The sequence below is a fragment of the Lepisosteus oculatus genome, chromosome 2 (genome assembly GCF_040954835.1).
Source record: "Lepisosteus oculatus isolate fLepOcu1 chromosome 2, fLepOcu1.hap2, whole genome shotgun sequence".
NCBI classification, from domain to species: domain Eukaryota; kingdom Metazoa; phylum Chordata; class Actinopteri; order Semionotiformes; family Lepisosteidae; genus Lepisosteus; species Lepisosteus oculatus.
The window spans coordinates 34,767,287-34,876,504 of NC_090697.1; the positions used below are offsets into that span (position 1 = coordinate 34,767,287).

A 109,218-nucleotide genomic window follows, 5' to 3' on the forward strand; every position below is an offset into this window, starting at 1 on the left:
ATATGGCTGCTGGCCAAAATGGAAGAAACATGCTGCAAAAAACTTCTAATAATCTTAGATTTGTCAAACTTGGGGAACAGTGGAGGCGATTTAAAATTTAAAAAGTAGTTAAATTACAAGTAACCACGAAAAAATAACAAACCAGGTGTTTTAGCTGCTTGTCACTTCGCTTCATGTTGCTATACTGCTCACGCTACTGTGGTAGCTGAAGGACTTTTATTTTGATTGAAATTCGATCATTTACATACACTTCCGGATCATTCGCATACTCAACCTTCAGAGCAAACTTCTCCAGGAGGCTGACATCTTGCTTTTCTTTTGCACCTCAAAACACCGCACAGCCTGATTGGAGGTTTATGAGGCCTTGTACTTTGGTGAGACATGTCTATTGGGCCGAGGAAGTCAGGAGGCTATAGTGAAGTTGGTTCAGCACCGGGCTTCTTGAGTAACAGAGCAGTTACGGGTGATATTTCGGACACTTTTGCAGATTTGTCACATAAATCAGATCTAGCTTTTGATTAGATAGATCTTGATTTAATGGTAACTTGACATACAAGTGAATACCTTTGCAACGTGAAATTCTGCACCTTGATTTTGTCCTGTGGGTTCCATCAAAACTCCACGTCTTTGCAGTGATAATACACAACATAAGATTTATTTCCGACGCATTTAGCAAATCTGTAGAATATGTTGGTTTCAAAGTGTTTTTTCATTTAGTGTTTTGTTACAACAAATGGATATTAACAAGTAAAACTGAGAAAAGGCAAAACGTTATTCATGAGTGTGCAACTACTTTTCCTTAGGCTCATATACTTGGAGCAGACTTGCATTTAAACAGCTTAATACTGAAACCCTTTACTTCTTCAGTGTTACTGTCGAATAAAGATGTTTTGCTCATTTAAAAAAGTGGCTCATGCGAGATGGGTTGCTCTTTATCGTCACGTCGAAACTGCTAGCCTTTGTAGGGGAGGCTGTGGAAATACGGGACCAGGTAGCTCGTTCAGAAAGTTCAGTACCTCTGGCAAGCGGAGGAATGTTGCCATGTCTGCGTGGGTCATCGATACGTATGGCAAGAACGACATTTTGAGGTTCACCAAAGATGCCGCCTTTCCTATGATCAACTATCCAAATGAAGTCATCGTTAAAGTTCACGCCGCAAGCGTGAACCCCATTGACATTAACATGAGATGTAAGTTAACTATTATTAATGAAAAAAGTTAATATACAAGACCGAATTATACATTGTTATTTTTCCCCTCGCATGCTGTCTCCAGAGGTTGCAATTTCTTCTTACAAAGGTCCTGTAACGTAGCTTTTATTGGAGACTGCCAGTAAGATGAATTTATGTGGAGCACTAACTAGCAATGTGAATAATAATTTAGTCAACTTTCTATTTGTTAAATACATTTTCGTGTTTTAAAAAAGGTGAAATTGCCAAAACAAGTAGGTTTTGAGACAAGTGGAAAGTAGTGAAACGTCTGAAAATGGACTGTAAGTTAAGAGCAATGGTGTTCTTGTGAGCTGTGGTTTTGTAAGGACATGGAGATCATAAAGACCTGTTGATGTGTTCTGTTCCTGCTGTGCTGCTAAGCTTAAATTCCCCTTGTTCTTGTCAAGAGATTCTTGTCAATCTGTCACAATACAACGCAAATGTTTAACAGGTGAACATCTTTGAGATCTTTAAAGATGTGATTGGAAGTCAAGTGCTCTTTTGATGAGTTCATGTGCGAAAATCCTTAATGTTTATATGTGCTGTTACGATAGGGAAAAGGGTAGGTAAGTTGAAATACTGCTTCTATGTATGTGATAAACTTAAAATTATGAGGGACAGGGACACTCGCATACTGCATTTCTTAGGTTTTTGTACTCCCATGCCAGATCTTTTTTTGCATGAAGTGATCAAGAATGTGTGTGCGGGTGTTCTTCTCTGTCTTCCTCCAGTCAGTGATGAGATCTTATGTTTAATCTTTCAGGGGGCTATGGCTCAGCTACGTTGAATGTGAAACGAGATCCGCTGAGGATCAAGGAAGCGGACAGCGAATTCCCATTAATTTTAGGGCGAGATGTCTCTGGTGTAGTCATGGAATGTGGATTAAACGTGTCATATTTCAAACCGGGAGATGAGGTAACATTGAGGCAAAAGACCATAAGAGAAAAGTTAATAAAATTATGCCACGCTCACCTTGAAGTTTCTTTCAGGTTTCCATTAATAACAACAGCATATAAAGAATGAAATGTGGCTCATTGTTTTTCATATTGTTTTTTAAATGTATATGTTACTTGCAAACTATAAAAACCAGGCAGTGAATGAATTTTTGGCAAAGAATGAAAGAAATGTATTTTCATATTATGTTCAGTATTTTGACTAGGCATTAGATGATTAGATTCTGTTTGTTGTCAACATACTAATGAACTAATATTTTAATCAAGTGTTAAATCAACTGTTTAAAAGAATTAAAACAATTACAAAAGGATTAAGGATTAGGATGATTACAAAATTAACAACTCGCAAGACGTTTACTTAATGCAACAAGCAGAACTAGGATGGCATTTGGAACATTTCATGGATTTGCACTTCCTCTTGCACAGTCACTGTCACTGAGTAGATGGGAATCTGAGAGAGATTTCTTTGTCCACTGGTACTTCTTCTAATCCTACAAATCCTTTCTGACATTCTTGCATACAGTTGTTTTAAAATTCCTCATCTTGTTCCCAGCTGAATCCATCACTTCTCGCATCCATGTCAACGACTAGAATATTGCCATCATCTCCTCAGACTCGATCAACCTCATGAATTTGGGAATTTGTCAGATTGTCATTTAACTTTTTTTGCTCGCTGCTGCAGATTAACCTTGGCATCTTAGTCGACCTCTAAAATTGTTTCGCTTATTAACACACAGTGGATCCAAAACATGCGAGTCGGACCCATTCCTCTTAATCCTTGGTGAAATTATAGCAACAGATAACAGGAGTATGATGCCCACAGTCTTGACACTGTTCACCTCCACTAGTGGGTTTGGAGCACACCCAACGCATGAAATCACATGAACTTCCCTCAGTTGATGTACACTGTTCTGAGAATGTGTTCCTGGTTGTTCTGCTGGGCTCAGAGTTTGATGTTGGGGAGCAGTTTCATCCACTCTCATCAATAATATTCTTCTCAATTTAGTCAGCAACTCTTCTTTCTTCTCAAAATTTAAAAAATAATTCCTGTGGGAGAGTCAATGTTTTTAAACTGACTTTCATTTTCCAGCCAAAAAGAGTTTCATAAGCTGTCCTCATCATGCAAATATATTAGGCACTATTTTTCATTAACTGGACCAATCTTAGACCCTCAGTCCAATGTCTGTTTGACATCCTGTGTCCATCTCGTGATCATATTTTCCTTATCTTGGATTACCCTTACAGTGCTCTCCTGTCATGACTGTGATGAAGCTTCCTGTGCACCATTTTCAGTTCAGGCCAGTAATTTCTGAGGTTTGAAACAATGTTATCAACAAACTATCTTCTATTGTCAGACTGCAAGACAGGGGGAGCCTCTATGAGAGTGAATAAATACATCATATTGTAAGGTGCCTTCTCGGCTCTTTCAGTCTTAAGAACAACAATTTTTGTTAAGTGATCCTGATCAACTAGAATGAACTTGAATTCACCGTGGATGAGTTTGAAAATCAATTAGATCAACTTGACAATGAGAATTAAATTCAGAACAAATGACCAGTAGTGTCGAGGTTCCTTCTTCGATCCTTCTTTTAGTTTTTGGCACTTCAAGAATCAATTACTGATAATGTTCATCCATAAGGCAAGCACTGTTCTTTGAGGCAACTATACATTTTGGCGATAATACAGTATAAAACCGTTCATTCATTGCGATGATGCAATCACTTTTTCTTCTGTCATTCTATCTCCATTTTGAACGTCACTGACTGAAGTGTACTAAAAACTTTATCACTGCACATTTGTTGGTAAGCGTCATATGCTCCTCTTGTTCTAGAAATAGGACAAGATAGAAAATGGGGATGAAAAAACATGTTTCATAAACAGCCACAAAAATCTTTGGCATTATATGAAATGTCTAGGCAATATGTGGAAGAAACTTTTTTTTGATACTTTGTCTAGGAATTTTAGGAATTGTTTAGAAACCTTGGAATTGTACACAATACATAATTTCTTACTTTGCTGGTGACATATACATTGAATGCAGGTGTCTCGTGGCTCAGATTGTAATACAACCTGCACAAGATTAAACATAATTTCTGCCTCTGATTGTCGTGTTCACGTATTCTAGCAATATCCATGTAGTTTGTTATTGTATAATGACACAAGGACGTTACATTTTTAAAGATATCTTAGTGCTACATGGAGAATCAAACTCTGATTTGATTCTCACCTTTGAAATTCACCTTTCACCTTTGAAACAGTTTCCATATGTGGTCATGGAAATATCAGAAAAATTAGTCAGCAGTTCTCATAGCCAAAGAAATTAATTTGTCTCATCTTTTGGTTAGATAGGTCCTGATTTAATGGTAAATAGACATACAAGTCCTGGAATTACTTTTGTAATGCAAAAGCCTTTTTGACTGTTTTTTTTTTGTCTCATGTGTCCAATAACCCAAATGTGATCTTGACATTTAAACATGAAATTACATTCTTTGACATGGAAGTATTTTTTATGTTCTCACACAAAATTGATGCTTTCAAAGATGGTTTCCTTCCTTCCTTATGGCAATATTTACTTGGAAAGAGGGGACAGGATATGTTTCTTTTCCTCTGCTTTTCCTTTGATTTCACAGTGTTTGTGGTGTCTGTTGACCAACCCCTCCAAAGGTGACCTTGAATCTCAGTTATATGCCTGTTATTTTCCCATGTCAATGAAATTTGATTAATCTTGTTAGTCAGTTAATGGTATGTGATTGATTTACAGGTATGGGCAGCCATTCCACCCTGGAAACAAGGCAGTTTAGCAGAATTCGTACTACTGAGTGGCAATGAGGTATTGTCATAACAGACTCTTTGTTCTGCTTGCATATAAATGATGGGTATCAGTAAACATTGTACTTCAAGCAATAATTATTCCTTACACACACATTATAGTTTATAGAGTGGGATTATGTAATCCATTCATTCTAAAGAGGCTGAAGAGTTATCACTTCAGAGCTAAGAAGGGATTGTTTCTGGATTTGCAGTCCTGATAGTTATTTGTTTTGTTAGACATTTGAGTAAATCCACACAAATCCGGCACTGTTTGCATGTGAAAAATATGCCTCAGTGTAATGAAAAATCAAATGAAGTCATTATATACTGTAGGCATGGCACCTTGCCAGATGTGTGACTTACTGATGACTGAGCTTTTCTAGGAGAAAATTACAAACGGCAATCTAAAGCTTATTGTATTTGTACAAACAAACAAGAATTGTTCTGTTTTATCGATTTATCATTTACTTTCTACTTGGACTGTAAAAATGCGTTATAGTTTTTCACATAATGGGAGCTGGTTACAGAGGCATGGTACACAGTGCTTAGCATTGCTGGCTCACAGCACTGGGGCCCTGGGTTCAATTCCTGGGGTTCTGTCTGCACGCGGTTTTTGTGTTCTCCCTGTGTTCCTGTGGGTTTCCTCCAGGTGCTTGTGTTTCCTTCCACTGTACAAAGACATACAGTACTGGTACTGTAGGTTAACTGGGCTCTTGGAAATCTGTCCCTGGTCTGAGTGTGTGTTATTGTCTGTCTCTGCCCTGCGATGGACTGGAGTCCTCCTGTCCAGGGTGTATCCCCTCCTTCTGCCTGTTGCTTGGCTCTGGCTCCCCTGCGTCCCTGTATCGGATAAAGAAGTTAGGAAAATGGATGGAAGGATAGGAGCATGTCATGAGTCAGGCGAGCTTGGGAAAAAAAACAACAGGGGCGCTTCATTTGGAAATCTCATTGTTGGCAATGGTCTTTTGTGTTCCAGGTTTCACAAAAGCCTAAAACCCTCAGCCACACCCAGGCTGCAGCCATTCCCTATGTGGCAGCAACCACGTGGTCGGCTTTGGTGAACTCGGGGGGGCTGAACAAGGATAACTGCACTGGAAAGCGGCAAGTTGTGTGGAATCTATGGCTTTAATACTTGTGAATGGAATTTATTTAGTCAAAATAAAACCTTTTTCATACTAGAGATCTTTATGGTCAGTAGTGTGAAGTTGTACCAAAGGTGCTGCAGTTATTTAATCCATGAATTTTCATTGCCGTTTTGACATTATGTACCAGCTATATAATGTGAACTTTTCATTCATAAAGGAGCCGAACTAGTTCAAAGTCCGTATTAATCATGCTCTAGGAAAGAAGCTGATTGTTTACCGTTAATGTTATGAAATAGACATCTTGATCTGATATCTTATAATGGTAAGTTAGTAATTCCCTGGATGTCACAGAACTTCTATTACCCTAGGTAATAGAATGGGTAATAAGGTGTCAGCAGAACAATAGCATCTATTATTTTTTTTATGTTTTTTTAAGTTTAGTCTGTGAAACCATGTTTGGTTGGGTACGCCCATGAAGAAAGCTTCACAGCTAGAACATCAAGCTGCTCTATAATTCACACAGCTCCCCACTCTCACCAGAACACAGTTTTATTTTCAAATGGAAATCCACATCTATTGGTTTCTAACCTCTTGACATTTCTTCTGCTGCCCTTTACTTTTGGGGGGGTGGGGTCCAGAATAACCAGTTTTGTTTTTTGCAAAGATTAATTTCACTTTCTTCTCTTCAATAGTGTTTTAATAATAGGTGCTTCAGGGGGAGTTGGAACATTTGCAATTCAGGTAAGGGGCTAAGTTTTTATTAATTGATGGATCGGTTGTATTAGATTCTGGCAAGACATCTGACATTTTTATTGCCTTTAAACAGACAATGTGCATTTGGTTTCCTTTGTACTTTTATCTACAGTTTTTATAGCGCATAAGAATGCCTTATGGAATTTGTAGAACATTAATTGGTTTCTTTCTATATGGTTCACTCACCACATTTTTTTAATTTCAGATAAAATCTGAAAACAAAATATAAATCTAGACATCTACTGTGTCTGTATCTGAAAAGTAATTTAGTTCCTGTTTTAAATGCTTGATAATGTCACAAAGTGAAGCATTCTGTTACAGTAAGCTACTATCCCCTACATCTAAGAAATTGCAATTGATGTACTGGAGTATTTTGCTCTTTTTAAGAGCAACTTACCACTGTCAGCTTATCTTTGTCTGAGAGATATTTTTCATTATACAGTGTATTCTATTTTTTTCCCCACAGTTTCCTAGCAAAACACTAAATAACATTGTAGCAACATTAGGGATCTTTAGCTTTATCTGTTTTACAGTGTCAGTGTTCTCAGAAGAATATCTTAATTACAGCTGCTAAAAGCTTGGGGGGCCAATGTAACAGGAACATGTTCCCAGAATGCCGAGACGCTGGTGCGAGGTTTGGGAGCAGACCATGTGGTGGACTATACAGCAGGACCCGTAGACTCACAGTTGAGAGCTCTTGAGCGGTAAGTGACCTTAAACATGCAGGCCTCCGGCTCATACTACCTTTGAATGTTCTTTTCTTGACAGCCTCCACCAGGGACCCCTGTTGAACTGTGAAACACATCACAAAGCACCGGTATAGTGTAGCGCAACACGTAGCAATACGTCATGTGACCAGGAAGGAGGTAGTGAAAGGCATAGAACCTGAACGAATCCATCAGCGTTACATGTCGGTCATCCCTTCACAAGTCTGTCTGAAATAAGGAGATGGTCATGTTTGTAACGAATGAGATAGAGTTTAAGAGAGGTAGGATGAAACAGGATAGATATGGAATCAGTGGTTTTCATAAGCATTTTAACTGCTTAAAGCACAAAACACTTTATACTTAGAGGGAGTAAATCGGAAGCTAAAAAACTGTATCTCAAATGGTTCAATAGATTAACTAGAAAGTGCTTTCTAACATGATGAGAAAAAAAGCAACTGGATCCGGTTAAAGAAAAGGAGTACAATGGGTTAGAAACATGGGTGAGACAGGATGTTAGAAAGGTCGAGAGAGAGATGGAAAGAAACATTGTAATGGAGACTAAAGGCATAGACCTATTTCTTTCAGTGCTAAGACAGCAAAGTCAAATGTATTCGGGAATAACAGGAAGCTTCTAGATGACGAAAGGGAAACGGATGATGTCCTAAATGAGTATCTCACTCAGGTGTTTACAAAGGATGAAGCCAGCAAGCTGCCTGATGCAGCGGAAGGACAAAGTTCTCTATTAAATAGCATCAGTATAGAACAGGCAGTGTTTTGGATAGTAGAAGCACTCAAGATGAAGAAATCCCCTGGGACCATAAGGATATTATCAGTTGAACTGATGGAAACAAGAGTTCTTATTCAGAAGCCACTGGTGCAGTGACTCATATTGTGCTCATAGACAAGAAGGGCTACAAAACTGAACCAAGTAATTCTAGACCAGGAAGTCTGATTTCAGTTACATGTGATGTTATGGAAACATACTAAGTTACTAAATTAGAGGATTACCTGCATAGACATAAAAACTAGGCAGCATGGGCTCAGAAAAGGTACTTTAGTCTAACCTAAGCAACTTGCTAAAGTTCTATGAACAAGCAACAGGCAGTAGGGCAGAAACATTGCTTGCATGTGATGTGTGTATTTAGAATTTCAAGTGGCTTTTGATAACTTTTCTCATAAAATAATTCTTAGGTTACAAGAGGTATATATTCAGGGAGATGTTTGGATTAAAAATGGGCTTATAGAAAAGTTTGGATAAGGGGTGAATGCTAAGCAAAGACTTCTACAGACACTGATAAACCTGCTCCTAGTCATGCTACTTTACTCCTTACTTCTGTTGTCTGCTGAGCCCCAACCCTACATAGCCTTATATATACATTTTTTTAAAGATAAAATACCAATCATGATTTTATTATCAATATTAAGAAAATGAAAAAATTAAATTTTCTGTTTTGCTTGGTTATGCATATTTTCACCAATTATTGCAAATCTAGGTTTGCCATATGTTCCTGAAGTTTCATTGGAATTCTCTTATTTTAAAAACCCTTAATCAGGATTTCTTTGTTTTTTAATTGGCATGTTTTCTTTCTGCCTGATATCAGCTGAGAAAACATTCTGGGCTACAACAAATATGTTCTGTCCCTACACTATTTACCCAGTGGTTTATAGACTCTCACCTCTCTGCTAGCTCAGTCGCTGGGTTCATGGTCTCTGGGGAGAATCACTTCAGAGAGCCCGTCACAGTCAGATTCGAGTCAGGTTTAGGACATTGGGGCTTCCTTTTTTGCTAAATAACACAAATGGAGAACAAAAACACACTATATGTTTATTCCATGCTGAAGAAGAAGGCTCCATGGCCGAAATGTGTTTTCTTTCTTTTCTTAATAGCATGGAATAAACCTATAACTTGGTCCTTTGCAGCCTAGACGTGCTGACGCAGCTACCAACCTAAATATACACTATGACTTGCCAAAAAAAGATTTAATGACATCTCCTTTACTTACAGTGTTTCATGGGTTAAAAGTTTTATTATATTTCAAAGTGCTTTCATTTTAGAAAGTATAAAAATGAATATGCCATAGAGCTAGATTTTTAAGGTGTCAAGATTAATGTTAGAGTTAATGACCATGATAACAGTTTAAAATGGAAGATTCCTAAATTCTATTCAAAATGTTGTTTTGTGCTGAGATTATTTTGCTTTTGGCGTGTTACACGAGACACAGACTTGATTCATTCCGGCAATTTTTTTGTCGACTGGTGCTTAGGTTTGATGTGATTCTCGACAATGTGGGAGGAGACACGGAAAAGTGGGCCTTGTCTTTACTGAAGCCTTGGTCTGGAGCCAAATACGTCACATTGGTGACGCCCTTTCTGCTCAACACAGACAGGCTGGGGGTGCCTAATGGAATGCTGCAGAATGGGATCACCATTGGCAAGAAGGCGTTGAAGGTGCAGTATCTTGAAGTCTGATAAAAGGTATCTTGTACATTCATAAAGAGATGAGCATTTTTCTTCTAGCCAGCCTGAATGTCATCTGGAAAATTCTTTTGATCGTAATTAGTGTTACAGTTCTTTTAGTTTTACAGAAACTTTCTCACCTGTTGATTTCTTTGTCATCCCTTTTAAAAAAGTCAGTTATTCTACTTACTATGCCCTTACCCAGATTTCAGTCTGTCCCAAATGCAAAGCAACACATTGGCATCTTCAAAAATAAAAACCACCTGAACACGGAAGGGGTGGTTTTGGTAGCTCAGGCTGAGGAGATTTGGTAGCTCAGGCTGAGGTGTGGAATGTCTCTCAGGATAGGATTTCTTTGTTACTTCTGTGCATTGAATCGGTCTTGCTCTCCGTGTCCCTGCAGTGAGCCAGTGTCTCATCAGTAACCAAACGAGCTGAGATTTTAGGTGACCTTTCTGTCTGAGTCTTCTGATATGCCAAGACCTTGAGGGTTCTTCAGGTGTGAGGTCCTTTTTCATTGATCCTCTGCCATCTTTAAACTATTTTTGACACTGTGGGATAATAAGTAGCAGCCTTTCCCAGTTGAGCATCAGTATGTCCAATGATTTTCTTTGTTTAATTTGTTTTCTAGCGTTTAATGACTACACAATGTTCAAACTTTGAAAACTCCCATGATTAGAATTTGTCATTATGTATTATAAGTATGTGCAGCTTTAAGTAATGCAGATGAACCCCACAATAGTATTAATGTTAATTATGATAATAGGTATATAGTCTAATTACTTGAGTTATAAAACTTTGAACATCCCCCTTGTGTAAAGGCATGAATTAATATATCTTGCGTAGCCTATAATTAGAAACAGCATGGCAGAAAAATGTGATGTGTGTAAATTTGTAGTGTTGTCAGCATGAAAGCAATGGTCTGAAGCAAAGAAAGTCTAAGTGGGTTGTGTGGATACATCGTAACGAGGTCTGATGCCTCTTACATGCATATATACAAAATACATAGAAGGCGTAGGAGAAAATAGACAAGAAAAACAATAAAAAACAGGACTCCTTACTGGGTTTAAATGTGTTCACTGAAATGATTTAATCTTTTTGGTCTCAATAAAAGACTAGATAGGAGGATTCATTAAGCGATTAAATATTTTTAAGTATTACAGTAAATAACAGGATTGTAAACTTAGTAAAGTTAAATTTGTACTGCTACCGGAAAAGCCAGAGACTAGAAAAAATTTTTTTAGTATTATTAGTGCATAAAAGCTAGGCAGTGTGCATAAGTACAGTGTGCATAAGTACTCTCGCTCTTCCAGTGATGTCCCATAAGGTTGAATTACAAATGATGTAAACACATTATTTAAAGTTCATATTTAATCGAGACTTGAATTATCAAACTGATCATTTTTATGGGTGAAAGACAGGTGACTAAAATATATTACTTGCATTAAATCAAATCTAAATTAGTTCAGGTGTATAACACTGACAAGTCACACACGTACTTTAAAGGCCTGTGTGTGAAATAATAATGTTTCACGTGATAGTGGCTCATATTACTGACGTGTACCTTCGCCTCAAGCAAAGATTCAAATATGAAGACCATGGGGCTTTCAAAACAGCTCAGAGATAAGGTTGTAGAAAGACATAGATAAGAAATCGATTTAAAAAATAATTTGTAACTGGTGAGGGATACCACTGTGAACCTACCATTGACTTTAAAAGAGCTACAGAGTTCAGTGGCGGAGATGGGAGAAAATGTGCTTTGGTCCACAACATCCTGCCTCACTCCACAAAGCCTGCTTGTACAGAGCTGCGTGAAACCTTCATCTTTCATGTCTTAGACAGATTATCTTTAAAAATCTCTTATCTGAGCATCAATATTTAATGAAGATAACCTAAATAATGGACACATACAAAAATATACATATATATTGTTTCATTATTTATCAAATAAATCGCATTTATTTAACAGAAACGCAATTATCCCTGTGTGCAAAAGTGAGTGAATTTAAAAAAGTTGTGGCACATCCTTTAGCCACTATGACAGCAAACAAACGTTTTCTATAGTTACTAATCAGTAACTCTTACATTTGCTTTGGGATATTTTTGTCCATTCTACCTTTTAAAACTGATTCAACTGGTCCAGATTTTTTGACTGTTGTAGAAAGCCTCCCAAAGTTTGTCCTTGGGATTGGCACTGTAATTGGTTTGATTAGTACCCAATTATTTTGGCACCTGGTTATACAGTACTTACATATCGTATACATACTTGAATATTGTGGTTCACTTTTGCACGTACACTAATTCTTATTTACCTATCTCTTTTCCTGTTACCGTACATGCAGTACATCAGTTCCTCTAAGCAACGCTTGGAATTTGTGGATATCAACCCTTCCTTTTATAAAAGTAAGGACCAGTTTTGGTTAAACAAAGGTTTCATCATAAAAATGTAACTATTCTAGAACTAGAGTAAGAATTCACAGACTTTTAAGCAGCACTGTACGGCAGAGTGGCAAACCCATCTGAAATCACTAAGGGGGTTTGCGAAAAAGCATTGCAGTGATTCTGCAAACATGTGGTAAAAGGTTTTGTGGTCAGAAAGACCAAATTTGAACTTTTTGATCTTGTAAAGCGTTACATCTGACTCAAACCCTACATGGAGTATCACTCAATCAACACCAACACTACTGTCATGTATGGTGGCATCATGTCGTTCTGCGTCCCATCAGCAGGCAGTGGGAAGCTTGTCAAGGCTGAGCTAAAAAGGGAAGGAGCAAAGCACACGTAAATCGTAAGAGAAAAACCTTCACTCTGCTGAAGACTGAAAATTGGGATGACCTTTGCGTTAGACCATGTGAATCTGTGGCAAGACTTGAAAATTGCTTTCCATCAAGCATCCCCGCCCAACTTGACAGCTTGAGCAGGTCTGAGAGCAAGACTGGACAGAAAATAGCTTGTCCTAGTGTGCAAAGTTGTTAGACACAGCCAAAGGTGCTTCCACCGAGCAGACTCCGAGGGGTGAATACTGCAATGTATTTTCTTTACAGTTTTTGCTGACATTAAACACATTTTAACATTTGCAGTTGAACATTTACATTTTGATGAAACAATATTCACTTTAAATGTATAAGCCATCAGAATGGGGTGAATATTTTTGAAAGGCAAAAATCGAAGTTCCAATTATTTTGGTGCCTTGTTTTGTGAATTTGTTCATTGTAAATAATACTTTTAATAATATGGCTGCAATACCTATCAGCCATGAGGGGAAGAGAAAAGTGCTGATTTGCACTGTGAGGAAGGAAAGCAGGAGAATAAGGCCAATAAAACCGGTACAGGTGTATCTGAATGTATGTTCATTTGAGCTGAGAGGTGTTATCTATCACTTACGTGTAACCGTCTCATCTTCTAATTTCATCATTAGCTCTGAAGCACTGCTGCCCCCTAATGAATGAATCCATAGCCAGTCCATAAATCTGTGATTAAAAACAAGTGTCCTATGTAGAGTAAGTACTTTATAGCACATTTGAAGATTGAACACAGGAAAATAAAATTTAAATTAAAACGTGTGTGCAAATTAGTTATTTTAATATGATCAGTACATGATGAAGAACTTTTTTAACTTTAGTCCATAAGGCACTAATAGGACACAAACATATAGGGGGTTTATTTAAAAGATGTGTTCTGTGGTAGATGTTTAAAACTAGTTTGCACTTGTAATTTCAGTTCTCTGTGTATCTTACTTTAATCTATTGATTTACATAGCTACTTATGAACCTGCCTATCTTTATACAGTATGACATTTCCTATAATATATCTGTCTTATTCATTTTATTAAAGACAATTAAAATTCTGTTTTGTAATCCCAGGAGTAATAATAAGTGATCCTAGTTCGATTGATGCCATACACCAAGAAATAATATGTTCAGCCCTGAAAACAATGCCTTTATTTTTTCAGGCTGCTGTAGAGTCTGACACAGTCCAAAAAAGGTAACGGGAAAAGTATATTTTTCCTGTGTTTTCAGCCAAATAGTAATTCTAACTGGCTTCTTCTTTAACCCTAGATGTGTTTTGTGAATAAATGATAGCAATAAAAGGTTTATGAAGTTACTAAAGATTGGCTGTGGTAGTACAGCCTAACAGCTGGTCTCTAAAACGTAGCTCAAAACATGCACAATGAAAGTGACTGGATTGCCTAGGCGGCAGGATTTCTGCCTGATTAAGAGTCACATTGTCAATGTGACTGTGGATTTCCCTCCAACTAGACTGAGCCTTTGTTCCAAATCCAGGGAGGATAAGTCTGAATGTTTGTCCGATGAGACACTCACTGGGTTCACCTGCAGTCTCTGTCAGAGAGGGCCCACAGAGAAACCCTGTGGTAGCATGAATTTTTACACTTTTAGCTGCAGTCTTTTGTGAAACTGTGAATATCCAGCCCAAGCGTATATCTTTCTTTCTGTTATAGCATCTTCTTAAGAAATGCTATAAGACTTCTTCTTTGTTGCGCCTTAAGATGCTCTGTGTTATGCTTATTTTTTGTATTGTTTTTTGCCATCATTAACTCCGTTTATCCCCTAAAAAAGATGTTGCCATCCCCAATTATTAAATTAATTTAAAATGTATCCTGATATTAAGAGTTATGTACAAATTCCTGTTGCCCTCGGTTGCATACTCGGTAACTGCCAAGGGTGTCCCTGTAGTCTCTTTTTCTTTTTACAAATTCGTCTGGTCTTGAGACCCACTTAAAATGCATAAAGCTGTCGTTGTTCAGCTAAACATAATTTTGCATGATTTAAACAATATTGATAGTTTGAGGCTAGCTCATTTTATCTTCACATTGGTAAGGGATTTATTTCAGTAGTCCATGAAACTGTCCTGGAATCTCACTTGAGAACTCGAATTAAGGAGTTCGTCTGAAAATTCACTTTACATTAAAAGGCGAGTCTTGGGGTGTCTGATGGAGTGTTCAAATGTACCCTTTGTAATGCAACACACTTAAAATGACCAAGAGAGCTTTGAGCTCTCGTGACAATACTGCCTCCTTTGTTCTTAAGAACTGTGCACAATCCGCTAAACAGCCCCTTCTTGTTCATAGTCCTTTTTGTTTCCCGCAGCAGAGTTGGGGAATAAAGAGCTGTCTCCCCAGAGAGCAGGTAGATTACAGCATATACATTTCCAGCCTATGCCTTATCCCTCAACTAGATTTCCTCTGTAAAACTCTCAGGTGAAGGGGTTACACTAGGTCAGACCTAGATGTGTGTAGGTATTCACAGTAACGCAGTAAGTTTTTTTGGCTAAAACAATCAGGATGTGAAATCCATTATGCCACAACCAGCCCCTAGTTGTCCTTTCCTCAAATTCTGAATTGAATGAAAAAGGGAGCATTGATTCTTTCTCAGAGACATCTGTGGCTGCTGATGGTTAACACTCAGAGTGCTTCTGAAAAATATAAAATATTCATACAGTGCTCTCTCATGAAAGTCACACCCAGTTGCCCATTGTACGCCCATTACTCAACACTGACCACTTCTATGGCTTTCTTGCTGGCAACTCCCATATCCTGTGGGAGAACTCAGCAATTTCTACAGTGATGTCAAGGTTTTGGCTACAACAGCTTTACCTTCTACTGTATGTTTTCCTTATTGTTTTTGACAGAAAAGAAAAAAAGCCTTTCCCATCCCACCTTTTAAAACATGCATATGAATTATCTACCCTCAGTTTCAAGTCCGAACCAGATCTGAGTGGATAATTCTGGAATGTTATTTGTGCCATTCGCCAATTAATCCGGGATCCTTTGATTCTGTTGTTTTGCGCTCTTGCAAACGTGAATGCGTTTTTGTCGTGCTCATCAGCTGACCTCATCATAATCAAACCACATCAAAGCACAGATGAAATAATGAAGTGCCACTTCAGTTCATTCAGGAGAGGAATTCTGTTGCCATGGAAGTAATGTCACAAGGAAAAGGATTAGAACCGGTTATTAAATTCACAAAGATCTGACGCTTTGAATGTCGTGCCCCTGTGTTTCGAAGTAGGACCGGGAGACTTTCTGCATGAGGAGGGTTGCTTACACACAGGGTCTCTGTTTCTGTTTCGCAGAATCTGTGCAAAGGAGTGCACTACCGCTGGGGGTTCTTCGCTCCAAGCGGCCCCGTGCTTGATGAAGTCAGCGAGCTTGTCGATGCTGGAAAGGTATGTTGGTTATCTGGGCTCAGACCCACTGGGATTATACAACTCCATAGCGCTCTGTTACAGTCTTTCAGCATGGCACACCCCTCTTCCCTGAGACAGGCCACTCGAATGTGAGGAGAGGAGAATGAACAGACACCACTCCTTTGAAGCACCCATGACAGAGCACTCATTCCGCCATTGTGTTGTCCTTTTTCTCTATGCGTATACGCCCTGACACATACTAGCGCAGAATTTGTCCCATTGGTTACTTGATAAAAACATGCAGGGTAATGTTCTGAAACTCATCTTGTAAAGTGAAACAGAATTTTAGGCTGCATTGAGCAGATTGGATGAAACATAAACAAGCATAATATGATGTAAGTCAGAGGTATATAGAACTAAACACTTTTCTAAATGAAACAGAAGTATCATTCATGCTGAAAATGGACAGCAACAGCAACAGATGTCCTCTTAGGTTGCAACCTTTAGGCCACAGCTAGACGTATGCTTCCAGATTTCAGTTAGTTGAAGACTGGAGTTAAACTTGGACGTTGATTCTCCTTAACAGTGTTTTAGAAAAATAGAAATTGCCTCTTAAGGTAACAAAAACATTAAATGATTTTTCATTTTAATAACGTTATTCTGAAAATCTACAGAATATATGTACAGTAAATACATAAAAGTGTTTATAATAAAGAATATGTAATGCCATTTAATGAGCCTGTGATGTCATAATTATAAAAGTTAATGTTCAGTACTTAATTACTCAGAAAATGTTTTCAAAGTGTGTTTTCTGGTGCATATGGATATGAAGAATGTTATAAGTGATTTAGAGAGAGCTGACTGGTCTGCGACCCCTTTTTCGTCTGTAATACTGGTTTTCCAGTAACAAAGCAGTGGTTTTACAGGACTGCCTATACTACTGCTGTATGCCTTATCATATTCTACACTCAGTGTTTCCACTGCAGCTCACTGTGCCTTTACTTATAGGTAAATGCTGAATAACTATTTAAGTTATTTTACATTTACAGTATATACTCTAATTTTATTTTTTCAATTAAAAAAAAAGTGACAAACATTCACATTAAAGTCACTGGAACATTTAACAACAGTAAATGTTGACAACTCCAGTGAATGGAGAAATAACTTAATCCTACAGTATTTTATGTAAAGGAGACGAAAGGGCAGTAAGAAAATTCTGAAAATGTGAACATCGCAGTTGTGTATCACAATAATAGGGAAATCTGATCCGCATCACAACCAATATGTTGTTTAACCTCAAGAAAACAGATCAATGCTAAAGCAGTGTTTTAAAGAAAAAAAATATAAAATTGATCAATATTAATCTCATAATCTAATCTCGTGTAATAACACTATTATTTACAATATTTCATTGCCCTTTTGGATTATCTTTCAGTGGTTTCTTACTTAAGTTTGAAAAGGTGATTAAAATGATCACTGTTGCAGTGAGAGTTGAACAGGAAGCCAACAGTGAGTGGTTAGTAGCCCTTCTCCATCTGAAAGCTCCACATATCGTGTTGGTTTTTTATGTAGTATTCTCTTACAGGCAGGCTGGGCAGGGCACCTTTGGATGGTGATGAATAATTTCAGACAGATTTAATTGGTGTTCCCATAATCCATTATCAGTCTTTTTATTTTCAGACTAATCTCCAGCCATTATCACCCTCTCGATTGAAAAGGCAGGTTATTCACGCTCGCGTGTCTGTGAACAGGAAGAATTTCTGTCCCTGTCAGTTGATTACAGGGAAAGTTCAATGGCTTTCTCTGCAATGACGAGATCAGCCCATTCATTGCTAATTAAACAACTTGTTGATCGGTGGCCGAGATAATAGCTCCCACTGAGAGAATTGTCCAGCCTCATCATTTTTATTTTTTCTTTTGTTGACGGCAGTGCATATTTGGAGATGAGCTGGCATTGGTGTGGTAGTGTGATGGAGGTGCACATTTGGAAAGCAGGACAATGCATCACTCCTGTTTGCTCCCTTATTCAAAGAAAGCCATAGGGGAACAGATTTATTCTTTATTCTTTTTCTTCTTGTTTCAATTTTAATATTTTTTGTTATTAGTTCTATTAGTTCAAAGTGTTAAAAAATCTGTCAGTGAATGACAAAAAAACAAGGCATTCTTATGATGGGATGTATGTCTTTCATAGCTTTCATTTGCCATCATGAGGTCCTACAACATTCAATCACGCCAATGACAGTGTGTGTTTGGTGCTCTTCTGGTGATTCCCAAAAAGGGTTTCTGTGAGACTACAGTGAAAGCACTTTTCCCATGGTTCGCTCCTGTCCAGCTCCAAGAGTATTTAGACATTCCTGTCTTTGCTGTGACAGCAGACCTGGAATACGAGAATCCAAGAAGAAAAGACAGCCGGGATAAGCAGAACCTCAGGGATAGGAAAATGTAGCAGGTAATGACACGGACACCGGCCTCTCTTTGTAACTCCTGCATGCTGTTTTGCAGATCCGCCCGGTCATTGAGCAGCAGTTCACCTTCTCGCAGGTCCCGGACGCCTTGGAGAAAGTGGAGTGGGGCCACGCAAGAGGGAAGACCGTGGTCACCATCGCTGGGGTCCACCAGTAACCCCACAGCTCCGAACAAATCGGAGTCAACGCCACACCTAGCTGCTGGCCTACATGCTCGTCTTTCCAGCTTACATCGAAAGTTTAGGTTCATACAAACACGTTGTTTATTTTCTTTGCAGTCATCGAATCCAGGTGGAATGTATTGTTAACGATTACTGTAAAATGCTCTTTATACAGAGGTGTATCACAGTTTCCTTTATTAAAACCACAAAAGGAGTGCTGTAGTTTGTGCTCCATTTTTTATTAGTAGTTGTGTTACCTTCAATAGAACAAAAGGCCTCTACAAGCTCATGTTACAAGATGTCTTGGAACAGTAGATTGCACTCTTGCTGCTTCCCTATATTGCCTTGGTGAGGAATAGAAGAATCTGCATACATACCTTCCCTTTCATATGCAACTCTCTACAGCTCTGAAGCACCCCTGCAGTATATACAGTAAAATATATTGCTTTCTCCTACTACCAGTGTGGATCACTTTGCACTCTTTAATGGCGATTTTCATGTGTCGTATGTCAGTCCAATCCATGATTTTATCTTTCTGTAACTCCCTTGCTGCAGTTTCTGTGTTTACAACTTCCCTTATGTAAGTATCACCAGTACATTTGACTTGTTCTCTAGCAATACCAGATACAGTATATATACTGTAGCAATGGGCCTAAACAGATCCCTGAGGCACACAGAAGAATGCTGGTAGCTACAGTAAATCTGTCTATGTACATACAGTATATGTTACCTTGGATCGCTATGGATTTTGAGAATCCTTATATGATGGACCCTATTAAATGCTTTTTGGAAATCTAAATTTATGATGTCATGAGATTAAGTGGTATTGAATGTTTGTGTTGCTTGTTGGAAGAACTCTTATTAGACGAGACCTTCCCTTTCTAAACTCATATTGGCTCTTTAAATGTCCTTGTTTTCTAAGACTTCTTCTAGTTCAGCTCTAAATATAATTTCTATACCTTTACCAGTAAGAGAAGTAAGACTGGTGGGTAGTTTCGTGGTTCAGCTGTGTCCCCGATTTTGTGGACTGATGTTCCATTTGTGACTTTCTAAGCTTTAGTTACTGTACCCATTCTAAGTGAGAGAGAGAACTAGAAATATTTCAGCTAGGGGTGTATAATTAAGATCCCTCTTTTCCTTTATCAGCATTCTATTTAACTGAAATACCCCTAGCCACCGAAAGGGAGAAACAAGAAAAAGGTGTGTAATTTCACCTGACAATGAGCTGGACCACAGCTCCACTGCCCCCAGGATGCTGATGCAGTGGAATTTGTACTGTGCATTTACTATAGGTTTGAACAAAGTCTTGTTTTTTTTATATTTGTGCAGACTTTGACTCACATGCTTTAGCTTAAAAAACTTTTATTAGATAAATGCAATGGTTTTACATTGACGTCCTTAAAACATCTAAAAGTTCTAGAACCCTTTTCAGTAAACAAGAACTCAAAAAAAATGAAAGCAGAAACACACTTTTTACACTTGCATGTCAACAACGTACATTAGAATACAACAATCTCAATATTACACTTTGCAATATCAGTAGTGCGGTTACAATAAAAAAGCAAAACAAATGTGTAACAAAAGATGAGATTAACTGAAGGTAGAATATTACCTGTACTAAATGCTGGGAAATGCCAGTTTACAAAATATATACCCTGTGTTAAGATTTTTATTAGACCACATGTTGAGATGGTTCTAAATGTTTCTCTCTGCCTAAATTGTCTTCCGAAGTTAAGCAATCTGAATAACAACATTATTCATCTTTTTAATGAAAGACCTTATCAAGTCATGAGCTGAAAGCAGTGCTTAGACTTTGCGACATTCTTTCCTTTACACCAAAACAATAGATAAGGTTTTGTTTTGAACCACACGTTGCTTCACAACAGCATCTGTGGCACTTCCCAATGGCAATTATTTAATATAACCATCTAAAGCATTTTAACAATGTTCCAAAATCAACAAGAAAACTTCCACTCCCATATATACGTTTTTGATGAACAAAGTAAAATAGATTTTACAGTTCAAGTCCTTATGCTTACTATAGAACTTAGTATGTGCCAAATAAGGATTCGTCAAATAAATAATATTTCTAAAAAGGTTCATGCACACACTTCTAAACTTACAGGTTTTTTCTTAGATATGGTAAAGTGTGGTCTGTTGTTCCATTTATATTGAACTCATAGCCCTGAGAATTTCTAAATGCTTTAGAATACGGACATCTGTTTTTTTCCCTTTGTCTTTTAGATATTACATATGAAGGTTCTAATTACAAACATTTGCATCCTACACTGTTATTTACCTAACATGGGTAATTGTCATAAAAAAATATTTCAGATCATTTAGCTAAGGAGCAGTTCTTCATAATTAAACATTTACAGCTAAGAACACACTCCATTTGGAGACTCAGAAATTAATGTCTTCTGGTTGGAGACACTTCTCTTTTATAAGCTCCTATAGGAAGGCATGGTAGAGCTCCTCTGTGACAGTCACTGCTTCACAGGATCTCCACAGACCACTTTTGATTCAGCTTCTTATCATCAAAAGTATTGATGATCACTTGGTTTTTGTCAAACTGTTGACCTCCTGTGAAAGAAGAAGAAGGATCCACAGCTGTTGAAGGCACTATATTGACCGATATTAATTACAATCAAAACTTGTTCAAAAACATTAAGAATTACTTTAGAATATGTAAAATAAAATGACGGATATTCTTGTTTGTTCAGGTTTTAATGTAAAACCCAAATCGTTAGTTACTCCTTGCTTGTAACCACAAGGTGGTGCTATCTACTAAGGACCTACATTGGAATCATTCAGTAAAAAATCATTTTAAGAGCAGTTCAAGATATCTCTGTGCATTATGTTTAGAACATACCTGTATAAATATATGGATTTTATAGAGTCACCCCATTGAAAATTAACTTGAATTTACAATAAACTGCAAGATGTGCTGAATCGTTCTATTTTTGTATCTTTGATGACTGAATATTTTCCTTTCTTCAGTTTTAACTGAAGTAAAACCTTTCTGCTAAGCATTGGCCACCTTCAGCCTAAAACTTACTCAATTATTCTGTAACACCTAAAAGGGATCCACATGCAAAAACCTTAAGATATGTTTATCTAGAAGGGTATTATGTTCTTTGTCGTAGCTCTGAGCCTTACACACTCCTTGTCTGATTAAATTAATCACATAGATTTTACTCTGTAAGCTCTGGTAAAGAGTAATGGAGGTGGCTCTTCTTTATTCCTCACCAAAATATCTGTTCGTTTTGGAAAGCCCTAACTCTAAACATGCATTCTGGAACATAAATATTAAAAATACATGTACATGCAAAATATTTTTTTTATCAGTATCTGGTGCAAATGCAGGACAGATGTCTTCCTCAGGGACAGATCTGATGCACAAAAACCTTAACAGAGAAGGCTATCTAACGTATTGTTCTCAACAATGAATGCACTGTAACTCTATGTAACTCCACATTCCCAATCGCAACAGGAGTGGTTTAGGTTTCATGTTACAGGAAACAAAACAGCACATTTTACTGTGCATGTTTTAAAACCAACCTGAACTCACATGTGACTTTTGGGCCTGGATTCAACTGCTAGATAGGTCTGATTTTTGTTGGCACATAAATAAGAACATACAGCAGAGGTTCAGCTGCCCATACAAATATCCCTTAGAAACAGCTGTGAATTATTTACAGTGGAACAAGTAATAGGTTTATTCCATGCTGAAAAAAAGGAGAAAGAAAACACAACGTTTCGGTCATGAAGCCTTTTTCAGGTGTTCTTTTTCAGAAAATGTTCTCCCTTTTTTTCAGCATGGAATAAAAGTATTACTTGTTCCTTTGCAGCCTACACATGCTGACGCAGCTACCCACCTGAATTATTTACAGTGGTTTGCCTTGTCACTCTCTTGTCAGGGATGGGCACTTACAGTATGCGCAGTCTGTGCTCAAGTGATCAGACAGAGTGGGTGTGGTGCTCTTTTCACTCAGCACATAATCGCTCATATACTTTTTTAATGTCATTTAACCCTTTAAAGATCATGCTTGTGAATAGATAGTAATACTGAAAATCCTTAATATTATGTGTTTACTGTAGATAAGCACCATGAACAATTTACTTCACTTTACTATACTATTAATACCTAATTTATTTTTAAATAGGAAGGTGTAATATAATGAACCTGATTTTGAGAGAGTTCCCCACTAGAAATCTTCCACAAAGCATTAAGCTCACAACTGATGTCAATTGTCTCTAAAAGGTTCTAAGTTTTTTTGCAGTTATGTGCCATTGCTTTCAGAAAGCGTATTGGTTTGCTGCTCTCATACTGTATATTTTCAAGATCACTAGAAAAAACGTATAAACAAATTAAATATATACAGATAGTGCTTACAAAACTCTGGTTATAAACTGACAATATAGATTATTTATCCTTATATCCACGCACAGCAACAACTTAATTTGGAGAATTTAGGACTGCATTTAAGCACTGTTGTTATGATACTCTTTTGTCAGTACATTAATAGATAAAGCAACTCAATTCTCTAATGAATGGCCTGGTTAATCATTCACTGATTGTGTGTACTGACTGATGGAGTCAGTCATTACACAGGAAATGAACCTCACACAGAAATGTTTCAAGGTGCTAAATAAAAACAGTTTGTTATCTGGTTGTAAGAAACAGCAGTTTCAGCATTTTAGTTAAATGCTCTGAGTCACTGGGCTTCCAGCACTGCTGTAAACATTGGAATATTACTAAGGCAGTTTAGTGACATAAGGTATAAATGTATTAAAATGCTTTGGTAATAATGTATTACTGTACAGTAACTTTATATAGAGTTTTAGTTTTTATAAGTTCACGTGTGGCTATTTCCTATTTAAAACAAAGCAAAAGAAAACCATTTATTTAGGCATAAGTGTGGTAACAACAGACTGAATACAAAAGCAATCCCCACTGTGAGTTACTTCATGTAGATCCACAGCACCACACAAAGCACTAGTAGAGTATTAGTATATTTGAAGATTATAGCTACAGAACAATGGCAGCAAACTTACCTTTTACTTCTAAAACAAGTTCTGGTTTCGCGTTACATCTGATGAGGCCATCAGGAGTGATACTCCAGAAATGGGTCTCTTTCCCTGGCTCGGGTGAAAGGGTTAGCCTGCAGCCAGCCATAATAATACTGCCTACAGTTTCCAAGCAGCAGTCTTCCAACATCTACAAAAGAGAAGAGGCTGGCATAAGCAATAACCCCACCTTGTTATCATACGAACAAGAATCTGAAATCTGTACAGTAAGCATATGTCTTGAAACAAGGTTTACAAAGACATACTAACATTATTTTAATTTCTTCATACTTTGTAGTTCTTTATTGCAAAGGGTATATTCCTAAAGAGACAGATGTGATGCAGGTTTTTGGTTTATATACTGTCTCTTTATTACTTGTGTTGGCTAATGCTTTTATCCAAAGTGACTTACATCTGATATCCGTGCCCATTAACACCGCAGGCAGTTTTATTAGGGAATCTAATTGCTCCAGGGCAATAGCAGTGCACAACAGAATTTACTGGTAGTGTACAAAAAAAAATCAAAACGCCGGAATGAATTAGGGACACCACACAAATTGAAAGGAAAGGCTTCTGCGTTGGTTTGTTTCCTGTGTTAATTAAGCAGATAGCATTCCAGCTTGCTTTGGGTCATGCATAAAAAGCTGAACGGCCCTGGATTTCAATAATTGTGGTTAGCATGACTGCAAGATTAAACCTCTGTGACTCTGACAGAGGAACAAGTAAAGGTGTATTCCATGCTGGAAAGAGAAGAAAAGAAACGTTTCGGCTGACCCCACAGTTTGTTTTCTTCTCTTTTCAGCATGGAATACACCTTTACTTGTTTCTTTGCAGCCTACACGTACTGATACAGCTACCTACTTGAACAACTCTGAAAGAGGGGTGACTCCTGGGGCATTAGATTCAGTAACCAAGATAGCTCAACTTAAATATGGTTAGGGAGCAGTGCTATCTAAGGCGATCTCGGCATGGAGATCTCAGAGAAAGACATCATCAGCAAAGAGCAACGGTGGGCGAGTTGCAGAGCACAAACCACTCGTCCCACCTGGCAATGGACATTTGTGAGTCCAGTGTGTAACAGAGAACGCAGGCAATAGACTGTAGAGTGCTGAAGAAATGTGATTTGGTCAGATGAATCACCCTCCACCACGCTCTCGAAGAATGGACAAGAGAACTCTATGTTCCAATAGTGAAGGGCCTGGTGGCTCTGTAATATTGTGGGGTGCAATTTCCTGGCTTGGTTTGGGTGCTCTTATTCCCTTAGAAAGCAAGGTCAATGATAATTTTTAATTAATGGCACTGAGTGATCATCTTCAGTGTTTCATTCCTGCTGGGAGGGGTGTGCCCATCTCCAAACTGATCAGTCATCAACCAAACCAGGAACATTATGAACTAGGAAAAATAAATAGAAACAGGAATCTCATGCACTAAGTAAAACACCTTTATGTAGCCTAGTCTGTTTCTGACCCTAAAATATCAATCTGTATCCCGAAATCTAGATATTCTTCTCAAGGTCTTTGAAAAGCAACTGCAAGCTGAGTTCTGTGGAAGTGCATTATGCAAATGTTCAAATCCAATGATGTCTGCTTCAAGATGGGACTTGTTAATGAAGGAATATGTTATTGCATATAGTTTAACAGCAAAGACAAGTAAACAATTGGTTTACGCCTGCTTAGACAATACACATTATTATTACCTTGCATCTTAAGAGACCATCTTGATAGAACCAGATCTGTTCAAAAGCCCCAGTATCCTCCAGAGCCTGAATTCGCATCAGTTTTATGTCGTCAAGGGTGCCAGTGATTGACATCAGTGTCCCAGTTTCCTTGTTCCGAATTCTAAAGAAAACTTGTTTCTGTGGAAATAATATTTAATCACATGGTCTCTTCTTCAGGTGTTATTCCTGCCCTATATTCTGTATGCATTTTTCACTAAAGCACTATCAAGTGACCAAAAACAATGTCACTGAATTAACCATATTGATTTCATCCACATAAAATTTCATATCAGAATTTCCTTAATAGTATCAGTACACAATATTACAGATGTTTTTGTGCTGGAAAAAAGCCTCTGGAAAACAAAGCTGCGATCAAGAGATTTCCTCAGAGGATGGGGCACTAATATTAAACGAATTGAAAGACTACATAAAAAAATGTAAACAGATTTTCAATCAGCTGGCACAAATTTCATTCTAGATAATCTTGAGCAAAACCTAAACATTAACAACCAGTATTCTTGGCCCAAGGTCCTCTGTATGTTTTTCCTTTAATGTGTCATGTGTCGAGGTGATTGGAAATATAGTCTGAGCTGCACCCCCAAGAGTGAAAAATGAAAATGTCATATTATGCTAAACACCCCCAGTGAACTGGGATTGACCCAACATACCTCTGTAAGTAAGCAAATATACTGTACATACATCTATGCAATCAATCAGTGGAAAAAAGAAACACATAACATTTTCATTGTCAAACACTAGACCTCCATTTTTTTATGAAAAGAAAGAGTCTAGTTATGGACGAGACATGAATTGTGAGTACATTCTGATAATTCTGTGTACAACAGATTGAAATTTGTCTCTTCAACTAATTGTAATTTCCGTAGAAAAATATTACCTGGAATAAAGGACGCAAGGAGCCAATTTTGTGCCATTTGCTGTATCTGTGCCAGTCAGGTATAACACTTGGCAGCAGCAGAATCTGACGACCTCTGTAATTGCTCTGTTCATAAACTACCCACCTGTTGGAACATTGTTTAAAGACTATCACACACCACCTCTTCACGGTTCAACATTTTCTTTACTATTTATTTTTTTAATGCAAATGAGCTCAACTTCTAACTTAATCATTCTGAAAATAGCACACTACTGCAGAAGAATTTGGTTTATACGCACATGGTGAATTCCTCATGCAACTGTCATACTTTCTTCAATTCTGTAACCTCTTTAAAAACATGTATTACTTTACAATAAGAGACAATTCACATTTATTTCACAAGGAATAGATGCACCTACCTTGAAATCATTGCAATTCACTGTAAAGCACATGTCATATTATTGCCATGGCAGATAATGTATTACTTTATATGCACTTTTAAAGAACAGTCACTAATTATACAGTAAAGCGTTACCAAATATGAAATTTACAGATATGTCAAACTTCTTTAAACATCAGGGTATGCGACCTCAATATTATATTCCCCATCTATTCACAAACCTATGGATCTCTGCATTGATATTTTATTCATCCATCTGTTTTCCAAGAGCGTTATCCAATACAGGGTCACAGGGGGGGCAAAGCCTATCCTAGTCCCTCGCAGGGCAGACAGACACAAACACAGACACACTCACACCAGGGCCAATTTTCCCAGACGCCAATTAACCTACTACTACTGTATGTGTTTGGACTGTGGGAGGAAACCGGAACACCCGGAGGAATCCCACATGAACATGGGGAGAACACACAAACTAAACTCAGGGAGCACCATGGGTCTGGAATTGAACCCAGGACCCCAGGCAGCAATGCTAACCTCTGTGCCACCGTGCTACCCTTAATATTTCATTTGAAATGAAAATGATGCTGAACACACTCTGCACTGTACAGTACAACTATTCTCAATCCCCCTACAAAGGCACTGTTAGCTTGTATAAGCAGAGCAAAGTCCTTCAGCTTTAATAAAAAAATGTCACTCACATTCCTCCTTCCACATTGACAGAGAAGACATGGGGACTGCATCCCGCTAACTGCAGGTTCACTTCACCTTCTTTCAGAATAATTCTCTTTCCTCTGAAGTCTGCTTTAGCATACAGTGTAATGTAAGGCTGAGAGAATTCCTGCAACAAATACGACACAATACGAAGGTTGCAAACAAATGTCTATTTTCACAACATGCTTTTTTCTTCCTATGAGTTATAAAATGAACTCTGTGATGCACTTCCGCCCTGTTTCTATGCACTACCCTGAGCTCTTCAGGAAATGTACTATACCAATTTACTGTATTCTCATGTTACAGCTGTATAGAAAAGCAGTAAACAGTCCCCAGTTCAGTCAGTCCATCTTCCTTTACAGAGACATGTTAAAACTGAACCTCAGAATCAACATCTCCAATGATAAAAGGCCACAGTAAAGCAACTACAGGTGATCAAATGTAGATCTAAGCAGCTTTAAATTAAGCATTATGTAAAATTAATGAAGTGTCCCCATTAATAAAAACAACCTTTCAGCCATTTTTTTCTAACAAAGAAATGAATTACACAACAAGCAGAATGAAAGGAAAGTGCAATGTCAGTTACATGATTTTAGCTCTAGAGATAGGTCTCTCGGTCTAGGGGTGGTGTAGAGTAGGGGACAAGGCAAGGAGATTCCAATGCATGGATGGAGTCAAAATTTGTAAGCAAAACAGGCTGTGAATTTTTGTAACATGGTGGATAGCTGTATGTAGCAAGATTGTTACATACTGTACACTGGTGCAGAGGGATTGTCCTCTGGGAAGAGTCTGGGCCTGCTAGTGACCAGGATCGAGCCACACTCGTCACTGGTGACAACTAGGAGTCTCTTATGGTGGAGGAGCTGGCCTTGTGGTGTGGCAGAGTTATACGCTGTCTGGGGAGTGCTAATGAGCTTGGAGCCCTCACGTGAACAGGATCCGATCCTGGCAGGGCAGGCGGAGCTGCACTTATCACACTCTCCTAGTCTGAGGCAGAACATCTGCTGCATGTGTTTGGTCTTTTCCGGGCTTGATTATTGTATGGCAGTTCTTCCTGGTGTATACAAACATGTTCTTAAATTCTGAATATGTTGTAAGTCAGCTACTTGGATTTTAGCCCAAACTAATATCACTTGTTTAGCTTCCTTGCACTAGCTGCCTATGGATTTTAGGATAAGATTCAAACTACTGCTTCTAATCTTTAAAGGGCTGAAAGTTTTGGATCAGAAAACAAAACAGTAAACTGGTACTGTAACTCTCTATACCCCTTCATGTCATTTGAACACTTTGGATGCTAATCTTCTTTCATTTCCCAACACAAGGCTCAGATTCAGGATTTGTGTTCTGGGGCTCAAGGAAGGCGCAGTGATCTGCCAGCCTTTTCAGACCTTAAAGGTCAGGCAGCACTTTCATATCCAATCTTAAAATTCATACTTATACTCTAATTCTGTTTCATCTACTGTATTATTTTTCTATCTTGGGAAGTTTTATTGTGCAGTGCTTTGAGATGATACACCATGAAAAGCACTATATAAAATAAATGATGATATTATTATGAATAATAATTGCATTTATAGCATACTGTATATGTACTGTATATAATATTGTCGTATTTTTTAAAACCTGCTTGCAAGGAAAGGGCTAAATAACATGTTTTCTTAATTATTCATAATTAGATATTTTGTGAAACCAAAAAGACAAAATAAGAAATTTTAGAAAATATACTTTGTACTTACAAAACCTGATATCTGCATGGATTGGATAGATGAGTTGAGATTGGGGCAGCCTAATGCAATCAGGTCAGGATAGTCTCCCTCTTCCAGCACATACATGTGTCCCTCGAACCCTTGTCCTTCATAGGCTATCCAACTGGCAAAAGCAGATTTCAGTCAGGGTTTCTTCTCACTTGTGTGTATTCAGTATTCTCAGCACAAACAATATGTTTAAATGATAAATTATAACAGTGCAGGGTTGATTGACTTTTTTATGATAACAGCTGGTATTTTCATCAGTAAATACTCTTGTTACTTTCTTTGACATGGAAAAGGAACAATATTCTCAATGTCAAAAACAGAGCAAGTCAGAAAAGTGATGCACAGGTGCTTATATTGTTTTCACTTCCACTCTTTATAAGTAAATTTAGAGTAAACTTAATAATTCTGAAAATATTGGAGGTGAAACCTCCAGTCTTGAAACAGAAATGTAAAGACCAACTTTAAATAACTTGTATAATAACATAAACATAAATGGTGTGCAGTCTAATTAACCCTGCTTCACAGTTTGTTTCCTTCTTAATTTCACTCCAGAATGCCTCCGATTTTATTGGAATGATTGGTTATGTGCGTCTTTAGCAAGGAAAAGCACAAATCAAGTTAAAACACACTGACATGCTCTACAATGAATAAGAATAAGAACTCTAATTCAGAACTAATTATGGACTGGAAAAAATTAAGTCCTTTGTTTTCATCTTCTGCATTGACTATCAAGAGCTCTTTTGCAGTGATTGCAATTATTCAATTCATACAGTGAATGCAACACTACTTGAATAATTGACTGAATTAGAAAAAACACAACCTGTTAAAACTTACATTGCTGATAAGACTGTGGAAATATGATTTAATTCAAGGCTTAAGGATGTTGTAGTTTAAATGGACCTACTGAATGTTAAAGTAATAGCATTCATTAACTGAAAAATATTGTCCAAATTTATTCAATTACTATGTATTACACAGAGGGTGTGAATAATTTTTACTACTTCTATAAGAGAATCAGAAATCTCTTATATGCAAATAGTAGTACACATTTCTGAATTTCAGACTGAAAGGGATGTATAAACATTCGTAGAAGTCTTTAATTCTAGAGTGACATTTTATTTTTCAAATTATACATTTTTCTAAAAAGCTATGACATATTATAAACCATGCAACTGTCTAAAAAATAAGACTGAAGTGGGAACAGAACAAACCTATGTAACACAATACACTGTTAGTAAAATTCCTGAAGACAAATGTTCTGATTTTGAAAACCCACCTTCCAGACAAAATCTTGCAGGACCCCAGTGTGAATGACTGGGGAAGGGTTGGTGAACTGTCCTCCAGGGTGTGACAGCTGCCCTGAAAGTCAGGCTCTGAAAATAACTGAGCCTGTGAAAAACCGAATGAAAAAGTGAGCTGCTACAACATCAATATAATTTCTAACATAATGTTTCAATATCAGCTTCACAAAATGTGCAAACTTTTCATTTTTAAGCCGTTATGTCTTATTGACTTTATAATTAATAGAGCTCATTACAATAATCATAAGATGTAGGTTTAAAAATTGAAGCATTTAATTTTGGTATGTTGTCTTTTGACGTCATAATTTTTATTGCCTGCATGGGAATGAACAAGAATTCTAAACATGTAGAGGTTTTGTACGTACAGACAAAACTATTGTTATTTTTCCCAGACAACAGTATTGTCATTTTTCAAGGGGTGTGACGAATGTCTGTCATCCAAAAATACAAAATCATAGATGTGACAATGACAGCGCTAACAATTTTAAATCATACTGTAGGAACAAACGATATAAATCAGGTGTTCATTTTGAAATCTAGTTCATTCATTCTGAGTTTACAAAGTTACAGAAATTATATAAAAGAGAAACTTTGAACTGTCAGACACAATAACTTTTTAATGAAACTGATTATCTTGAATAATGACTTCTGTTCTTTGTTGTAACAAAAGACTGTGCTGGTTTCCCATTTTGACAAGTCAAATCTTTTTTAAATGCTATTTTGAAATGCACGGTGTTCAAATATGTAATGTGTACAAAGAGATGTACTGACACTGAAAGATATTTGAAAGGAATCTTCTTACAGACAAAAAACGTCTTTAATCGGTATGAAAACCACATTTCACAAAACAAAATAGGATTGTGTGAAAAGAGGGAGATGCTAAATTAGTGACAGTTACTTCTTCCATTAAAGGAAAATTAAAAATGTAAAAATTGTATTTTAGCTTACCTTAAATTTTGGTTCTGAACCACAAAGCGTTTCCTAAAATGCAAATCATAAAGAGAACTGTAAACAACAAGGAAATAGGAGAAAACACCTAAATGTACCAAAAACTGTGAAAAGGGAATGAAAGAAAGGATAACATGCTTCCCCCATATTCTGACCATCAGACAAATCACATCCCTGTCTGAGTTCTCTGGTCTTTTCACAATGGCCTCTTGTTCATCCCTTCAACAAGACTAGGAATGCAAGTCATAGAGCATTCTCCTGCTGTAATCCTGGACAGGTTAGGAATTCAGGAGAAAATCAGGGTTTCCAAATCCAGCTGTTTTCAAATCTCACCTTAAAACGTACATATTTAAACTGGCATTACTCCAGGTTTTATGACCTGCACAGACCATTGGAAAGGTGTTTAAAACAATAAAATAATAAACATGCAAACCACCAATCTTGTGGTTTATTTAAAACAAATCCATATATAACAATTTGGGCCAAAATACTGCCCCGTCTTTTATGAGAAAAGGCTTAAAACCAACAGATTTATCTTACCAGAAACACAGGCAGAACAGATGAGATTTTAAAATTATTTGCTCCCCAGTCTTCAAAGTTATTGTATAATCCTTTTTCTAAGACATATTTTTCTCCAGTAAAGTCAGGACTCTCAAAGGCCACCCACCTGCAAATAAGAGGTATACAGAAACTAGTTATATAGGATTACACTAAAAATAGCTATTTAAGTATAAAAAGCTACCAGACAATATACAGTAGTTTTTTGTGAACATTTTCCATTTTCAACCTCTGAGCTTTTGCATGGCTGCCTCGAAATAAAAACTGTGTATTGTCTAAAGAATTTCAAAGTGTTGTGATTGATCCTTTATACTTTCAGACAAAGCTTTTGTTTTTTTTTATTTCTCCTCTCAGTATTTCACTGATTCCTCAGTGATTTATGGTTAATGTTGGCCCTCAGACTGAGCCATCATTACACAAGAGACATGCCCCTATCTGTACATATCCAGCAGTTGAAATGATAAAGCTTAACAAGCTTTCAACGGAGGGAATAAACTAGAATATGAGAAAGGACTCTTAATACACCTTAAGTGAGAAGCTATCAATAAGATATTTCCTCTACAACATTTAAAACATTTAAAAGAGAACGTAATCGTTGGGTATAAAAGCAGAATTAGGTCAGGAATGATCATTGCAACTATTTTCCTTTGTAACCTTAGTCAGTTAACACCGGTTTTAGTCCTTACAAGAAAGCAACACAAAAAAGCTGTAAAAATCCTAACCACATTTAAACATTTTTTGCTTGTATTTTATAACATGAGTTTGTATTATTTAAAAAAAAAACATGGTAAAAAACTGATGCAATGTTAAAGCACTTCTGTGCTTGAACTACAGACCATTCAAACATAAAATGAGGAAAACCAAGTAATGAACAATTCATATGCATATAGAAAGGGAGTGTTTTCAGTCACAGATATTTTAAGGTAATGAAACCACTAACTTTCTGAGACAAAACTATGGAAATCAGCGTTCTGAAAAGAAAGAAAAATCTTTCTCAGCTATATTGGTAACCATTTGTGTTTGCATACAGTGATGAATGTTTACATACTTGGAGAGAGCTGTTTACCATTTTCATGTTTAAATTAGGAACAATGTTCAGTTTGGATAATTAACAACAAACACTTAACCTGGTTTAGATGACAGAAATAGCCATCATTAAATGGGACATTAACTGGCTACATATCTCCACTTGGGTTTCTCATGCTGGCCATACAAGATGCTTTACATTTCTGACACGCCTGTCTTTGTCCAGGTATTTCAGACATCAGGAAATGTAAAACCCCAGGAAGAAACATGCATCCCTCCCGATGCATTCACAATCTGACAGCCAAATCATTTTACAGTATATCCTTTCTGTAAGTATAAAACACATAAGATGGTATAAATGTATTTTCTCTATTTAGTAGAAATAGAAATGATAAAGGAAGAAGAAAAATATACTTTTCTGACTTTTTCACTGGTTTACGTCAAGGTTCAAATATATTGTTCAATCATATGTAATCTCTTTCATATAAACTTGGTCAATTCTGTATAAAAAGGTAAAATTTTGAACCAAATTCTCTGATCTTCATTTGATGTTTCATATACAAACACAGCTGCAAAAAGTACACTTGTTGAAGAACTGTAAATAAACTTATCATGGAGCCTAGTACTGAATTAAATTTCTCATGGGTTTTATTCCTCTGTTATATTTCTCACAGTTCTAGCTTTTTTTTCTTAATTCTGTTCTGTTTTTTTATGGTTTTGAAAGTGAATAGGTCACAGCACAGTTCCTGCAAGGTGCAGTGCTGTGAAATCATTCTCATCATGAAATAACAGGCTAGACTGAAAGGGCAGCAATGTTGAGATATAAAAGACAATGAAGAATTACACTGGCGTTTGGAAGTATAAGCAGGGGAAGGCCATGCCAGACACTCCTGCCCCTAATATTTTGTGCTGCGGGTGCTGGGTATTTAGCCAGTAAAAAGTGAGCTGGAAAGCCTGCAGGCAAGTCTGCAGATGACTAACTGACAGAGGAAATGATGAGGCTGGCACATCCTGGATGGAAAGTGGAACTGCCCAAACTTGTTCCAGGGGTGGAGCACCGCATTGCAGAACACAAAACACCTTCAGAGGTAAGATAACTAATGCTAACTGACACCTCAAGCAACCATGAAAGGAGAAGCATTTATTTAATCTTTACACCATAAGGAATGAAGGAGACAATTTTCAATCTCACGTCTTCTTAAATTACATCCCACTTTTGCAAGATGAAGTCTCACAAAATCAGTGAAAGGTTCACCATACTGAATCAATTTTTTTAGAAAAACATACTAGAAGAGCAGTTTATATATATATTCTATGAGGGAAAATGACTCAATTAAACTGTTATGGAAGCCGAAAATAAAGCAAATACATTTTTCTCATTTTCACATCTTAAGTGACAATGGAGTTAAATCTTCCATTTCAGTACTTCACTATAACTTTCACCTGTTTTGAATCAAACACAGTGCTATTACACCGAATGTGAAGTGTGTTTGTCATTTACTGAGCATCACAGCAGCAGAGTGCTCAGAATTGTTGACTCACAGCTCCAGGGTTCTGTGTTAAATTCCAGCTTGAGGCACCAGCTCTTACACTCTCCTCTGCATGCTAGCATATGGTTTAGCCTCCAATTACCTCTCACCACTGAAAGATACGCAGGCTGGGTTTGAATGCTTACTCTGAAGTGTCCCTCCTCTCACACGTGACTATTCTAATGTTCTTGTGCTCTGACAAACTGTTTTCTGAAAGTGTCAGCTTCTTTTAACATGTCCAACAGGGATTCCAATTAGCCCTGAAAACTGAAATACTGCCCATTTTCCAACACAAAGAAATGTTACATATCTACTATATAGTGCACATTACATTCATAATGTGTTTTGTACTGAAGTATACAAGCTATTGAACAACAATAACAATAGTCTTTAAATATTCGTTTAACAGTTAGAAACCTCAGAATAACCCCTCAGGGAAAACAAACCAAAATGACAATGCCAGATTTTGGACAGCTTCCATTGTAACCTACAAGATCAGATCAGGATCAGAGTCCAGAAAAACAAAAAAAAGTAAACCACAAGGTTCTGATTCAACAGGAAATTCTTGTTCTACTTTCTGCACTGGCTGAAATTTAAAGGAATGATGCTGCCACTGCAAAGACTGGACTGAGGAAACCAAGGAAAATGCAAGATCGGGCTACGTACCACAGTAACAGCTGAATATAAATACATATTGCAGCTTCAGATTAAATCATGCAACCTTGACATTCAATAAAAATTAATATTTTTTATGTGATCATAATGCCACCGATATAAATTATTTGGGGGTTTTGTGGTGTCACTGGGAATTGGGAGAAAGAAACACTTATCATGTACAGTACACAATATTCAATCATGCCCAAATGATGAACAGAGATTATAAACTGAGAAGCTTTAATAATGCAACAAATGCTACTGGTTCCAATAGAATTTGTTTACTAATACCTCTCTTTTTATAAATATAAACAATATAAATATAAAATAAAAAACTGTAGCTACAGTACAAATACTCTTGGTTACCTAATGTACATAACTAAAACTGAGCGGCCAGTTGACCTTAAGACATCTTAGTTCAAACTTTTGTCACTAAACTCTTATTAAAAAAATGCGTCACTTACACACCACTAATGACCTCAATTGACTGTGTCTTTATTCCATAACCTGTGTCCTCCATGTTTGCAATCATTCCCAAAACAGCAATGTTGCTTCCTTTATCTCCAAAGTCTTTGTCACTGTACATTTTCATGCTTGGTGACAAAAAGTCCTATGAAATGAAAAGAAAACTGCGGTTAGCTTTTCTATCATAAAAGCTCAGGAGACATTCTGAATAGATAAGGATAGAACAATCATTAAAAATTAAGATTTATATAATTTTTATAAAATGTCAGAGGTACACTAGCTTTCTAATCCTAAACTGTACTGGCAAACAAAAGGATCTATAACCTGTTCCCATAATAACAGCCTGCCTCTGTCATATTGGTTAATAAACTGCCATATAAGCTAAGGTCCCAGCAACTGCATCAGAATTTGGTTTTAATGATGCCAAAGATTCACAGTGGGAGTTATTTACTGTACATGTGTGTAGGCTAGTAATGACTGGTGTTCAGCCCACTTGAACCTAACAATCACCTACCTTAGCAGGTTTCTGCTAATAATAGGTCTTAGCAATGGATTATTATTACAGACTGTTAAAAGGTCAGGAAACTTTTAATTGCAATGAAGTTTTTTTTTTTTATTTTGACGGTTATAATAAATTATAATAAAGAAGCCTATTTTGTACTTTGGCCATAAAAGGCCATCCTTGACAATGCAGTCATTCGTCAGGACTTACGGCCACCACAGGTCTCAAAGACAGGAGCTTCCCATCACATCCTCCCCAGTCCCTCCAGTGTGGATACTCTCCTTCTTCGAGGACATACTGTCGTCCTTCAAACCCCACCTTTTCATAACCCACCCAGCTGTAAAAGAGTAGGAAGAAGCACAGAATATTAACTGTATATAAAAAGCAAAGGAGTAAATGAAAGCCAGTAATTCTACAACATACAGTACTGAGTGTTAATTTGCAATATTCGGCCAAAATGGAAAACACATGCTTGTGCTCACATGTTATTCATTGTAATGTAAACATAACACAATTTAGTTGTTCTAAGGGCATATGATATGTTCAGCTAGAAAATTGAGAGAATTTCAGTACTCACAGTCCACCAAGGATTTTGATGGAGCCAACAGAACTCAGTTCCTTTACCCAACAAGTTGAAATCTCTGAATTCTCATCTTCCCGAACAAAGCTGAAAACATCTTTATCAACCTCTACAAATTCTCCTTCGAATGACGGCTTTTCATAGACAATAGCCTGTAACAACAATGATGAAAGGTTAGCTTGCTGCTAGGATATGAATCTGAACGACTCAGGGAATTCCACTGGAACGGGCCACTGCTTGTCAGCTGCAGGAATATCCACATTTTTAGTGCAGGATAAAAGTCATATAATAAATACTTTTTGCAAGTCTTTTCATCCCCAGTTCCATATTCGAACAAAACTTGTTTGTCACTAAACTTTCAACCAGAAACATGGTTTCTTTTGAGCCATTGTCAAGGACATGTGAATAAGTCCTGTTTCTTTGTGAATTTGAATTTGTGAATTTCTTTGTGAACACACCTTAACGATAATTTTAAAAATCATATTATTAGATCAAGATAGATCATGCTAAATATATAACTGAGAGTTTTTTTTATTGAGATAGTTCCAATGTTATTTAAAATGTTTTCATAAGAATTAGGCCTTTCATACAAATCAGTGCCACTTAAAGAATTATTTTTTTTTCATATACCTTTGGTTCAGTAGGCTTCTCTACCTTCAGTCCACCCTACAAAACATGAGACACATAAAATGCTAATGAGATATATGACTGGAGACAACAGTATAATTACCAAAGTCCTTAATATTACAGCACGACAAAACCTGTAACCACAGTGTATAATTTAATTTACAAAACTACACTTATAAACATCTATATAGAAGGAATACACAAGTACTGAACATACATATAATGTTAAGAGGATGATGAACAAAGTCAAAAAAGTACATAGCATGCTTAGGGGATTGATTAAAATCTCTTATGTATAATTTAAAAATAATTTCCTTTAAAATGTGAAAAAAAATATTTGAATGGACACCCATGTTGCTTTATCACTGAAATTAATTTGAATCATTGAATTGAATTTCACACCAAAAACCAAATTTACTTTATTATGCAAATGTGCATCAGTGGAGAAAAGTACCCAACAAACCGAACAGTGGAATGAGTTACTGGAATCACTGAAAGTACTAATGAGAGGTAATAAATGGGTTTATACGCAGAAGCTATTCACAATTACTAAGGGAATAATACAAGGGAATAATTTAAGTTGTGTTAATCAACATTATAAATAGTTGTATCAGTTACTTGTAGTTTGCCTAAAACTCTTACTAATGTGCTGTTAACTTAATACATGATAAAAAAAATGTATAGATTAAGTTTGCAAAAATCTAAATAATAAAACTGAATATAAGATCAAAGTAAATTATATACTACCGGATCTCAATATTATAGAACCTTTAAAAAAGATACTGAAATCGGTACTCAGAACTTATGGCAAGTCACCATTTTGAGAGGCCTTAGAGATCTGACAAATGGCTCCTGAAATCCCCATGACTCAGGGCAGGGATACTCTCCTGGCTCCAGCACAGACAGAGCTCCCTGGAAGCCAGGTTGATCAAACACCAGCCAGCTGCAATGAGAGATGGAGAAACACAGAATCACAACTGCCCACTCTACTATGTGTTTCAAATGTGACATTCCAAATTCACCCCTAACTGAAGAATGGGGTGGATTTCCAAACACCATTAGATAACTATATGGCTTCCATTCTCTGGCTATGTTTAAGAACCTTCTGACTATGTTCTGAAACATTGCCACACATAGGATTGATAGCAAAATCCAGCCTTTTAATAATAGGTTTCACACGTCTTCCTTTACCTCTTTATTGTCTATAGTATGTATAAAGGCCTACAGTTTCACACAGTACCAACACCTGTCCCGTTAATTCCCATTTGACGGGTTTCAACCCAAGGTCATCCTCATCATGAATAAACCCATCATGTCCCATCTGACAATTGAAAGACTATTTCCTTCTGTGGTCTCTCTAGGTAACTAAGATCTACAGTGGGGGCCCAAGACTCTCTCAGCGCTGTTGCTGAAGCTTTATCTTCATCTCTAGGATTTGGCTTTATAGATATTGCTAAGTGAATTAATTGCACTTGCTAACAATGGACTGGAACGTTACTGGCTTGGGAAACGTCCAATAACTGTTTTTTATATTTAGTGCAAGGTGTACATTCTGTAGGTATTTCAATGAAAGGAGGCTCTTCATTGTGCATTTCAACAAGGCCCTTGGCAGGGCTTGTCTAGTTGTACCACACAGACATTTTTAATCCTTTGGCTCAAATTACAGAACGGTTATGTCCTTCGCAAGTTTGACTTGAATTCAGCATTGGACATACTGTCTATAACCTGCACAATATCTGGAGAACATATTTTCTGAACACACTTTATTATAGGAACATGTAATGGGTTTATTCCATGCTGAAAAGAGAAGAAAGAAAACACAACGTTTCGGCCGTGGATCCTTCTTCAGGTATGAGGACAAAAACCTAATACCTGAAGGAGGCTCCACTGCTGAAACGTGATTTCTTTCTTCTCTGTACAGCTTGGAATAAACCGATTACTTGTTCCTTTGCAGCCTATGCATGCTGACGCAGCTACCCACCTAAACTTTATTATAGGGTCGGCCTTGTCTTCTGGAATCTCCATTGCTTTGTCTAGGAGACTGACGAGAGTAGCAATGGCTTTCTGCACTCAGTTTTCCTATCACACTGTCCTAAATGATCATTCTGAAACCAAATGACTCAGCACAAATGGCACCCAAAATGAGAATTTGGAGTGATCATCTCCTGGCAGGCACCTTAACCCAGCCATCATGTCATGTAAACTCTACTTTTCCGACAACCATATATTTAGCCATTTCTGTTAGTTCCATTAAATAATATCTCACTTCCTGGTTTACAGGACCAACCCAACCTGAATACTAAGTAAGAATATCCAAAATACCTACTCGCACCCCTGTACCAATAAACCATTGGTAGCACAATCATTCACGAAGTTCCTGATTAGATAAGTTTCCCACTCACACTTTGGGCTGTGCCTTTAGAAAATGTTTTCTTATAACATTGCGGCATGGATGTCTGATACCCCCCATTTCGGTTTTCCAAAGCTACATTGACTCTTTCATGTATAACAGCATAAGCAAGTCTGCACTGAAGGGAGCAGCAGAGAAAGTTAACTTCTGGGACATACTCTTTTCCTTGGTTCCAACAGGCAGAATACCAGAAGCTGAAACCTTTCAGTTGTCCCAATCACTGTTATTCCCTGCCTAGTGAAAGCCTCCCATTTCCTTTTCTTTCAGGTGATCTATAGGACTGAACAGCTGTGTCATTTTTCCACAAATGAGACAGTGGTAACAGATTTTACTTCCTCGACTTATACAGCTTCTACAAACTTTTCAATTTTCCCGCCTAGGCGTCTGAAGAGTTCTTGACACTTGAGAACAAGGACATTCTACTTGTTGTGTATTTCTGAAGGCTCCCTCAATCTTTGGCAAGACTGCAACTTGAATGCTTTGGTCTTCAATTGTTTATAGCATGGCTTTATGGCTTCTGTACATTTCTAAGGAGCTTTTTCATTCACATGCATTTACTACACACACACCCTATTGTGATTTTATCACTTGTTTTAAATATAGTGCTCTGGTGTCCAAAGACTCCAAAAATGTGGTGCATTTATGATTCCTGGAAACACTGTTCATTACTACTGACATACATCATGATGTATGCCAAAGTAAACAGACAAAAGTATCTTAAACACCTGTAAGCATTCACTTAACAACAATATCTGTAAAATGCTTTCAACAACAGTCAGCTTGCTTGTACATACAGCTCAGAAAATGACGTTGCTTACTATCAGAATGACAATTTTTACCTGTTCAGGAAAAAAATAAAATAAATAAAGCAGCAATCATTACACTTACACGCCAGAATGAACTTTGACAGACTCTGTGCAAAGTGGTAATCCATATGTGCATGTTTCCAAAGTGTCATCACAGTACATCGTCACAGTTCCCAAACCCTGAGGCTCTGTGTACAGGTCGATCTGAGGGATACTGTAGTCCTGAAAAAAGAAGAAACAAAAGTAACCAAGGTAATTTACAAAGTCTTAGGAGATATTTAGCTCACATGCTTTTTGTGATGGCATAGCTTTCAAAAAATTGACCTGAGTGTAGTACAGTAGCTGCCATTTTTTTCAAGAGATTTATGGAAGCCTGAAGGAATATTGGATTCATTCTTTTATCTATTTTCTTCTCGAAAATGTGTAGCCAATAATACATTACATTCTATTTGTGATAACTGTGTAATGCTTAAAGAGATGCATTCGATGTTGGAGACAATATGTTTCATCACAACAATAACAGAATCAATGATGAAAATGAGAGGATGCTAGGAAGATTAGGTTACTTACATTTACCACAAGTCTAATGGAGCCGATTACCATGGGAGAAGTGGGGTCCTGCTGTGTCTCAGCATCTACTTTATCTTCACAGACAGGCTCACTCCAGACATTCTCAAGCTCGGTTGGCCCTTCTTCCAAGGCTATTGTACGGCCTTCAAAATTGGGCTTTTCATATAAAATCCAGCTGAAAACATTTAATGAAATGTTAAGACTGCCATAGTGACCAATGTTCACCTCACAGGCTACACCATAGAAAAAAAGGCATAAGAAATCTTCATAATATAAGCAATTCCTAATGAATACTGTCAACAAATACAAATTATATCGGTGAGCTGTATTCCATAACGTGGCTTCATGTATCTTGAATTTGTCACAACACACTTAATTTACTCAAGTCTTTAAAAATCTATTACCTGGTAAGGAAAATGTACAGCAAATACCAAAGACTGCAGCAGGATTAATGTTTTTCACAAAACCAGTATAACTACTGACATCACCTATGATGACAGACTCTCAATTGTTTCAATATTATTTTGAGGGAGCTTAAAGGTTGCCAGAGCTCATATGTTGTGCTGATTTCCCATAAACCCCCCCCAAAAAAAAAAATCTAAACATGCTTACAGACAAGCTTCAAGGTAAAATTAAGTCCAAAACCAAAAAGCACATGGAAAGCATACCAAACTAGAGATCAAAATTAGTACACTTAGATTCCAGAAGATGACGTGCTGCTACTGCATGAATTAACTGTTTTTTATGTTTAATTTTATATTATAGATGCTTGTAAAATATGATGTTGGAATTTTAGATAGACACTTTCTTTTTGTGGCTTGACTTACAAAACAGAAACTAAATACCATATCTTGAGTATGAAAGTGTCAGATTAATAAATAGTAAAGCATGCCAGTAACCCCATTTCATTTGTATAAATTGACATATTTGTATCTTCTGGACAAAACAAGGCAAAAAGAATGTTAGGATATATAGATAAAATCATATAATTTAAATGAAGAAATGTTGTCTAAATTATATAACACACTAGTAAGACTTTTCATTTAAAGTATTGTGTACACTTTTGGTAACCAAGTTAAAAAAAAAAGATTTTGCAGTAAGTCCAGAAAAGATACACAGGACAAAGGGAATATCTTATATCTTTATACTAATAGACCTGAAACGTTTCTGAACAGAGAAGTTTATAAAGAGATCTGATCCAAATAATCAAAATTCTCAAATACACTGACAGAGGTAACCCAGTCACCATCTCCTAAGTCAATAAAGAAACATGAAAGAGTGACACAAGAAGTCATTACATAGAATTGCATCGAACACTGAGAAGTGGAAAAACTGTACTCAAATGGTGTGAGTATGGAACAAGCAAATTAGTCATGTTTAGAATGATCTTTTTTATCTAAAGAGGTTGTACTTATGAATGCATTGCCTTTAATTTCAGCACATTCCAGTTCACTTTATAGCAAAGATAACAATTCAATAGTATAAAGGTAAAAATAACATTTTAAGACAGAAAAAAACTGCCTGTATTGAAAGTTAAGAAATGCCCTTTTAAAGGGGAACCAATTTCTCAGACTGGTTATTAAATCTTGGTAATAAATGAATTGGTAGTATAGCAATATTTCAAAAGTTATGAATTAAGTACAAAATCGTGAACTTTGTGAAAATAATGTATGGTCGCCATGTTGTCGCAAACCTCTGGTCTCACCATGGACGAGAGCAAGGGCTTGTGAGAACTGTCTTAAACTGGCACTTCCTGCTCACTAGTCTCTGTAATGAATAATGTAAAGCAATGTACGAACTAATAAGTACAGATTGTGCAGCAGACATTTCACTGCAGAAATGCTTCAATATGATCTGCAAACAGTTAACAAGTAAGTACTATTTATCAGCAAAATCATCTTGAAGTCAAGAGAACTACATCTATTGGATTAAAAGAGATGTATTGACAGCCTGCTTGTTTACAAGGTAACAGAGTCTGTTCAAGTCACCACAGATTTTGATGCCGTGTTCTGAATCACAGACAATGACAGCAATAAGGCGCTGCTCAAACCGGGAAATTTAGTCTATTTTGTGATTTAAGAGAGATAAGAGAGATCACTTTATTAGCCATATACAGCGCCCCTGGAGCAGCTGGGGTTAAGGGCCTTGCTCAGGGGCCCAACGGAGTATTATTCCTCTGCTGGCCACAGGATTTGAACCACAGGCGCAGATCCTTAGCAACAGAGCCACCACTCCACCCCAGTGGGACATTACTGTGTACATTTTACTTTATTTGTGGTTTGAAATGCACTCATCAATGATTCTTTCTAACCATGAAATATAAAAATGGTGTTCCAGTTCCCCAGTTCATGATAGGGATGCTCATACAGTGTCAGGTTGAGAGTTCCACAATTTAGGACTTAGAGGACCAGTTTTGGAGACTGCAAGTGTGTCATCACTGAGCTGTTGCGGAGCATAAAGGTTTTATAAAATGACCTAATAGATTTGCATAACTGTATAAAATAACTTACCATCCTCTTAACACCTTGACTGAAATCACAGGTGACAATTTCATATAACTGGCATCCTCTACATCTTTGCAAATTTCAAATGCTTCCCCGCCAAACTGTGGCAGCTCATGAATGACAATCTGTTAAAGGATAGAAGATTGGGTAGGTGCACTCTCATATAAAAAAGTCCCACAATAATCACATATCACTTCGATTTTGACCTAAACTGCATTTAGGCCTGAAACCTCAAGATGTGTAGAAATATACAAGATAAAATCGTTGTCCAGCTATAGATACAGTAACTGCATAATAATTACACAGTAACAGTAACAATTACTGTGATTCTACAAAGGCCACATTTTAAACATTATTAAATACAATTATTATGACAAAACAAAAGTACTTGGTCACATACACTGCCTTTTATAAGTATTGGGACACTGAAGTCAAAATTGCTGTTTTAGCTTTATAATCAAGCAATTCACATTTGAGATGTACTGTCAAAATGAACATGAGGCAAAAGTACAGAATGTCACTTTTATTTCTGGGTATTTCTGTGCTTATATGTTGTACCGTTTAAGAGTAATAGCCCTTTTTGTGTTTAATCCCCACATTTCATGTGAGTGTAAGTTTTGGGACAATTGGCTGCCAAGTGTTTCTTATCGGTGTTTCTTGTTGCATCGATTGTGCACACATTAAAGAGCTATGAATGTGTCGTGCTGGATTTAGCCATTTCTCTTCCCCTGTGTCTATCCTGGGAGTCAGTAGGTCTACACCAACATGAAGACTAGAGAACTGTCTATGAATATGAAGCAAGCAATTTGGATGCCGAAAGAAAATAATAATTCAATCAGAACCATAGCATAGAAACTTGGCATACAAAAATCAACAATTTGGAATATCTTGAAAGAGAAGGAAAATCACCAGTGTACTTACATGTACCAATCAGCAACGACCAAATTGGCAGAGGAAAACAACTGATGATGGAAAAAGTATCAGAGCTGTGGAGCAAAACTATAAAACAACCGTCCCTGAAATCACCAACACCTCCCACAGTACAGGGGTGAAGACATCACAATCTACTGTTTGCAGAAAACTTCGACAGCAGAATTACAAAGGCTACACCGCAAGATGCAAACCTCTCATCACAACCAAAAATAGAAAAGCCAGATTACTATTTGCTAAAAAGAGTTCTGGAACTAAACCTCAACCAAAGTCATACCTTACCAAAGTAAGAGAAATGAATGAGCTGCTGATGATCCCCAGCACACCACTTCATCTGTGAAACATGGTGGAGGTACTTGTCATGGTTTGGGTATGCATGGCCACGTCTGGAACTGACTCATTCATCGCTAATGCTGATGATGTAACTAATGACTGTAGTAACAGAAAGACTTCACAAATACCTTTACAAATTTCTGCCTTTACAAATACCTCCAGACTCATTTGTTGGCTCTTCATAATGCAGAAAGACAATGACCCAAAACAGACTTCTAATGCAACCAAAGAGTTCCAAGAAAAATAAGTGGCACATTTTAGACTGGACAAATCAATCTCCCGATTTAAATCCAATCGAGGATGTATTTCACTTGCTGAAAACGAGACTAAAGTCACCAACCCCCCCTGACAGTACTTCCAAAGTTTTGTACTATTTTAATTTTAAGTTAATTTGTCCCAATACATATGCTGACCTAAAAGTTGTATTATTCTAAAATGTTAAAGCAGTATATGCACAGAAATACCCAGAAATAAAAGATGACATACTGTACTTTTGCCTCATATTCATCTTTTCATCTCAAATTCTCAATTCAATCTCAAGTCTCTCTGAATTGATTCTACAGAAAAATAGCCACTTTGACTTCAATGTCCCAATACCTATAGAAGGCAATGTATGTGCTGTCACTGTTGATTAGGGCTCTCTATAACCAGAGAAAGAGATCACTAGTATAAGTTTTAGTCTGGCTATAAATGTCCCTCGCAAATAGAACAAGAATTACTAATCAATACATTGGCTACTGGCTAACAGATCAGTTTAATCAATATCATGATTAACATTGTGGTTCCAACTGAAAACCAGGTTGTCTTATCATTTGAATTCCTCACTGGATGTGCAATGGTCAAAAAATATCAAAGCTGTGCTTACCTTCCCCGGTCGCTTATGGATTCTTCTTTGATCTATGAGTGGTATCTGTGATTAAAAAGAGAGCATGAAAAACATGACTTACTCTCCGATACCTATTCCAGCATCCTAGAGTATATCCCAATAGGAATATTGCCTTTTTTGACAACCCATCTTTGAGGAATGGAAATATGCGAGGTGGTTCAAAACAAAAACTTTGTACTTTTCTTGTATAACCTCTCTGTAAAATACTATGTAAAGCTTTTTAACTTTCAACTAGCATATTACAGACACATTTAAAAAAGGGAAGAAGAAACTTAACCCTCCCTGCAGACAATCTTTGAAAAATCCATAATCAAACAGACAGAAAAAATTATATCAGATCCTTCCCACATGCTCAATTCTTAATATCAACTTCTTCCTTCTGGCAAACATTTTAGGGCTCCCAAATGCAAGTCAAGCAGATACAAACATTCCTTTGTTCCACTATCCATTAAAGCTGTCAACGCAAATGTCAAGGAAAAACACAATTTTGACTTTTAAAACCCACTTGAATGCAATATGTTTTGTAATGTGTTATAAATGTTACATGTTGTTATGTGCCATACATGTGCAATAGGGTGATGTGCAATGTTTTTCTTATTTTTTTGTAATAGAATAATGTGCAATGTTTTTCATAATCTTTTTTTGTTTGCATTCTATTTAAATGTACAGTGCTGTGTGTCCATAAACATTTCCCTCAGGGGACAATACAAATCTTATCTTATCCTAGTGAGACTGATCATGAGTTTTGCATTGTTTCTTGCAGACTCAGTGTTATGTGTTGCTTTGCAGTTTTATAATGTGATTTACTAAGAATACCCCAGAACACATGTATGTATGTTTAATAAAAGTCCAAGGAAAAAAATCAAATTTGAGCTTTTCAGTTCAAGCCTTCCACCACTTCCTCCTTAAGAAAATAACTACTGTATGTAGCAGACAGTAATATTACAAAAATGTTTAAAACCATGTATAAAACATCTCCTTCTCAAAGATATTTTGAGGAAATAAAAATGTAACAGTCTTGGACAGACTAAGTCTTAAAACAATTTTACAACAATTTTACTACTGTAGTTACATGCCAAGCATTTCAAATAATACCCCCTGGATACAAATCCTTTATCATGCAAAAGAATCACCTGCAGCCTCTTTTCTGTTAGAAAGCAGTTAAATGTTAAATAAAGAATTACAAAACTACTGAAACATGCCGTCTGTACTGCCCTAACTTGAATTTTTCCATCTCACAGCGAGACACAACAAAAAAGATTCCAAGCGAATCTGACTCATTTCAGCAGATTAGATATATTTTAAGTAAAGAACAACGTTCCATTCGTTCCAAAAGCTGGTAGTTAAGTTGCAGCAAAAATCTGGCAGTTTCGTACAGATATTTATATTTAAATAATAACTGGAAAATTAGAAAATCGTAAATGTATGTATTGGTATCCACCAATAAAAGTTGCTAAGCATAATAGACATACAGCAGATATCTGCACACATAGATGAATTTGGAGTTGATGTAAAATGATTAAAATCAAAATCTTACCTCAGTGTTTGCTGGAATGAAAGGCAGTGGAGTCTGAGCTGCTTCAAAGAGGCTTGGATTGATTGATCCTGGAAGGTCCAGAGGTCCATTTTCAAGCCTGCTGTGACTTGTGCTGTAACCAAACTCCATTCCAAATTTAGGCACATTCATTTCTGTTATTTGGAGGTTAGCTTCCGAGCTGAGTTCAGCTTTTGCACTGTCTGGCTGGAGGTACTTCTCCAAATAACTTGGCAACTTGACATCAGAAAACGACAGGGTTGGGAAATCAGATGGGAGGGAGAGTGAGTCACTTGCTGCAGATAGTGGTTTCTCAAACTCTGGAGCCCTCCCACCCACATCTGTTATAGGCAAAGGTGAGAATGTGCTGGACTGTGTTGCCAGCAGTGATTTTGCTTGGGCAGTGGAAGGAGAAACCACACTGCCAGGTCCTGTACTAGTGTTTGGCAGATTTGTTTTTGATGTACTCGAGGAATTCAGCAGACTTGCAAGTACAGAACTTCTCTCGAGACGAGATTTTGCTTTCCCTAGATCTTCCTGAGTCTCTTTCTCTTTGCTCTCAGCCATTTTAGTTTCCTGACCTGTGGTTTTGCTCAACGGCAGAAGGGATTTATAAAGCATGCTCTGCTCTGCAGTTACACGCTTGGGCGCAAATTTGCTTTTTGCTTCACTGCTTTGCAGCTTGACTGACATTGCTGGAGTCGGGTCTTTCAGTCCATCTTTTTTTCCCAGACCAAATTTGAAGAAATCTGGATCTAAGGTTTTCTCGAATCTGTCTTCTTTGATGGGTGGCATGGCAAATGGGGGTGACAGCGATTTGAGACCTTTGTGTTTTTTTGGTGGCAAAGAAAAGGGACTGCCAAGGTTCTTGATGTTCTCTATAAAGTCCTGAAAATCACCTGACGTGTCCAGACTCCTGTCTTCACTTTTAGATGTGTTCAGCTTCCCTTCCTTTTTTGTCTGTTTTTTCCCAAAACTATTGTCCACATCTAACCAACTCGATGGGGTTTCCTTAACTGATGCATTACCCTTTACGGTCTCAGGAGGAAAAGGGCGTTTTGCTCCAATAGTAAACTGTGGTGTGGCTGTATTCTGTTTGCCTTCTGTAACGTCCTTTGTGCTTTTAAGCACAGTCTTTGAATCTGTCTCTTTGAGTAATAAAGGTTTCTCATCCCGATAACTAGATTTAGCACTACCCTTTACTGGAATCCCTGATTCTGCACGCGAGTCCAAAGGACTGCAGTGTACAGCCTTTGTGTTAGCTACAGCGGGCTGGGTGGCTTTATTTTCAACTACAACTACACCACGTGAATCATCATCTGAAGTCTTCACTGTCTCTTTAGATACATTGTCCTTCACAATTTTTTCCGATGCATTAATGGGTACAACCCTATGATCTTCATTAAGCTCAGAGTTACCTCTCTTTTTAACTGTAGTTCCATCATTCAAAGATGTGTCTGTCTTTTCATCTTTACATTTCTTCACTAACAAAGAAATCTCAGTACTAGAGTGAATCATGAGACGGTCAGATGGCTTCTCTGAAACCACACTATCTCTTAAGGGAACATGAGAATTGATCATTGACGTTTCTGTATTAGGTTGCATAGCTACAACAGAGTCCGCAGGCTGTGCATTAGTCAGTCTGTTCTGAACTGAACTATTTGCATCTATAATAGAGGGCTTCTGCTCTGTAAGCTGGGATCCTTCACGTGCTTGTGTTGCTGATTCACATAAAGGTACCACATTTTGGTTTTGGACAAGTGCAACAGCTTCCAAGGCATTCACAACATTTTCTTCCTTATGTTTTTCTTCAACAGTAGCCAAATTTCCCTGAGACTGTGATACTACAATAGCAGGTTTAGCTTGCTCAGGTTTTGTAAATTCACTTTTAGCACCTTCGCTTCCATCAGTCTTCTTATCAGTCCTAATCGTGCTGGTATTCCTTTCAGGTTCAGGAAAAACTTTTTCCTCTTTGAGAGTAGCACGCTCAAATTGCATCTCAGTATTATTTGCTTGACCAGACTCAGAAACTTTACTTTCAGCACTTACAGTAATACTGTCAAGCTGTTCTACCCTTTGCTGTTCAGTCTTTGTCAGTTCTTTAACCTCCAATTCCAAACTACTGGGAATTTGTTTGTTGGTACTATTTTTATTCACAGGTTCAATCAGCTCCCTTTTAGCAACACTACTGTTAGGTACATTGTTGGTATTGTCTTCTATAGAAGTATTTTGTTCATTTGCCTCTTGAGGAATGATGTTAGGCTGCTGGGCAGAAGAATGCTGAACACTGGGTTCATGCAGCGTGCTTTCTAACTGTACGTTGGTTTTCTGTCTCATAGGAGGTGGTATAAGAGGCTCGGCAGCTTCAATAATTTCTTCAACACCAGTAGGCTCACCATTAGACTTCTGTTTAGGCAGAAGTTTGTGAATAGGCCTTGGGAGTCTGCTTCCAATATGTAATGCATCAGCCGTGTCTCTGATGGGACTATTCTGTCCAGTACTGACAAAACCTGTCTCAGGCATGTCTCTAACACTTTGGCTGAAAGTATTTTCATTCTGTGCTTTGTCATTTTGCAGCTCATCGTTTTGATTTTGTAAATCTTTGCTGTCAAATTTCTGTTCAATGCGAGTCTTCAGAGGCGATGTAGGGGAATCACCTCCTCCACCAGCAGTTTCACTTTGACTCTGCTGTTTTGAGACACTCTTCTGAACAGGCCTAGGCAGCTTGCTCCCAGCCTGTGATACATCAGTGGGTTCTTTAAGAGGGCTCCTCTGTCCCGGTTCTAGCACTCCAGCACAAGTCTTTTCATCAGTGCTAGGAAATTTGCTTTCTTTTATAATCAGGTCTGGCAGTGCGATGTTTAGACCAGCTGTCTGGCTGTCATCCCTTTTAACTTGGCTTGATTTATGGTGCTCTAACATTTCAGATGAAATGGAGGGACGTTGTTCTGATGTTTCTGGTAAATTATCTTTTAGGGACAAATGCTCTACATCAGGAGCTAAGTCTGTAGTATCTTCATGCTGCACAGACCTAGGTAACTCAGGCACAGTGCCTATCCTTGCTTCTTGCTCAATAGGTTTTAGCAAGGATTTTCCAGTTCTGGAGCTTTTATCCAACTTGTTATCACAAGGGGAGGATTCCATGCTTTGGTTTACAGAAGTAGTAGATTCTGTAGTTTTCTGGCTTTTGACCTCTGAGCCCAACTCCTGTTCTCTCTGCAGGGTAGTTGCTGGACTCTGGGAGGTTAATATTGTCTCCTGGGTACTAGTTGATCTGTTAGAACCTATCACCTTTACTTCCTTAGGCTCTATTTGTCTTTCACTTTCATCAACTGGCACAGCAGGGTGCTGCTTCACAGTCATGTTGCTAGGTTTGGAAAGGTTTTCTTCTTCAGTTTGAGCACTTGGCTCACTCTGCTCTACAGAAGGTAAAGATAGTGGTATTTTTGAAGTCCCCTCTGACAATGATTTTTTGGGAATCTTTGACTTCACGGCTTCCATTTTGCCTGCAGTAGGTTGTTCTTTCACAACAGAATCTGTGGAATCTTCCCTCTGCACCTTGTCTGGCTTTTGTGGTAAGACGCTAACTGGATGCTCCCCCTTTTCAGAGGAGTCAAAACTGTACTTTTCTGTAGGAGTCTGTACACGACTCTTCATCCGCGTACCACCCGCCTTAATATTTGAAACCGATTCAGTGGGGGAGGATGGCTGCTTTAACTTGGGTGAACTAGCGCTCCCTGTTTTATCTTTGCGACCCGACAGTTTGGTGGGTGATAAAGGAGACCTTTGGTTTTCAGTTCGTAAGTTTCCTTCATCAATTTTATTTTGACCATCAACTTGGACGACTTCAGTTTTTTTTCCCTCCATCGCACTGCTCTGAGAAGACTTCTGTAGTTTCAGTTTCACCTGACCAGTATATTTTGTAGGGATTTTTGGAGAGCAAGCTATGTTCTTTATGACATGAAAATCTTTCTTGGCATAGCTTGTTGTGTTTTTCTCAAACAAGCTTATTTTTTCTCCAACCTTGCCTATCCTCTCAGTCGAGTTAGTTTCCTTGCATTCAATTTCAACCTTTTTGGAATTGGGTGGTCTGCAGATTAAAGAAAACAACATTAGTGTTTCATATCCAACTTGAAAAAAGTTTACAGAGCAGAAATTAAATATCAAAAATACAGTATATGTACATGTAACAAATATCTACAACATGCAACTGGAAGTTTAGAACCTTCAGCAAAAAAAGCTTTGATAAAGTATTTCTGATAGATCAGTTCTCACTCATTATATAGTATGTCTGTTTTTAAAAATATCTTCTAAGAGTCAGGAATCTTCTACTTTGAGAGTACCTGGAGTTGGTTTACATTGTGCTTACTGTATCCCAGTCTCTGTTACGAAATGTTTCTCTCACGAACGGGCTCTACTTGCCAGTTAGTAACCAAGCAATCTCACATATGTCTGAGATCCAGAAAAACATACAAAAAAGAAAGAAGCTTAAAGAATTTTTATTGGCTGCAAACAAGTCCTCATCTGTTTAGTGAATACCACTGTAAGGGTGTTTTTAACAAAACACCAAGCTATATGAATAAAACACAGCATATCTGAGCATTGTCTCTAATGTTAATCATTACAGGTTCATTAGAATAATTGCTTTATGTTTAACCCCCTTCTGACCATGCCTTAAAATAATTGATAAATTATTCTCTTCAAAATTAAAACCTTATTTATAGTTGTTCTATTTTTGTTTTATGACTGAAAATTGCAAAATCAAACACACTTAAAATGATGACAAGGCATATTTCAATATGTTTAAATGATGCTGCCTGCTTAATAAAGAGCTTTCTTCTGTTGAGAGGGCAGTAAAGCTAAGGCTTTGATTGTCCTCTAGGCATGGGTGTGACAGCAAAAGGAGAACTAGGGGCGTGATGGGAAAGAGAACGCTAAGCTGTGGAATGGAGCAGAGAAGTGTGTGGAATATGTCAGCTAAAACAGAAGTGCAGCTCCAGCACACATGTTTAGCTTAGCTTGATACACAGGTTCCACATGCTTTTGTAGGCCTAAACTATCTTGTGTCTATAGCACAGTGACTGCAGATTCTACTGCAGGACATTTATAGCCAAAATGTATGCAAAATGCTACAAGGAATATTGAGAAAGGAAGAATTATCACAAAGGAAGCCCATTTATTCCCTTTTTTACAGATATAATTTAACTTCTATATTTTAGTCATTTCTTATGAGTCTTACCTTCTAAATACTATATTATTACCTTTATTATTATTATATTAGGTAATATTATACCTTATTATTTTGAACCAGCTTAATGTATAATTGGAAGGCACATGCGTATTGCTTTAAAAACACATTATATAAATTACTTACAGTATGTACTTTACAAACATATTGATGTTATGGGTAGAAACATTAAAAGAATAATATCAAACATTAACCATTAGGCCACCAGTACGTGGTGTTTTTCAACATCCAAACTCTTTATTTTACACAGGGCTTCTGGCTGAGTCAACCCCAGCCAACAACAGGTGCAATGCAGGACACACCCTGGATGGGACACCAATCCACCGCAGTGCTCGAACAGATACATACAAAGACAAACACTCATATCAGGGCCAGTTTTCCCTGGAGCCAATTATCCTACCAATATGTTCTTTCACTGTGGGAGGAAACCCACACAAATGTGGGAGGAACATGCAAACTCCACGCAGAGGCCACCCCAGGAATTGAACCTTGGGCCCCAGACCTGTGAGGCAGCGGGTGGTAACCACTCTGTCAGCGTGCCACCCAGTTTTTCAACATGAGCTACAGAAAATAAAAAAAATGTAACAGCAAAAATAATTCATCTGCAAAACATGTAGGCCATGCAATTTAAAAACAAATTGTAAGCAAATGAAATCCTACATATCTTTGCATTTGTTACACTGAGGGAAGCATCTGCTCCTTCTTCTAGCCCAGAAAAAATGCAGGCAACTTCCTTCTACTGCCCACTGTAGGTGCCAGTTCTGCTTTATTCAAGCAGTTTCTCAAAACACTGCCATGAAGAAGTTATTACTAATGAAGGAATATATGTATATATTGTGGGAGGACAGAATTTTAACATCACTTTATTAACCCTTTTGATTTTTTGCATTAGGAATTATCTTTTTGCATACCCCAGCTTGCTCTCCATGAGACACACCAACACACAGACAGGGAGAGCCTGGTTTCAGAGCGCAGGGTCTGCCATTGTACGGGGCCCCTGGAGCAGCTGGGGTTAAGGGCCTTGCTCAGGATTTGAACTGGCAACCTTCTAGCCACAGGCGCAGATCCTTAGCCACAGAGCCACCGCTCCGCCCCAAATATTTATTACACCTGATCTGGAATTACTCACACAGCCCATCTTAAGCGCCATTCAATTTGTCACTGAGACATCAAAACTTTATCTTTCTAACAAAGAAAACACGTGTTGAAAAAAGGCCCCAAACCCTTTTAACAAGAGTCAGCACTCCAGGGCATAGCTGCTTTTTGTAGACACTGAAGATGTGAATCAACTACAGTGTAACAAAATGATGTTTCTGTCAACACAAAATACTTCAAAATCAGTCAAGAAATTAATGATTAAGTATTCGACATTTAATCCCACATCCTCTCTGTTTATTTTGTGTGTAGAGATTATTAAAGAATAATTACTTTTTCACCTGCATTTAATGATACATCTTTGTGCCAAGCACAACAGAAAATGATCAATCATAAGTCTGACTGTTGCTTGGTGTCCTTTAAGTTATTAAAGGTCGTTCAATAGTGTGCAATTAAAAGTCATTTGAGCATTTATTTACCCTTAACACTAGATGGGAAAACACAATGCAGTATACGTACTTATTATTGTAGATAACTATAAATAGTCCAACAGATAAATAATTATCACATAGAATGACCGATTTTTCCGATTTTCTGAAATTCATCTTTAATTCTTTATTTAGCACTTAGGGACCCATGTTAAAGTTTTAGAGTACAGCCTTTAAATGAAACAACTTATTTCATATACTGTTTTTATATATTATGTAGCCTTACTATGGCAAAGGCAGTTGTACCGAATTCATTTTTAAAAAGACTTTAAGACTTTCTATTGACCTAAACTGACAACATGCATACCTATTTGTCTTTTTTATTCTGCAGTACATCCCTTTCACTTTAATGGCAGACAAAAGAAATGTCTGAATACTTCATTAAAACAAGCATGTGCTAACTTGTTAATATACACATTTCTACTCAACACCAAATCAACGAGAGGTTCAAAATATATCTTTGAACAGATTTGAAAATGTATTTTTGTTTTCCAATTACAGCTTAGGAAATTGAACTCCTTTGCCTATATTCTTATTGCTAATTAATTTCCTACCTTATAAAATAAGCATCTACCACATTCTACAGCTCTGCTTACCAAGTAGAATATATATCCTGCATTGTATTGGGATATTTAGTTATTGCTACATGTAAGTGTTACTTTGGCTTTATCAGAACCAATATTAACTTACAATCAAAGAATTTAGCCTACGTTGAAGTCAGGATAAAATCAACATAATGAAAATTTCCTTGAAAAGAAAAGGCAAACAACTGAAGGTCTCATGCCATCATCCAAAAAAAACCTTATCTTCAAATATAGATGCATTATCAACCTCTGGAATTTTAATTCAAAATGGTCTCTAATACTAACTTGTATTAGGTTAAATCAGTAAGTGGTGTGCAATTTAGGCATGCAATTTTCATATTTCATATATTTACTGTATATGTGAACTACAATACAACCACACTTCAAAATACCTACATCAAAATACTGCCACTGATGACTAGAATAATACTGTTACAATACACCCTGATGAGCTACATTATATTTCTTAGAATTTTATTTTTTACTCTATGTATAGTCACTTATTCAATGTTAAGCATTGAAAAACAAAAAATGATATTCAACCACATTTGGGCAACCCTCTATTCAGACTCACAGGTGCATTTTATTCAGCACTGCGACAGACAATAGTTGGAGATAAAACAATCAGTGACTTTGTTTTCTTATTTGCTTGACATTTCAATGTTGTGGCTACACAAACTATCATTAACATACTGTGACTAGTAGTAGAAAGGGAAAATCTGGTTACCAATACCAAACTTCAAAAACACAAGAATGAGAACTGGGGAATCTTAAGTTGTAGAATATAATTAACTACAACGTTCAGCTATTTAGATTAATTCTTATTTGGAAAAATGTTTTCAAAAGCAATTAAAAAAATCAAATGAGTGCATTCATTTTGCTTTAATGTCATAAAAAAAGAACAAGCCTATATATATAAGCTGATTTACTTATATTCTTACACTTGCATTGAAATTTTGCTTGAATAAAGATTAACAAAATCCCAAGAGAGCTACTCTTGTACAATGGAAAAGGGGAAAAGGCAAACATTGCTATATTGATGGGAGATATCTTTATTAAAAAACTGTTACTTTTTAAAATATGAACAACACTGAAGTGTTCTTTCAAGGATGACTCACTGAATAAATATATTTTATATTTCATCTTCAATAGATAATAAAACTGAAGCCCACTTTTAAAGTTTAGAAGCTTTTTGCACATTCATCACAACACACACAGGTGCATACTCACAGTTTCACTTCAGATTTTAGGGGGGTCTTGGCTGCTACCTCTGGTTTGCTTTTCTTCCAAGCCTTCCCACTGCTTTCAGCTCCATCCTGGCCCAATTCAGGTTTCAGCTCTACCTTTTTGGGAGCAACTGTTTCACCATGTGGTGCTCTCAAAGACTTGCTTCCGGACTCGGAAGGAGGGGTTGTGGTCCTCCCCTCCGAGGAGAGACCTTCTGCACACGCAACACCAGAAGAATTCCGACCGCCTTCCCAGCATTCTGCAGTGTTTGTCTTTCCCACCCATGAGGTTTCTGGTGCAGGTACAGCAGCAATTGGCTTGCTGCCACAAGATCCTGTCTCAGTCTGATTTGAGAGCCTGCCTGATACAACATCCATACCCTCTTTGTGGACAGTAATAGGTAACACATGCTCAGACGGCACTGAGCTTTGATTCTCCAAATTCTGAACTGAAGCCTCAAGGCTTGGGTGTCGTTGCTTAATTGTTTTTGATGTTACACTCAAATAAGTTTCCACCCTAGCCTCTTGACACTTTAACGTGCGCTTCTCTGCTTCAGCTTCTTTCTGAGGAAGCGGTTCAGCGGCTCCCAGGGTTGTATCTTCGTGGGCATCTTTCTTGCTTGAGCCACCGTCTGCTTTTTCTTCAGGCGACTGCGGGCTCTCATGGGATTTCTGGGACCTTCTTCTCCCCGAATTGCGCCTGCTTTTGTCATTGACTGTTTTCTTCCCCATGGCTTCAGTTTCCACCACCGTTAGCCCTTCCGCGGAAAGATCAGGTCCACTTTCTTTCTCAGACTGCAGGAACACCTCTACAGTAAAAACTTTAGCTTCTTTTGAGGATTTGACTTCAAGGTCCTTTCCTAGAGCCTCTTGTTCCGGATGTTGAGCCGCGAGGGGAGAAAATGATTCATTAAGGGAGCCTTCCTGGGATGCCGAGTGCTGTATGTTTGTGAGAGATTCTAATTTGCTCTCGGATGTCTGAGCGGCGGAAGCGTCTTCTAATCCGGAATCATTTGTCTCCGCGTTTTCCTTGGATTTCGTACCCGGTCTGGACACAATCTCAAAGTTTCTTTTTAGTGTTTTTTGAAAGACCGGCCTGTTCGAGCTCTCGGGACTACTGCTTACACTTGTCTCTTCTATGTACACTTTAAGCTTCTTGGATGTGTCTCCTGTCTTTTCCGATTCAGAATCTGATTCCTTCCTGGAAGGATGTTTGGCGTTCTTTACCTCTGTAGTCTCTTCAGTTGCACCCAACGCTGTGGTCTGTGAGTTTACCTTAACAACCGGTACACTGCTCAAGGTTGTTTTTCCACAGCTATCATTTTCTGAAGGAGGTGGAATGTCAGATGCCTCTTTACTGTTGTAATGTGAGCCGGCCTGCTTTGTAGTGGTGCTTTTCAAAGATCCCTGTATTCCCACGTCGGACAGAGATATTCTTATGCTTTCTACTTCTTCCTCGGACACATTTGACATATATTGAGCCTCCGACTGGGAATCATCTATAGCTTGTTTGAGCCCTTCTTTCTCGCTACTCTTCGTGCTGTTTTCCACCCCAGGAGTCCTGTCTTCTGTTGGGGCCTCAGACACCTCAGAGGAGCCTCTGCTCTTTCTTCTCTTGGAAGTAAAAAAACCTCCCAGGCGCTCCAAGACTCCAGACTTCTCTTCTGAAGAATTCCGTGACTGTAAAGATAAATAAACAGAAGTCTAAGTACTGTGAAAAACAGTGTATGCAATATATTGTCACTATTGAAATCATTTTCATTGTAGCAGCTGGTACATCTTTACCAAAAGTCTTCAATAATTTTCTGACACACAAAAGACCAATAAAAAGCTACCTGTGATAGTGTCTCCCCTTCCCTTTAATTACATAAGGTTGGTAAAGAGGACTCTTTAGAAGCCAGTCCATTCAAATATTCTGAATTATGAATGCAAAGCATTTCTGTTTCACTGTGTAACAAATCGCATGTTATTTTTATTCATCTGAAGAGCCATGACTAATCTAGAAAACACAAATACAGTATGCATACTTTACATACATTACCTTAAGAAATAGATCAGTCATAAACTTACTCAAGTTCCACAAAAGAGTAACAAAATAAAACTAAACATTCCAAATTATATAGAAACACATCACACAGTGCAATAACCATATAAGCAATGATACTGAACAATTACTGGACGATGAGATATAAAACATGCTTGCAGTCCGATTTAACAGTTTAAGAACACTGAAAAAAAAGAGCCAGCAAAATGCCTTACATTTTCAGACATTTCTTAAAAGTGGCTTTATAAATAGTTTAGTGGTGAACGTTTTTGCTAAAATTTCCAATCCAAAATAGTAGTTTACAAGAACTGAAAACAGCAACAGCGTGGACAGTACTTACTTTTACAATAACTATTGTTTTCGCTTTTTTGTGATTCCTTCTCTGCGACTTTCTTCACAACTGAAGTACAGAATGTCTCATTGCTCTACACACGTACTGCAGCAAAGTCACACAAGTCAGACGAATATAGTATGTAACCGCCTGCTCTTTCTTGTACTGGCACTTAGCAACATGTTTCTACCTATTGTAATAGTTTAAAGTTGAGATCCTACAGTTTTGTTCACAGCACAGGTGACTCACACTAATTAAGTTCTGTATTCCTGCTCACTGAACACATTCCAAATGGAACACCTTTGCCGAAGGAAACAGTGGACTAATAAACTCCGAAGACGCATTATTCATCCCAGACATGTCTTATCAACAACATGCGAATTCGGATAACCATTTTACCTGTACAACGTGCTTGCGAGAGCTATCTGCGGAGTGCGACTGGCGGAAGTGAGAGATTCGCTTGAATTGAAAGCAGACACGAGCAGTGAAACCTGAGGTGGGTGCAGGAAAGTTAATAATTAGTGCAGGATGGCGCAGACTCCATTCAAAATGTCAAGGGAAGCAGCACACGAGGCGCGAGATTGTCGTTCCTGAGTTCTTGTAAATCGTGAAGTTACCTGCACTTGGCGACCGCATCTGTTCAGATATCAGGACGCAATAGCTCAAAACCAATATCAATTCTATACCTTGGCAATAAATAAAATAATGTTATGCGCTTTCATAGAGATATTACGTTTTTCAGCGATGTTAAGTGAAAATACAATGTGACCTCTATGAAGGCATGTTAAAAAAGGTAAAAGCGAACTATTTTATTGATTCATTGTACGTACATGATCACTACTATTCACTTTTTGGCGCAAGTAATTTTTGATAGGCTGCACTGTGAAGTTTAACTTTGAAACCATTTGAAACAAGTTGCAAGTTGCACATTTGAAAGAAGACGTGAATTGGACACCTCCATGTGTACATCTCTTTTGGCGCCCCTTACCGTGAAAAGCGAAATGCGGATACAACAATTAATATATTTAAACTTGTCATGAATCAAGTCTTGAGCTGTCAGTAGGTTAAAGAAATTCAGATGCATAGTTCAGAATTTAATGTTGAAACTTATCAATAAAAAGTTAAATCATGCTGTATAAACATGCAGTATAAAAGCATATAGCCTTAAATGTTAAAACCCATTTTCATTTACTAAAATGAAACCGACACAGCTTTAATGTTGTTTGATATTTAAATTAACACCAGTGTTGTACTAAAACTGTATCATTTTTAAAAACACACGTTTTTTAAATATATATTACTCTAAAAATGAAAATTAGAAAACTAAGAAATATCTATTACAATGGTAAATTAGAACTTCTCATTATGGTAACTTCTACAGAACAAGTGTTCATACTGTTCATCAGCCATAAACAGTCAAAAAATGAAATGAATCTTTTTAAGATGTTAAGGGAATAATAAAACAGAATCTAAAAATGCCCTGGAAAAAAAATCATTACCGCTCCCAAAACTTTTCACACCCCACATTAAGTCTTGATTGCGCTGCCACAAGTCCAGACACGATTTCTTTTGAAAAGTCCCAATTTAAACTATTCACTGGTAACTCTTAACGTCAACAATAAACAAACTCTTACCATATTACGCAGCTCCTTGGGTTTCCCTCCTCTGCAGTAAAAAATCAGTTAAATGAACGAAGCTTCAGTGGCGTCAGTACACATTCTGTACGTTTCTAAATAATTGAAGACGAGAACATTCAAATTCATCAGCTCCACCCCTTAACTTGATTCGACAGATACAGTAAAGTTGTCTTCTTTAGGGTGTCTGACAAACCATAAACAACAACAACAAAATGGGCAATTCAAAGTCAAAATAGCCTTTCAAGAAATGCCTATGCATACTTTGTGTCAATGACGACTGGACGCTCAGGTAACTCGCTCGAGGGCTCAGTAGTAGAGGGACGATAGGAACAGCTCAAACAACTAACCAACAGCCTGTTTCAACTACAGTATGTAACCACTGCATAAAGATGAACTCTTTACGAGTACAAATGAAAACTGAGTCGAATTCCACAGCCTGTTACATAAGTAAACTGCCAGTTTATTTACCATAAGAGTGAAGAACAAAAGCCAGTTTCTGTAATTTAACTTTCCAAATTGAAATGCATCACAGGTTATCTAAGCAGTTCTTAACTGAGGGAAATACAGACATCAAATAATATGCTTTAACAGAAGGTTGATAGTCATTGATTGTATTAAATCCTTTGAAAATAACCAGTATCCCTTTTGTAAGGCAGAGATGGATATCTTACGTTTTCATGGCCTGGACTCCTGCAGGTTTTATAAATATGTTTCAATTATAGTAGCTACAGGATAAAGACTGAAGAAAGCAAGTGTTGTGACTATATAAATATTTAAATGAGGAAAAAATCTGAGGTGGAATGAAATATAGCCTTTGAGGACAAATGTTGCTCATTCTCAAGCGACTGAATGTTTTACAAAGAATATGTAGTTTACTCTCTGACAGAATAAAATAATGATCCTGGGATACAGTAGCTGTAAGTGCACTGGGGCTAAGTTTGCACACTTCACATGCTACAATACATCAGCACAGACAGTGGAAGGAGAGAGGACCAGGTGAAATGGTGGGGTCTGATTGGATAGCTTTGGTATACTGGTACTGATAGGGCACCTTCCCCCACACAAACACAGTTTTGTAATGTCTGCCTTTCTCTTGCAGGAAAACAAAGGGAAATCAACAATATATAACACGTACTGTACATAGCCGAATGACTTGCATGTCATGATCCGACAAGGTGTGGTGTTTTTTTTTGTGAGCTACACACAGGTGTTATTACTGTCAGTGTACTTCTGCAGGTCTTTAGCATTTCCATTTTCACATTGCATTGAGTATCAGAGTTGCTATGCAAATAGTGATTACACAGCAGGATTCAAGACTGCAAAGTAAATATTTTAATTAATGTTGTGGATGGCACAAAGTTCTTAATTTCAGCACATGTTCCAAACTGAAGACATCCACTTTGGAACCAATTTAATGAGACAACGTTTTTATATATAAAAAATATATATTTCAGTAAAAAACAAAGTGAATTAACAGTTAAGTTACAGGAATTTAAAACTTTTTACATACTTTCATATAGGATATAAAGACCTTAACATTCTTTCTTGCAATGTGTGATTTTTGATAAAGTTATCTTAGGAATGAAGAGAGATCTAGCTTGTTTTCTGAGATACAGTCTGGAAGTATGTAATTACATAATTGAAAACAAGCTTTGGGTCTTCAGGGATACAAATATAAATTTAAGCCTTCATGAAGGGGAGAAACATTCTTTAAAATAATTCCAAAATCCACCAAATTTTCAAGACATTGTTGAAAGTACACAAACAGACAAATAAAGGAAATATAATCACCTTCCTTTCTTGATATTGCATGTTATTGTGTCAGTTCTAAATAATAAATACTGTACTTATCAGTACTTCAAGAGCCTATTTGCTAAAATTGTGATTCTGGTACAACGTCCAGAAACATGACAATATGTATGAATCTTTTAGCCTGTTGCCATAAATAATTTATGTTTTTTTAAACTACTGATACCAAAAGAAACATTTATACCAAGAGAATACATTGTATAGTACATACAGTATGTTAAATGAGAATCAGTGATTGCTGTGAGGGCAACAATTTAGCACTAATTATTAAACGAATGGATCATGGCGTTTTTGCAAAGTAACCATGACATTTTCAACATTGATACTTGCTTTCTGGTATATACAAGTACAGTAAGTACACCACTTCCTGATTACCCACATAGACAATCAGGTTTGACTAGTTTATATATATGCTCTAACTGTTACTTTGGTTTTACTTATTCAAAAATATTCTTTGTAAATTAGCCTTATAAACATAAAGACAACAGACAAGGTACCTCAAAAATGAGTATTATCAGTTCTATGAAAACAATGAAATGTAAAACTTAAACAAATGAAAAAAGTAATTAGGAGTTAGGTACATGAGCAGTTTAAAGGTAAGGGGACACCTGTATCAGTACAATATCTTAATGCCACATATTACATATATTACATATTTTATTACATATAAATATTACAATATTTACTATATTTTAATATATGTGGGTTTTCCTTATTGCGCCATGCTGTTTGCCTTTGAAAGACCAATAATTCTTAAACTGCAAAGGCCTGATCTTTAGAATTGGCAATCAGCAAAACCAAATTTATTAACAGTAAGTTACACACAAGTTTACTCAACACACACCAGTTACACTATAAAGTTACACTCACCACAGACATTTATAATTCAGTGAGTTCAGGGCTCTTATCATAAAACACAAAACACCTCAATAGGCCATAAAAAGAGAACCCACATCCTAATAAAATGGATCCTAAACATTAGCCTATGGGTCTTACATTAAAGGAAATCCGGAAAGAAATGAGACTTTCTTCTACAGTAAAGATCAGAGTCCAGGATGCTTCAGCATTCCAGTTATCTAGACAGACTCTAGTTCTGTTTGATTTGAAAGAGGAGCTCTCTCACAGCACAGCTTCTGATGATGAAAATTATCAGTGATGATGTCTGTCCATGTTCTCTCCCTGCTCCTAATATTCTTCCCCTCTGTAATATGTGTCTGTTCCTGTATTTGCACTGTCCTTAAACCTATTTTTTAGCCTGGTCCAGCCTTACGGAGACTAGATTAATGACCCCACTAAGAATGTTCCAGTCACTTCTGAATATTGATGTTTTAATATAGCTGTTTAATTGATCTAACAGTAACAATGTTTGAAAAAAAACAGCAGGCATTTAAAAGTATTTCCCTTCACTTTGATATATGGGATTCCCACCTATCATGAACTGGGTTTTTTGTCCCTCTCCTTTATTGTAGAAGAAGAATGAAAGGGAGACAGGTGTCTATACAAAGACTTATTATCATAAGAACAGGTGTGAACAGTAAACCCTGGTGTGTCACTTATGCTTAGGTGGGAAAGGAGTTTGGGTGTGGCATCACATCTGATGCAGGCGATGCAGGCAGGTGAATCTTGCACTGAACACAGGAAATCAGTCCTAATATGTCTGAGGTACTTGACTGCTTTTTTACTGGATATATACAGTACAGTACCTTTCAAAAGAATTCACTCACTACCAATGATGACTTTGTTGGATTACAAGTGATGCTGTATTTTTGTTAATGTAATGTTTTAAATCAAAACTGGAATGTTCAAACTGAACCTTTTTTATGGATGAAAACAGTTAAATGCCTTCAAAAACTGCAAAGAAAAACTAAAATACTGTATGTTAATTGCTTTAGTATTCAACTTCTTTGTAGTGGCTAAATTGGTATTTGGTGGTTTTAGTATTGTGTGTACCAAGATAAATAGCTTTGATTGCATAATTATTCATCCCCCCTGAGTCAATACGCAGTGGAAGCATGGGTGAATAGAGTCTTTATTCTTTGGCCAGGCAGTCTATGAATACGCTCATCACAACAGGGTTTCATCAAACAGGAATAAAGTATAGAAAAGCACTAGAAAGTACTACATACTGTACAATATACTGTACCAACTACATGTCACTGCTCCTGCTGGGAATCTATCCTGTTCACTAGCAAGTCCAAAGCCACACAACTCTCTCTACCAGGAAGAGAATTCCACTACACCACAAGACCAGGTCTTCCACCACATGACACCAGTGATTAGTTTGGCTCTAATCTGCCATTGACAGCATTTAATCACTGTTCCTAACTGGCATAGAAATATATTAAATTAAAGGTATGAAATTCAAATCTGAAAGAAATATTCTTTACAGACCAGACAAGTCAAAACTGTATGGCAAGAATCAACATCAGTTTGTTCAAAAGTGGAATAGCAGAATAATAGTCAGTGCACAAGCCCCACACTAAAGCACTGATATGGATCAGTACAGGTCTCGAGCTGTACCTCAGCCCAGAGTGTACAGGACTTCATAAAATCAAATGTACCCTGATTGCAAGACACGGGCAGATTCTGATCCAAAATACCCTTTTCTTTGGAAAGTGTCAAGGACATATGGGTTTACATGAATGATTAAAATGTTACATGACAACCAAACAACTTGGATGAACAGTGGAAAGTGTTGCAGGATGTTTGGAATGACATTCCACAATCCTTTACGTATGGAAGCAACGAAAGCCAATGTCCACATAAAACAAAGAGCTAATATACCAATGTTACTGTTCTGATCAGTGGTTTATTTGTCTTTACATATTTTCTGGAATAATGAGTTGTACTGATGCTTGTGCATGTTTGATAAATATCATTTGCATTGACCACTTTGTCTATGGTTGCTGAGATCATTAGAATTGCAGAAAAATGTAGAAACAAACCCTGAATGTCAGAAATAAAACAAAATTAATATAGCACCTTTAAAGGTAGCATTTGAATGTGCTTTACAATAGTTTTAAAATACACAAGTTATAAAGATAGAAAATTACAAAATAAGCACATAAGAAGAACAACTAGTTAGAGGTGCAGCAGAAGATACAAGGTCATTAGAAAATAGAGAAGACACAGACACTAAATAAAAGCTTTTTTCTGAAAAGAAAAATTTTGAGTCTCGCTTTAAATGCACTCAGGATAGGTGACTAGCCCTTTATCCATGACACCACCCTGAATAACGCACAATGCACTGTATGCAATTGGTTGACACCTTTAAAAAACAGACCCTCTGGTATTAAACAATCACTTATCATATTTTATAACTGTACAAATGCTGCAAGCTATGTAGTCAATGACAATATTGTGATGAGGTCACTGTTACACTCTGTGTAAATATCTGTTGTTCTTGGGAACCGAGCTGTTCATAGCCTTCTTGAACTGTTTAATACTTAGCTGTTTTTATACATTACAAATCTTTAACATGAAGTATTGGGACGAGCACATCTGAGTAATTTGAATTCCCATATCCAATCAAGATCTGGATGATCCGTGATCATTTTCACTGCTGGAGTGAAACTCAGAGATTGAGTCATTTCATTTTCCACAGTGGAAAAATATTGAAAATAATTTAGAATTATTCGTTTTCTTAACCTAACCTTTATTGTGTTCAAAAACCTAACGCCAGTAGCAGAACCGCTGTCCCGAATAATAAGTCAAATCCATTGTCATGGAATGCTAACAGTAACCCTGAGCTGCAACCCTCCCTACCTCTGGGAACACAGCACTGTAGGAATGCTGTCCTTCAGAAGAAATGTTAAACTAAAGCCCTAAGAAAAATAAGGAATTGTTATTATTAATGCTAATGTTAACCTCCATACCTCAATATAGACCAATAGAATTTCCTACTTCTTTAACCAAGTGGTAAAAATTAAACTATAACCCTAATTCAGACAAAAGTGCTAATGTTTCCCTTATTATCATTATTCCCTATTAACATTTTTAGTCCAGTTATAACTCTATACCTTGTCCATACTTTAAAGTTAAAACCAAACTAGTCCAACGCTACCCCTAAATACATAGGCCAATATTTTTAACCCCAAAACTTTTTCTGCAGCAAGTTTATAAAACTCTAGTTTAAAATGATAAAGTATTATAGTATCCCCCCCCAACATTGAACACCCCCTTGACTTTTCTCCCTCACCTTAGCCAGACTTGCCCCTACCTGTTCACACCCTATTTAATGCCGGCGTCACACTACATGACTTTTCCTAGGATTTTCAGTCGTAACCTTTATTTACATAATCAGAAGAAAATCACAGCGAGTTGTAGAGTCGCAGCGCGTGCCCGTTACCATCAGTTGTGTAGTGCGACACCCCCAGCAACTCAGTCATAGCACTCTTAACAGCCCCTACAACTCTCTGTGACTCACTACAGTAAAATAAAACTGGTTTGATTTTCTTGAAGCAAGTCGCAAGTCGTAGGGATGGGCAGTGAGCCAGATGTGTACTTGTGAGATAACATGCCATTATATTACACGTTATAGCGCAATACTAATTTGTTTACAATATTTGTTTTAAAGGTGTTTTATATTTATAATAATAATAAACTTTATTTTATATAGCGCCTTTAAAGGTGGCTTCTCAAAGCGCTTTATAGAATGACAACAACAATAAATAAAAAGAATACACAAGATAAAACACAATTACAATATACAGATGAGACCGTGGATGGTGGTACTAAGAAAAGCAGAGGGGTGAAGAATGGAACCAGTTAAGTAAAGGCTTTTCTAAAGAAGAGGGTTTTGAGTCTGGATTTGAAGGAGTTTAGAGAAGGTGACTCTCTGATATCCTTTGGGAGAGAGTTCCAGAGCTTGGGGGCATAACAGGAGAAGACCCTGTCACCCATACAATGTAGACAGGCTTGGGGGACAGTAAGGAGACCAGAATTAGAAGAGCGAAGGTTGCGAGGTGGGGAGTAGGGCGATAATAGTTCAGACAGGTACTGAGGTGCCAAGCCATGCAGAGCCTTATAGGTGAGCATGAGGATTTTAAAGTCTACACGGAATTTGACCGGAAGCTAGTGCAAGGATTCCAGGATAGTTTGGACATACTGCAGTTTGTTCAAAGTAGATTTAGATACCCCAGCGAGTAGAGCATTACAGTAGTCAATTCGAGAAAACACAAATGTGTTGATCAGCTTTTCAGCCACAATTAGTGAAAGCATAGGGCATAGTCTAGCAATATTTCTGAGGTGAAAAAAAGATGTTTGGACAATATGCAGCACATGTGGGTCAAAGTCAAGCCAGATTCCAATATAAACCAAGGTTTTTCAATTTAGATTGAAGCTCAAGTACAGAACCATCTACAGATAAGGTTACAGGACTGGCTTTACGAAGTTGATGGGGGGTGCCAATAAGCATGACTTCAGTCTTGTCGCAGTTAAGATGAAGGAAATTTTGAGTCATCCAAATTGTCAGAGATGTCAGAGATGTTATGTCAGAGATGCAATTAGAGAGAATAGAGACAGCTACATCAGTGTCAGGTTTGGTATGGATGTATATTTGAGTATCGTCAGCGTAGAAATGAAAGCTGAGGCCACGTGATCTTAAAAGCTGACCAAGTGGAAACATGTAAATGCTGAAGAGCAAGAGGCCCAGTATTGAGCCCTGAGGAACACCAGACTTAACAAGACCAATTTCAGAACTATACCCATTAAGAGAGACAAAGTGACAGTGATCAGTGAGGTAAGATTTGAACCATTTGAGAGCAGTTTCAGAAACTCCAAACACGGTCTCAAGACGAGAAAGTAAGATGTTATGGTCAACAGTGTCAAAAGCAGCACTGAGATCAAGAAGGATGAGTATAGAAAGAGAACCAGAATCAGAAGCTATTAGAAGATCGTTAATGACTTTGGCCAGGGCAGTTTCTGTGCTGTGAAGCTGATGGAAGCCACACTGGAAGGGTTTGAAAACGTTGTTTGTCATGAGGTGGTTATGTAACTGAAGTGTGACAGCACGTGCTAGAAGTCTTGCAAGAAAGGGTAAGTTGGAGATGGGGTGAAAATTTTTAAGGTTGTCGAGAGCCATGTTAGGCTTTTTTGGCACGGGGGTAATGGCAGCAGTTTTGAGGACCGTTGGTACAATGCCAGTGCTCATGGATTCACGTATAATATTGAGGACAATATGACAGAGAGAAGAGAAACAGGACTGAAATAAAGTGGTGGGAATGGGATCTAAAATAGATGTGGTGGATGTAGTTAAAATAGATGTAGTTAACATTTTTAACTGTTTTATTTTTGTAAATTTGTTCTATATTTATAAAGAAGAATTATATTTTTGAAGATGTTTATTTGTGGAAAACAATGCCTGTGTTACATTTTTCAAGAAGTTTACGTGCTTGTTCTCCGTGTTGTTTGTGCGGTGCTCCTCCTCTTATTCCGGTGTGCTCCACATTGATTGGCTGCCAAAATTAGGCGACCTCGCGGTACTTTCGCGGTGTAGCGCGGTGTAATGGTCTTGTCTTATGTAAGATGTTATGTAGTACAGTGATGGGAGACCTCCAAGGAGAACAAGGTGGCTGCTGTCAGTGGTGGACCAGTAGGTGGCACTCTTTATTTGAATTTTCAAATAAATGCCCCAAAGACCAGAGCTGTATGCTGCAGGTGGTGTCGTTCTTCATATGAAACATAAAACTTAGTCCATAACACTATTTTATGTTTTTAAACATCCCAGGAAACATTTCTTTACTAAGAAATGGATAGGGGGAGTCTAGGAGTGTTAACCCAAGTGTCCGACTAAATTCCACCTTGTACAAGCTATCATTCTCAAAGTTCTCCCTTAACTCAATTGGTGAAGCAATTTTTTACTTAATCTGCCTGAAATGCTACAGGCACATAGGTGCTGCAATTTAGTTGTGGTTGTGTGGGGAGTAATGCTAGCTGGGCAAGTGTAGGAAGCATTTCAGTTATTATTGAAATTATATGCTGCAAGCCAGTTCAAGTGTGAGCTGCTTCCTAAACCATGTATCTGAGCCACACACACTGGAAAATCACTTTCATTACCATGAAGATAATGCACAAGGTCTAGTGCATTTAAAAACAGAAAGAATAAACATGGATGTGGAATGTGATAGGCAGCTTAAGCATGAATAATCAGATATCCTGCTGTAACATGTCATTAATTTGTTTGAAATACTGGTTTAACTAATTTAAGTGGCCTAAAAAACAAACCCAAGACATCTGAAGAAAAATGGAAAATGTTTTGAAAATAAATTAGGTAAAGTTTTTAAACACATGAATACATTGAAATTTAAAGAGTTTAAAATATGCAGAGAACATGCAAGAAAGAAAAAAAAACTGTAAAATGTGTAACAGACAATATGCTGCTCTGTGTCCATAAAGAAAAATCTGAAGAAGCTGAATATCAAATTGCAATTGTCCTTGATGTGAATATGATTAGAATATGTTAGAATATGTTGTTATACTTCATGTTTTTAAAGCACTTTTGGACATCAAGAGTTCCACCTTTATATAGTTCAGATTTCAATTATCATACAGCAACTGAAGTTCACAAATGTTATTAAAATGTCAACACATCTACAAGAAAACATGAAGCCATATGCAATATCTGTGCTAACACACAGGTAATAAAATTAGGCTGCCAAGGAAAATGAATTAAAATGCGTATTCACCAATTAAGATTTGTAGTCACTGTGTATAATCTCTAGATACATAGTGCTATAATCAAATTATACATGATAATTTGATATGGAGGACATTAACACACATACAATGTTGTAGTAGTTTAGTATAGAATACATTAATGATGTAACAATTTAATCAGCTTTTAAAAATCATCAACAATTACAATTATAATTAGTAACAATTTCTATATTATACTTTTCTTCCCTCTGCTGGCGAGATACTGGTTGTACCAGCAATATGGAAATGAGTTGGAAATATGTATATATATATTTATAAAAATGTCAGTTTCCTGAAATAATGTGTATAAAACATCAGAAGAAAAACAGTATATGTAGAGTGAATGAAAAGTAAAAATACCAACACAAAATTGCTTTCTACTGCAAAACCATTAAAAAAGAATGCTGACTCCAGCCTACCTTCTGTGATTTACTTATGGGTGAAGCTGGACTGGAGTGAGACATCTCCGGGCTGAACTCTGCATCTCTAGGCAGTGTCAGCGGTGCATTGCTCTCTGCCTTCACCCTCACTGTATCAGAGGATCTGTGGAGATAGAAATCACACAATTCCCAGTCAGGAAAAACAAATGAACTGTGCTGAGGGATCTTATGTAAGAACAGGAACAAGTAATAGGTTCATTCCAATGCTGAAAAGAGAAGAAAGAAATCTCAACGTTTCGGCCGTGGGGCCTTCTTCAGGTGTGAGCAAGTGTGGAGCCCTCACACCTGAAGAAGGCTCCACGGCCGAAACATTGTGTTTTCTTTCTTCTCTTTTCAGTATGGAATAAACCTATTACTTGTTCCTTTGCAGCCTACGCATGCTGACACAGCTACCCACCTGAACTACTTACGTAAGAACATTTATTTTACACAACAGCCAACAGGGTGCTTTGCTTTAATCAAAATTTTCTATAGTGAAAGTGCAAATCGCCACCTGAGCATATTACATCCATATTTTACCCTTTTGTATTTTATTTCCAATGTGCTCATAAACATGGCAGTCAAAGGCTTTCAAGTTTTTATCTCACTCCTGGGTCTGTGTATCTTTGCTATTATGATTCATTTGTGTTTCTTTGTTTAAAGTTACAAATTATTCATTAAAAACTGTAGTAGTACGGAATTTCCTCATGACCAGTATCAGATGCTTGGTGATGAACCAAATTTATTATTTCTTAAAGGACAACCAAAAATAATTATCCAGATATTTGCTTAGAAGTGGCAAAATAAGGTCTTTACAAAAAAAAAACACGAGTTATGCAAAATATCCCCAGTATAAAATACATTCAATCTAATGCTGAAACATTGACAAACATGTCCTGGGATGAACCATCATATAGGAAAAAGAGCAAAGGGAAGTCAAAAGGGGAGGAAGTTGAGCTTTGTATTATGTCATCTGGTACAATGGAGTTCTTATTTTGTTATACTACTGTGTATTTTGAAAATGTCTTTTGTATTCATGTGAAACTAGTGCACTTTAACTCTATACATGGTGAGTTCAGGTGCTTGCACAGAGATGAAAGACTGAAAAGAGCAGTGTGCTCTGCTGTATACAGTACATAAGCAATGCCAAAGGCACGTACAGTAATACATCTACTCAGTTAGAAATACTTAAGCTGTCCAACCACCCCATCTAGTGTCAGACTCCACTGTATGACTTTATATACCTGTATTTGCAATGTGAAAAGAAAGCTTTCCCTCATGGAAAATAATAATAACAAATCCGTCAGCCAGAAGTTTGACATACAATTCCACGAGTCCTGTACTAACTAGATTGCATGTCACAAGAACAAGTACTGAAGGTATCGGTGATAAATGTATCTGTTCTCGCAGTGCCAACCAGTGCCGCATTTGAGGGGCCGCAGATCCCAAACCCACCAATCACTGTGCTCTGGGCTCCCAAGCGTCACTCACCATCTTCGGGAAGAAACTGAAATCCCTTCTCTTCAGGATATTACTCCAGAGGGCCCAGTTCTTCTTTTATTACTTCTTGTCTGTCGAGCAGTCCTGGAACTCTTTCGCCCTGTGCAACAACCTAGTCCCTAGTTAACACCTGCAATTACTGTGTTTTGTGGTTTGTTTTTTATGCTACTGTTCTTTTGATAAGATAAGATCACTTTAATGGCCATATACAATTTCTTGCATTAGCAATCTTTTTTCCCCACATACCCCAGCTTGCTCTCCAACCCCTGGGGCAGCTGGGGTGAAGGGCCTTGCACAGGGGCTCGACTGAGTTGGATTTCTCTGCCAGCCACAGGATTTGAACTGGCAACTTTCCAGACATAGGCACAGATCCTTAGCCACAGAGCCACCACATTTTCACCCTTTGAATCTTTACCACTTGTGATTGTAAGTCGCTTTGGACAAAAGATTAGAAATAGAAGTACAGTAAGTGGAAATATTTGTCATTCACATGACACCCATACCCATATTAGTATCGTCCTGCAAGGACCATCCAAACCATCCATCCAAATCCGGAACCACCACATTAGGCTCATTTGGTTCTACTTACTATGCAGTACACCTCTAAAATGTTTTCACATTGAGTCCCTGTTGCTCTCGATTGCACATTTACATACTGTACTGGCTGTTTTTTGTGATGGTACGTACCTATATTCTTTTTACTTAGAGTAAGTTACGTAGAGGTCCCTGCTACGCGCAGTGAGGGCGCTGACGTCACCATATCCGAACTAGCTCCGCTACACTTCCAGAAGTGTCAATTTCAGTATTTCTCTACACAATAGTCTAAAAAGTCTGGCTGAAAAAAACATATTCCTCAATCCCATCTTTACAAAGTGATATGATGTATTATACTTCTAAAGTAGCTTTTTTCTTTTTTAGTGTTTAGAATGTACATTCACACAATATAAATGTAATTGTAATGAACATCCCACTATTTAATTTCACACTGTATATTTTCACTGTGTTTTCATGTGCTGTATACTGTATGTTAATCTTTTATGAGTATTTTTATTGCTAAACCAATAAATGAAAATGAAAAAAAGTCCATCTTTAAGTTGCAAAATAAGCCGATTGTGGAGGAGGAAAATGATTACTGTGTGCTGGCAAATTCTGTTTATTGAAGTTAAACCCAAACTAAAAATTATGTTAAAAAAATATTTTGAGGAAGTTTCCAGGTTCACTACCTGTTTGTGGACAAGCGGACCAGTATTGTTTAAAATGACTTACTGCAGCAATGGGATAGCTAGGTGGAGATTAATTTATGGTGCAGACAGAGAACAGTAAAACTGAAAGTCAGAATAAAAACAAATAACATTATTGTAGGTTGCTGTGCAATTGATTTTTGACAGCAAGTGCTTTAAGGACACTTTTTTTAGCTGACACTTCAACAATCTTTATACCTAATAATTTCAGTAAGAAACTAATTTAATAATTTCAGGAAGGAATTTGATAAATTTGATTAATTTGCTTCTGTGACAACTTGGTCCTTCAATGTTGAAATTATTTTAATAGATTGTGTCTTATGTTACAGTATATTACATACAGTATACAGTTTAATGCATTATTACAAATTGCAGTGAATTCAGTTTTATTGACATATCAGTAAAGGTTAACTGAGTTTGACTTACTGTAGACTGTAAAGCGTTTTTGGCAACATGACAGTATTCTGTCACAAACTACAGTAATTGTTTCCTTAAGGAAACACCAGGTTAATTCATTTTTAATCTTTGGCAGTACCTTCCCTTCTGATTTCACTGTGGCATCAAAAGTACAGTTACTAATTTTGACTTCATGCTTTTTAACAGTCTAGATTATATACTGTACAGTCTGTAAGAGTTGAAGGATACAATACAGAAAATCACAGCGAGTTGTAGAGTCGCAGCGCGCGCCCGTTACCATCAGTTGTGTAGTGCGACACCCCCAGCAACTCAGTCATAGCACTCTTAACAGCCCCTACAACTCTCTGTGACTCACTACAGTAAAATAAAACTGGTTTGATTTTCTTGAAGCAAGTCGCAAGTCGTAGGGATGGGCAGTGAGCCAGATGTGTACTTGTGAGATAACATGCCATTATATTACACGTTATAGCGCAATACTATTTTGTTTACAATATTTGTTTTAAAGGTGTTTTATATTTATAATAATAATAAACTTTATTTTATATAGCGCCTTTAAAAGTGGCTTCTCAAAGTGCTTTATAGAATGACAACAACAATAAATAAAAAGAATACACAAGATAAATCACAATTACAAGATACAGATGAGACCGTGGATGGTGGTACTAAGAAAAGCAGAGGGGTGAAGAATGGAACCAGTTAAGTAAAGGCTTTTCTTCAAAAGTCAGTATACAATGTAGTCACCTGGTCATGGGAAATAAATCAAAGAAATGCAAAGAGTGTAAATCTGCAACAGTTGATTAAGATCACTTCAGATCTGGAGACCCTACCCTGCCTTTAGCAAACCTCTTATCCTAATGTTAGCATTAAGTTCCATTTAGTTTCATGCAAAATGAAAGCAGTAGATATATTTAACTTCTATAAAACTCTGTTTCATGAGCAATAACAATACCAACGAATAAGACTCTTTGTGAGGAATCTCTTAAGAAGTTCTGGCTTAATCTGCTTGGCTAAGTAGCAGCCCCCTGGCCATTTGACAAGGAGACTCAAACCCTATTCAGGGGCATCTGAGATGGGGTGGGGGAGGGATGCATTAGACAAAATGGTAAAATAAGTGTTTGAGTGAAATAGATATACTGTATAAACATAGTGTATTGCTAATGTTGGGAATTGTTATGGCTTGAACAACTGGCTGAAATTGTCTTATTGTTATCTCTCCCAAACTTCAGTTTAAAACTTCCACCTGATGCCCTGTCTTTTATTTAATTTACAGTGTAATAGATGTGATTGACTTGTGTTATATGTCACAGGAACATATTGCAGCTTACCATAGATAAAATCTGTTTATCGGAAGCACATTGACACATGCGGATTCCTTAAATACATAGCAAGGACAAACTTTCTAAAACAGATTCTGGTGTGAATAAAGAAACTTATTTTATATCCTAGCACCCTGTGACTTGGATCTCTTTCAGACATCTTACTATATATAGCCTGCAACCTTTGAGCTGCATGCTTCACACTGTTTTAAATGTGGCTCACATTACAGCCATCCTAGGACAGGCTACCATTCGACTGGTTGTTTGGTTTAGTAATCTTCCAGAAATATTACAATACAGTCAAATTTTAAGTCTTTTCTCTAAGTTTCCAAGTTAATGGGCATAATATTAAAAATAACATTTATTCGTAAGTGATTTTTATGATGGTAAACAGTCCTGAATGCGAATGACTCATTCTTAAATTCTTGAAGTGGTTTTAAAGAAAGCAAACTGCCCAGCTCTTCAAGTGATCCTTGCCTATCTGCAACACAAGGAGGTGCTGTTACTATCTCTTCAGCAATTCTTTGCAAATCAACAGCCTCTCTTTGTGGGCTGACTCTTAAATCAGGTGATCTGAAAGTTAAATCAATTTGTCCTACATCTGGCAATAAGAAATATTCTGCACACTGTTACAGCAACACAAGTAATATGCCAGCTGGTATAAGGATCATTAGGCTATTTTCCATATGTGATTAGTTAAAGATTATCTGATGAAGACATACAGTGCTTAAACTCTTCATACACAAAACTTTTATTTGACAACTCAGCAGTATCATCAATGACATCAATGACATACAGTATCAATGAAAGCATATCTAAGGCTTCTTCATAATGTCCATAAAAAAGTGAAAAATCACTTTAACTCATCAATTAAAAAAAACAACCAACATTTGCATGATAAAAATTTTTAATTTGTAATAAAACTCACCACCTTCTTAGTTTAAAACAGAAGTATGTTAAAAATGCTTCAAGGATAATACCAGTCTTACAACTGTACACAGCGTTGTCATTGTGGCAGTTTGCCCCCCAGCTGCAAACTGCCTAAGGGTGCAATGTCAGTGGCTATACTGTACTTGTATTTCCTTCAAATTCTCAGTACTGAAGCCCAGTGCACGCAAGCTGTCTATTGCGCACTAAAAAGAGTTCAGGTTGAAATCTGATGTCCACTGGAAGGACACTGGGTTTGAATGTGGAAAACCTACAGTAGGTGATATGATTCAAAACAAAAACAAAAATGAAACCTCTTAACACATAACACAATTTCATGGGTTGATTCATTTGTCTGATGTATGAATAATTTGAACAATGAAGTCTAATAAAAAATGAATTGTCTAATTATTTTATCAATGTTGCTAAAAACAAGAGGTGAACAGATATACTGTAGGACTGTCGGACATATAGGTTACTATTGCCACTGTAATTGTGTCTGTTTTTAAAAATATTACACACAGATTTGTTTATTAAATGGATTACTATCCAGAATTTCAGAATACATTCCTGTTGTGGATTTAAAGATAGCATGCATACTTACTGCTTTAACAATGCTCTCACATTTTTATGCAGTGCCTTGCAAAAGTATTCACAGCCTTCCAAAGATCTCCCCATTTTACTGAATTACAAAAGATGTATATGTTTTCTTTGAAGTGAAGAGGTTTTCTCTTGAAAATGTGAATATTAAAACTGAACGCTGCTATAGTTAAATTAAGTTAAAAGTAAGGAAAAACAGCAAAGAAAATTACCTTAAAATATGTTGATTGTCTGTGTATTCACTCACTTTGTTAAAGCAACCTTAGACTAGATTGGGTTCACAAAATTACATTGACACGTAACACTATTAGTTGAGAGAACTCTGTCTGTTCCCAATAATTGTGGTTCAGCACATACAGTATACTGTACATCTGTCTCTGTAAGCTCCCTCAGTAAGATGGTACTGTAACTTTCAAACAAAGATTAAATCATTTAGACCCAGGAGTTTTCAAAACAGCTCAGGGATAAAGTTATAGAAAGGCACAGATCAGGAGAAGAGTAAAAAAATATATAAAGACACTAACAAACTGACTAACAAACCTGTTTATTATTGCTTATTTATAAAAGTATCACTGCATTCTTACTTGGTACATTTTTAAAATTACAAAATACAAAGAAGATGTGCTTTAATATAGATTCAGTTTATTCAAAATTGTGCAACGATTGCCCCTTCAGATGGGTATGTTTTGATCAGGTGTTTTTAAAAAATCTGATTCCCAGTATTGTTCATTGTTTCACACTTAGCTCAGAATTTTGACATGTGTATACATGCTTACCTGTTCAAGGGGCCTGTTTTCTTCACTGTTGCAGATACCACGGCAACCAGAAACGGCTCCAAAACATAATCATCATCCCAAATTAATTACAAAACAAAAAACAGACTTCTACAATTAAAGCAATTCTACAATTAAAACTGAAAAACTGCTTCCAAGACTTGTATGAATTGAGGCAGAGAAGTAGTAATATTAATCAGGACAATACCAAGGGAACGTTAGCCTTACACACTAAAATTACATTTTCTCATCACTAACACAATGAATTGTATTTGGGATCAAGGTCAAGCTCTCTCATCTTTCTCTCATTATCTTTTGATTTTTTTCTCCTATTAAAGGTATTGATCTGACATGAAGAAAATCTAACTCTTGCAGTCATCTCCAAGAATAATCTCTTCAAGTGTTAACATAGATTATTTACATTTCCCTCCATATAAAGATTGGAATATGGCCATATTGAACAGTGGGGAAAATTTTGCAGAGATATAGTTAGTTTTACAGAGAGATTATTCTTGGACATGAATTGAATACTTTGTAACTGTACATTGCTATTTCATCATACAGTTTATTGGTACTTACAAGTGGCTAAATAAGGCTCTTGTCTCTGTGACGTCCTAAGTAATACTTTTTATGTATTCACATTGGACTGTGGACGATACAGTCTGTTGGTTCAAGGTATGTTCTGTAATCTCTGCAAGTCTATAGTTGTCAGGTTCAGTGTATTGGCTCTTTGTCTTTCAGCACTAAAAAATTAACCTAGTAGATTTACAGGCTGCAATCATGCCAAGCCAAGTACCTGGAGCAGACAGAATCTTTAAAGATACAGCACATATTCATGGTTTGTTCCCAAGGTACTGACTATTGAACTGTGACTTACTCAAGTAGCTGTATTATTACCAGTAGAAAAACTGATATACAATCCCCACTCAAGATGTGAGCATTTCTTGAAGATCCGGTCACCTCTCTAGATGGTCCCACTTGCTAATCTTTTTAATTGTTTAATTTTTTATTATTATCTTGTTACTTGAGTGCTGTACAGTCCACTCCTTGTATGTCATAACATATTATTGTGTAGTTCATTTATTTCCTTTTAGTGTAGTTGGACCATGATGTTACTTTATTTTGAAAGATGGTTTATACTATAAACCTGTTATTTACTGTTATTATTAAAAGTAAATAAAAACAACATACTATACATACTGCATTACTCTTTTATGAAGTCTTAAAAATGCACATTATTTTAAGGAGATTAAATATATTTACCTCACTCTCTGTTAAGGTCAAAAGAGCACCTCAAAAATGTATTCTTGAGGGGAAACTTTAGTGTTTCTGGTAGAGGTCAGAGAGAGTACTAAAAGGCAATGCTAAAACGCTTGATAAAAATCATAAAAACATTTATTAAGGGAATGAGAACAGCTGTTGAATATATATTTTGGAATATTCACCTTAATGATCACAGTTAATTTCTATTATTTATTATTGGTTTTTATTATGTGCACCTTTGGGTGGAATTAATTTATACTTCATCACCAATAAATTTCAATGTATGTAGTATATTATTTTTTAGTTTGGGAATATATTTTGTATATAACCTCATTATAGAAGTTTGAATGGGAGCTGTGTCACTGTGTCTTGGCTGCAAAAGAACAAGTACAAGTTAATTCCACTCTGAAAAGCATAACGAAGAAACAACATTTTTACATTGCTACACTTAAAGAAAGCTCCACGGCTGAAATATTGTTTCTTGTTTCTACTTTTCAGTGTGAAATTAACTGTTACTCCTTGTATTATAATTATATGTACATAATTCAAACCGCATTATTCACACATATATATGTTAAGAGTTGTTATAACCAAAAATGCAAAGGCATGGGCCATTTATTGAACTTGGATTTAATTACTCTATGGATAATAGCCTAGGGAATTCAAGAGCAAGCGCGCTTATATCATGGTAAGACAATCCGTAACAAAGCAAGCATTGTACCATGTCACTGAAAAATTAATCAGCAGAAGCGGTGTTATAAAGTAAGGCTCCTCGGGCCACCTGTTCAAAGACACCTGCCAACAGAGTGTCATCAGAGTTTAATAACGGTGGCAAACACAAGGAGAAAACATGCATGATGGCCTGCTGATGGCAGGTAGCTTAAAAGCTTTGTCATAAGCTTTACAGCAGCTGATAATTTCCTTCTTCACTAGACACAATGAATCAATGTAGGATCAGGTGCTAATTTTAGTTACATAAAAAACAATAGAACATAAGGATGGTGGGCATCCAAGTGACCAAACATTCTGTTCCTGGTTTCAAGCATTCCTATCAATACATCAAGGAAATGAACGTAACTGTACCAGTCAGCTGTTTTGAGAATCTGTTGATCCATACAATTTCATTTATTGAAGCACAAAGCTAATTTACACGTTTTATTATGCTATGGACTAATAATTAGGCATTTTAAATGATTAGTAACACACAGTATTTTACTTTCCAAGACAAGAGTTTCTCATTTATTTTTATAAAAGGCATAGACTGACAGGCCAAATTAAGAGGTTTTACTCTTAATTGTTTCATAGACTAACACATAAATATAGACGAACACAGGTATTTGAGGGATACAGCTGTAATCCATACAGGCTCTCCCCCACACTCAGACAATTTGGTTTTTATTTGGTTGGCTGATGTTCAGTAACACCCCTGGTGGGCCTCAGCACCTTTATATTACAGTACCCTCTGTCTCCTCAGAGACAGGAGAGGTGCAGTGAGGGGCAGTCATTGACTGCAACATTACCGACTCGGCCTGTTTACATGTGACATAGTGTGCACACAGCATGTTTGTCACAGTTCCAGCATCCCACCAACAGAGGGCGCCCCAACTTCTAGTGCCTACTTCATCTGTGCAGCAGAGGCACAGATCAAGCAGACGGCAGTAGCCAATTGCTGTTTGCCCAGTGTCCCTACATCACCACGCCTCCCCTCCCCAAACCTATTTAAACCTTGCTCTTTGTTCAAGCTGTGCTCAGTATTGTTTTCAACTCTTGTAGCTCTTGATTGAGTTCAAGTCTGAATTCTTCCTGGACTCCTTGCCTGTTGTTTGGCCTGTTTTCTGACCTTGGCTTTCGTATTGTGTTTCTGGTGCTTGATACTAAATTTGTCTTCTGGCTTTGGACTTTCGCTCACCTCTTGACCCTGATCTTGGAACCTGCATAGGGTCCATTCCTTGTTTTTTGAGCTTTGGACCAGTTTAAAAATGTACAAAGCACGCTTCTAGGAACGATGCGAGTTGACATTAGGCGAGTCAAAATGTCATGCTCTCTTGTTTACATGATTAATAAAATGCATGGAAACACTGACTAGAGATACAGTATGCTATAGTGGACTGTGCTACTTCTCAAAAATTAAAGTTATGCCAGGCAATATGCACATCATCTGGTATAACACTGCTGCAAGAAGACAGAGCACATCATTTTAAATAATTAAAAATAATTAAATCTTAAATCATTTGTTGTTCTTTGGTTTTAAGCTGAATATAGTTGGAGATATTCCAGAGAACAAGAGAAGGATTTGCACAAGAAGCGATTTAAGTCAGACTTGCAGACCATAACATTTTAGTATCATAAGGCAATATTTATTAAACACAGACATTACTTTGTTTTCTGGTTTTAATTTTTGGAAATTAAACAGTGTCTTGTGTGACATCATTCATAATTTTATTTAATTCCTCGTAGAATAAGCATTGATGTAATATTTTGAAGCACATGCTCAATCATCATGGCTCACCATTTGTCAAAAGCACCATTTTCTAAACCTTAGTTTTGGAGATGCATTCTTGTACACTGCCGTTTTATACTGATTATTTTCTCTGCTTCTCCAAGCTTGTAAGGAAGTCCTCATATCAAAGCAGTACCATCCCTTCATGATATCATTGGCCTCTATAATTGACCAAGAGTGGCATCTCCAACATTTTATTATTGTGGTAATTTGCATTTCAAACAAAGTATCTCTATCTTTGGAAATGAACAGCATGTAAATGTTAAATGCTAACAGGTCTGGCAAAAACATACTGTAGCAACCCCTCCTTAGTATTGCATATACAGTAAACATGGACATTTTGTGAGAACTGTAGTGAGAATGTACTGTATAAACAATATTAACACCTAAGAGTATGCTTCACTGGAAGTTAAAATTTGAAGCACTCAGTATTCAGTAGAGTCACTATTACCTTAAATTAGCCAGCAAACATCAGCTAAACAGGAACCTCGAGCACAGGAACAATAGCCCGTTATGCTGGAAACTTTAGTACACATTGGGGAATAGACATGCTGGAGTCCAACAGATTTTCAGTTCCCATACTTAGATTCATTTTAGGGTAATACAGGATTTGCACTGATTTGGGGTGGGATCAGATGATGAGACTAGAGGTATCTTAAAAAATATATCTAGATGTATTTTAGAAAACCAAAATAAGGAACACTGAATCCTTTCTGTGAATTGCAGTAGAATTGATTTTAAAAAAAAGAACCCTGCCAATAAACCACTTAGCAGAAATGCTAACAACACTCCCAACAAAGTAAGCAATCATTATTTGGGGAGGTGATGACTCACAGGGCTAGAAACTGCTACTATGTCCTAAACTGAGGCAGTGCTTTGTTGGCCATAAAATAATTCAAGAACTAAACTTACAATTAAACGTTCAAAAGTTAAATATATATTGTATACAATAAAACAATACACTACTAGAAACAAAAGCATCACAAAAATGGTATAAGGTACTGTTTGGCCAAGATACTAATACTACACTGCCAACTGAAATATACTCAATCACAAATGATATGCACTCATTCAGATAGTTAATGATTTTTTTATGTAAAACTGAAAATAAGAATGTAATTGAAAATATAAAAGCATGAGAAGGCTTTCTTTACTTGAATTTAATAACCTTTAACAATTTTCCAGTTAGTCCGAGGCAAAGTTGTTATGAGTGGGTGTCTAACTTGGCAGAAAATGGGAACAAGGCAGGACTTTTAGGAAAATTAATTCTATTAATCTGGAGAAAAGTTCAGCTTTCTGAAACATGTCAACCTAACCCACCAGGTATAAACAGAAGGAAAGGGCTGGTAAAAGAAAAGAAGCCCTCAGCATGCAATGTGTACAGTAAGTAAACAGTGTTCACTCTTTTTGAGTGAAAGTTTTACACCTACATGTTAAAATGTTTGCATAACTGTGGTTTTTCTGGTGGTTTCTGTAACATCGCTGATCACGATCACAGCAACATTCTTTAAAGGATGCATGTCTACACAGATTTATTTTATAAAAGACCTCAAGTGGTAATTGCTAGCATAGATGTTCTAGCTTTTCAATGACTGACAAAACCAACTTGCTTTACAATCTGGATTCTGTAATTTATTTAAAGAGTAAATGTATGACAAATGTAACTAGCACAACAAACAATGGTTTTCAACTCACTGTGAAGTGTTTCTGAATCACCGAGGACAGCAAAGATCACCATGAAGTGTAAAATTCAATCCCTGGTCAAATCTAGGACAGTGCCAATTAGTTCAAATGGAATAGAATCAATCCCTTACGTAATGTAGGGTACCATGGTAGTAGTTCTTGTAATTGTAGAATACATTACTGTACATTGTTATTGTACATTAGCAGCAACAAAATAATGGTAAAACATTTGTCTAATATGAAAACCATGACGCTCCCATCAAAAGTCCATTCAATAATTTTCATTCCATGTGCCCTGGCCCAACAAACACCACTGCTATGAAACTGAGTTCGGCAGTAGCTGCACAGTGTTGACTATGAGCAGTTTGAATGCTTAAAATACAATCAGAGATTCTCCAATCTGGAAACTAGATGATTAACACTTCTCATTTATCACTGAAACCTTCATCTCAAACAAGCTGCAGAAACTCCTACAGCCTACTGGTCTTGACATTTTCCCCAGTATCTTTTTCATCACCTGAACCTAATGATTGGTATTGTAGCAAAGTAACTCCAGACAGGGTGGATAAATGAGGCAGTGGCCCCACTCCTGCTGCTCATAGAAAATATCAATTTTGAGGAAAGTACAGTACTAGAAACAAACCAACTCAAACACAGGGAAATCCACACAGAAAGTGTCACAGGCCAGAATCAAACCAAATATCCTATGGCAGTAACACATCTGTGCTAACCGCTAGGCTACTGTTGGATACATTTTCTTGCTTCCCCTTAAACGATAGTCTGGGGTCAGTCTCAGAAGTTAAAAAGTTTTTATTTCATGTGCATGGGAACGAAACACACAGAGATGTTCGATGTATTTATCTCAAAATGATTAAATAAGAAACAGTCCTTTAATATTTTTCTGTTATCTATCATGCTTCCCTGTGTTGATCAGATTGGCAGCATTTCCAAAATCATGTACTGTACATCTCCCTCTTCCCTATTTGTGAAAGATAACTTCTGTTAACACAATTGATTACAGGTTTGTAGTACGCGTTCCTGTATAACACAATATAAAATGATATGGTAGCCTTTGTGTCCAGCATTCTTCCATTCCAGTTCAAACCAGTTCTGTATGTCCACCTTATCTTACAAAAAGAATTGTCTACAGTTGAAGTAAGGAAGAGAAACAATCAAACACAATGAAACCTGCCAACGTTGGAGTTAATTAGCTAAAGCGTTTCTGAGCAGGAACTGTTTGCATTAAGGGATGTTGTTCGGCAAAACTGATGACTTGGCATGGGTTGTTGCAGTTGATTCCAAACAGTTTTGGACTCAATAGGCAAAACAGGTTTTGCACTGTAGCCGTTAGCGGTACTCAACATCATCAGCTAAACGAGAACAGAATGATAATCAGTCAGCAGTTCTGGTTAATACATGATCTCTATTTTACCATATTGTAATTTCTACTGACACTATTATGATACATACCATGTTTGGAGGTAATTGTTCACAAAGTTTGTGAAGAACAGCAGTTAGAAGCACAGGTGATGTTTTACCAACAGGTCATGGCAACAGGTTGTGGTCATACAGTATACAATTTCTCTGCAACCTCTAAGGAGCAGACCTGAGGCAGATTTCTTTTTAGTAAAACTCTCCATGTCTCAATGTAACCTGACAGCAGTATTTTGAATTATGAAAACAAAATGGTGGTCAGATGGTCATCTTGGTTTATGCAATATATGGAGAAATTGGATCACATTTCACCACATATTAATTGTATTGGCACTGGAATGATACAAGTCAGGGGGTAACTAACCAAACAGTTACTTGCAAGAATACTTCAAAAAAGTTGTCAAATACATGGGTAAGGCTGCCATCTTGATTGGCAAAGGAATCCAGTTTTGGCACAATATAAATGATTTATCTTTCCCACAAAATCTGCCTACCAAGTATGAAGTTGCTAAGTCTTCAACAATCGCACATCGAAATCTATGAGGAAAAAAATAAACATAATAATCCTTACATTCACTACAGGCCTCCAAAAATGTATTACATCTGGGAAACCAACCCAAAGCTTTGTATAACACTCAAAAATATTTCTTCTTTTTAAACATTAATCCCAAATTATTTTATACATCACACCAGTCTGGATTTGCTAATACTGTGTTTTTTAAGTCTCCATGACAAAATGTTTTCCATGGAGACTTTTTCTTAGGCAATATGGCATCAGAACACTGTTGGTAAATCAAGCTAGGCATCTGTTTGCAAACACAAGAGATCAAATACTGCCTGAGCTGGCACAGGGTACTGTTTTTGAGCATCGCCCTCTTGATTTGGCTGCTAGCCGACAGAACAGTGAGTTCTCTTTCCCTTCCTATGAACTACTTTGAGAGAAGAATGCTTTTACCCTGCATTGATTCTGTACAGTATTTTAATATTATAGTATCTGCAGAGCACAGTTAGATAGTTAAGCTTAGCTTTGCCATGACAGTTACTGGGAACAAATTTGCTTTTCTAATACAAACTGAAAAAAAAATCAAACAGATCATAACGCAAGAAAAAACATTATTCATTAACTATATTTGTTGTTTTTATCTCATCAATTACTGATGATCCCAGATAGCATTTAAACAACTGGCAGGCACTCCCAGACCTAGAGAGTCACAATTTTCTGGTTTTCATTTCACCATGGACACTTAACGACTTAATTGAATCATTCACTTAATTGGTCGCTGTTACTGTTTTTTTACTCATTGAGAATGATAAGGCCTTATATAATCTGGTGCACTATGGCCCTCCAGCACCATGAATGAAAATCACAGATTGCAACCTTCTTTGAGCTTGATTGTAGTACAAATTAATATAGCTGACTTTCATTCTTTAACCTGAACATTATTTACCTCTCTAAAGTTTGTGAAAACCATGTGAAGTATTACATAATGACTTTTTCATTTTAACCTTAGAAGTTACTAAACTATCCATGTTTGAGGATAATATCAGAATGACAGTGTTCACAAATACTGCAGGAGCTACAAATCTAATTTGAAGGGGTGAATACTTGAACTGGGGTGATATCATTAGTGGACTACCACAAGGATCTGTCCTAGGACCATTGGTCTTCTTAATTTATATCATGGTCAAGATTCTAGTATAGTTAATAAACTAGTCAAGAATGCCTAAAATACTAAGACACTGTAGCAGTTTAGCTGCCCACGTATTTATCAAGATGGTACAGAAAAGAAGTCTAGCTATATATCAAAAAGGAACTTGGGTTTTGTTTTTGTTTGAGGTTTATCTGCAGATTATACACAAAAGAGCACTTTTACAGCTATGTTTGTGTATCTGTTTTCTCCAACACCCAGGTATTGAGAGATCACTGCGGTAGTTGCGCACCCCCAGTGTTGTCACAAGTAGTAAGACCTCATCTCAAGTACCATGTACAGTTTAAGTCAGTTTTATAAAAAAAAGATCTTGCATACATTCCGGTCTTATGGGAATGTCCATGTGAACTGATATTCAAAATCCTTAAAGACATTCACAGAGTCAATTCGATGGACTTCTTCACGATAAGAAGTAAAACACATACCAAAGGACACAAGTGGAAACTATGTGGAGGTGCATTTCAACCTGGGAACAGATGGCACACTATGCAAAATGTTGTTGGAGTATGGAGCAAGCTACGTAGCCATACATACTACCAAACAGTCTAGATGGACTGACTCTCATTCTCTCAATTGTACCATTTCTTATGTTGTTAATTTACTGTGTAGATACAGATTTAGGTTCAGATATAGGATTATAAGTATAGGTATTGATATACAGTATGTATGGTACATTTTTATATTTACAGTAGCTACAGTATACTATAGCTATAGATGCATAGCTATAGATGTTAATAGAGGTACATAGATACATAATTAATGTGAACATATTTTTCATAGTCCTCATGGTTTACATCTAAAAAGATCAAACAGTAACTTATTTTTATAAACTGTTCATGTCTGACATCAAAGTTTTTAAATGAGGTCATTCGGCCAATCTAGCCAATGAAAATCACTTCTGTCTTGTAAGCACTTCGTTTGGGACAATTTTGTTCAATCCTAAATTGTATTTTTTCTATATAACTCTATGAAAAAGACACAGCCATTTAGGTCTCAAATTTTGTAGTAAGATAGATGTTAACAAATAGACCCAATACCAAATTAAACACGTGGCCTCATACAGAATCCTGTGCCATGTCTGTAAATATTGTTGAGGTGGAAGTGAAAAGAACTAGATACAGACCTGTGTCCTGTTGCAGGGATGTGACTTCAACCAATGGAATGTTGTATAACACCCAAAACACCTCAAGCCATTCAGAAGCATGCTGAGTCAAATGCAACATTCATCAAGCAATAAAACATCATTTAAAAAGCCGGAAACAACAGCCATTAACATATCATTTACAGCCCTCACTAAGGTAGGGCAGTGTCTGCATCACATTTTGGGTAAATGCAAATGGCACAATTTCAAATATCTCATTTTATGCCAGTTGGCACCCAAATGAATGACCACAACGCCCTCCAGAACGTACAGTATCTTACAAAGCAGAACAGTAGAGATTATTTTGTAAGAGCATCTTAATCTTTAAAAATTCTTCAGAAATTAACCAATGCCATTTTGTTTTAATGTCGATAATTCAAAACAAGAACTTTCACATATAATCTTTATCAATTCTGATAAAATAAGAGCTGTCAGCAGCAGAACATGAATAGTAGTAACGACATAGGTAATGGATCAAAAAGAAAATATTTTGTTCATTTTAAGTGCTGTAAGAAAGTGGTAGCTTCAGACAAGATGGTGATCTTTGTTTGAGCCACGTTCTCCAGAATGCTGTGGGAAAATTTGCAGCCATCCCTAGGTCTCCTAACCAGCTGGGACAAGACAGTTGCTCAGGTGATGATATTAAAAAATAGAAGCTTGTGTTTCAGGTCGTTTGGAGACAGAGGGCACATCCACTGTTGTGTAATTTTACCAGAGGGAAGAAGAGAGAAGGAAGTGAGTGTATGAATGAGTGTGAGATAGCTGGCTTCTTCTGGAAGAGTTGTGGTTTTTGAGAAAAGGCTTTTATAAATTGGTAAGCAGCTTAGCTGCAGAGTGTGTATATTGAAAGAACTGGAGAAGTCTAGCTAGTAGTTCAAAGCGGAGCTTAGACCTTTGTTTGTATTGTTTAGATTATTTTTGTTTGCACTGTAAATAAAGAAGTACTTTTTTGGGTATTTTGTGACAACATGTGTGTCTGTTTTCCTGAAACTGGTTATAAAAAGATGGCCTGCGATGGCACTTCAGTCCCCAGGCGTGTTGTGGTATCCTGGCAGCCAGACAGAGTGGCCTATTGAAAGTTAACAGGCTTACTGAGAAACTTACTCCCTATTTCTAAAAAGGGAATATTAAATCTAGCATCAACAATTTCCCATGAAAGCATTTGAGGGTCTTGACATCAAATGTGATTTATCTCATTTGACTATGTAAAAACATACACAACAAAGACGAGATCACTCTTCATTATCTCTTAGCTGCTCTTGTGCTGGTAAATTATCTGCACACTCTTCCTCTCTGTTAATGTTCCTGCATTAGTCTGAAAAAGGTGATAACAGAAAATCTGGAACTGGATTGGTTACAGAAAGGAAGTTCAAAGTGCATGTATTTCTTTTATTTAACTTCACATATTACATGCTCTAAAATATAAATTTAAAGAAAATGTTGGATCAAGGATGTAGGGTAGTGAGAACTGAATAGATGAAACTTGGATTCACTGACGGAAACATTTGACAATTTTTACTCAAGAATCTCCGGTCTTTATTACAGTGATTCCTTAAAATCATGGTCCACTATAACTTTACACGTACCATATACAGTGCCTTACAAAAGTATTCACCCCTTTCCATTTGTTAAATTACAAATGATGTGTACAGTATGTTTTTAAGGGGATATTATGAGCAGTTAATACTCACATTTAATGTTTTTCAAGTTCAAGTTCATGAGAGAAAGAAGTTAGAAGGCAGAAAAAACTGATTTCAGCATTGTATGTAGAGTACCTAGATAAATAGGTTGGTATTAAAGACACTACACCAATCATGTTGGAAACAAACACTTGTGTAAGTCTGTCTGTTGTTTTTAATCTTACATGAATGTTTTTTGATATTCCTTTGTCAGCTAATAATTGGTGTTTAATAGTGCTAGACAACATACCGGGGGTGGACAAAATAATGTAAATACCTTACAAAAAAGGACAACTATTTTGAAGTAACTAGATTGCAGTTTAAAAGGATTCAACATTTGTTTCATATTAATGTCAATACTAATTACCCATATGATTCCACTATTAAAGACATCATAAAATCAAAAAAACTTCCCACAGAACTGAATCTATACCCACATGGCCCAGTCTAAAAAAAACTGAATATTGTAAGCTTCACAAAGCTGATATTTATGGTAGGGCTGCCATTCGGAAACTGCATGTAACCAAGGCCAACGCACAACAATGCACAACCTGGTGTAATCAGCACACAACGTGGAATTCTGAGCAGTAGCAGAAAGTACATGTAATATGGTCTGATGCATCATCTTTACTCTTTTTACTACATCTGGATGGGTTTATATTTGAAAAAAAGCCAAAGGACGCCTTCTACTCACATCACCAGTTCCCAACAGTTAATCATAGTAGTGTATCTGCTATGGTATGGACAGACATCTCATGGGAATCACTGGTCTGGTTATTACTCTGCATGGTAGAATTATGGCCAATGAATATGGTGCTATTTTAGGCGAACAGGTGCATCCTATGGTGCAAACATTGTTTTTTCAAGATATTGTCATATTGCAAGACGGTAACCCCCTGATACACACTGCTAAATGGGTTCAAGGCACCAGAGTTTGTGAACACCAGGATGAAGTTAAACACCGTCCATGGCCTCCCCAATCACCAGCTCTAAACATCACCGAACCCGAATGAGACGTTCTAGAGACTAGAGCAGATTTCCACCTCCTTCATCTCACGAACAAGTCAAAGCTTTCCTTCCTGAATATAGTTCAAAATCTCACTAGAAACAGTTCAAAACTGCTGTATTAGTATTCCAAGAAGGACTGAGGATGTTCTGAAGGCAAAAGGCAGCCCAACTCCTTATTAGTTAATATGCAAACATGTATATTGCTTTGTATTTATCTATTTTGGTTCCCCTCTGCATAATCCTGTATAATCGGTTTGACTAAAGATGGATCACCTTGTTCTGTAAATAATATGCTTTTCCTGCATGGAGTATTTTAAATAAATAATCTGACCAAAAAACCGAACTATTATGTCCCTCTGCTTTTAAAGTTGAACACAGGCTTATTCTAGATAACCGTTTTTCATCCATTGAACGAACCTGAGATTCATGCCCTTCAATCAAAACCAAGAATTACATATTGAGGAACTTTGTTGTGCTTAACCTTACACCACAAAATATTTCCACTTGCCTGTGACACTCATGACACTCATTACACAGATGCTCACACTATCAACTCTGATAACATACAGTACAGTATGTCCAAAAGTTGTATTTCAGTGCCACAGGTAAAGTGACAATTAAATCGTCCCTTTTCTGCAGTCAGGTTTCAGTATTAAGGGTAACATGATTTGATTTACTATACCTGAACTTATAGATTTCATTTTTACCTAGGCCTTATGCATTTTTTTGAGAGGTTTAGAATGTGAGAATCAACAATATTATTAATATTGAAAACACAACATTTGTCTTACCTCAAAAAAGCCTCTCCTTAAAATTGTTACAATATTTTTGCGAATTACACTGCTCTAGAAAGTTAGATATATTTGATTTTTCCATCAGGATGCTATACTTGTCCATGTTTTTCATTACCTTTGTAACCATGATAGTGATTTTTATCACTAATGGTTTTTCCTTTACTTCTTAAAGAACCACACACATATACATTTTAATTACATAAATCTTTTTGCCGAACATATTCTACATTTCAGAAAAGTGTAGTTATTTCATTAGCTTTTTAAATAAGATAAACCAAAGAAACTATTATAATGGAATTTGCATTTTCTTTGTGTTGCAAACAGTACAGAGTTGCAAACAGTTTTCAGAATGTGAGTTATTTGAATCCTAGTTCTTTAAAAATGACAATAATAAAAAGCTGACAAAAGACTGAGTAAAGAAAAAAGTTTGCTCAATTTCCCTTGGGGATCAATCAAGTCTTATCTATTTGTCTTATCTATCTAACAGCCAAAGATAATTATTGCATTTGAAGTACAAATTGTGCTCTATTTCTCAATTCTACATCAAATGTCCCTACATTTAAGGCAACATAAAAAATACCTTGAAGAATCTGATATAATACAGCATATATAGAGCAGCTCCCTTAAACTCCTTGTTCAGACAAGTAAATAATATTAATACCAAGAATTGGTATTAAATCACAAAGAAGAATATTCCAAACTAATTAAACAAATTATTAATTTAACAAAGAGCATATGAGCTGAAAAACAAATGGCAGATTGTCAGAATGCGGTGTAGCACTTACAGCAAAAATACAGAAAGGCTTTGTGGTTTTGTGCTGTTGTTGTTGTTTTGTAGTGCACAAACAACATACTGTATATAAATGAAAGCCTAATTATTCCATTCTTGAATGCCATACAACAAAACACCTTTACAATGGTGACTTTTTTGTGAATTCTTAAACCTGAATTTTGGTGAATTTTTTCACCAAAATAAGATTAGCAAAATTCACCAGATTAAACCTCAGTTGCTTGAATCAGAAAGAATAAAATGTTTTTGAAATTAATGATAGCCTCCACAGTTGCCTCATCAGAACAAGACTGTGAAGTGCTAAGAGAAGAGCTGGATATGAAAGTGATTAATAAAATACAATTAAACCCAGGGAGATGGATATGCAAAATAGACTGATTAATTGCCGAGGTTGAGGGAAAGAATGCCTAGTGTATGTGCAGATGGATTTGCAAGTAAAGGGTGAGGATCATTTCTGGAAGGTACTGTATGTACTGCATAGACATGTACAACAACAATGCCTGCAGTCAGTGTTCTCTGAAGCAAAAGTTAGCAAAAGACATTCTGAGAGAGGCTCTGCTGCTTGGATCGTTGATAAGCCCTTTCCCAAGTATGGAATTTTTGGTGGATTAAGACAGCTTTTTGTTTTACTCACTAGCTTTTAACAATGCATTTGGGATGGCCAATTATTTTATATGCCAAATTTAGAACTACTGATTTTCTGGGGACTTGGCTATCCAGTAATAAAACCCACACCACACAGCAATTGAGACATGCACACTTGGTTCTTCAACATGAACACAACAGGTAGTGCCAAATGAAAGAGTGGCATGTCTCAAACTGCAAACCAGCAGATGCCCAGCAAGTCACAGGAGTTACTGTTTTGCCAGAATGCCAAGACAGCCCTCAGTAGCACCTACTGTATTCACCACCTTTTTGATCCACATGGCTAAAATATAAAAGGAAGCCTCACACACATTTTAAAAACCTGGATACTTTGAACAGGAGCAATTGTTGTTTAACTGAACTACTTTCTTTATGATGTTCAAACAAAAGGGAAAACACCCTGAGATTTTCAAATAATTTTAACGTTATTTAAATATTTGATTAATTTTGACAGTACTTTTAATGTAAAAGAAGTGCTTCTTATTTTACAAAGTGTGCTGTTTAAGTTCTGCATAACTTCCTCAGGCATACAAATGATATGGAATATCAGCAAAAGAGTGATTAAATAGTGCTTCATGAAATAATTATTTAGTTTGTATTTAGAAGATTAGAAGGTTTTGACAGAAACCTGAATACTATAGAACATTGTATTATCTAACTATTCCATTCTGTAAAGAAATCAAAGAAACGGATGCCTGACACCTAGTGAGAGAGGAAACTTTCACTTAACTGTGTTTTAAGGTTTGATGTGTATTGATTGCAATCAAATGCAGAGGTACTGTATTTGACATTTTTTAATACTAGCCAGTACAGCTTCCTTCAGATCTGGGGATTATTCTAACCAGGGAATCTGACAGAAGTCCATTTTATACTCTAGAATCCTTCCACACACTGCATGCAGATTGAGAGAGTCTGTTTTTTGACTGGGCATTACTATCAGTTTGCAAGTACAAAAGAAAATTATACATTTGAGCATGACCTTAACTAAAGGCTCTCAAAATGCTTGTAAATCTCTAGTCACATTACTACAAGCTGGGTGAACCCACTGCTTTGAGTGTACACTCTTTCGTAACGCTTCATAATTACTTCTTTAGAAAACTAAAGAGAAACATGTTATTGATAACTTTTTTATTCATTATTGCTGCTTATAGACTTTGCTTAAAATATATATATTTCTGTTTTATACTTCCAGACAAATGATCCTTATGTTCCACTGCATGCGAACTGTGACATTCATCTACAGTTTGCCCAGAGGCAAAATTCAGCTATTATCACATCAAGGAAACATGCTCAGTGCTCCAAGAATGAATGAAGGTGTGGCTTAGGTATCTGTGTAACAGGGGTTTAGGACTGAAATATAACTGGAGATAGGTCTTTTGTATGTCACTAGGGGGCGACATTATTTCATGGGGATAAGAAAGTAAACTGCTAGGTCATATAAATTGTTACCCATAAAAACCATGCACATGATTCAACAAAATACACCATATTAATTAAATATCAGTCCCTGAACACCACTAAATAAATGTCAGAAATAACATATTTGAGCTATACTTCGAAATAATTTCTACATATCACCGGTATTGACTGGGTTGCATGATTTGTAAATGATTGAAAGCATTATAAATAAATGTTTCTTGTACTGTACTTATTCATTACAGTATAAGATATGTTATACTATAATCTCATGATGACAAATACAAATTCCTTAACTGTAAATCAACTGTAAATAAAAAATAAGTTTTCACTTTGATGTCCCAACACTTTTCTTGCCACCATATCTTCATGCATTCATTTCTTTTTTAATTTGACCTGAACTAAAAGAGTTTTTCAACATATTGTCTACCCCAGTCCTTTTTTAAAGCAGACCTTTTAATTTATATTTCAAGATATGTTATAATCTTTGTGAGCTTCTGTGCATGAGGAGCACTAACCATTAAGCTGAGGTGCTTTTCTAATTAAGTCATACAAAGGAGATCCTTGCTTTATGAAACCAGCTGAAAATTGTGTCTTTTAGTGGAAAAGGGTTTAAGAATTCCTCTTAAACTAAGAGGACCACTTGCAGCATTTTATCTAAAATGGTATCTGCACACAACACACAACAAATTACAATTTGATTTTTATTACAACTTGCAGTGTGATAAAAATAAAGCTTAATGGTGTAATTATTATCTGCACATGTGTATTATGTGTATACTTAATAACATAATGGAAGTGGTTAACTGTTGATGGTGACTCATATTGTTAAGCAATGCATTTTATTTTTCCATGACAGTGCTGCCTTTATGCAATTTGTCTACAACAGCTCTTCTCACACTGAATTGGCAAATGTATCTTTTGTTTTCCACTGCTCTTACGAAAGTTTGGATTTTGGAAGGGTTTGAGTTCTAGCAGCAGCAGGCACTCAAACCCCTGGAACTTGAGTGAATACTTGAAAGATGAAAGAGCAGGTTTCATGAATCTACTGTATGTACTTTCCAATGTAAATTCTTAAGAACCTCAATTGCTGCAGTAGCTCAGTTCTTGTGCTAATTAAACAGTGGTTACAAACAATCCTGGAAGATATGCCACAAATGTGATTTACTAACATACTGTACTAAGAGAAATGGAACACAGAAAGGAGGTTTTAGAAGTTAAATGTTTCACCAATCTTCACAAAGCAGATGGGGTGTAAATTCAAATCATTTAGAGAAGAGAGATGTACAGGTACAGCGTGCTGCAAAGGATCAAGGAGAGGTTAATATCAGAGTGAAAAGACAAAAAAAGGAGCCTGGAGCCTTCCTCTGGTGTGTTAAGAAAGAGAGCACTGTATAACAAGACTGTGATGAGCAGACAGAGCAGCACTTATACCAGATACAGAGCCGAGAGACTCCAAAGGCATAATCTAATGACAGGGAGTGTGCACCCCACTGAAGAAGCTTGCTATTTGAGTTTCAGACAAACTGACTCCTTCATATAACCGGCTTTATATTCAGTTTAAACATCAACTGCGCCAACATTTTCTGGTGCCAAGTCCTTCTTCTAGTCCTTAGGTTAAAAATTGAACCCTTAGCTGAGAGAGCACAACTTGTCAAAAAGCACTCATACTGTATGAAGGACGGAGCGTCGGTGTCACAATCTAGTCAAAGCAAAGGAAGCTATAATAAAACTGATAGCTGTCTGAATTTTTTTTTTTACTTTAACTTCCTCAATATATGTTTCTGTACCATACACTTTTGTTAAAAATGAGCATATCTCTTAGCAAGAACATACTGTAATAGTAGCAACACAGTGGATAATCTTGTGAAGCTGTCTTTTGTGCTTTGGTAAGAACCGATAACATATAACGTGCCGATGCAATTTTTCGTGGCAATTTTTGAATGTACTTCTAGACCACTCTGGTTGATATGGCCCAACAATTCAGTAGAAGCAGCTGCTGTATTAAATGCTTATGTTTGTTCAGTGGCAAAATAGGTCGTTTATCACTTAAAGGGAAAAGAAAGGGAAAATCAGTTTTATATTTAACATGAATGTTAAATCCAAAAGTCCACTTTCATACGTTATACATTTAAATTGACCTGCAGTTTACATGCTGTTGCTAATCATAGTGAGAAACAGCAACCTACTCCTAAAGTTATGAAACATGGCATTTCTTGGCCTGATTTCAGTCTTGTAACCAATCCAAACTTAAAAATAAACATTATTCACTGTGAAAAACCACATTGCATGGGAATGGGTCTAGATGAAAGTTTTCCTTCCAGCTTATCAAAGACCAGAAAAAATTCCTTTTCATACCAACTGATAATGCGTTTCAAAATTCAAACTGTCCAATTGGGTGCATGGCAAAAAAACCCTCTGGGCATGTACTGTTCAAGTAAGAAGTATTCCATCTGGTGTGGTAAAACCAGAAATCCGCCACGCTTTTCTTAACAAACATCTTTAGCATGAGTGAATCAGTTTATTGTGATGAGAAATGTTAAGCTCAGCAGTAGGTCTTCATAAGGACTTAAATTTATGGCCTGTAGAAACAAAGCTTGTATTTCAGGTCTAAGATGTCCACAACAGTCAAAAGTTCGGTACTTCTGCTTTTAAATTTTGTTAAATCAGGAAACAATAGCACTATAATGTTAGGGTTACACCACTTTCCCCTTAAGACAATAGATTCTTCTTATGCTGTGTTGTAATAACACTGTGTCAGAGGTACAAGTTTAAACTGGCTAATACTTTGAAGAAAAAGAATACCCCACTGGCTCTCTTCATTTTAACTGACTTAGGGCAATACAGCAGTGCAATTTAGTGCTCAAAATAAAAGCACGTAGACAAGTTCATGCTCGGGACATGCAATATATCATGTCAGAATTGTTTTGAAACCACTCTAAAAAACATATTAAATATGAGAAAGGAACTGGCTTGACATATAACAAATCTGATCATTTTGATATATCATAATTTAATGATATTTATTGAAAAATAAACTATATAATTATGACAATAATTTATTTGAAGATGGTAGCTCTTAAGTAAAAGAAACACTTTTTTCCTTACCTTTACAATCAACAAAGTCTTAAACAATAAATCCATCAACCTATCAATCAATTTTATCTATAAAGCACCCTTCATAATGGATATACAGTACCGTCTCAAAGCACAGTATGATTCACAAATCAAATGACAAAAATAAAAAAGACAAAACACTTAGCAAAACACAATGAACACAGTAACCATGCATAGAATAATATTGCAATAAAACCATGTAAAACTAAAAAGTGAGCAGCACAAAAAATCTAAAGTAGAGCATATATTTATAATTAAAAGACAAAAAAATAAGGTCACATTTTAAAATAGCTTCTGATGAGCTGTGATAAAGCAATCCCCAGCTTTGGTGTGGTGGCTGAAAAAGCTATCCCCCTTAATAGAGTCTGGATTGAGGAATGGCCTGAAGCACACTGTCTAATGCACAGTTTGAACAGAAGGAGTATAGTGTGACAGTAAACCTCAGGTAATGAACCATTTAATGCTTTTTACAGTAACTGTAAAGCCACTGAAAACTGACTAGTAATCAGGGCAAAGACATAAGTGGGTTCACATACAGTAACTGTGATTCTGATCTAGTAAGCACCTGATCAGCACTATTTTGCACAAGCTGAAGTTAAAGTAAGTGATCTATACAGTATGTTATGCCACCATACAGAGCTCTAGTTTGCTTGTCAGGAGTTGGTGTATCTTCAATCAGTGAATCTTTGGAATTCTGCCTTTAGCACTTTAAATCTCGGCAGTCCACACCAGTGCTGAAAAAGCTTCTTCAGTTTTAAGCTTCTCACAAATTGAGTAATATTAGCCTAATTTAAAGTTGTTATCTCTAACTAAAATTCTCAAACATGTTGTGGCTGAAGAAGAAAGCAATCATCTGCTGTCAGATAAACTCTGTGAACCCTTTTCAGAGAGGTTTTAGGCTCCCACACAGCCCTAAAACTGCCCTTGTCAAGATAGTTAATGATTGTACTGTAATAGCTTCCATCAGGGGCTCTTCAGTCTTAGGTTAGGTGACCATAGGTCTGCTTTTGACATGAGAATTACAATGTTCTCCTTTCCTGGTGTAGCTAGAATCTTGACCAGATATTGTTCTAGCATTTATATAACTCCTGTCTCTGACTTCCTGTTAAATTTAATAGACATTTAAAAAAATGTATTATCCACAATGCCTTACAAGGCATCCTCATTATATTTCTGAAATGTTATCTAATTATACCATCGTGCACTCTCTGGTGCTCTGAAACTGGTCTCTTAGTAATTTTACCTATCAGATTAAGAACAATGGATGTCAGGGCCTTTTCTAATTATACACCTAAAATGTGGACTTCTCTTCCTTTAACCCAAGTAACCTCCATTCCATAATAAAAAAAACTTGCTTACAAAACATTGGTTTTAAAATGTGACCCGCCTACTGTTCAGTTATGTGAGTGGTTACCAAAATATGTAGGCAACTGTTTAACCAAAATATATATATCACTTTCTGACACTGATAGTTCTCAGATGCACAATTTGATTTTCTTTTCAAAACCAGTTTCTTTGTCACATTAGATTATTTCCTGTACATACAAAATAGTCATGATACATCTGTGCTTGCATACTCAAAGCACAAACACTTTTGTCTTGAAAATGTATTAAAGGCATTCTATATTGCATCCTGTGAGTAGAGAATCCATACTTTGCATCTATTAACTTTAAAAGAGATTCAATAGGGCCTTGTCATCTGGTAATTTGTTTGCGAATCCGCTTATTCGTGATTAGGTCTGGAGCGGAAGGCAAGCAGAGCAGGATGAGATGGAGATAAAAGTTTTTAACCGCAACTTTTAAATGAATGGTGCAACAGACTTGGGATCATCTGACGAATCTTGCTGGTGAGCGATCTTCTCCCTGTCCCCTGCCCGGGTACCCACTACCCAGCATCTGCTTCTTAATGTGGTCCTGTTTTCGTATCGAAACAAACACTCCAGGTTCTGTGTTGGCTTTGTGGGGAATGACTGGCTGGAGACCACTTTACTGGCTTTTACTGAAAGCTTTACTGCTCTTTTCATCACGGTGATTGGCCCAGTATGTGATCTCCTGTCACAGTCTGAGGAACGGTGAGTCTCCCAATAATGTTCAATATGTTTACAGTATATGTAAATATTTTATGATATGTCTCTGTTGTAAATGTCTGTAATAGGTCTGTATATTTTATTTTACTTTTATTTTATGTTTTGTTCCATGTTCATTTTATTATTTTTATTTTATTTGGCAATACTGATTGTACCCATCGGTCATGCTAATAAAGCACCTTGAATTTAATTGAATTGATTAGACGGTGTGCTGATCACAGAGGCAGAGAGAGAAAGGGCAAGCTGGAGGCATAGGAGGGATTTGTGTTGTTTATTTAACTGATTACTATAAGTTTCTGATTACTGTTGATTGTTATACTTGATCAATGTTGTATTGATTACCTTAAAGCCAATGCATTAGAACTTTAATGATCATATAAGGGAGGGTTACTTATAGTATGACTTTTAAGCATACTGTACATTTCATACTCTATACTGTAATACATTAGGCTATGGGTTAGGGATGGACTTTGTTATATGTGAATTTGTCTATTCACAACATTTCTCTGCATCGAACAATTGCAAAAGTCTAACAAAAATCTGAAAATGTAAAATACGTAAAGCTATAATCTGCATATTTTATCTTAAAAGGAACACTACTGTAGTACTTTCATAAATACTAACCAAACTGACAGGGAAAAGGGGGCTTTTAAATTGTTAAATTTTAGGACGGTTTGAGGAAAATGTAAAGGTTAATTCAGAATTTAAAATTTCTGAGATTCCGAAATGACAAAGCCAAAGCAGTGCTACATAACTTATACTGGAACATTGTAATCAAAAATAAAAAAGATGCCCTCGAAAAGCATCTTTGCCTTCAATGCCCACCAGTGACATGCTCCAGGTTTTACAGTAACAATGTTTCAGTACAACATGGATCCCCATTAAACTCCACATCATAACCTTGAACACTCCTTGAAGAGGCCAGGAAATTTCCACATCACAAATTAAAACTTAAGAAAACAAAAATATTTTCCTAATTCTAAACTAATTGTAAATAACTCGTCAGTTCAGCTCACTGATTCAGCACTCATACCATGATGGGAGTGATGAAGATAAAATGCAAGCCTTCCTTCAGAGGTTTCACAATGTGAGATCCAATGTTTCTAGACAACAATATAAGCATTGCACGGAGCACTGATGCAGCCCTCACGTCAAAATCACAACTCTCAGTAAGTCATAGTAAGTGAAGATCTCAAAGTGAAGTACATATCCTGGTCTGTTTACCCCTTTGTAAATAGGAATGATTAATCCTTGGTTAGGGACCTCATTGTAAAACCTGGTTCTTAGGATGAGGTTGTAGAGTTTGAGCAGTTCAGAGATGCTAAAGTATTTCTCAGCCTTGTCATGGTTAACTCTATCTTGATTACAGGGTCTTTCATACTCTGAGGACCTGGAGTTTGTCTACTAGGTGCTGTTCTGTAATCAGGGAGTCTAAGAGGTTTAGCTTTGACTTTAATAGTCATTTCCAGGACTATTAAAAGAGACTGCATAATGAGAATTAGTGGCAGCATGCACTTAACCTACAGTATGTGCACAATTGCTCCAATCACTTTAAAACTCTTTAATTGCACCCCTTTAACCTTAATACTGTTTTCCAAACGCCCCAGCCAACAAAAACTCTCCACAACAACAGCGGTGGCTGTCTATTGCCAGGTTACTTGGGCATAGATTTTGGTATGTTCTGTTGTGATGGTTAAAGACCTACGGTAGACAGAGACTCTTCATCCTACTGGGACATCTAAAACAACAATTCTCACTTCTGGTCCTGGAGAGCCACAGGCTTACGTGTGTTATACAGGACCCAAACTCGTAAATGACTAAAAACAGAGATACAGTTTTAATGAAATGAGTTAAGTATAATATTGATTCAGCTAGCTCGTTAAGATGGACAGCATGATAACTGGAAGACCATGGTTCTTCATAACACTGATTGAGGTTTACTTATCTAAAAAGATTTACATAAAATTCAAAACTGGGCAAACACCAAGCTGATAATGTAGATAGTACAGAATATTGTACTTTAAGTGGGTAGAAAAAACATAAAATATAGGCTAAATACACAATGGAAACCAGTGAGCTTGAAGATGGTTATGTTAATGCATCATTTACATCTTCAAGACAACATTGGGAAGCAATAAGAAAGACAAAATGTAACTTAGGATATAGAATTAAAAGCACAGAATTTAAAACAAGGGATATTATGTAAACATTGTAAAATGTTCTTCTAAGACCTAATTTAGAATATTGTGTACAACATTAATCATCACCTTATAAAAAAAGATATTGCAGCTCTGGAATCTGTCCAGAGAAGGGAAACCTGATATATTACAGGCTTAAGGGAATGTCCTGCACTAACAGGATGAAGGAACTGAACCTTTCTATTCCTGAAAGAAGAAGTCAATAACAGTATTTGATTAAAATATCCCAAATTCACAAAGAACCTCATGTGCTTCTTCAGAATAAACAGTGAAATATAAACCAGAGGCACAAGTGGAATTTAGGTGGAAGTGTATTAAAAGCCAAGACCAGCAGTAACTTTGTCTGCAAAAAGTTGAGGGAGTATAGAACATGCTACCCAGCTACGTTGTTACCTGATACCCTGGCACCTTTCAAGAAACAACTGGATGAAATCCTGGCATCATTTAGGGATATATTATCAGAGGGGCTAGAGGGTGGAACATCCTTCTCTCCTTTTTAACCCATTTTATGTTTTTGCCGGCTGAGTTTGAGTAGCCACTTGCGGTGCAGTGGCTCTGTGGCTAAGGATCTGCGCCTGTGGCTGAAAGGTTGCTGCTTCATATCCTGCGGCCGGCAGAGGAATCCTACTCTGTTGGGCCCGTGAGCAAGGCCCTTAACCCCAACTGCTCCAGGGCTGCTGTACAATAGCTGACCCTGCGCTCTGACCCAAAGCTTCTCTCCCTGTCTGCGTGCCTCATTGAGAGCAAGTTGGGGTATGCAAAAAGACAAATACCTAATACAAGAAATTGTATATGGCCAATAAAGTGATCTTATCTTGTAAAGTTAAATTGTGCATTAATTTTTGTTGAAAATGTTAAAAAAGATTGGATTTGTGTCAATTCTTCAATTGACCTTATGTAATACTCCTATATCTAATCTGGATGAAAAAAGTAAATGTTACCAGGCTTAAAAATTTGAAATTTAATTACATTTTTCTGAAAAATATGATAAATGAGAATAACTTTGCATTAAAATGTTTCTGTATACATAGTGGGGCTACTGCATATAATTCCCAGCTAAGATGGTAAACAAAGATTTCCCTTATTTTTTGCATAAGCAATGCATGAAATTTGACTGAGCTGTACTTTTTAAACTGCTCCACAGATATTCTGTATTAAGTAAGAATAGTATCTATCTTTAAAAGAAATAATCTAATAGCATTTTGTAATATACAGTACATTGTGAACTATTGATTTATTTTTTGCACCTTCTACAGGTTTTCTAAATCCAGAATTAATAAAGTTGACAAGGCTTATACAAAATAATAAATACACAAAACTTGGTAAAAAAAAGAGCCATCAAAAATTGAAATAGGTTAGGATTAAATAAAACATAGGCAATACACGTTCTTCATAAGGGATGCTTATTTACTTAAGGGAGCTAAGTAAATAAGCATACTGTATGTATACTTAAACAGGAGGCTCTCACCTGTAACACTGGCAGAGTTCATAAGCAGTTTAAAAAGTAAAAATTCATTAGCTTGTGTCATAAAAATGTGATATAGCACACATGATTCCCATAATTTTCAAAGAAAGTAAAAGATTGTTCTAAAGCCCCTTTTCAGATTTTACAAATACGTGCAGCTTAAGTAAAAAGTGACAGGTTTTGAGTAGACTCAACTTGCAAGACTGCAAGACAATATTGCAGGTCAATATTCAAGCAGAAAATGTATCTCCACCATCAGGTCAAGCAACATGCTCTCTGCTTTGAAACACATGAGTAGGTCCACCTTTGTACCAGGACATAGACTTTAAACCACAAGCCTTTGTTGTTTTTGTTCCTATATAAGTAAAACACATATTAAACATGCCAGACCAAAAGAGAACGCAGAACTGTACACTGGTTTATAAAGGGGGTTGACTATGAAAATGTCAAAACTCTTCAGCAGCAGTACAGACAGAAATACTAGTCTTAGTACTTTTGGTAGCTACTCAGCTGCTCCAACAAGTTCTGCCAGAATCATACAGTAGCTGGTGCTCTAGAGACTTCAAATGTTTTGACCTACAGTTAGTTTTGTGCTTTTCACAGCAAAGTATTTATAAGAATACAATAGTTTTTTTAACTACATTATATTTTGTAAGCATGTTTTAGTTTTACCAAAATATGCTGTATTCTCTATTTGTACATTATGTTGTTGTACTACACACTATTACTCAGGTTTGTGTTCATAGATTTTACAGTGATTGACCACCTTGAGGAATGTTCTTGGTGGAGCATAATGACTTGCATGTTGGTTACCACCACCATTCTTCAAATTAGATTACAGAGACAGGTGTATAATCTGTGTGTTATTGTAAGGATCCCTTTTGTACCCCTAAATAACTTATCATAGAAATCCTAATCAGTCCCTCCAGGAATCCTCGATCTTACGATCGCAAAAATTAATGCAAGTTCAACCAATCCCCACATCATTTGAGATAGTTTGATATTTTGTCCTATTCCTGCAATATTTCTGCAGAAAACGGTCAACTTGCAAAAAAAAAATTAATAGCATCCAATCCAGAGCCATTTTTTAAAAACCCCGGCCCGGCTCAATCAAATTAATTAACAAACCATTCGCGTGTTCAAATGTCTTACTATAATTTCAAATTTCACATTCATATCAGAAACCCACTCTCGGTCCCATTTAAAAACAAAAATAACAGCCAAAGAACCATGCAAAACAATTCCCCAATGAGAGTACTTTTTTTGTACTCCATGCAATATTGTGTTGGAACACAAACGTAAATCATCAATTAACTGTCAGAGAAGGACGACTGAAACAACAAACCGGAAACAAACAACCGTGGCACAGGCTGCTGCGTTGATGTCCATTGCCAGTACCGGAAGAACGGTAGAAAAGTGAGTGAGAAATACTTTTTATGTAAATCATTCATTAATTCATTTCACGTAATTAGTTAGTTTAATTAGAAGTTAAAATATGAAATTAAATTATGCAGCAGACGTGTGTATGTCCATGTGTGCGCTTGTATATGAATTCATTAATTATTTTACCTAAATAGGCATACGTGTCGTTTATTTTTGTCACGCGCTCCTACTCTGTCCTGTTCCTAGCTTCCCTGTGCTTTGCTTGTCCTTCCGGTGTGTCTTTGTGTGGGGCTTTATACTTCCGGGTAACCCTTTGCTCCTGGCTCAGCATTGAGCTGAGTCTCCTCCACAGCCTGAGGGCTTAGGTTTCTACCCAACATCGTCTGACCCCCAAAGCCCAGGCTAACCTCCGTGTTGCCCCTTTTGCCGCTTCGCATAGGTCTTTATTGCTCTCCTGGCCATTCCACGGCATGTCCTTCCGACATCCGTGACAATCTTGTGCTTAAAATTGTGACGAATGGGTCTCCACCTGCACAGCTGCCAACATTCTGCTCTCAAAGAGCGATCATCCTGAAATTAGGACAGTTTTCAAGGAAAGGGGTGTCGATGAAGGTGCCATACCTGGTGCTCACCAGTTTCAAAAATAGAAAGAAATACTTTAGGGCAGTTGATGAGAAGGAAAAGGAATCACTGAAGGCACATCTTGGAGGGAAGCCTGCTGCTGTGATATTTGATGAGACTCCAGATGTAGAGGGGAGATGTGTGAGCATCCCTTTGGCACCACTGAAGAAGGATGAGTCTGGGAGGGTCTTGGCCTACCTTGCAGACACTGTTTCCATGGCTGTGGTAAAATGCCTTCAGGACTATAGCATTGCCAGTGTCATTGTGTTTGATACAGAAATGCAGTATACATGAAGAAAGCCTATACTGCAGCATTGCAGTCCTTATTCCCAAACTCAGTACACATAACATGTATGGCACACATACTGAATCTAATAGGTAGTGATTTCAGAAAACCATTTGATCATTTAAACACATTCAGATAATGATTATTGGTGAATTCTTCTGAAAATCACCTTTTTCATGTTGACATGCAGTTTTCTCATTTCCCCGCAATTGTACCGCAAAATAACACAATAAATGCCACAAACGGCATTGCAATTTTTGAAAAATGGAGCTGCAAATTCAGTCATTTTTTACCGCATTAATCACAAAAAAGTCTGCAAGATCATGGTAGGACTGCCTAATGTAAACAGTTTCTTTCTGCCAGAGAAGCTGAAAATTTTACACACATTGCTAGCTTGGGTAGATTTCAGTTTTCCCTGTACCATTTTATGTCTAATTCTTATTTTGGAGGAGCTTGACAAAACTATTGTGACTTTTTTCTTGCACATAAACTAATCTTCCAAACTCACTATTATATCAGAATCTGAACATATCTAAGTGTTTACCGTTACTTAAAATTGTTCAAACATGCACAAAATAGTCTGGTAATACTCATAATACCTGTTTCAGCCTAGCTTATATTATCTCTACAAATGCAGCTTTTTTAATGCGATAAATCCCTGAAATCCTCACCACAGACTTTGTATCACATATGAAAATAACATGGTACTAAAGTTATACAGGGCAATGTTGCCACAGACAATGTAATCGCATTTGACTGTGAAAAGTAATATTTGTTTATTTAATAAGGAAAGGAGATTTAAAATCTCAATAGAGAAATTACAATAAATTGTGGAACTGATGACACACATTATAACAGACAAAGGGGAGCAAATAAGTATATCTCTATTATTTGCCTATTGAAATATAATCCATAGGAAAATCAACAGAATGTACAGTAGCTGTTTTCTTCACTAATCTTAATTTATATTAGTAAACTAAATTCAGGTATACTGCAGTTAGTAAAATAGTAAACTACTCAGGTTTGCAGACGATCTTGAATTAGGAGGATTAGCTAACCCTATAGAAGCAGTAAATGAACGTTTTTACTAGCAAGGCCTTATTGTGAATGCTGTGTACAGTGTTGGTCAGCACATTAAAGAAAACACATTCTAGTTCTGGAAGCAGCCCAAAGACTTGCAATCTACAGGGCTTAAAGGAATGTCTTATATTGACTGGCTGAAGGACTTGAACAATATTAGTCTTCAACGAAGAAGACAATGATACAAGTATTCAGAATCTCCCAAGGCATTGACACATTCAAGCAAACAGATGTCTTCTGAATGAACAGTTGAACATGAATCAGAAGGCACAAGTGGAAACTATACTATAAATGCATTTAAACTAAGAACATGAGACACCTCTTTACTTAAGGGTTGAGGGAGTATGGAACTTGCCATACTATTAAAGCCGACACCCTGGCTTCTTTCAAAAAAAAGTTGGAAGAGATCCCTGGATGAATTACCAAGCAAGCTAGATGGGTCAAATGGCTTCCTCTCATCCGGAACTTTTCTCATGTTCTAAATAGAAACCCACCGAAGCCAAACTGGCAACACAGGGAAAGCTAAAGTACTTTGAAGTATATTTCACATAATGTTTTGGTGGGTTTAATAATTTCTATACCTCGAGCTCTCATGCATAAATCATTCTGAAACACGGAGAAGAAACTTCACTACTGCATGTGTCCTTTTGGCAACACATTTTTGGCAAAATGTTGTGCCAGCTTAATCAAATTCTTAGGGTTTTCCAAGGTTGTTCCTATTGTCTTTGGGACTATTCTGCAATTCACAAGGATAACCGCTGGACCTTGCAATCTGTTGTTTGGTTTCACATCCATTTTCTAACCACTTTACCGACTTCAGGGTTGCGAGAGAGCCAGAGCCTATCCCGGCAAGCAACGGGCGCAAGGCAGGATTCACACTGGACGGGACACTAACACACAAACACACACATTCACACCAGGGAACATTTTCCCAGTAGGTCTTTAGACTGTGAGGAAACAGGAGCACCCAGAGGAAACCCTCCTGAACATAGGAAGATCAAATAAACTTCATAAGGCTTGCACTGATAGAATTGAACTCAAGGCTCCAGCTCCGCAAGGCAGCAATGCTCACCACTGCAATATTGTCATTTAAAAACATACTTATACATCATATAGCAATGCTTTTCAGTAGATATAAATTCTGTGGGTCATCACTGATGTATGACAATAAATGACCAAATCGGGAAAAAAAAAACTATTCAGCTCATGACATAGTACTATGCCAAACCCTTTTAACCTTTTGAAATATGTTCACGTCCGTATATGTACACATTTAAAAGTTATGATCCACAGTATATGAGTAAAACAAATCGAGTTCCATCTAGCGACTTTTTCTTTGATATAAAAAAAAAACATCTTGAGGCTTGTCTGAAAAATGGCAACAGGGGCTAACATCGCAGTTCTAACTTGACATAGCAACACCAAATACAACGGTTTCGCTAGCAAGTCCTAACAGGTAAAACGTCATCCATCATCTTAATGTCATAGAAAAAAAGGTAGTGTTTCTGACTCAAAAAATAATTCCTTATTTTTTACTTAGCATTCAAATATACAGTCCTGTCAGTGTTCTCCTAAACAGGTATTGCCTCTTCAGGACGACTGGGTTTTAACGGAAATTGACATCAAATTGTTCCTTCCCAACTCGCGCGCGTATGCAGCGCTCCACTCTTAACATATCTGGACTGAAACACAATACTTTCCACGTGGTTTTGGTTAATTTTATGAATCGGTAATTGACATCAACAACCAATTGCCGTGTAAAAGCTCTCATTTGTACTTAAGTAAGCAATGAATTAAATAAATCAACAATAACAATGCATAAAAAGACAATGAAATAGCAATACTCGGATGAAATACAGCACACAATGACACATCTTTAAAAACATACCGTATCTTCCAAAGCAACCAGAATGCAACAAGCTCTATGGAATCGATGATGGAACTGGATGCCAATAGTAACTACTGTATATGTTGTTATTTTGGAACTTTATCGTTTTCATGCTACAGTGAAATAAATGTGCATAATTTGAATATGCATTAGGAAGACTTTTGGGAAGTTTTTAAATTGTACTCCAATTGTCAAAGACGCATCACCCTACTACATTATACTACAGCACGGGACTTCTAATGAAGTATAAACTCTATGTCGAGAGTTAAAACTGAAAGTAGATCTTTTCAATGCATAATAAATATGAGATCTTACATGGGACATACGGTATTGGAAAATGTAAACAATAAGAAAAGTCATACGATTAAATGAAACGATACTGACAGATAAGGCACTGCAATAAGACTAAAAAAAGTTGAATGAGATATACTGTATATTTAGAGAGTGATACTTGCTTGTTTTTATTGAGGTCATCGTCGAAGTCCTCGATGTCATTTCTTTCCTCTGGTCCTGCTGTTTGGGGATAGGAAGGCTCGTTCGGATTTTTCTTTTTGCGCCAAGAACCGAAAGTTTTCTTCTTTGTCTCGTTCGGACTAATGGGACAGGCGGCATCTCCGGATAAACTTATTTGTTTTCTTAACTGTTTTTCGTTGTGTTCTTCGTCATTTTCTGAGGATTTCGCCTTTTGAAAAATCTTCTTAAATTTGGAGCCGGTTGATTTACTCATTGTATAACTAAAAATTGAATTATAATGAGACAGTAAATTAAAGCTTAGACGAGAAGTCCCAAAAAGCTTTTATTGCTGTTTTAAAACAGCTCACTTAATCATACCCTGTACCGTAAGTGATAAGTAACAAGCAGTAAAAATACGCCTGGTGGTTTCCTTATATAGTGAAAACCAGTTTCATGCGAGCGCAGTTTCTTCCTGCCCCTGCAGCACCACGACAGTGTACAGGTGTGCTAAGGCAGGTATTCCAAAACAATAATATTCATTTCACAGCTATGCTGTCGACTCAGCCTTCCGGGATCTTAGTGATTTGCATAAATAGCCTCCGTACAGAATAAAGGCTTGGAGCTACAGTACGTTAGTAAGTGTGCAGTGCCACCGTATGTCCACAGAAAAGTAGAACAGCATTGTACCCGATATTGTGAGTCGCGGGTAATTAGAATTGTGCAACGTGCCATTTCGCAAAGATTAGGGTTCATGGGAATCTCCAGTATAGAAGTATTCATAAAAATTGAACATTCATTTTCCTTCCCTATAGATTTCTCCACTATGGATTACATTCCAGCAGCCATATCACCCTGCAACTCACAACTGGCAGCCCACTGAAGCTAAGCAGGTGTGAGCCTGGTCAGTACCTGGATGAGAAACCTCCTGGGAAAAACTAAGGTTGCTACTGGAAGAGGTATTAGTACGCTGGGCAAACGTCCCGAGATCGAATTCTTCCGCGACGGTGGTACCTTTAAAGCGGAGACGACGGCACCGAAAATTTTTGGCGCGCCCTCTCTTTAAAGCCCTGGCCAAATACGAAGACAGTACGTACAGTTATAATTCAAACGGAATTAAAAACTACACATCCCAGTTACCATGGTGGTGCTTGTGATCATTGCGTTTAACCAACGAAACAGGGCGAAAAATCAGTCACATGACTTTGGGGCAGAGTTTCGAAAGCTTAACCTATCAGCAACAAAGCGAAATTTACACGATAGGCTACCTCAAACTGTCAGTTACACGACTGTGTATGTCGCTTAAGCCACTCCTATTTGGCATTTTAGTTATGGAGGCGAGAAGACGCCCCCCCCCCCCTCTCTGGGTGTCTGATTTGCCGCCATGTTTAACCGTCCGTGTCCGAATCGCAGTAGCTACGCGTATGAAATAAAGTTCATCCCAGCTACAAAACATATATATTTTTGTGGTAAGAGGGCGCAAAACATCAGTATTTACTGCTATTAATTACTGTACGATTTATAGTTGAAATCTGAGCCTAGATATAAAGTTAAAATCTCGACAAAGCAATGTAGGAAATACAGAGAAAAGAAATCCTTTCTGACATCTAAAATCAGTTTCGATCAAGGTCTCTAAAACGAACAAGAAAAAGAGGATTTTCGGAGGGCAATTACGCTGTGTTTATATAGGATAAGTGATCTATGAGCAATCTAATTTCTTGTTCGTTTAAAACAGTGAAATGTCAGCTGCAAAAGATCGCACCAGAAACAGCACTCTCTCTGCCTGTCATAGA

General features: G+C 36.9%; 2 protein-coding genes across 5 annotated transcripts; one reads left to right on the top strand and one right to left on the bottom strand.

The window, feature by feature from the left end:
- Positions 1–276: 276 nt before the first annotated feature.
- Positions 277–19,548, top strand: rtn4ip1 (reticulon 4 interacting protein 1). Of its 3 annotated transcripts, XM_015350258.2 has the most exons (10): positions 277–374; positions 957–1,189; positions 1,974–2,125; positions 4,925–4,993; positions 5,951–6,075; positions 6,752–6,800; positions 7,380–7,516; positions 9,784–9,967; positions 16,070–16,162; positions 18,626–19,548. In XM_015350258.2, the coding sequence occupies exons 2-10, from the start codon at positions 1,042–1,044 to the stop codon at positions 18,743–18,745; spliced, it is 1,077 nt and encodes a 358-aa protein (XP_015205744.1). In that variant the 5' UTR covers positions 277–374; positions 957–1,041; the 3' UTR covers positions 18,746–19,548. The 3 variants fall into 3 exon arrangements, with proteins under 3 accessions (XP_015205744.1, XP_006626093.2, XP_015205750.1); XM_006626030.3 differs by lacking the exon at positions 277–374 and having other exon boundaries at positions 381–1,189; XM_015350264.2 differs by lacking the exons at positions 277–374; positions 18,626–19,548 and having other exon boundaries at positions 381–1,189; positions 9,784–9,994; positions 16,070–16,157.
- Positions 19,549–20,094: 546 nt separating this feature from the next.
- crybg1a (crystallin beta-gamma domain containing 1a) lies at positions 20,095–108,000 on the bottom strand. Of its 2 annotated transcripts, XM_015350233.2 has the most exons (22): positions 107,431–108,000; positions 70,015–70,138; positions 56,084–57,759; positions 47,442–51,528; positions 45,884–45,928; positions 43,762–43,880; positions 41,252–41,426; positions 40,764–40,903; positions 38,282–38,408; positions 37,469–37,504; positions 36,836–36,990; positions 36,469–36,595; positions 35,756–35,901; positions 32,065–32,191; positions 31,525–31,557; positions 30,552–30,664; positions 29,258–29,390; positions 27,509–27,648; positions 26,432–26,555; positions 25,516–25,674; positions 23,808–23,970; positions 20,095–21,332 (listed from the first exon to the last, which is right to left on the bottom strand). In XM_015350233.2, exons 1-22 carry the CDS (start codon positions 107,700–107,702, stop codon positions 21,244–21,246), a joined length of 8,310 nt encoding a protein of 2,769 aa, XP_015205719.2. In that variant the 5' UTR covers positions 107,703–108,000; the 3' UTR covers positions 20,095–21,243. The 2 variants fall into 2 exon arrangements, with proteins under 2 accessions (XP_015205719.2, XP_015205729.2); XM_015350243.2 differs by lacking the exons at positions 70,015–70,138; positions 107,431–108,000 and adding an exon at positions 60,089–60,176.
- Between the last annotated feature and the right edge of the window lie 1,218 nt (positions 108,001–109,218).

Excerpts from the sequence above, each read along its gene's own strand:
- rtn4ip1 (XM_006626030.3), top strand. The coding sequence starts at position 886 with ATGTTTTGCTCATTTAAAAAAGTGGCTCATGCGAGATGGGTTGCTCTT. Across the intron at positions 6,076-6,751 it reads GATAACTGCACTGGAAAGCG|TGTTTTAATAATAGGTGCTT; the intron begins GCAAGTTGTGTG and ends TCTCTTCAATAG. Across the intron at positions 7,517-9,783 it reads CAGTTGAGAGCTCTTGAGCG|GTTTGATGTGATTCTCGACA; the intron begins GTAAGTGACCTT and ends ACTGGTGCTTAG.
- crybg1a (XM_015350233.2), bottom strand. The coding sequence starts at position 107,702 with ATGAGTAAATCAACCGGCTCCAAATTTAAGAAGATTTTTCAAAAGGCG. Across the intron at positions 38,409-40,763 it reads GTCAAAGTTCATTCTGGCGT|CTGGCTGGTGTTTGATCAAC; the intron begins GTAAGTGTAATG and ends CTCTCATTGCAG. Across the intron at positions 25,675-26,431 it reads CCTTGCGTCCTTTATTCCAG|AAACAAGTTTTCTTTAGAAT; the intron begins GTAATATTTTTC and ends TTATTTCCACAG.